The sequence below is a fragment of the Canis aureus genome, chromosome 12 (assembly GCF_053574225.1).
Source record: "Canis aureus isolate CA01 chromosome 12, VMU_Caureus_v.1.0, whole genome shotgun sequence".
Classification (NCBI taxonomy): Eukaryota; Metazoa; Chordata; class Mammalia; order Carnivora; family Canidae; genus Canis; species Canis aureus.
Window position 1 is genome coordinate 11,172,631 of NC_135622.1, and position 116,184 is coordinate 11,288,814.

Consider the following 116,184-nt stretch of genomic DNA (forward strand, 5'->3'; position numbering starts at 1 on the left):
ATAAATAAAAAATCTTAAAAAAAAAAAAAAAAACAGAATATAGGTTATCAGTGTGCCTAGCAAGAATATTGTTTCATTAAAGTTTTATGTATACTTTTCTATAAGTTGTACCAAAACATCTATTTCTTTCATTTGTATCATTCCTTCAAATAAAGTAATTTGGTACCCCCCCCCCAAAAAAAATATATATAAAACTATATACTACATATATGGAACTTCTATGAAACAATATTTATTCTTTTTTTTTAAGTCATCTTTTCCATCCAATGTGGAACTCGAACTTCCAACCCTGAGATCAAGAGTTGTATGCTCTACCGACTAAGCCAGGCATCCCAAAACAACACATATTCTTTTATATATATATTATAAAATATATACATAAAATACATGCAATATAAATAAAATAAAATACATAAAAATATATACATAAACATATACACAGATATATAAAATATTTTAAACATTATATATATAAGGGTGAGAGAAAGAGAATATATATATATATATATATATATATATATATATATATATATATATATATGTAAACATTTCTTATTATGGGTCATGATCAAGAAAGTTTGAAGGCCAAGGTCCTAAGGAAGGTGCAGAGACACTGTGCTAATTCACCACATGGACTACAATATCCCTTATTTTACTAAGGAAGTTTCATCTGCTAATAGCTTTTATTTTGAATAGGTGAATTCTGCCAAATAATATTCACATATATATTGAGGTAATCACAAGTTCATTTTCCTTTAATATACTACGTTGATGAATTTTCTGACAACCCATTATCTTTGCATTTTTCTCCCTCTAAAAATATTTTTATAGTTGCCTATTGTGCCCTACCTGTCATGACTCCCTTACTTTGCTACAGTTCTTGTACCACATACCATCCATAATTTCTAGCAGATTCTATATTTGTCCAGTTTGCCAAAGATGCCACTACACATCCTGACACGTTCTCTAAGAACAAAAAAGGGCTATGATTTGTGATTCTTTCCTAAATTATAGGAAGCCAAAATATCTGCACTTTATTTAGTTAAAAAATCCTTTATAGATATCTTTCAAATTCCAGAACCAATGATTTAATAAGAATTTGTAGTGGAAAATAAGTCCTATTGGAAAACTGTACTTTAATTCTGATTTGCCAGTGACAATTATTTCCATGTTCTTGTTAAGAATATAAATCTACTAACAGTTTCTTCATCAAATTGACCTCCACTACCTACCTACCTACCTAGGTAGGTAAAAATACCTACCTAGATTAAAATCACTTAAGCAATGTCCCTAAAACTTTCATTTCCTTATTTGTTGTATTTTCTTTGCTCATTTAAAAAAAAACTTACTTACTTACTTACTTACTTACTTACTTATTTATTTATTTATTTATTTATTTATTTATTTATTTATGAGAGAGTGAGCCAGTGAGAGAGACAACAGGAGCAGTAGGCAGAGGAAGAGAGAGAAGCAGACATCCCCCTGAGCAGGGAGCCCAATGTAGGGCTTGATGACAGGACTCCAGGATCATGATCTGATGATCCAAAGGCAGATGCTTAACCGACTGAGCAACCCAGGGGCCCCTCTTTGTTCATTTTTAAATACTAAAGAATATCTATATTGCTTGAAAGCAGCCAAATGACAAATACTGCATTTTCAATGGGCAATGGTTTTAACTCACCAAATCAGGAAACTTCAACACTGTTTCTTTTAACATATCAGTGTGGTACCAAGGTTCTGGACAAGCTGTTTTAAGACCTTTGACTCTAGAAACTGGGGGTTTCTTATGTGTCTTACATTTTTCTTGCTGCTTTTGAAGAGAAAAACATTTAATTTTGAATAGAGTAAAAAAGTAAAAAGGATGCTTTTTACAAATCATCTGCACAAATTATGTTACCTATAAATTCAAAGCTTTCTAAGAATTTAATCAGTGCAAATATACACATGTACACACTCTCTACAATCCTATTCTTCAATACTTAATATCAAAAGGAAAACAATCTGTCTTTATAAAAGGCGGTAGGATGAAAAAACAGTAATTATGAAACTTTGCCAAAAGACCATCTAGAAAGAAACAAGTACCTTATTAGTGACACAACAGACACGGGCAGCTGATGGCCTGCCTGGCCTTTGTAAGCAACATGTGTATCCCCCCTTCCTTTTTTCCACCCCATAGCTGGGAAAGCAGGATACCCAGGGAGGGAACTAATGGAATCCTCTTTTATTTAGCCAGAGACAGAGAGAACCCCAGTGACAACAGAGAAATGGATTCCCAACTGGTCTTCAGTTAGAATGAAGCTATCACGCTGGCTGCCTCTGGGTGACAAATTTATTAACTTCTGGTTTCCAAATTTTCTGCAATGGGATGTATTGCTCTTAGAACGCAAAGAGTGCTCTTACTAAAGAGCACATATATGCTAGTTCATTGCTTTATTTTTAACTCCTGATCATTAAGAAGAGCTTCTAAGAGTCCTTGTAAGTTCCTCATCTCTTCCTCCCCTGGTGGTGGGCACGGTCTCTCTAATTGCCAGAGAAAGGCAGGATTCCACAGTTTGGGGGTTTGGGTCAGATTTGCCTGGGATTTATACAAAAGATACTCCAAGGAGTTCCCTAGTTTTCTCCATGTCTAGAAACAGTAATATTTATTAGGTCTTTCCTGTGTCTAGTCCATATTCTTCTGGGCACAGTAGATAGAAACAAACAGCAATAAAGATGGCCCCTATTTATGAAGAGCTCCAAACATAGCCAAGGGCATAAAGGACATAAAAATACTTTAACAGGTACAAAGGTACAGCCTGACAGAGTGCAAACCAAGAGGCTGATGTGGAAGGGGATGGGGTAGGTAGGGTCAGAGTCAACCGGGGGCAAGGCCAACAAGACATCCAGAAGCAGTCCCAATGACGTCTTCCCTTCATCTCCGATGCAACTTCCTTTTCTGCGAGAGTTAGTAGAATGGGAAATCCTGAAGACACAGAAATGTTCCCACTTGGGAAAGTGGCCCAAAGCCATGCTGTGCAAGCTTGCTGACTCCAGGCTAATACTCCAACTTTGAGAGAGTGTTCAAGTTTTGAGGGAAACAGATACTTCCAGCACATGGTTTTGGAAGTTGAAGTGTGGCAGACTTATTTGAAAGTTGGTGGTACTTCATGAAAAACCAATATTTCCTCCAAAATTACTTGCTTTCCACTCGGACTCCAGAGGCAGGGACTGATCTGGGATTGGAAGTGTTTAAGGTCTTAAATGTTGCCCAAGCCCCTCACTGCACAATGCCCAAACAGACCAAACAAAAACTCGTGACAGATGGTTTCCTTTTATTCCTTCTAAAAGCTGTACCTCTTCAAGGGTCTGACGTGTCACTTTGTAACTGCCCTCCACCTTTACAGAACTTCATTCCTTACTGAGCACAGTTCTGAAGCTACTTGCTGGTACTAGAATCTGAGGTGGGACCTCCTGGAGGTGCACCTCAGAACTGAGGACGTGATACAAGTGGAATGTCAAAGGGAGTTAAGAGGGCTCTGCGGCCACACTTCTGGCTCTGAGAAAATCGTATCGGTACAGTTGGTTTTTCCCAGGGGATCGTCTCTGGAGCTAATGGCAGGAGGTGAAGCCAACCCTCAGCCTGCAAACCAAGGGGCAGACCCACCTTTCATCAGTTAGGGGAAAGCCAGAGGCCTTGGGGTACATTTAATCAATCACCTCTCGGTGCTCCTCCTCTGGCACAAAACTGAAAGGTGAACAGCAGTCTGGCTCAGGAGATTCCTGGTGAGGCATCAAATATGGTATTAGGATGAAATCTTAAGGATGGTTTATCTTATCCCACTTCGCAGTGCGAAGAAATTTTACATGTCTGCCTTTAGGTCATGATCAAGGATAAGCAACATGATCAAACTTCCAGAAACAAATTAGCTTTCTTTTTTTCTTTTTTTCAAATTAGCTTTCCACTCCGGCATGTGTTTTTGAGCTCTCTGGCCAGAAGTCATGGTTCAGAAATAAACCAGAATTTTGGACTAAAGAGTGACTGTACCCTCAGAATGGTCATATTCTCTCTCATGAAATCCCTTCCCCAGCTTCCTCTGTGCCTGGAAAAAATGAGCCCATGCTGAGTACCTTCCACGTATGTTCAAGCCTGCACTTCCACCACTCTCTTAGGTTTCCTGGAAAACCCTGCCTTGGCCAGAGACAAGGAGACCATCTGTTTGGGAGGGGGAATCCGAGGCTCTTCACTTAATCATCTGGGTTTCTTCATCAGCATCAAAAAACTCCTCTTCTTCCTCACTCTCACTGCCTAAAGCGTTGTCCTTGTCAACAGACTGAGACAGGAAAGGAGAAAAGGATGGTCACATGATGCCATGACATTTCTAAAATGAAAATTATTATCTGACACTCAACTGACAAGCGCACTTTCATGACATCTACTCTCCAAAGAATTTACCCTGCCATGTTCCAAGAAAGCCAGAGAGCAAATGACTCACTGGCTGTCTTTGTTCCTCTAAACCAACCAGCTGCTATTTATCCCGTATCTTTGTTTTTCAACAGTTTTGCTCAGTTCTGTTAAATCTAACCAGAACATTCTCCCCCACACCCAGAAAACTATCATCATCCAAGTGGTACAACTGAATGATCAAAAGAACTATGCCATACCTGTGGGGGATCCAAGGTCTGTAAAGATAACGCTTCCTCCCCCAGCCTCCGATACGAATACACCTGAAGGTCAGAAAAATTCTCAAGCAATGGGCTGTTAAGGGTTTCTGGCAATAATAAACTTAGGAGGCCCGAAGTCAGGCCAGTGGCTCCAAAGACAACGAAGGGTAGAGACCCCTGCACATACCTCTGTGGGGGCAAGGAACAGAACAGAAACACACAAAAAATTAGTATCCGTTTCCCGCCACATGACAATCAGCAGTCTTATGACCGAGGGATGGCTGTGTTTACTACCCAATTCATGCCTTCCCACCAGAATCCACTACAAGCCACTTCTCTCCCCATGGCAAATTACCCTGGAAAGCCATGGAGTGGCTGCTCAGGCACGCAGAAGTGGGAGTGGGTACACAGAAAGCAGCCAAGGTATGCAGGTCAGAAGCAGTAGGGGAGGGAGGTATTGCTTTCACTGCTAGAGATTCACTTCTAAGACAAGGGATCTCCACATACTCTTGGCTTGGGCAACACCCCAAATACTCACGATAAATGTTAAAGTTCTCAACACTGGAATCAGTGAAAGGATCCCATATACGGTGGCTGACTCACTTAGCACCGAGTAAGGGACAGGTGGGGTGCAGTAGGGAGGGATAGGTAGGGGACTGCGGGATCAGGCTCACAGAAATCTCAAAAATGAGGAAGTATAAGGAAACAAGAGATAAGTTGCCCCAGGTATCTGAGGGGGGGGGGTGCTTTTTTATGACAGCCATCTGTGACCAACAAAGAATAACCAAACCCTAAAAAACTGTAAGGCATTAAAGATGTTATCACTAGTCCTTACACAAAGGTGCTGTCGGTGGAGACACTAAAAAGATTTACGTTCCCTGGTTAGCTTTCAATAAAAGACCAACCCTAAAAGCCCTCAGTGGCAACCTCATGAGGACCCCTCTCATTCCTGAGAGCTTTTTTTTCTGTATCCTTGCTTAATAAAAACTCTTTATCACTTTACTTGCTCTCCTTTGTCCGTGAGATTCATTCTGTGACTCCATGAGACAAAATCTTGGCTCTCCCGCTTCAGCATCATACCTCAAGGGCAGGGGTTAAAGGTAGGACTCTCCACCCCCGAAAAAAAAAAAAAAAAAAAGAAAAGCCTCAAGAGCCCTAGAATATCCATGTGGTCTGGAAACAACCTGAACTGAACATGGTGATACAACATCGTTTCTGAGACCCAGAAGACATTCTCAGGAAAATTTGTTTCTTTAAACACAAACAGGTTCAAAGATAACATAGAAAACTGTTGCTCTAGAGCAACTGGGGTGTTGCTCTAGGGTCTTTCTGAGCTAATATTCTTGAATTTCTATATAGGAGTTGCTTAGCTTTATGATCTTCTTACTTGGGCTTCCACATTGCGTGGATCGGAACCACTACTAGTTAGGATATCCTCTCAGATAATGGGTTGCTGATTTTTCAGAAGTAAAGAGATGATGGAGAAGGTGGGTGGAGGGGGGGGGAGGTGGACAGGGGGAGTCTCACCTCTGGAACCCACATGCACACAGAGGTCCAACACCGTGGGTGTGTCATTGGAGGAAGGGGGACACAGCACTCTCACCGCTTTTCAACTGAGCAGGAAGAGAGACACAGTACTAGGTATTTGAATGTTCTGGGAGAACCATCCAGAGTCACAGATCTTTAGATTTAAACACCTAATGTCTGACACACTTGGCAGAATGGAACTAATTTATATTAGAGAATGGTCTTATAGTGTAAAATTAGGCATGAAACACGGAAAGAGATACTTATATAAAGGAAGTACACTGCAACTCAAAGACAGAAAGAAAGAAAAGGCTACAGCGACATTCCAGAGATATCCTTCTGTACTGGTGAGACAGGAAAACCAAAGGGACACCATGAGAGAAAAAGCTGTTTTTGCCCTTTGCTGTTTTTCTGGCTTCTCTTCTTGCTAGGACCTGCACCCTCACTCCACTTCACACAGGTCTTTATTTATATATATATATATATATATTTTATTGGTGTTCAATTTGCCAACATATAGAATAATACCCAGTGCTCATCCCATCAAGTGCCCCCCTCAGTGCCCATCACCCAGTCACCCCCACCCCCCGCCCACCTCCCCATCCACCACCCCTAGTTCGTTTCCCAGAGTTAGGAGTCTCTCATGTTCTGTCTCCCTTTCTGCTATTTCCCACTCATTTTTTCTCCTTTCCCCTTTATTCCCTTTCACTATTTTTTATATTCCCCAAATGAATGAGACCATATAATGTTTGTCCTTCTCCGATTGACACAGGTCTTATAATGCAAATAGCATAGGTCCTACTTGTAAGGGGCCAACACTTAATGATTTCTCTAGAACAGATAACGTCTAAGGAAGGACCAGGTGAGAATGACCAGTTGAAGCTATCAGATGCGCATTCCAGACTACTGGGAGCTAGACATCTAGACATCTCCACACCAAGACCCCCTGGCTCCAAGGAATAACACTGGGGCCCTTGTCTTCGGTTCTAACCAGTCCCTGGATGCCTCAGAGGACACGTACACCAGACCACCTCCAGCCCCCTGAACAAAGATGAGACTCCCTCCTTTCCTTTCTGAGCCTCCCAGTCACTCCATCTGTATCTGCTCTCTCTAGATCTTCGATAAACTCTGCTTTCACTTCCTGCTGGTTCACATTTGATTTTCATGTTGCAGGAAACCAAGGACCCTCTTGGCTGGTCCTGTGGGAACCTCCCCTCCCCGGGTCCTTGGACCCAACCTGCCAGCATTGCTAGGAAGTGGGGAGAACAGTTGTCTACACAGCAAATCTAGTCACCCTTTGATGAGCTCTGGCTGCAAGGGCCACAGATCAGACCAAGCAGAGACAGGCGCAGGGGCTCCATGGATTCCATCTCTGAATCCGAACCTTTCAAGACTGGAAGGACTTTAAGGGCTGCCATTAAGTCTATCCCCTTTCTTTTGACTATGAAATTTAGAAAATGCTAAAAACTCTTAATAGACACACTGTCAGGCATGTTTCTTTTCCAATTTTCTTTTCTGAGTGGTGTGCCTTTGGGCAAGTTACTTGACCTGTTTCTGAAAGAATTTCTCATGTTTAATAAAGGGTAATACCAATGCCCACCTCACATGGTTATTGTGAAGCTTACACGAGATGATGTGTGCTGAAGAGCTCAACACAGGGCCCAGCACACAGTAGAAGCTTAATAAACATTCACTAATTGATTAACTTATGAATGGTGACTTCCTAGGAGGGGGCAAGCTGGCTGTTGCTAACTCTCCACAATGAATGTAGATAAGCAACCACTCAGAGCCTTCAGGGTAAAAGCATCCTGGGTAACACCTCATCTGCCCTGAGGGATACGTAATCTAAAAGATATAAGGTTTACACTTGGTCAGATTGATCTTAAGTAGCAGCTGTTCATTACTACTTTCTTTCCTTTTTTTTTTTTTTTAAAGAATGTATAATATTTATTTATTTGAAAGAGAGCAGAAGCAGTGGGAGAGGCAGAGGGAGAAGCCAACTCCTCGCTGAGCAGGGAGCCTGATGTGGGGCCCGATCCTAGGACCCTAGGATATGACCTGAGCCAAAGGCAGATGCTTGACCAATTGAGCCACCCAGGTACCCCTATTACCACTTTCTACTCAAAAGCACAAGCATTTCCAAAGCAGAGAATCTAGAAAAACAAAACCAGGAGGTACAAACCAACCAGTGAGGGGATGAAGGGAGCAATAATCCCACCGATTCGGGAGAACATAGAACAAGTTCCAAGTCCAACATTCCTGAAAGGCATAAAAAAGGGGGAAACATTAGTAAAGTTTTAGGAAGGGAATGTAAAGACCCTGTGGGACAAGGGCCTATAGTAATAATAAATCCCAAAGTGGAGGGAACACAGGCTCCTTTAAAGCAGTGCTGCCAACTGGAACATTCTGAAATGCTGGAAATGTTCTGTAACTGCATTATCCAATATGGAAGCCACTAGATGCCTGCACCTATGAACACTTGAAGTGTGGCTAGTGAGAATGAGGAAGTGGATTTTTAATTTACTTCATTTTAATTAATTTAAATTTAAATAGCCACATGAGGTTAATAATACTAGACACTGTAGTTATTACAGAGGACAGTACAGAAATGACCATGTGAGTATTTCTTTGTCAGATGTTCTTGGGGGTTTTGGTGTGTGAGATATCCTATGAACTAATATATTCATGGAGAGCCAGGGGTTTATTATCTGAGATGTCTGCCCATTTATTTAGTTTCAACTAATTGACGATTAAAGGGTCAGGCAAAAATAAAAAATAAAAAAAAAATAAAGGGTCAGGCATATGACTAGGAACTGAGCACATATTCTCAGGAAACCAGGAACATTACCTTCCTGGGGAGTATGGACATGGAAGAGGTGAGAAGAAGTGGGAATGAGAGTGGTTGCAGTTGCGGTGGCCACCCATCACCCTTTCACCCCAGCCCAATTGTTGGTAACACCCCAGTTTGGACAAAATGGTCACCCCCAGTACCACAGCCAGCAGCCAGAGAAAACAGGTCAGAGGAATAATTAGGAAATAACCAGCCAATAACAGACAGCCTAGGAAAAATTGGAGGGAAAGAGATTTTAAATTAATAGGTAGAAAGAATCATTAAGTTTGCATGGATGAGGGAAAACATCTGGAATGATCTTGAAAAAGACAAGGGAGATGTTGAGCTAGGGAATACCTTCTCGGCCAACAGAGCCAGTTCTAAGAAGACTGAACTATATCCCTGCCCTTCACATCTTGTTTTCAGACTTATGAGGGGAAATTCATATGTTCTTTTTGCCACAAGCAGGTCCTACACATTAGAAACCACATTTAACAACTAATAGGTACACCTCATCTTCACTTCTTACTGGGCGGAATTACCTTTTTAAAAATGTGTCTTATTTTGAGCTAAAATGTAGGTTCTGTGAGAACAGGGACTCATCCCCTTGCCTGTCATGTACCTGACACAGGATGAGTGACTGAACAAATCCAGTCCACTGAAAACAAAATGGCATCCGAGCACTCTCTGGGTGATGGATGCATTCAGTGGACAGTACTTCTCTTACGATTTACAGGAGGGAACTCAGGCCAAACTACAGCTATGTTTTCTCTGCCATGTAGCCCGAGTATCATCTACACATTTAGTTTCTGGGCTCACACCTGCTTGTTGAATTGTTGCTGGCGCACGCTAACAATGGGCCCGGTGGAATGAGAACTGGGCCTCTGTTGCTGCAAGCACCCACAGCAAGACATGCAGGATGTGGGAGGCGCACCTGATGACGGTAGGGTACAGCTCGGAGGTGTAGATGTATACCACGTTAAAGGCAGCGCTGATCGTCAGCTTCCCGAGCAGAGACAAGGAATGGCTGTTCACCACCGCAAACACACCTGTGTCTGAGGAGCACAAAGGTGACACCCGTGAGGTCCTTCAGAGAGACAAAAATTTCTTTAAATGGCATAGTTAATTCTGAAGGAGCCAGAGGCATGAATATTGATCTCAAATGGGAGGAGGGGGTATAACGGAATACACATTCAGAAGGCTTGGTAGGCCCTCACAACACACACACGTAAATACTTTCCAAGTGTCCTGGCTGTCCCCATGACATCTTCCAAAGGGTGGTCATTATGGGTGATGAAAATTGCTTACTCCTCAATGACAGGGCTCTTGGAAGACTTCTGCCCTGCAGTAAAGCAAGCTTCATGGGGATCGTTAAGTCGCATCCACCATGGGGCTCCTTGCCTCTCTTTCTCAACCTTGTTCAACAACCAGTGAGGTGAAATGGTGGTTAGCATGACAAGCCTTGGCACGGGTACAGAGTAAGTCTGATGGATACAAGAGGCAGAGGTGAGGTCCAGGAAAACAACTCTCTTCAGTTTGCATTTCTTGGTGTTCCATTGGAAGACATGGAATAACCCTGTTAAATTACTACCAGAGGATATAAATTGTTCATGTTATTTAAAGAACAAGATTCTAAACGTGCAACTACTTTTAATCTTTCTTCCTGCTCAACTTCTTACTTGAATCTATTGATCACTAATGCTATTTGTTTCCTAATGTGACATCTTTCCATAAAATGCAAAAACACATACTAGGGCTGTTCATTTTCCTATCAAAATACTACTGATTATCCTGTGGTTCTTTCCTTTCTTAACGTTATCCTCCCTGGGGTCTTACAGTGTAATTATTCCCTTTCAAACATATTTAACCTCTCCCTTCAATAACACACTAGCCTTTGCTTTCAAAATAACAATTTTTCCTTCTGAGGAAAAAAAAAATCTCATTGACTCTGTTGTACTTTCCCCTTCACCGGCAGACATCATCAATGAGTGACCAATCCTTCATCTCCCCAATTTCTCTGCCCTGTAGCTCACTACAATCTGGCTTCTGAGAGCATGCTCTCCTCAAAGTCCTCCTCCTGAAGGTCAACAGCGAGGTCCTAATCACCAAAGTAATTTCCTCTCATCCTCCTTGACATTTCTGCCAAATAGAATACACTTGTCCCCTTCCTTGGGGCTGCCTGCATGGCTCACAGAAACCACTCTTCCCTTAAATAACTCAAAAGCAATATTCCTTCCTTCCTTTGACCTCCACTATCTCTAGTCCCTGATCTATTCAACTGCCATGCTTCAGAAACACTCCTGTAGCTGCTTCCTCTTCCATCTCATCTGCCCCAAATATATTTCAAGATACTTCAGGGGAAGGCTGGTATCTCGTTTGTATCTGTGCCCCTTGCACCATCTCCCATAGTATAATACTCCGTGGTGCTTGCTATTTGTTGAACAAATACGTAGAAGGACTGCAATAGGGATTAATTTAGTGAAAAAGAATCTGTGTTCATGCTCTCTCAACTTCTAAGGAAGGAGGCATTTAAATACCCCATCCTAAAATATGGTTCACCTTCCCGGCTGGACTATGAAATAAATCTTCATCTACATTAAAGATGGTGTCCTCGACACAGTGGCCCAGGCACTGCCAAACCCGACCATCTGGGGCTTTCTCCTCTTCTGCCAGGCCATTTGGAAGAAGATGCTAGCTTTTTAAAGTACTGAATATATTATTTTAAGCCATAAATGCTTCTGGAAAAAGAACTCTGTCTTCAACGTTTACTCCAAGATATATGTCTGCGCCTGAGATCTAACAATCACTTCCATTATAACAATTGTAAGGGCAATTCATCAATTATTTTCCAGAAAACTTAAGTGTGTCAAGAAAAGGTATTCGGTAGCTTTGAAGCAAACATGAATAAGCTCATTTGCTCTACTGCAAATGATCTCTGGGACTGTTTTCAACCCATACATGATGGCATCTTTCAGAGCTGTATAGCAACACTCTGTAACATCTTTAACAACAGGTTAGGGGATTGCTATCCTGAAAATTGAATTTAAATGGCACACCACAGAAGGGTTTTATCCAAACACCCACAAGATCCAAAGCTGGAAGAAGTCTTTCACGTAAAACTCAGGACGCTTCCAGCTGTAACCCATTTGGGGAGCCAGGGTCCAGCCACGTATGCACAGAGCACTCACGTCAGCCTAACATCTCATCAGATGCCTGAAAAAACTTCTCTCCTGTGGTCCTGACAATGGAGTCTGCAGTCACCACTTGAACCTGGGGGAGATTACCTTATCCCAAGGTAGCCCGTATCAATGTCAGATAGCTCTGTTTATTAGAAAATTATTTTTTATCCTTTCTGGGGCTCCTGCCTGGGGAGCTGTTGGGCTGTTGGTCATCCTGAGTCAATGTTCAGGAGTGCTTTGCAGCCACTGGGCTGGTTCCTTTGATTCCTGACTTTGGTTCTTTATCTGAAAATAAAATCAGATGTTACTGGCTATTACCAGCAAATGTCCAAAGTGACTGTTTGGGTAAAAAAAAAGGTAATTTAAAAAGGAAAACTAAACTCAATTATTGGTGAGGGGAAAAAAGGTAATTCTCAAAACACCCGTATCCTTTATAGCACTGAATGTGAGAGGTTTTAAGTTTATTCCAATGATGCAGCTCTAAGGACATCATTTTTAGAACCAGCTATCTGAAAGTTTTCTCAGAGCCCATCTGAGGTTGCCAGAAAAAAAAGTCTCAGTATGGTATAGTCATATTTCACTGATCTCAAATAGTAAAAATTCAACTTATTTATCTACTTCAGGGGTGCCTGGGTGGCTCTGTTGGTTAAGCACCTGCCTGTGGCTCAGGTCATGATGCCAGGGTCCTGGGAGGGAGCACAATGGCCTCCCTGCTCAGCGGGGGAGCCTGCTTCTCTCTCTCCTTCTGCTTCTCCTTGCCTCTTCCCCTCCCTACTTATGCTCTCTCTTGCAAACAAATTTTTTAAAAAATTATCTGTTTCATTCACTGAGTGATTATGGAAAATTTCTGGTTGCTCATGCATATGTTAAATATCTTTAAGATAGCAGTATGCTCTTTGCTATGATACACAGGTGGGCAAAAAACTCCCCAAAATTATTTGCTTTCCATACACTTTAAAAAAAATTTTTTTTAAATTTTTATTTATTTATGATAGTCACACACAGAGAGAGAGAGAGAGAGGCAGAGACATAGGCAGAGGGAGAAGCAGGCTCCATGCACCGGGAGCCCGATGTGGGATTCGATCCCGGGTCTCCAGGATCGCGCCCTGGGCCAAAGGCAGGTGCTAAACCGCTGCGCCACCCAGGGATCCCCCATACACTTTTTTTTTTTTTAAAGAAAAATAACATATATGCACAAATTTCTGTCACTATAGTGTCACCATTTCTAAAATTTCACATGAATAAAATAATTCAATTTGTAGACTTCTGTGTCTGGCTTCTTTTAGTTAGCATTTAATGTTTTTGATATTTATCCATGTTGTTGTGTGTATCGGTAGGTCAGAGTTCAATTCTTTTGTTGTTGTTCTTAAGCAGTATTTCACTGTATGAATATGCCACAATTAGTTTATCCATTCTTCAGCCAATGGGTATTCGGGTTCCTTCCACTTGGGGGCTATTATTAATAAAGCCACTATGAACATTTGCATCAAAGTCTTTCTGTAAATCTGCGTCCCTGATTCACTAGGTAATGGTGAGTTTATATAACTCGATAATCCTATGAATGGGTTTCTGATTTCTCTCCTTCCGGGGGATAGGTGGAGAATGCTCATTAGGATTTGTAGTTAGAGGTTAACCATGTGAGCCCCTCATAGAGTCCATCCCCTGAGGTGGCACAGGAGGGCTGCACATACCAGTTCCTGTCCTGAATCCGGGTCAGGCCCAGTTTCTCCTGGATCTCATGGGGTTTCGTGGCATCAGGCAGGTCCTGTTTGTTGGCGAAGATGAGGATTATGGCGTCCCTCATCTCCCCCTCGTGGGGCTGTCACAGCTCAGGCCTCCTCTCTCCTCTGCTTTCCAAAGCTGGTTCCTGCTTGCTCCACCACGTCCCCAGCTGCTCCCCTCTGTCCCAGAGTGGCCTTTCCAAAGCACTGCTTTAATCCCATTACCTTTCTGCTAAGAACTCAGTTCCAGAATCCAGAGAGGACTTTTCAAGAGCCTTAGCTGCACCCATGGCCCTTCTGAATCTTCAGCCTCACGAACCCCCTCTGTAGCCTGTGTGCCTGCCTCCTCCTCACTGTAGCAGGTCTTTGCCCCCTTGGTCCCCCCTTCACAAGGCCAAGTTCTACCTGTCAAGGCCCAGCAAGACCCCGCTTCCTTCAGGAAGCCCTCGCTGATGCTTTGGTTGGAGGTCCCTGGGCCCCGCTGCACTGTCTGCCCTTCAGCCCAGGCCCCTCCTAGGGCCCCCTGAAGTAGTGTGCCTTTCTCCCTTCGCACAGCCACACTCAGCACACACGCACCGAGCACCTGCTGTGGGCACACTCCCGTACAGCCCGGAGTCAGAACAAACCCTGGTCCTCGAGCTGCCCAGGCACTCCATGCTGCCACGCTCCCCATCCCCTCGCCCCTCCGTGTGTGCAGGCTAAGCATGTTCCACGCTGGGTCAAGCAGAGCTGGAGATACAGGCATGAGTGTCAAGGTCCTTGTCAGAGGGTGCTGACAAGGGGTCGGGGGTACACCTCTGTTTCAAACAAGTGTGTGCTGAAAGTTACAGATGCTCCAACAGAAAAAAAAAAAAAAAGTGAGTGCAAGTGCAAATGTATATTTCCCTTTTAAATAAGCTACTAATGTTTTTCAAAGTGTCCACTTTACATTTCTTTTTTTTCTTTTTTTTTTTTTATTTATTTATGATAGTCACACAGAGAGAGAGAGAGAGGCAGAGACACAGGCAGAGGGAGAAGCAGGCTCCATGCACTGGGAGCCCGACGTGGGATTCGATCCCGGGTCTCCAGGATTGTGCCCTGGGCCAAAAGCAGGCGCTAAACCGCTGCGCCACCCAGGGATCCCTCCACTTTACATTTCTATCAGCCTGGTTCTTCCTCATCATTGCCAATGACGGTAATTTTAATTTTAGCCATTCTATCAGGTGCATACTAGTATATTAAATATCTCATTGTGGTTTTGATTTCCATTTCCCTAATGTCAAATGATTGGACATCTTCCCATGCTTATTGACCATTTTCTTGTCCCTTTGGAGCAGCGTCCGTTCAAATCTTCTGCCCAATTTTTTTTCTTATTATTAAGCTGCAAGAGTCCAATTCTATATTCTGGGTATAAGTCCTTATCAGGTATATGCTTTGTAATTATTTTTCTCAGTCTGTGCCTTGTTCTTCATTTCTTTATGTCTTTCAAAAAACAAAAGTTTTTCATTTTGAAGTCTAACTAATAAATTTTTTTTTCGTTTTCTGTCTCATTTAAGAAATCTTTGCCTAAATTGCAGTAAGTTTTTTCTTCTACATTCTCTTATAGAGCTTGTATAGTTTTAGCCTTTACGTTTGAGTCTCCCATCCATTTTGAGTTAATTACTGTATATGATGTGACAAGCAAATTGATGTAAAATTGTTTGCACATGGACATCCAATTATCCCAGCACCAATTGGTGAAAAGATTATCGTTTCCTCATTTAACTGACTTGTCATCTTTGCTAAAAATCAATTGACTGTGTGCAATTTTATGTATGTTACAATTGGATAAAACATTTTTAATAAGTGATCAAAATCTCAGGCCAAAAAATAAAATAAACCAAAAAAATAAAAATAAAATAAAAAATACCAAACCAAACCAAACAAACAAACAAAAAAACAAACTGACCGTATGCATGGGTTTATTTCATACTATATTCTATTATCTATACAGCCATTCCTAGCTGCAATATAATATACTGATTAACTTTGTAATAAGTTTTAAAATCAGGTAGGATAAATCCTCCGACTTTCTTTTTCTTGATAAAAGTTATTTTGGTTATTCTAGATCCTTTACATGCCCATAAAAAATTTTGTTATTAACTTGTCAATCTTTTTCTCCACAAAAAGTCTGTTGGAAATTGTATTGAGATTGTGCTGAAGACAGACTGATTCGGGGAGAACTGATGCCTTAAACAAGATCTTCTAACCCTGAGCATGGTAATTTCTCTATGTAATAATAATACTTATTATTAATTAATTATTAATCACCACCAATTCATTTATTTAGTATTTTCTTTGACTTTCTCTCATCAATGTTTTGTATTTCATAGTTCTCTACAGGTCTCAAATATATTTTGTAAAATTTACCCCTAAATATATTTCATTTTTATTTATTATAAATGGTATTTTCTTTCAGTTTTGTTTGTTGCTAATACATAGAAATAAAAGTGTTCACATGTATTAATTTTAGTAGATTTTTTTGTATATTCCCTAGGATTTTCTATGGGGACAACCATGTAGTCTTGTGAAAGAAAGAAAGTAAAAACAGTTTTACTTCTCCATTCCAACCTGGATCCCTTTAATTTCTTTCTATTGCCTTGTCATATTCACTAGTAATTTCAGTACAATGTCCACAGAAGTGGTAAGAATGGACATCCTTGCCTTTGTCCTGATCTTAGGGAGCAAGTATTTACTTTTTCACCATCAAATGTGATGTTAGCTGTAGGCTTTCCCTTGATGCCCTTTATCAATTACTTCAGTTTCTTATGGTTTTTATAATGAATGGATATTGAATTCTGACAAGTGCTTTTTCTACTTGTATTGACAGGATCATATGATTTTTTTTCTTTTGGCTTTTTAAAATGGTGAATAACACCAATTAGCCTTTGAATGTCAAACTAACCCTGCATTGGTAGCATATACCCTGCTTGGTCATGACATACTACCCTTTTTTGTGCACTGTTGAATTCAATTTGTTAATATTTAGTTCAGGATTTTTGCATCTATACTGATCTACAGTTTTCTTGTAAAGTCTTTCTTTGGTTTTAGCATCACGATAATTGCTGACCTCACAAATTAAGTTGGAAGAGTATTCCTTCCTTTTCTATTTTCTGGGAGAATATATAGAATTGGTGTTATTTCTTCCTTTAAGTGTTTCACAGGATTCACTGGTGAAGCCATCTGGGCTTGGAATTCTCTTGTAAGAATGTTTTTACCTACAAATTCAATTTCTTGAATAGATAGAGGGGTATTTAGGTTAATTGTGTTTTTGAGTATACATTGGTAGCTTGTATCTTTCAAGGAAGTGATCCATTTTTGCCCAATTTGAATTACTGGCATAAAAGTGTTCACAATATTCCCTTATAAATGGTGACAGATACTATAGGTTCCCCTCTTTCATTCCCGATATTGGCAATGTGCATCTTCTCTCTTTTTCCTCTATTCATGTGGCTAGAAGTTTACAGATTTTATGGATTTCAACAACCAACTTTTGGTTTCATTGATTTTTTTTCTCCTAGTGTTTTCCAGTTTTTACTTCATTGATTTTTGCTTATTATTTGCTTCCTCGTCCTTGTTTTGTGCTTAATTTGTCATTTTTTTTAAGTTTGTCTTCTATTTTTTTTAAGAAAGAAGCTTACATCATTAATTTGAAGACAACTTTATTCAGACATTTTCAATTAAATTTTTCTCTAAGCACCGCTTTACTGCATCCCACAAACTTCCATATGCTAAACTTTAATTATTGTTCAATTAAAATTTTCTAATTTCTTTTGTGATTTCCTTTCTTCTTTGACTTGTGGGTTTTTAGAAGAGTGGTTTTTAAAATCCAGATATATGAGGATTTCCCTGATACCTTTCAGTTACTGATGGCTAGCTTAATTCCATTCTCATCAAATAACTATTTTTGGAATATTTCAATTCTCTTCAATTTATTGAAACTTATTTTATGGCCCAAACACTTGGTAAATGTTCCATGTGTCCTTCAGATGGAATGCACATTCTGCTGTGTTAGGGTAGAGGGTTTGACAAATGGCAGTTAGGTCAAGTTCAAGTCTTCATATCTGTAGTTTTGCTGTCTGATTTTTCTATCAATAGTTGAAGGGTACTGAAATATTGAACTGTAATTTCGGATTTGTCTATTTTTTCAATTCTATCCAATTTTGCTTCATGTATTTTGTAGACGCCTGCACAGTCAGGACTGTTTACATATCCTTGATGAACAAACTTTCTTGTTATGTGTTTATAGCTTTCATCAAATGTCAAAAATATCTGACCATCTTTTCTACAAGTAATTTTTTCTTGACTATCTCCTTCTTTGACTCCAATTACAAATATGTTAGGCTTGGTATTGTCCTACAACTCATTGATGCTTTTTTTGTTAACTTTTCACCCAATTATATTTTCCTGCTTCATTTTGCATACTTTCTTTTGTTCTGTCTTTTCACTGATCTTTTCTTCTCTAGGTAATCTCATTCACTGCATTTTTTTTTCATATAATGTATGCTTCATCTCTAGATGTCACACGATGTCTTTTTTATATCCTCTACTTCTCCGTTCAGGATGATCATACTTTCTTCTATCTTCTTAAACATGTGGAACATATTGATAATAGCTGTTTTAAAGTTCTTGTCTCCTCATTTGATCTGGGTCATTTCTGGCTTTGTTTCTATTGATATGTCTCCTGGTTGCTGGTGGTATTTTCCTGCCTGGTAATGTTGGTTGGATGCCATACAATGTGGATGTTATATTGTTAGGTGCTGGATTTTGTTGTATTCCTTTAAATACTGTTGCTCTTTGTTCTGGGATGCAGTTAAGTTATTTGGAATCACTTCATCCTTCTCAGACTTTTAAAGTACTTTGAGGGCAAGCATAGAACAGCCTTTAGTGTAGGGCTATGTTGACTCAGGAGGTCTCTACCTAGCACAGCATATCTGGCTGAAAAGAAACTAGGCATGGCCTTGGGTTCCAAGAACTGCTCTGAATGCTGCTTACTGGTGGTCCTCTGTGACCTCAGTAGCTTCCTCAAACTCATACAGAGATCAGTAAGCAGCCAAAGACTCGGAGGCCCCTTCTGCAGATATCTGGAGTTCTTCCTCTGTGTATCTTATTCCTTTTCAGTATTTTTTCCAGCCAATTCTTGAAAACTTGGCCTCCTCAAGTTTTAATACTGTCTTTTCAATATAGTAAAGCACTGAGATTTGCTGGGCTCCCAGTCTTTGTACAGTGGCTCAGAGATGCTAGGCTATGTAACTCTTAGGGAGCACTTTATTTCCTTCCTATTAGGGATCACTGTCTGTCCTGTGTAGCCTCTTGTCCAGTGTCTGACAGTGCTTCTTATAGTTTGTCTGGGTTTACAGTTGTCTAACACAGGAGGAAAGCTGGTCTCCATTAAGATTGTGGTCTGAAGTTAAAGTCCCCATAGCATTTTGTTGTCAATTCTCATATGGTACCTTCTTTTATTGTTGTTGTTGTTGTTCTCTAATCAGTCATTTTCCCTAACAGACTGTAAGCCTCTTGAGTCAAGGGTTTAGGTCTTGTTTATGAATAGCATCCTGTATATGGCAAGCACTAGAGAAGTCAAGTGAATAAAAAATGGACAGAGGTTGATAAAAGAAATGAGATATAAAGGAGCTCAGAGTCGAGTCTGAGGGTACTCTTTCACCTGTGAAACTCGTTTATCTGGTTGTGTGCTATGACTCCCTAGTACTTGGTCTCTGGCAGGACCACAACTGCCAGGACCTTGCCAACAAGAGCTCAGTGTCACTCTGACAATCTGGGTTCTTGAACCCTGGCCCATTCCCATCAGACCTGCCTACTGAAGAGTGAAGAACCAGCTCTAATTAGTTGGTATTAATTCTCTAAGACAAGAGCTTCACCATGTGCAATGAATACTCTAGTTATAAAACTCTAAGTGGGCAAAACAGCATTCCCTCAAACAGCACTGATTTTAGAGTCAGAAAGACCTGAAATCTGAATCCTGGGTGTGCTGCTTATTTGCTATGCAAACTCAGACAAGTTACTTGACCCAACTGAACTTTAGTTGCTGTATGAAATGGGGACATTACATATTATCTTCTATATATGAAGAGAACCCAGTATATAGTTAACCTTTATAAATGACAGTACTGTAGGTTTAATTAGGGTCTTTTGAGCAAGGACAGAAATCAGGTAAAATGAATAATGAGAAATCTGTAGAAAAATATTAGTGGCCACCTGGTAAACTATCCCCAGGGAGAACATTTACTTGGAGGCCAACCAATGTGCAAATATGCACTGGGCAGGCTACTTTGCCTAATAACTATAAACCACAAGTTAAGGAATGCCAAATCATCTGTTTTCTAGCTTACTGGCTGTTTCTTCTAGGGGTGTACCTGTCTATATGTCTGTCTGCGCCTCAGACACAGAGAACCACAATCATACATAGGTACCAAAACAAAAGTCGGCCAGCACTGGGACATCTACATTGTCAGAAAGAAGACAGTGAATGTGTTTAGTGGGAAAAAGTAAGGGAAAATGGACATAAAAAGCAGTGAGAAGATGTGTGGTCTCCAAGCTCACACAAGATGCTAACAGAGGTTTTCAAACTATTAGATCTCTCTCTTAATATATATTTATCAGAACTTTTATAAGAAGTAGCTTAAGGTTCAGAACTTTGAAAAAAAACAGATTTAAAACTGAGCCATTGAAATGCTCTAAGGAGTAAGTGTGAAAGGTTCAAAGAAAGTTTAAAGAACAAATTGTTTCAGCTCAATGAAGAAAAGATTCAGGAATACTTAAGAACACTCCCAGCAAATATAGAAAGGATTATGCAAGAAAAGGGACCGGCCATCTGTTCTCCATCTCTGGTGGTGAATTAAAAGGAAAGGAAATGGGCTCAGTTGTGGTGGAAGAGGCCCGTTCTAATGGCTATTAAAAATAGAATTTTCTAAGGGACACAGTGAGGTTTCTTTTCCTAGAAATCTTCAAAAATAGACCGGATGTCTACTTTTCTAGGTATAACAGAGGTACCAAGTTGCTGAGACATACTCCTGGAGTACGAAAGATATCCTGCTAGCTGTTCCTTATTCCCTGTCCACCCAGGGGCACAGCCAAACAAAGGGCTTGAGCTTCTCTCTCTTAAAACAGACTTGAAGTGAGCAGAGAGTGAGGACGGGTCTGGATGGAGACCACACATCTCACATCTCCTTTCACTTTGGGCTTTTGTAGAAAGGGCCATGTGCACAGTGTTGGGCTGGGGGGTCATTTCCCTGAAGTGCATAGCTATGTGGCAGGAAGAAAGACATTAACTGGGCAGGCTGGCAGAGGTGTGACAGGTTACAGGGGTGCTTATGGCAACAAGGAAAAATGTTTCTTTACAGGCAACAAAGAGAACACAGGACTATTACAGATAGAAAGCAACTGGAGCACCTGGGTGGCTCAGTGGTTGAGTGTCTGCCTTCCGCTCAGGGTGTGATCCCAGAATCCTAGGATCGAGTCCCACATCGGGCTCCCTGCATGGAGCCTGATCATCCCTCTGCCTCTCTTGCTGCCTCTGTGTCTCTCATGGAAAGAAAGAAAAGAAAGAAAAGAACAGAAAAAGAAAAGAAAAGAAAAGAAAAGAAAAGAAAAGAAAAGAAAAGAGAAAAGAAAAGAAAAGAAAAGAAAGAAACTGAGTTTCCAAGTTGCCTAGGAAAAACAGTATCTGAATCTCAACCTATGACTCTAAGCCTGCTACAGCCTCTCTCGCTGCCTCTCTCTGTGTCTCTCATGAATAAATAAATCAGAAAGAAAGAAAGAAAGAGAGAGAGAGAGAGAGAGAGAGAGAGAGAGAAAGAAAGAAAGAAAGAAAGAAAGAAAGAAAGAAAGAAAGAAAGAAACTGAATTTCCAAGTTGCCTAGGAAAAACAAAATCTGAATCTCAACCTATGACTCTAAGCCTGCTACAGCCTATCCCAGACAAACAGAACTGGGTGCTTGGTTCTATAAACCCACAGGAAGGTGAGAGCTGAGGACTCTCCCTTTTCTGGCACTAGCAGAGGTGACGATTTCCTTGGAGAATAAGAACTAGGCAAACTTACTGAATTTTCTAGTTTCTGTGATTCCATGAAAATCACTATAACGTTGATCTAAATATGAGTCACATCCACAGTAGGGAGCAAACTGTCCCCTGGACTCAAGGCATAGAACTTGAGATGGCAACCAGCAGCACAGCAAGTGTTCTGGAGGGTTACAGAACTAGAATATGTGGCCTTGGGGGTCTTCAGTGAGACACTGCTACAACTGAATCTCAAGGAGAAGCAATGATCAAAGGAGTGTTTCATATGTGATATGTTGTGTCAGGAAGTAAATTCTTGTGTTTCTAGCAGCTGTCAAACTTTACATAAACTGCCTCACAATGATTCGCACTGAAGTAAAAGCTCCAAGATGGAGGCCTATTAAGATCCCAAAGCCCCCACAGGAGGGATTTTGTTGTACCATATGCCCCAGCTGCAGTGTGTTATAATCCATTCTTTATTGCCAGAAATCAGTCTTTGACACAATAGCTAGCTTCCTTAGGTGTGCCAGAGCAAAGAAAAAAAAAAAAAAAAAGATTGAGAACCATCACTGTCTATATAATTTCTATAGAGGGGCAGAAATCAAGTTAGATGAGGATGCACAGCAAAGCTACAAATATATAAAAACACCAGATTTCCTAAAGATGTTTTGTTCATACTTTATATAATACTGAGAAAATGTCAGTTGTCACCAACAGTGAATATCACTTTTTTTTTTTTTTTTTAGATTTTATTTATTTATTCATGAGAGACACAGAGAGAGGCAGAGTCACAGGCAGAGAGGCAAGCCCCCCAGGGGAGCCTGATATGGGACTTGATCCTGGAACTCCAGGATCACGCCCTGAGCCGAAGGCAGATGCTCAACCACTGAGCCACCCAGGAGTCCCTATCACTCTTATTATGCTGTTACCATCAGGGTGCCCTGGGAATATGGATGGATATGCCGAGGGTGCCAAGGCTGCCTTTGAGAATCAGCGGCTCTGACCTCTGATCTGTGATTGGCTGGGATGGGGAGTGCAATTTGTAGCCCTGGATGGAGTTTCTCTCTCTGCAGAGCTAAATGGTCCTCCCCATCATCAAATAAACAACTCTAACATCACCGGTACCGCAGCCCAGACACCCCAGATGGTAGCTTAATCGCCTGAAAGAATTAATAGTGCACCTCTAAGCACATTATTCACCCAGAGAATAGTTTAGGCAATGGGAAGAATCTGGCCCATTATACCCCACACAATCACTAAATAATATGCAATCACAGAAATGAAGCATGGCATATGGTAATCTCTCTACTATATTGAGATTCATTGTAATAAAAGTGCTGTTCAAAACCCTTCTGTAGAATTCTGAAAGGCATACCTTTCTTTTCTGGAAGAAACATTACAATAAGACAAGCCAGTCCTCCTAGGCACAGAAATGCTGCTAATGTGCGCTTCCGACCAAACCTAAACAATAGAAAGAAATGACACATTTCTCTCGAGGATCTTATAAGTTCATCTGCTTCATCTCCTGAACCTTCTTTCTGAAATGTCCCCGGTTTCATTATATATGTTCATCGTTGCTTAAGGAATGGGTGGCAAATGTGACTGACCGGGACATAAAATACGTAACCATCACAAAACAAGGGAAAACCAGCTGGATGGCAGAATGGAATGGCGTGTGCAGGAAAAGAACAGAGAATCATTCTATCTCTGTGAGGTTCACTGTGTTTCAGGCAGTGCTGATGCCTTCCACTGAGTATCTTACTTAATCCTCACTATGAACCTGTATGGCATGTGCTCTGCTCTACATCTCCCGGAGGATGCAAATGAACCATGGAGAGCGCAATCTTCCAGCTTACTTCCTCTCCTCATTACATGAATCTTTTAGCAGTTCATTTTTTGAATTTTAGTTAAAAATCAATGAATTAACATACGGTGTATGAATAGTTTCAGAGGCAGAGCTCAGTGTTCATCACTTGTATTCAACACCCAGTGCTCATTACATCAAGTGCCCCCTTAATGCCCATGACGCAGTTACCCCAACCCCCGAACCATCTCCCCTCCAGCAACCCTCAGTTTGTTTCTATAGTTAAAAGCCTCTTATGGTTTGCCTCCCTGTTTCCCTCTTATTTTTTCCTTCCCTTCCCCTGTGTTCCTCTGCTGTGTTTCTTAAACTTCCCATATGAGTGAAATCATAGGGTATTTGTCTTTCTCTGACACTTCATTCAGCACAATACCCTCTAGTTCCATCCACGTCATTGCAAATTTTAAACACTGTAAAACAAAGTTCTCTCTCTTAAAAATACAAACTGAAAGACATTTCTTGCTAGTATGTCAGAATTAAGTGATGTGTGTTGCACACTTTATTAAGGGAAATAATTTTCAAAGAAGAGCTGGAGGCTTGGGGGAAAGGGACTGGCATTAACAAGCCTCCCCTCCCTAAGGGCCTATGACGTGGTAGGTCCCTTGGAGGAACTCTGGTAGTGCTTGTGACCTTTGTAACAACTCTGCCAGGGAATTTTATAAGTCCTAGTTTAAGGATAAGTACATGGAAGCTAACTTGTCAAAGCCATCCCCTGGCACAGCCATAAAACTACAGCTGGGAAACGGGACAGCATGTGAGCCTCCAGTTCGTGGCACCTCATTTAACATCAGTACTGAACGCCTTTCAACGGACAGGCACCATGCTAGGCAGGCAGTAGGGATACAAAGCCATACAGGCTACTCCCTGGGATGGCATCCTTCTAAAACCTTATGTGGTCATCAGAGGCATGCACAGAAGCTGTGACAACACAAATGAGGGATGTCTGGCACCCTAGAGGTGATGCAGACAGATTTCTGAATGTGCAGCCGGACTTGGCTCTTGGACTGCAATGACAGCAAGTTCAGTCACTAATAGAGGGGTCAGCGGAGATGACCGGGACCGCTCCCAGAGAAAAGCCTTCAGCTGAACAGAATCCCAACCTGCCCTTCAAAACGCACTGAGCCCGCTATCCACGACAATAGCACTGTGCATCACGCAAAAGGAACACTGTTTGGGTTAAAATGAGGATTTCTGGAAAATGAGAAATGGCACAATCCAGCTGGTTCACCCTGAGTGGGATGCTCAGTTGCCCTGGTCAGGGGCTCAGTAACAGAAGTGACCTAAGGAAACTGAGAAAGGTGCTCTATAAAAGAGCTTTTAAAAAGCATTGCTAAACTGCCTGCTGACAAGTAGCAAAAGCAGGATGCATTCCTCCCCTCAACAAAGTCGAGTGGGCCTTAAGAGGTTAAGAAAAGTCTTGTCAGGTCCTCCAGTTCTATGCCTTATGTAAGGATTTCTAGATGATAGGGGCTGGGTCCATGGAGTTCTATCTCCAGAGAGTCAATAACCTTATCTGTTGGGGCTCTCAGATTACACACAGACTATGCAAAACCTTCCAGTGGTAGTGTATTTCCATATTGGATTGATATCCTGCAGAAAAACTCATAAACACAAAACCCAAGAAATACCACACTAAAAAATGAATTCCAACTGCATTTGGTCTGAAAAGCATTCTAATCACCATGAAGCACTTAGCAGATACTGCCTATGGACAAAGACAACAGAACTTAAGTACTTACGGATTTAAGGGCATGTATATGTGCGTACCCTACGTGCTGCATTTCATATTCATCTATACTCACCATTTTTGATTAATCAAGTAGATGCAGATAGGGTAAGAGGGAATCTCTATGAGGCCGGACAAGGCCAGGTTGGCATAAATATTTCCGCCTAGATCGCCTGCGCTGAGAGTGAGGCCATAGTACACCAAGCTGCACACAAACCTGCAGTTGGGGATAAGAGACAAGAAAGCCAACAGAAAAAGCATATGAGAATCTGCCAGAGAAGATTCAATCACTAGCTCAGTATAATGTCATCTGTCTAAAGCAATAAGCTTGACGTTCCCAGTGACCTTCCTATCGCAATCTACATTTATACTAGGAAAAAAAATACAAATGAAAGGGGCCGTTGAGCTACAGCTAGATGCTTTTGGCCGGCTCCCAAAAGGGCAAAGACATTGTCTGTCCTTTCATCAGGCATATCTGCATTTAATAGAAGACAATGACTATTCTCGCTTTATTTAATCCGGCAGTTTATGGAACACTTGCCACAGGCGACTGCTGTGATATTGTCAAAATGACTCGAGAAAAGAGCTCCCAAGGGGAAAGCCAACAGAGGATGGTGTTGAGAATGAGTGCTGAGAAGCGACTGGATGGCCAGTGGGTCACCTGCAGGCCAGAAATGACTGGCCCTCCAACCCTTGACCAGGTTCTCAACTCGCCCAGCATTTGCCAGGTGTCTATGCTGCCAACATCCAGATGGGAAAGAGAAGACCAGGAGCCCAGCAGGGGCTGGATCCTCCAGGAGGAGCAGCTGAGGAAGGACCCTTTGAGAAGCCATCAGTCTATTTCTGCATGCTCTTGCTGCAACACTTGGGGAGAGCCTGCTAGGCAGCAGGCACTGTGCCAGGTACTGATCCTACCTCCCATGGGCCAGGAACTGAGGAGCCCGGGAGCTCATAAGCCCAACAAAGAGCCATCCTGAAGCTCCAAGCTGGGGCTTTCTCAGACAAAGAAACAAACAAACGTCTGTGCCTAGGAAATGGAATTATTGAAAATAAAATGAAACAGAACAGAATGAACAAAAGCAAAACCCTAAAACTAGGCTTTACTAGTCTATGAACACATTTTGTAAACCATACATTTCTACCAAATGTACTGCAGGCTTTGAAAATCCGTCAGTTTTTATGTTTTTGCAATTCAGCTTGACAGGTGTTTATTACAGGGAAGTTCCTGTTTGGTTCCCTTAGGTTTCCTTAGAAAACATCCGATGAGCTATGGCTATAAGGAGATCAAACAGAAGACGGAAAGCTTTCTTTTCATATCTGCCAAAACAGCAAAGTGGGTCATGTGTCCAGGGCTATTAAGAAGGGGCTGCAGGGAACAGGAGAGAGACAGGAGGAGGCGAAAGGGCCGGAGATGGACTGCTTAGTGGGTCATCCCTCCCTGGCAAATGAGCCAGTGGCAGCACCTACTTCCTGCTACAGCTCACTGGGTGGAGCTGTCACTCGTGTACTAAGGATGATGAGCAGTGTCGGAGCCAGGCTATCATGTGTGAGGATGCAAGGTGACACTGGGCTGTCTGTGTTCCCTGTCCCTAGCAGCTTGTCTGCAAGCAGTAAGGTAAACAAATTTAAACCCATGCAGCTTTCTAAACTATTTTAAAAATCCTTTCTACCTGCAGTAAACACCCTCTTCTGCCATGTGTTGTGTGTATCAGTGTGTGACTACTCTGCACTGAACACAGAAATCCTGGGGCTCCTAGGTAGCTCAGTTGGTTAAGCATCCAACTCTTGATTTTGGCTCAGGTCACGATCTCAGGGTTGTGAGACCAAGCTCGCATCCTGGGATTCCCCCCTCCCCCTCTTTGCCCCTCTACCCCTCTCTCTGCTTGCTCTCATGCTCCTTCTCTCTCAAAAACAAAATAAAACCCAAATAAATAAATTATATATATATATATATATATATATATATATATATATATATATATATATCCCAGTGAAGTAATTCCAACCATGGAAACACACATACATATTTAAACACAGTTTGAATAGTAGCAAGTCAGACACAAATAAACTAAGCCAGTTCAGGACATGAGAGGCATGCAGAACCTGCCAGTGGTGGGAGAGCATGGGAAAGGAGGGACTATGGTCCCAAGGCAGGGACTCTGCTCACGAGGTTCCTTAATGGCAAGTGGGTCATTGGGATGCATAATTACAGCTATTAAAATCATTTCAATCCTTTTTATGGGCTTCAATAAAAATTTAGAATGCTTGCAAAATATTTAACAGTATATTTAGGGCATCAAAGAACTATTAAAAAAAAAGTACTAGTGTGGGAAATAACCAAAGGAACAGATGTGAAACACAGAGGTATCATTTTACTCCCTGGTAAGGGCCTTCTTCGATGACAGATCTACAGAAAAGACTTGAGAGTTTTATGGCATCTTCAAAAACAACAGCAGTTATGTGCAATGACACTGTCTCTATTATGGCATATTTTAGCATTTGGAGCCCAGGGGGAAGAGGTTTATTTGAGAAGAACTCCTTTGGCTGTGTAAAATATAAAATAAACAGGGACATTCTCCCTGGCTCCCAGTCTACTTTGTTTGTTCGTCTGTTTTTTATCCCCTGAAGGCCAGAATCCAAAACTTAGTATGCCTCAAAAAACCCCAAAAACTTTAAAAACAAGAAGTAAATTATCCTCAAGAAGTAGGCAGAGAGTTTGCCTGTCTATATGACATGCAAATGTGGAATTTTATAGAGCCCAAAGCACCTGAACATATTTCCTAAGTGTCTGCGATAGGCAGATCCTCAAATGATCAGCTCCTGTGCCAGATTGTCAGGTTTGCTTTTAAAAGTTCCCTTAATCTCCATGTCTCCAAGCTTATGTCCTCTGTTCCACATTTATTCTGCATCTGTGATATTCCAGCACTGTTCTGGGTCTGTGGGGAAGGCAGCAGTTGGTGTGGCCCTGGCCCCTAACCATACAGGTGGCAGCCAGTGCTTGGCTGCATAGAAAAAGAGAACCATGATATAGAAAAATATATTCACAGCATCTTCCTCTCAATCTGCTGTTCTTTACAGCTTTCTATCTAAGATCACTTTCATAGATTATGCTCCTTAATTCCCACATGAAAAAGGTTGGTTTCCACGCTGCCTTCATGGCAAATGCATACCAACCAGCACAACAGTCCTTCAAGCCAGTAAGTATGATGTTCACACCCTAACAATGGACCCGAATTATGGCACCCGAGCAGAATGTACTGGCATAACTAGGAGATGCTGTGGGTGAGGTTCTAGACTACCACAATACAGTGAATAGATGTATAAAGCAAGTCAGATGAATTGTGTGGCTTCCCAGTGCATATGAAAGTTATGTTTACACTATATTCTAGTCTATTAAATGTGCAAAAGTATTATTATCTAAAAAAAACAAGGTAGATACCTTAATTTAAAATATCTTATTGCTACAAAATGCTAACCACCATCTGAGCTTCTGAGGCAGTCATAATCTTTTTGCTGGGTGAGGGTCTTGCCTCCATGCTGATGGCTGCTGATTGAGCAGGGGGCTGGTTGCTGAAGGCTGGGGTGGCTGGAGCAATTTCTTCAACTAAGACAACAGTGAAGGTTGTCACATCGATTGATCTTTTCCTTTCATGAATGATTTCTCTGTAGCATGTGATGCTGTTTGATAGCATTCTACCCACAGTAGGACGTCTTTCAGAATTGTAGTCAATCTTCTCAAACCCTGCCGCTGCTGTATCAACAAAGTTTATGTAATATTCTAACTCCTCTGTTGCCATTTCAACAGTCTTCATAGCATCTTCACCAGGAGTACATTCCATCTCAAGAAACCACTTTCTGTGCTCATCTGTAAGAAAGTGACTTCCTCCATTCAAGTTTGATCATGAGATTGCAGCGATTCAGTCCCATCTTCAGGCTCTAATTCTATCTAGTTCACTTGCTGTTTCCACCACACCTACAGTTACTGCCTATACCGAAGTCTCAAACCCCTCAAAGTCATCCATGAAAGTTGGAAATCAACTTCTTCCAAACTCCTGTTAATGTTGATATTATGACCCTTTCCTAGGAATCATGAATATTCTATTTTTTTAAAGATTTTATTCATCCATTCATGAAACACACACACACACACACCACACACACACACACAGAGAGAGAGAGAGAGAGAGAGAGAGAGAGAGAGAGAGGCAGAGACACAGAGGGAGAAGCAGGCTCCATGCAGGGAGCCTGACATGGGACTCGATCCCGGGTCTCCAGGACCATGCCCTGGGCCGAAGGCAAGTGCTAAAGCGCTGAGCCACTCAGGCTGCCTGGAATCATGAATATTCTTAATGTCATCTAGATGTATCCTTTCCGGAAGGTTCCCAATTGACTTCGCCCAGATCCATCACAGGAATCACTATCTATGGCACCAATGTCCTTATGAAATGCAGGTCTTAAATAATAAGGTTTAAAAGTTGAAATCGCTCCTTGATACATGCACTGCAGAACAGATGTTGTGTTGGCAGGCATGAAAACAATATTAATTTCATTGTACATCTCCATCAGAGCTCTTGGGCACCCAGGTGTATTGTCAGTGAGCAGTAATATTTTGAAAGATCTTTTTTTTTTTCTTTTTTCTGAGCAGTAGGTCTCAATAATGGGCTTAAAATATTTAGTAAACCATGTTGTAAACAAATGTGCTGTCATCCAGGCTTTGTTGTTCCCTTTAGAGAGCATGGGAAGAGTAGATTTAGTGTAGTCTTAAGGTAGCTAGGATTTTCCAAATGGTCAATGAGCACTGGTTTCAATTTAAAGTCACCAGCTGCACTGGCCCCTATCAGGTGTCAAACTGTCTGGGCACTGACTTCTCCTCTCCAGCTATAAAAGTCTTACACGGCATCTTCTTCCAAATGAAGGCTGTGTCATCTACATGGAAATTTGTTTTTTAGTGTAGCCTTCTTTGTGAATTATCTTAGCTAGATCTTCTGGATAACTTGCAGCTTCTTTGTTAGCACTTGCTGCTTCACCTTGTGCTTTTATATTATGGAGATGGCTTCTTTCCTTAAACTTCACGAGCTAACCTCTGTTAGCTTCTGACTTTTCTTTTGCAGCTTCCTCACCTCTCTCAGCCTTCAGAGGGTTGAAGAAAATTAGGATCTTGCTCTGGATTAGGCTCTGGCTTAAGGGAATATTGTGCTTGGTTTGATCTTTTATCTGGACCATGAAAACTTTATTCATATCAGCAATAAAGCTGTTTTGCTTTTAATCATCCATATGTTCACTGGAGTAGCACTTTTCAGTTCCTTTAGGAGCTTTTTTTTTTTACTGAAAATTCAGCTAACTGGCACAAGAAGCCTAGTTTGGTCGGTCTTGGATCCTCACTAAACTGATTCATTTCTAGTTTTTGATTTAAAGTAAGAGATGTGCAATTTTTCTTTTCACTTGAACACAAAGAGATCATGGTAGGCCTAATTAACTGGTCTAATTCCAATATTGTTGTGTCTCAAGGAATAGAGAGACAAAAGAGGGAGAGACACAGGGGAATGGCCAATCAGTGGAATGGTCAGAACACACACATTTATTAGATTCACTGTTGTATATAGGTGTGGTTCATGGTGCCCCAAAACAATAATAGTAATACCAAGGTTTACTGATCACAGATCACCATGACAAATATGATAATAGTGGAAAGGTTTTGAAATATTGTGAGCATTAACAAAATGAGTCATGAAGTGAGCAAATACTGTTGGAAAATGGTGCCAGTACACTTGCTTGATGCAGGGTTGCCACAAATCTTCAATTGTAAAAAACACAGTATCTGAGAAGCACAATAAAATGTGGTAGGCCTATAGAGTACTAAAACATACATGCAGTTCATATACTCTCTTCACTGCCCATCCACTTCTCTCCTTTCCACTTCATGCTTTAAGTGGAACCATCTTGAATCATTCAGTGTGATTCGCATGAATGCTAAGAGCATTTTGAGAGGCAGGAAGGAATAAGGTAAACAAGAAAATCAGGTTTAGAGAATGCCAATCTCTTCATTCACTGATTTGTACATGTGACTTTGAGTCCATCGTTTCCCACTCTCAGGATTCCATCTGTGCAAGGAACACCACTGCCTACCCACCCCCAGGAGTGAGTGAGTGAGCTAGCAAGTGGAAATGCCACTCAAAGTACAGCCCAGGGCACTACAACTAGAGCATGGTAACTGACCACTTGCTGCTAAAACCAAAGGGAGGTACTTTAAGCTCCTATTTAGAAACTCTTCTAATATGCTTTCTTTCCTCTTTTTTTTTTTCTTGAGTTTGGTGGGGGGGTACTTAAATATTTACATTGAAGAGCTCAGGAGCAAAGATGTGTTTCTGCTGTCTATTTACTCAAGTTCAGTAAACATTCCATGGGTAAACCATGGGTTTCTCCTTGACCAGAAGAGGATGCTGCAAAAGCAGAGGAGAGAAGATGTGTTCTTATGAAAACAACTTCAAGCTGACAAATCAGGTCAAATTTTCTGTAACCCCGTAGAAGGAACATATTATCAACAGCCCATTTAGCAACCAGAGGTGAGGATCAAGCCCTTAGATATAATTACCAGATGAACATCAGGGTCAGTGTGTGCCCCAAGAGGATCCGGTAACGGAACAGATCCAGGAAACTTCCGGTCTCTCTGTAGCTCCTGCTGCCCGGGTGTGTTAGTGAGAACGTACACTTGAGCTTGCGGTTCCTCTTGGCAATGAGGTACAGAGCGGCTTCAGCCTCACTCAGCCGACCCTGGGAGTATAACCAACGAGGTGATTCAGGAATGAATCTGAAAGAGATGTCATTAAAGGCTGTGTATTCATAGAGGAATATGGGCACGGGGAGGAGAGAATTCACCTTGGAATATGTGGATTCTTTCACCACAACCAGAATCCATGTGAGCTTTCTTTTTCTTTTTTTTAAAGATTTTTATTTATTTGACAGAGAGAGGGAGCACTAGCAGGGGTAGGCACAGGTGTAGGGAGAAGGAGAAGCAAGCTCCCCGCTGAGCTGAGAACCCAATGTGCAGCTGAATCCCATAAGCCTGGGATCATGACCTGAGCCAAAGGCTGCCACTTAACCAACTGAGCCACCCAGGTGACCCCCCATGTGAGATTTCAAACTAACTCTCCCAATAACAGGTGAAAAAGAGAGGGGGGGGCCACTTTCAACAGTGTGCCAGTGTTAAAAAGTAGCCTGCTTTATGAATGGAATGGAAACCAAGAACATACTTCTAAAACAGCAGTGGAAAAAAAAAAAAAAAAGGTAAGCAGTATGCATTTATTTTTTAAACAAATTTTAACAGATGAATGGCAAGTTAAACCTAAAATAATGAATTATACAAGTTTTTCATAAAGCACAGGTCAGAAAGAGGGTTCTAAATCCTAACAAAGTGTGAAAATAATACTACAGAGGGGCAGCCCTGGTGCCTCAGTGGTTTAGCACCTGCCTTTAGCCCAGGGTGTGATCCTGGAGACCCAGGATTGAGTCCCACATCGGGCTCCCTGCATGGAGCCTGCTTCTCCCTCTGCCTGTGTCTCTGCCTCTCTCTGTCACTCATGAATAGATAAATTTTAAAAAATTAAAAAAAAAAGAAAATAATACTACAGAGATAGCAGGTAGTTAAGTTCTTACAAAGCCTCACAATTTTTATTGTCTCATCAGAAAAAATAAATTAAAAAAAATGTTTTTAACATAGTGATGTTTTTAAGAAGGCAGAGATTATTTTAAGACTACATAAAAATTAAACAGGGTTTATCACATCTCAACTACTTTCAAGCATTTACTGCTTCAAAACACTTGAATCAGCTGACACACTCTGTCCTCAGGATATTTCCTGTCCCCCACAACCTTAAAGAATAAAAGTCATTTCCTGGTTAACTTCCAGGTACCAAACAATTGTTTTCTACTCTAACTACAAAGTATTGAACAATTATATCGCCACCGATATTTTCCGATAGTTTTAAGACTTAACTCTCTGATGTGTCTTTTTCCTCTTCACACTTCTGTGTGCAGGTCTAGAGGACTTGCCAAAGACAAACTTGGACAGGAACAGAGATGCCTTATTTACTAAATACAGCATCTAGTATCTTTTGATCTACTGTGACATTATTTGCATAAAATGAGACTTCTATAAGTACCACCAGCTGTGGAAGATGCCTTTTAGAATTCTCCATGCCTTTCCATGAAGGATGGTGAAGTGGCAACAAATGCCACGGAATCTGGAACTTCATTGATGGCCAGTCCATCAATAACCACTTGTTGAGCACTTTCATTTTGTATCGAGCAATGCAGTAGGTGCTCAGAGGAAACAAGAAGGCACGAATCCTCTGAGAGCTTTGCTAGTGGGGAGAGAACATTTGTGCACATTCGTGCATTTGATTGTCAACAAAAGCAGGGACACAGGCCTTCTACAACAGCCTGAAAAATCCCTTGATTTGCAACTTCATTACCACTTGATTGTTATTACTGATACACAAGTAGATAATCAAGTAAAATATTGTTGTGTTGGAAATTAGGTCTGCTGATCATCAAGGGGACCCACTGACCCTCTCCACTGGGCCGCTTATGAGCTACCATGTAAACCACCTGTTTGAGTCTAAATGCAAATACAAAGAACATAAACGAAGCCTACTGTGATGAATAGAGAGAGTATGCCTGGGAAGGAAAAATAAGTGACATACCAGAAGACCATTGCAATAAAAATGAAAACTGAGGGGGGTGGGGAGGTGAGAGAAAAGAGATAGGAAAGAGCAGAAATACTAATAATCACTATCTCTGGGGAACTTAGGTCCCTGTCCTTCTCCAAATTTCCCTGTTTTCAGAATTGTTGATAAGCATTAATCACTGTGAAAATGTTTGTAAATGACTGTTCTATAAATGTTTACATTACTGTTAAATGTTTATAAATCATTTTTATACTTGAGAGATAGTTGTTACTTGAGAGAGATTTTATACTTGAGAGATTTACATTACTGATAAATGTTTATAAATCATTTTTATACTTGAGAGATAGTCAAGCTTTGGAAACTTGAGTTAATACACTGTGTGAGGGAAAGGGTTTGACATGTACACAAACCTGACCCCAAATGTTCCCACATTTGGAGAAGGCAAATTACACAAAGGCTCACTTGCTGCCAATGGGTAGACTTGGGAAGAGAAATTCTAACACATGCAGATTTTGCACAGCAAACAGCAAGATGTGTTTTAATTTTTAATTTTTTTTTTTAAGATTTTATTTATTTTTCTGAGAGAGTGAGTGAGAGAGAGCATGAGCAGAGGGAGGAGCAGAGGGAGAGGGAGAAGCAGATTCCCCGATGAGCAGGGAGCCTGATGCAGGGCTCGATCCCCAGACTCCAGGATCATGACCTGAGCCAAAGGCAGATAGCAGACACTTAATGGAATGAGTCACCGCACGCCCCACAGGATGTGTTTTTAAAAGAAAAAGCAGTCTTGAACATGCTGCCCCCTCCACAGTGCTGGGGCCACCTTTGGAAGCTGTAGTGCTAATTTAACAACGTTGCCTCTGCTCAAAACATGTCCTGTGAATTTCTTAGAAGGCAGGAAATCTTTGTAAATTTGGGGGGCACTGATTTTTAGAGTAAAACTGTTCAAATTCAAGTATTGTGAAAATGAGGAATTTTTAAGCACTGCAATAATATTTCTAATAAGACAAAAAAAAACAAGGTAAGACTCTAAAATAACATGACTTATTCTTATGTCGTTGACAGCTAATCCTGAAGGTTAATTCCAGCTGTTTTTGTGCCAACACCTGTCCCATGGATACGAAAGATCATCTGTGCGGGAGGCCCTGGGCTTTACTGTTGGGGGACATGTAACCGAGCAGAGAGCCTGCAGCCATCGGGAGGGAGCTCCTGGGGCAGAAAGAGACAGACTCCCACGTGAGTGGGAATAAGAGCACTGCTCAAAGGGCATGAGGCACATGGGGTAAGTGCTGTATAATTCAGAAACAAAAGCAAATGATGTGTAGCTGGAGATGTGATGGGGTGAAGTTTGCAGAGGGTGGCAGTTGAACAAACCTGGAAGGCCAGGAGTTAAATAGGAAGAAATGGAGAGCAGGGTATTGGAAGAGCAGGGGCAGCAGCAAGCAGGGGGCCCGGACAGGACAGCACAAGCTGATGCCAAACTACAGGCAGCTTGCCGTGCCTGGAGCACAGGGTCTGGGAAACCAGCTGGGAGACGATCCGAAAAGATACACTGAAGGCTGGCTGTGGGAAGGCCTAATGGAATAAATATGTGTTTCAGTTTTATATGCTCTTTTCTCTCTGCTTCCTATTTTTTCCTGACCTAAATTCATTTCCTAGGGTGTGGACGTCCCCACCTAGCACTAGGCTGTAACAAACTCAGACTACATTCAGGAAAGAAAGGCAGAACAGCTCATGCCATCCATTGAAGTTGCTCTAATAAGAGACTTATTAGCCATTTAAAAGGAAGATTCATTCATCTGCCCACATTTACATGAATGCTTATTAATTCAAAGACAATACTAGGCACCCATTTATCGCAAAAATTTATAATACATGAACTAATAAAAGGTTGTTAGTTTCCCTTTCTGGTAGAATTATGTCATTCCAATTCACATAACTAAATACATTTAATACATTTTGCTCTTTTAAGTATAGGCAAACCATTTCTATTATATTCTCTTTTTTAAAAGATTTTATTTATTTATTCATGAGAGACACACAGAGAGAGGCAGAGACACAGGCAGGGGGAGAAGCAGGCTCCCTGGGGAAGCCCGATGCAGGACTTGATCCTGGGACTCCGGGAACAAGGCAGGCGCTCAACCACTGAACCACCCAGGTGTCCCATATTATATTCATTTTTTAAAGCTTGTTTATTCATTTTTAAATAATCTCCACACCCAATATGGGGCTTGAACTCACAACCTGAGATCAAGAGACCCGTGCTCTTCTGCTGAGCCAGCCAGGAGCCCCACTATTACAATCATTTTTACATTTAATTCTCTTATTTCAAAGAGAATACAAAAACAGACTTTGTTCAATCCTCAATCCACCAAACCTCAATTAGTAGAACTTGAATAAAGAACGACTCTACTAAAGAAGCATCTGAAGGAAAATTCTACTACAGATGTCCCTTACTTTATGGCACAGAAGCTGGTACCATTGGCTGAAAATTTTATTTATTCCAAAGATTTTATTTATTTATTTATTCATGGGAGACAGAGAGAGAGAGAGAGAGAGAGAGAGAGAGAAAGAGGCAGAGACACAGGCAGAGGGAGAAGCAGGCTCCATGCAGAGAGCCTGATGTGGGACTCGATCCCAGGTCTCCAGGATCAGGCCCTGGGCTGAAGGCAGCGCTAAACCTCTGAGCCACCGGGGCTGCCCCTATTCCAAAGATTTTAATGATTAAAATTAGAGGTCTGATACCGCAGGAGAAAGTCTTTCCCCCTAAGCATGTTAAAACTTCTGGTGAAATAAAGCTAAAAACTCAAACTTTTAAGGATTTAAAAGATTATATTTATTTATTCATGAGAGACACAAGGAGAGAGAGAGAGAGGCAGAGACACAGGCAGAGGGAGAAGCAGGCTCCCTGCAGGGAGCCTGACATGGGACTCGATCCCGGGACTCCAGGATCACGCCCTGGGCCAAAGACAAGCGCTAAACCACTGAGCCACCCAGGGATCCCCAAACATTTGTTTTTTTTTAGGATTTTATTTATTTGAAAAAGAGAGGGAGAGAGAGAGCGTATAAGCAGGGGGAGTGGCAGAGGGACAGGGAGAAGCAGACTCCCCACTGAGCAGGAGCCCAACATGGGGCTCGATTCCAGGACCCTGAGATCATGACCTGAGCAGAAGGCAGACGCTTAATTGAGTCACCCAGACACCCCTAAAAAGTCAAACTTCTTAAGCACGTCATTAAAATGATGAAATAAGAAAGGAAATAGCATTATTTCTTTGTGACTAAAGATCAGAATGTAGTACCGTATTTATGAGTGAAACTGCGTGCCAATGAGATGGTCAGTATTGAATGTTAGTTCTATGGAGAACTCTGTAAGTTTGTCTTAAATATGTTCTATTGTTACTGGAGCCTGAGGCTATTTAGGGCTGATGTTAATAAGTAATATTCTTCTATATTGTATAATATATTATTACATAACACTGTTAATAGCATTATTAATAATAATTAATATAATTAATAATTATATAATTAATAAAGTATTTGCTACAGGAAGAAAGAACTGGTAAAACAGCTCTAAGTTGGTAGCTCGCCTTACAGCATTTAGAGCACCACCGTGTGACATTTGAGCAAGTTGTCTGGAGCATACTGCCCTTGACCAGGGAATCACCCTTTTACTGCTTTGAGTCCATCCACCCTAAGGATTTCTCCCACATCTGAGAGTTCCCACATCCACAACCATTTAGAGGCCCTGAGATAAGAGTCACCTATTGGATGGATAGTTGCTGCTACATATTCGATATGAATGGACTGTGATATTTGCAATCTCATACCTGAGTCAGACACCTAGCACCCGACCTGATTCAGCTTGAAGATCTTTAGGCTTGAGGCATTAGGTTACAAAAGAAACTTGTACCCTGTGGCAACAACTAGAATGTTAAAATACAGTCTATGGAGATGTGACTTGAAACAAGGGATACCTGCCTTCTGAATTAATTAAGCATCTCTCTTCCCGGCAGCTGCCAAGCATTGGAGTGCTTGCGGGATTTAGCTCTTCACCAAAGTCAGTTCAGGCAAACTCCTGAAAGGGAATAACGCTGCTCACTGACCCACATCCTCTTAAGATGTTCCTTCTGCTTATTCAATTAAACCTGTATGAGGAAAAACTACTTACAGAGATAGGAGAAAGACCACTGTTCCCTGCAGATTAACCAGAACGGCGAGGGTCCTCCAGGAGCGGATGAAGTATCCCAACAGGGCATACTGAGCGATGCCAACTGCGAAGAAGAGGCCACCAATCGATCCTAATTCAGGGAAAAGACACCTGTTACTAGAGAAATGCACCATCCATGCCATCCCTTCCAACCCAAGCCACAGAGCCAACACCGTCCTCGGGAGGTGTCAGCAGAAAAGACGAGGCCTCCACAAATACTGACCAAAGATGCTAAAACTGGAAGAGAGGCCAGTGAGTGAGTGGAAAAGGAGAAAGGAAAGGTGAAAAATACAAACTACGTGTGGTCAAGATGAATTTTAAGCATTTGCCCAAGTGCTTTCTGCACTGAATGCTCTCCTGCGGTCCACCTGAACATGTGCTGAAGCTTAGAAAGATGTTTTGCTGGGTGATGATAAGGTTTTCAGGTGATGAGATCATCGCAGTACTGGGACTTGATCTTCTCACAAAAGTTGTGCCTCAAATCCTCATCTTAAATCCCAGGCTGCTCTTCAATTCTCCCTCTTGCCTTTCCCTATTTCTTGTATCAGCACCAGATACATGATATTTCACAGCTATCTGTTTCTTGTCTGCCTCCCCGAAACATGGATTTTTGCCAGCATGCTGACAGAAAAAAACAACCATGGGATTGTCAAAAATCCTATGCTTTTCGAAGTGCTGAGATGGTTATTAAGTCCACTCGTTTGCCCAATATACTTGTGAATTTATACCTCTGACATACTTTCTAACACTACCAGTAGTGATACTAGCTATTTTTATTGTGCATTAAGCCTTTTACATGCAATGTCCTATAAAGCAGGTGCCATTATGGGCCATATGCAAAGAGGAAACAGCACAGAGGTTAGGAGCCTCTGTCTAGGACACAGAGCTGCACATAGGATGGTTGGGACCGTACCCTGTGTGCCTGACTACAGAGCCCGTGTGCTGTTCCAGTCTTCTCTCTCTACCCTTCCAGGGAAAGGCAGGCTTCTGCAGGGAACCCATGGCACAGGACCTTGTCGATCTTGTTACAAGAACTTTCTACAACAATTCTGTGAAAGAAATGTGTTCTTGTGTTCTTGCCCATAGATGATCAATTCTCTAGCAATAATGACTTGTACACTCTGTGCCCCAGTGAGGAAAGGGGGGCAGCAGGAGGGGGAGCTGAAGTGGCAGGATGGCCAGCATGTCAGAACACCCAATCAGAACATGTGGTCTGATGAGTAAGGGAGTGGGGACGCTATGATTTCCCTGGGAATTTAAGATAATCAATAGCTATTATAGCTTCATTATGGTGCATCAGACAGCACCTGGCTTCCAAGAATAACACTTTCTGTCATTGCTCAGAACAGCTCCCAGCACTTAGTATCCACTGACAACAATGTAGGCAAAAGGAAAACGGCCCATAGAATGGGACTGTTTCAGAGGGACTGAGTTCAGACCCTAGTTCTGCCACCTGCTGCTGTGTGATCTCATGCAAATCACTAAACTTCTCTGAGACTCAGTTTTCTTGAGGTGGTTGTTAGTTTAGGATGAAATAATGTGGGGCACCTTACTGAGCATCTGCCTTTGGCTCGGGTCATGATCCCAGGGTCCTGGGATCGAGTTCCACATCAGGCTCCTCTCAGGGAGCCTGCTTCTCCCTCTGTCTGTGTCTCTGCCTCTCTGTGTCTCTCATGAATAAATAAATGAAATCTTTTAAAAAAATCATGACCTTTTTCTTAAAAAAATTTTTTTTTTACTTTTTTTAGAGAGAGAGAGACTGCACAAGCAGGAGGGGCAGAGGGAGAGAGAGAATCCCAAGCAGACTCCATGTCAAGTGTGAAGCCTGATGCAGGGCTCGATCCCAGGACCCTGAGATCATGACCTGAGCCAAAGGCAGATATTTCACTGACAGAGCCACCAGGCACCCTAGTTGAATAACCTTAAATTCTGTGATGACATTACTATAGATAGAGGTCCCAGAAGATGAAGATCTTAGGTAAAAGAAAGCAATAATTTTTATTTGAGGGTCCAATTGACCATTCATATCTTACGTTCAGCAAGAAGCTACACATGTATGCCTAGAAATGACAACAGAGGTAAGGTGTGGAGATGGAGATGTGCTAAGGCTGTAGGTTATTTGGTTAAAAAAAATTAATTAAAAAGTGAACATTTCAAATCACTGCTTTTGCATGTTGTAATTCTGGAGGGGTTTTATAACTGCTTATGGGCTGTTACATATTTATCCTATTTTGCAGATTTCCAGTCTGCTTATTTTAAATAATTTTCAAGTCTACTATTTTTGCTCAGTGTGCACTAGTAAAAACTACATTTCAGCAGGTTAGACTTCATTTTTGTCAATGGTACCAGCAATCCACCCAGTTTTCAAGCAAAGCCGTGAGGTTCAATTCCTTTCTTTCCCTGCTCTGATCCTTCAGTAAGTCACTGTCCCACCAAAATCCAGCTCAAGTGGCCGTCTTCCCTGCTCCTCTCCCCCTACCTTGTCTAAGCAAGCCCCCAACATGTTTCATGGGTGAACCACAACTACCTCCCGAATGGCCCCTCGATTTCTCCTTCTACCCTCCAATGGTCCATTCTCCATACCTCTGCGAGGGTCATCTTTCTGCATCCCACCTGATTCTATTGTTCTACTATTTAATTCGTCCACTGGCTTCCCATTGCACTTCAAATAAAAACAAATGTCTCATTTGGCCTAGCACAGGCCCTACATCATCTGGTCCCTCCAACTTGCCGTTCCTCCGCAATGCCCATGAGATAAATATTTAATAAAAAACATGACGGTGCTGGAAAAGAAGTGTCTAGGCTTTCTTATGTCCGCACTATTTTTCAGTTTAAGGTATAAACAGGTAATACCCTTCTGAGGAAAAAGACTCTCGGGATAATCTGGAGGCAATCTGTGAGGACGGGAGGCAAGCTCCAGGGGAGAGAAATACGAATAGAATGACTTGTGCAAGGTCATACAGAACAAACTCTGGAAAGCAAATGTAATGCTTAGATAGAGTGCTTCAAGTCCAAGTGCATTTTTAGACTCTGGGATTAAACTGGTTCCCTGTGAGGTTTTCTGGGGCAGCTCACAGTCTGTTATCTGCATGGAGTGAAGCAGTACCTGCGAGTGCCCAGTAGGCGGTGCCCACACATTCGTTCAGCAGGACAAAGGCCACCAGGGACATTCCTCCATTCATCACGCCCACCAGGAAGCGAGTTATTGCAAAGAACTCATAGGAGGGGGAAAACCCATTTGCAATAGCAAATAAGATGTCAAGAGCAAAACCTAGAATGAGAGGAACAGGAGTCAACAATCTAGATGTAAAACAGCATTTGATCAAAGTAATAAATTATACTCATTTTACATTTGTAAAGATAAACCTTTGTAAACTTAAATTTCCTAAGCTATACTTTTTTCATTAAGAACATTTTCTCTTAGGGCATGTGAGTGGCTCAGTGGCTGAGCATCTACCTCTGGCTCAGGTCGTGATCCCAGGGTCCTGGGATCGAGTCTTGCACTGGGTTCCCCACAGGGAGCCTGCTTCTCCCTCCCCCTGTGTCTCTGCCTCTCTGCATCTCTCATGAATAAATAAATAAAATCTTAAAAAAAAATGTTCTCTTAAAAACTATAAAGAAAACTAAGGTTTCTCTATCTTTGTTACAAGTTGGCATCTACCAGGCATGCACAGTTTTCAATTATTCACAATAATGTTGGAAATAGAAAAATCCCAGCTCATGCTCAGCTTGTCAAGAGAACTATGCTGGGCCTTATAGAGCATGTTTGAAATGAACCAACATATAAGATACACGGAAATGGATTTAGTACACTGGCTCAGTCTCTGTTCTCTTTAGAAACATGGCTTAAGTTAGAATTTGGGAGTTGCAGAAAGCACCATCAGCTCTGAAAGGCTTAGATGCAAATACATGGCCTCCGTCAAGTATGGTGCTGGTCCCTTTAAAACGCTTGGCCAGCATCAACTCTGGCGGCAGTGTAGCCTCTTGCCAGTGTAATAAAAATCAGTTCTGTATCAACATGGCAATTCCCCAAGAACCTTAGGGAAATAAGTCCTCCTATTCATTTCATGAACATGCTTAACTGATTACCTGTGAGATAGACTTTTTTCCTTCCAAAGCGATCTGAAAGCTGACCAAAAGAGATAACTCCCACAAACACACCACTGAAGAAGAACGAGCTTGCTGCACTGACTTTGTAAGATCTGTCAGCAATTAAAAACCACTAAAGGAAGAAAAAACAGAAGAGACATTGAGATCACAGAAAAGGTGGATGGACTGAGTTAGCTATTAAAAAAACAAATGTGCAACCAAAACTTGTACACTGTAAATTCTCAACTGCATTACCCACTACTAACCAAAATGTGGTAGATTACCTATCTTGGATAAACTCCAAAGAAGTTTTGTCTTCAGAAACAAACTACAAATCATTATTTTTCTACTGTGCTCCCATAACACTCTATACATATCTTATTACAGCACTAAATATAGTATATAAAACAAACTACAAATCATTATTTTTCTACTGTGCTCCCATTAACACTCTATACATATCTTATTACAGCACTAAATATAGTATATAAGAGCTACTTTCATTTATGCATCTGGTGATAACGTTCCTTCTCCTAAACTCCTGCATTTCCTGAGAGAAGGAGCTGTGATCCATCCGTTCCCATTTCTCTGATGCCTAACATACTATAGGACATATATGAAGCAATCAATGAACAGTCCTTTTCTCCAGTAAGTTGATGGGTTTTAATAAATCCCTTTAGCATTTTTTCTTAAAAAATTAACCATGGAATTACCATATGATCCAGTTATTCCACTTCTGGGTATAGGCACAAAAGAACTGAAAGCAGAGATTCAAAGAAATATTTGTACCCTTCCATTCATGGTAGCACTACTCACAAAAACCGAATGAAGGATAACCAAAGTATGGTATACACATACAGTAAAATATTACGCAGACTTGAAAAGGATTGAGATTTTCGGCAAGCTAGGACACAGATGAACTTTAACCTTATGGTAGAACTGGCAGGACTTGCTGATGAATGACACAGGGTGAGGGATGGAGAATCTAGGTTTTCACCTAAGGTGTTATAACTTTGGCCACTCAGTGGATTGAAATAGAGAAGGTGGCAAGTGGGGATCTGGTATGTGGTGGGAAAAAAAGAGCTCTGTTTAGACTTGCAGAGGTTGAGATGCCTAGAGAATACCCAAGTGGTGATGCCAAGCAGATATCTGGACATGAGCCTTGAGCTCCAGAAAGAGGTTATGAGGGTTTATGAACCTAGAGAGAGGGAAGAGGTTCAAGACTGAGCCCCATGTTCATGTTGATGAGGGCGAGCTGACAGAGAAGATATCCTTGCAGGAGAAAAATATCTTGGGATAGGGTTGAGGGTACAAAGCAGAGGTCAGCCTTTCAGAGAAGCTGGGAGATGTTACTGTAAGGTGAACAAGAGAGGAAGGCAGGATGTAGGCTCAGAAGTAGGCAGCGGGAAACTCCCACCCGATTGCTTCATTTCTGTTTTATTGGAGTATCAAATGAGCTGAAGGAGAGCAGAGTAGAGGGGTCATTTCAAGTTTCAGGAGGAATAGAACAGACAGACTCCTCTCAGAGTGGAATGTGACCCATTCAAGGGAAATGTCGCGGGATTGCCAGGCCTTGGTGAATACACATTTAAGCTTTGTGGTTAATAATTTTGTGAGGAGGATGGTGGAAGTTAAGCTTACATTGAGTTGGGGACTTCCCAGAAGTACTATAAAGAAAGAGAGGCAGCAGGGGGCATTGTGGGGATTCACAAAGGAGTGATTATGGAATATATGCTATTTAAGGAGAAAAGGCAGACAGAGGGGGATGGTGGGTAGAGAAATAATTTCATCATCAGAAAAATCCCCTACATCATTAACTTTCCTGTACTTCCCATTCTTGCCCTAACTGAAACTTGATGATCCTCTGCATCCCCTGCAGAAATCATCCAGTGAACTGGATCCCTCTCACCTGGAGGCTGCTTTTCCTTTTACACCTATGGACCTGAGAGCCTGGATGGGAGAAGATAACCAAACTCCAAAATCGTCAAATTGCCTGAAGATCATATTACCAGACAGGGTAATCCACGGCCCGCTCCCCTCTTTTTTTTAATCCACAGCCCTTCTAGAGCCGATAGAGATGCTTGCTTGTTTTGAAATAACCATTCTTTCTCTCTTCCATAGTAAGAATATGCTTGCTGGGCATATGGCTACCTAGATTGAAGGCTAATGTCCCAATCTCCCTCACGATTAGGTATGACACATTATCAGGTTCTACACAATGAATGTAAGCAAAAGCACCATGTCCAAAGCTTCCAGGACTTTGTCTTAAGAGACAGGTGATTTACCCTTTGCCTCTTCTTCCTTTCTATCCTACTACTTAGAATGTCCACATGAAAGCTGGAGCTTTATCTGGGACCATGATGAATAAGGGCCACATATTAGATATGGTTAAGTTAAAAGCTGAGAAGCCTGGGTCCCTAAGAACAATGGGGTAGGACTTGGGCATTGTCATATTTTTTAAGTTCTCCAGATGATTCTCATAGGCAATCAGGTTAAGAACCCCTGTCTTAGACCTGATCATCTTCAATAGCTGCTTTATCTCTAAAATCCTACTTGCTATGTCCTCCTATCCCCTACTCTTCCAATTTACTTCTCCCAGTACCCTACTCCAAACATTCTTGAACCTCCTCAAGATCCCTGGTCACGGGATCCCTGGGTGGCGCAGCGGTTTGGCGCCTGCCTTTGGCCCAGGGCGTGATCCTGAAGACCCGGGATCGAATCCCACGTCGGGCTCCCGGTGCATGGAGCCTGCTTCTCCCTCTGCCTGTGTCTCTGCCTCTCTCTCTCTGTGTGACTATCATAAATAAATAAAAATTGAAAAAAAAAAAAAAAAAAAAGATCCCTGGTCACCACATTCTACAGTAAGTATGGCCTGAGTCTGCAAAAAAATAAATAAATCATGGTAAGAAGATTTAAGGATTTGTAAAGAATAGGGTAAAATATGTTGTAAAGTTTCACATAAGAGATTAGAAGGGCTCTGGAATTTGAAGGATAAATTTTATTTTGTGAAAAATTAACTATTTTGGATTATAAATAGTTCTATGGTAGATTTTTAACTTATGAAAAATGTCTATGGTGATACTTTTTGGGTTGAAAAATAAATCAAATCTTAGATATCTGGTTGGCCTACAAAATAGAGGACTGTGTTTCTTACAAGGATATTCCTTCTCCTACAATGGCCAATAAAGAAGGCCTCATTGTACTAATTTTTAATATCTTGAAGTTCAAACAACTTTTTTTTATGGTGTTAGTGTTTGCTTTGGTGTTTTCATATCTCTAAAATATAGACTGCACCTTTAGCTTTGATTATCCTATACCTCAATTTGTGCTAGTCTGTTTATATGGCCAAGATGTTTAAGCTCATACTGATCTGTTTTATGCTTAATTAACAAAAAATGGCTGATGTGTCTTGCCAGTAATCAACTGTTCTGTTGACCACATTTGCAGAACTTCTCAAATCCACCATAAAGGCCATAATAATCATCCTTCCAACAACTGGAAAGCCGCCAACTTGGATGGCAGTTTTAGGAAGTAGTAGCCCACCAGATGTTTGACCGGCAAATTCCAAATTCTTATTCTCAGGCTGCCAGCTTCATGTATATCAAGGAAATTTCTAGTAATTCTTCTTCATGTCAATGCTGACTAGGGTAGTACCCTTCCTTATTTCTCCTAGAATACATTCAGGAATGGGTAGAAAAATCTAAAGGCACTGTCAAGTTTTTTAAAAAGCAAATTAAAGCATGTGAAGCTGGAATGCAGAATTCTCTGACAAATCTAGGTAAACTGGGTATGGTGGACTCAAAAATGTCAACTCAAGGACTTAGGACAATATGTTTACAACCAGCTTTCCATATGCATCATCCCCTAACATGTGAGACTTTGGTTTAAATGTTTTGCTTCCAGGGATCCCTGGGTGGCTCAGCAGTTTAGCACCTGCCTTCAGCCCAGGGTGTGATCCTGGAGTCCCAGGATCAAGTCCCATGTTGGGCTCCCTGCATGGAGCCTGCTTCTGTCTCTGCCTCCCTCTCTCTCCCCCTCTCTTTCTCTCTCTGTCTCTCATTAATAAATAAATAAATAAAATCTTTAAAAAAAATAAATGTTTTGCTTCCAACTTTTAAAACTTTTCAAATATATTTTATATATTTATCACATACCTATTATGTGATCTGAAGAGTTCTATTTTCTCAAAGCTCAGACAAGATACACTATGATAGTGGTCCCAACAGTATTTGAGAAGTGTACTGGTGTAACCTATTTTTTTTTTAAATTTTTATTTATTTATGATAGTCACAGAGAGAGAGAGAGGCAGAGACATAGGCAGAGGGAGAAGCAGGCTCCATGCACCGGGAGCCCGACGTGGGATTCGATCCAGGGTCTCCAGGATCGCGCCCTGGGGGCCAAAGGCCCGCGCCAAACCGCTGCGCCACCCAGGGATCCCCTTTTTTTTTTTTTTTTAATTTTTATGTAACCTATTTTTAAAGTTTTGAAAAGAGGTCTTCCACCAGACTAGACTCAACTGCTAGCACATTTTTCTTGTGTCTTTGTCAACACTTAGTACCAAAGTAAAATCCAAACCAGGATATCACCAGGACATTGGAAACTAAACTATAATAAAATAAATATGATGGCTGTTACATTCTCCAAAAAATGTGTTTTTTATGAAGCTTTAAATGATAAAATTCATAAATATATAAGTCACTCAAACCCTTAATTGGCTAGAGATGATTAAAGGGATGACTCTCCTATTATTTTTTAATGATAAGTCAAATTCTAAAGCTAGCATGTTCTTTTTATACTAATTTGTTTCAAACTGAAAAAATCACTTGCAAATTGAAAAAGCTGGAAATCTTCTATTCCCATACATTAACAGAAGAGGAAGAATATAAAAATACAATATTTTCAGTCTTTCAGGATGACCTAGCTAAGTCTATTTTTGTCTTCTAACCCACATCTTTATTTTTGATCATACGCTTACCACAATCACTGAGTTCATAAGATGGGCATTTATTATACTGTATTTTCAAAAAGGATTTGAGAGGGATAATACTAAAGGCAAAGACACAATCATTCACTCATCGAAAGAAAGTAGACCTGAGAGAAAATCAGACCCTAGAGCAGGTGCCTCAAGAATAAAAGATGAAAGAAACATAAATATGGCGAACACTGGTGTTGAGTACAGCGTTCCAATATGGTACAGCTGGTGCCATGCAGAGCCATCCAGCTCTTAAGGATGAAAAAAGGCATGCTAGCAGAAATGAAGAGGTTGACTACTGACATGGAAGGAGTGAAGCATCCAGGAAGCTTTTTAATATTTGGATTCTTACTGCTCAGAGGCTAAGAATAAGATGGCACGCCCAGAAAGGGATGAAGTATTCCGTATGTCAAGAAAAGGTCCTCTAGCTGCAACACAAGACTGGAATAGACCCATCAAGGTCATTATGGTGATCCAAGCCAGCTTGGACAGGGTTGGGACCTCAGAGAAGAGAAAGGATTCAAGCTGGAAATAGAGACTTGGGTTGAGCCATCCATAAATAGCTATCATTTGACACCAAACAGATCAGTCACAGATTAAAGCTAGAAGATAAGTTTTAAAGGAAGTCACAAAATGTGTTTTTAGCATCTCCCTTGAAATCATCAAACCTTCAGCTTTATGGAAATGTCACAAGTCAAAGCAGTCATTTTTCTGACATGGCAGAAACAGGATAATCTAAAAAAAATAATTATTGCTTTAAAGTGAACTTCATGCTTCTACAATCCTAAAAACAAAATTAACATCTAAGTGATGAAAAACAGGTACCAAAGATGCATCAAATGGGAAGGCTCAGTACTTTACAACCAGATAATTAAAAACCAACCAACTGGGGATCCCTGGGTGGCTCAGCGGTTTGGTGCCTGCCTTTGGCCCAGGGCACGATCCTGGAGTCCTGGGATCGAGTCCCGCATCGGGCTCCTGGCATGGAGCCTGCATCTCTCTCTGCTTGTGTCTCTGCCTCTCTCTCTCTCTCTCTGAATAAATAAATAAAATCTTAAAAAAAAAAAAAACCAACCAACTTTCACATAGTATTCTCCCCTAATGCCAACAACCACCTTTTATAATTGGTATTATCATTATTATTCCCATTTTCTAGATGATGCGGCTATAGATCAGACAGGAACACCCTAGAGTAAACCAGAGAGCCTGTACCTGATGCTGACATCGGTCTCAAAATCGCCTACTTTGAATACTGTATGCTTGAATTAATTAAGCCTGAGAATTCTGGAGCTAACCAGTGATACATAACACTACATTTAAGTGTGTTAAATTCAAAGCACAGCAGTTACCATATACTATTTCTTCACATGTTCCATCCAGGAAGCTATAAAAAAAATCAACAGTATTCGAAGGAACACTAGAAACATGTAGGTCTTTCTGGCTTAGGGTAACAGAATCGGGGGCTCCTGGAAAGGAGAGGGCAAAGAAAGAAAAAGAAAGTCCTATGTCAGATAGGAAGTTAAGGTCATGTGGCCCGTGAGCTTGGGAACGTGAGAAGGCTGAAGGTGCAGAGAACAGTATACTGTACTTAATAATCAACTTCCAAAGTGTTTTATTTGGGGGAAGGAGGGATTTACTGTATACCACAGTATATGTTATAAATACAAGTACCTAAAATTTATATATTTTTAAAGGTTTATTTATTTCAGAGAGAGGGAGAGAGAGTGTGCACACAGACATGTTGGGGGGTGGGGCAGAGAGAGAGAATCTCAAGCATACTCCCCACTGAGCACAGAGCCAGATGCGGGGCTCCATCCCACTGCCCAGGAAATCATGCCCTGAGCCAAAACCAAGAGTCAGATGTTCAACTGACTAAGCCACCAGGAGCCCCTAAACTTTCTATATTTTTTATTGAACTTTGATGCACTATGTGACATCCTAGTATACCCACATGACACAAAAATGCACCCCCAGCTTGTCTGCTTTTTCCCCCTTCTGCTGAACAGTATTCCACTATCCCTTCCCTGTGGCACTAGAACACACATTATAAGATGCTTCTTAAATTGGTCATGAATATCAGGAAAACGAAAAAGCAAAAAGAACCCCTCTTACTAGTGTAACCCCTCTTACTAGTGTACTCTGAGAATTCAGATCCATATCCAGCCTCTGCCCTGAGCAACTTCTCACTGGCTCTGTCAATGTCACAAATTTGTCAGTCTCTGCTCCAGTTTTTTTTGCCTGTGACCTGAACTGTCCATTCTCCCCATCCCCTGCCAATGTATGGGGACATTTCATAGACTAGGAGCTGAAAAAGATGCTGTAGCCACAGACCCCTCTAATGGAAGGGACAGTTAATGGTAAATAAAAACCGTGTACCCTAAGCTTTTCCAAGCAGTGGATCATTTCCCTTCCCTACAGAGGCTGTGGCATGCCAGTCCTTGTTTTGGCCCACAGTAGATGAATGTAAATAAGGCCTCAAACACAAGTGAATAATGTAGGGCCACTGCCATGCAGAGCCCAAGGGAGGGCATGGCTCCCCACAGCAAACAAACATCCATCACTCCACTTCTGCATGAAGCCTGGCACCTCCAGGAACTGGTTCAGGCTGTGCCCCATCCGCCCACACTCGCCCCAGCCCCATCTCATCCCCGGTTGGCTCCTATATATCCTGCAAGGTCCTGCGTGATCCACTGGAGCTGACCACCTTCTTCATCCTATCATCTCTCCCTATTGTTGCCTTCAATACAATGTTCAGTGAATTGCATGTTCACTTGTCTTTCCCATACAATGCAGTGAGCTTCTTTTTTTTTTCTTTAATGTTATGTTTTGACATATTCTTTTTTTTTTAATTTTTATTTATTCATGATAGGCACACAGTCAGAGAGAGAGAGAAGCAGAGACACAGGCAGAGGGAGAAGCAGGCTCCATGCACCGGGAACCCGATGTGGGATTAGATCCCGGGTCTCCAGGATCGCGCCCTGGGCCAAAGGCAGGCGCCAAACCGCTGCGCCACCCAGGGATCCCCTGCAGTGAGCTTCTTAAGGATATATTTGTGTCTAAGTGCTTACCTGATGGGGCCAGCATTAATGAGGTATTTGCTGAGTTATTTCTGTAACAAGAGTGAGCGCTATGGTTTATAGGCATCTTCACCTGCAACATCTCAATGTCATGGCCTCACGAATCGAGTTGCGAGTTTATGGACAGGCAGGGCAGGAGCTGCCATACTAGTCACCCAGGAGTGGTGTTCTCAGGACAGGAAGAATGAGGGAGTTCTGGAATCAGAGGGGTTCCCTTCTCCTATCTGACATATAGAATACTTTGGCTTTATCTTCAGCCTCTATGTTAAGCTAGAAAGGGAGAATCTGTGTCACTGAAACATACTTCCCAAAGCCGGTGAAACAGAAGTGTGGCCCCTGAAAGCACTTCCACTGGACCACAGATACCCCCACGGAGAGAAGCATGGAGGAGTAAGAACACTGCTATGGACAACCCACAGACCGTAGGCCAGGGAGGGGCCATGGCAGGGGCCATGGCAGGTCTCTGAGTGGCACCCAAGCCCCATGCATGGCTGCTGTGTCTCTTCTAAGGGTGAACTGGTTCACGAGCCTGGTGTCTACCACTAGACCCAACAGACTTCCCTACAGGGGGTGCAGACCCCAGGGCACAGCCTACTCGATCATAAAGATAAAGGAAGACCAAGGGAGCTTCTTCCCCCAGCAGTCCAGACGGGCAGATGAAACTGTGCAGGTGCTTCCTGACAGAGTTCTCTGTCACCCCCAGTCCGGCTTTGGTGAAAACCAAGTCCTATTACAAGGGCCAGAGCCCACCCCAGACCCTCAGCTGGTCAGTACCTCGAGGCTCCAGGGCTGGAATAAGCAATGGTCCTGCCTGCCCCACACTGGGCACCTGCAGGACATCCCTGAGGAATCTGCACAGTGCCACCAGCAAGCCAGTTTCTGCTCTCTGGCAGATTCTGATTGCTCTGATAACAAGCTCCAACCAAACTGCAGCCCCCACTGTCCTGAATTCCCATAAAAATATTTACAGCTTCGTACAGGAAAAATCTCACTTCAGTAGAAAATCAGGTAATCAGAGGCCTCCAGTGACTTGGGAGTAGTTGGACAGGGTATTTCAGGGATGGTTTCATGGTGATTAACTAACTTGCTTCATTTCAATGTAGTTGTCACTCTGAATTACCACTTAATGGGTGAAATGTGCAGACTATAACAATCAGTAGTACAGGCATAAGGAAGCAAGACATTAAAAAAAATTAGCCCCTAAAGCAATTATTGCAGTGAATTTTTCAAATAGTTTTAATACTCGGTCTTTTGACCCCAGGGTATGGCTTGGGGAAAATATATTAATCTCAAGATAATAGTCAATTTCAGTTCTTCAATATCAACGATGGTATTAAAGATTCCAACCTTACTCTTTTTGGTTGCAAACATTAATTAAGCATGATAATTGTGTGCCTCCGTGATATTTGGTACTTTCTGAATGAGTCAGAGCTCGGGGAATAATTTGAATACAGCAGATAGCAATTTGCTACATAAATTCACCCCAATGGCTATTAGCTCATTTTAAAATAGTCAAGACTTCTAGATTAGAAGGGTTCTTTTCTGCATTAATACCAAGTTAATCACATCTACATAACCTTTTATTCACCCTTCTCCAAACCCTCCATGAATAACTTCTGCAAGGCCTGACCTGAATGTAATAAGGTGTGTGTGCGAGTGGGAGGGGGGGAGTTTAAAAGGGGGGGGTAGGAGTTTTAAAATATGCATTTTTAACCCAATCCCCTTAAACCATATGGTTCTACAGGTCCTATCCTGATATTTATTTCAGGGATTTTATATGAGTGTGTGAGTGGTCAATGGGCTTTACACTTGGTTGTTTTTTTTTTTTTTAACTCTTACTTTATACCAAACATTCTCAATAAAAACCACAGAGTATCAATATATTATAAATCTGAATATTAAGAGTATTTACCAACTAATGGGTAAGTTACCTGACAAGTTCAGGTACCAGTTTCGATACTACCACTTTGGAGATTTGGAGGAGCAACTAAAAAATTACACAGGTAATTAAAACTGAATTAATGCTGAGAAATTAATGAGGGGTTTGGTTGGGAACCACATCCACCGAAACAAAGATGAGCTCGACTGGGGGGCACAGAGGCAAGCAGCCCCTAAAAACGCACTGGCTAAAGTGTGGCTGCAGTTGCCAGCCTATCCAGCACTGGGGCCCTGGGGTGCTCCTTGATCCCCACTCTCTTTAGTCTTCCCTCTGCTACCTCTTGTCATTTTGGTAGTGGCAGCGGGAAACTTGGAAGCCACCCATACCACCTGCTTCGAACCACTCCAGGACTTGGAACACCACCCACACAGAGCCCCGATGCTGGAGGAGGAAGGAGAGTGTGGGAATTCACATGGGACTCACGATGCCTGAGTGGTGAGCACGAGGGTACACAAGTTGGATATTTTATTTGTACCCTGAAATAAAATGAAATGACTTCGGGGAAAACATGAGATCTGCTCTAAAAATGTAAAGCAGACGAGTGTCCTCTTGGCTCTGCCAGGATATATTCGGAGGAGAGACACGAGTGGCACCATCAGTGTGAGGGCAGCTGGCTGCTGGGCCTGATGCAGGCGAACCTCTGTGGAGCACGGGGGCTGCTGCTCATCCGACCTAAGTCTCCTTGTCTAATTTTGGCTAAATCAGTAAACCGCTAAGTTTCTTTGGGCTTGACAATTACTCAAGCTTAATGGGATCATTACTATTTTGGTAGTACTTGTGTGGTTTGGGGTTTTGTTTTTTTGGAGGGCTGGGGGGACCGCCAGCCAGGATCCTCATGAGATGGATATCAATATCCTGAGAGTTGCAGGATCACCTTGGGGAAGACAACCTCATGACAGATTCACAGGTAGGCTGATTCCCTCTTTTCTTTGGTCACATGCCACAGTGGGAAGGCCAGGGAATCTGTGACCAGGCTCCTCCATCTACTGTGTGACACTAAGTTGCCAGCTACTCTGAGCCCACACATTCTGATATTTTTCATTTGCAAGCCACAATACAAATATTATGACTGTTTGCCCTTCTTCCTTAGAATTCACTCTGTCAGAGGCAGATCCAAGCAGGGCATGGACAGCCCGGGGTAAGTGAGTATTTATTTTGCTTGGCTTTCCACTCAGTGTGTATGTATCATGTGCCACTGTGCTAAGGTCACTTGGCCAACTTTCATTCCCATCGATCCACTGACCCATACTTGCTTCCATTCTTCCCAGGTGGAGCCAGCTCCTCCCCTGTTTCTGCGTGTAAGTGCTTCTAAGCTGCAGAGGATGGCTGGCAGTGGCTGGAGAGGTACTGGAGCCCTGGACCCCGCTCCTCTTCACTGACAGCAGCAAAGTACCTTGTTCTTTTAAATACTGAAATGCCACTGAGATACCATTAAACCTAAAGGCTTCTGATTGTTAAGAAAGATAAATTTTGAAAATTACTGGGATAGTGTAAAGAATATAATCTCATTGAACCCAGACCAGTGACTTATTAAATACATGATTTAGGGCAAATTCTTTAAATTGTCTACATGCCAGTCATTCATCTACAGTATAGGGTTATGGGCTAGACTAACTAAGCAGCACATGAGGAAGGGTATCTGGGAGACAGCCTCTCACACAGGAGCAAAGTAAAAGGTAGTCACAGTTACCTACCTCTTCACTGTCCTCTACCTACCGAGCCTCATAAAACTCATCTGCACCCACAAACTCTTGGTCTGGAATGGTCTCACTGCAGCTGAGGATCCAGTGAGGACTTTGGGCTTCTGTATCACTGTGCAGCCAGTAGTGCCACCTGTACTCCTCCATCCATAGAGCGGCCACCTTGGCAAAGCATCATGAGCCCACTCAGGCTGAAAGCAGCCCATTTAGCATCCGGACGCTCCAAAGATAATTCATCCCAAATCATGATGCTGGCATCCCCATGGAGCATGCCCTGGAGATCCTGTAGAGCAGTGGTGCCTTGATACCCTCAAGTGTGCAGCTGGATGACCCCACCCCGACCCGCTGTTCTGGACACATCTTGGAGTACCTGCTGGAGACTGAAGATCATTCTTTGCACAGAGAATACTTGTGCCTTGATAACCACCCCTGAGGTAGATAACGGTCTGATCTCTTCATGGGATGGGAACCTGATGTGCGCCTCTCTTGTGGGGGAGAAAGTAGCAGGATCTATAAATCTATAATAATTGGGGCACCTGGCTCAGTCAGTTAAGCATCTACCTTTGGCTCAGGTCATGATCCTGGAGTCCTGGGATTGAGCCCAACAGCAGACTCCCTGCTTCTCCCTCTCCTCTGCTCCTCCCCCCATTCATGCTCTCTCTCTCAATAAATAAAATCTTAAAAAAACAAACAAACCTGTAATGATAGACATCTAATCCAGATGCATAGCAGCGTATATATCCAAGTACATGTGCAACTCGGGAATGAGAAAGGACAAATGAGTAACAGGAAGAGGGAGAGGGGGTGAGGAAGAAAGGGTGAGAGACAAAGAGAAAACCAGGGAGACATATGCAGAGAGAATGAGGCAGAAACGTGGGAGAAAGAGACAGAGAAAAGGGCAAGACAGAGATAGCTGGTGAGACAGAGACATAGAGAAAAGAGAAAGAAATGAGAGGCAGATGAGAAAGGCAGGGACTCAGATAGGAGAGCAGTGCACAGAGAAACACAGGTACCAACAGACAAATGACAGGGACCAGGAGAAAGAAGGAGAGAAGAGACGATGTGACAATGAAGCCAGATGGCAACAGGGACACTGACTCACAGATGCACCCCAGCGGTGTCCAGGGGGACATGACAGGTGGATAAGGTGAGGCTGTCTTGGCCCATCATCCTTTTTTTTCTCAGAGCTTCTTTAAACATCGTCAACACTTGCTGGGGAAGCTATTCCAGCCCATTTCTCCTGCATCTACCAACTCTTTATATCTGGGGAGCAGTAGCTCTCTGGGCCCCCTTGTCTCCATATTCCACCCCCAGGGAGCCCTATGAGGAGTGAGCCCCTGGGTGCCAGCACAGGAGGTGTGCTGTCCTGGAGTATAGGTCCAATGGCGCTCTCCCTCTGTGGCTTGTATGAAGGCTTTCTCTGGCATCAGGCAAGTAGTAGCTGCTCAAGGAATATTTGCTAATAATGGTGTCCCTCTGGTGATATGTAAAAGGGCTCCCAATGATAGATTTCATTAGCATTAATTTAATTCAATTCCACTGAACTATGTTGAGGTTTGCTGCACTGAAGCACAGTGTTGCTATGGCATCTGATTTACTTCACAGTATGAAGCACATACTGTGGGATATTCTAGATAAATGTTACTTAGCTTCCACCCTGGTATATGAGCATTCTAGTCGAGGCTGCACTGTCTTTCTCTTTAGAAAGCCCATTCTCCAAAGGAAGCTCCTACAAGGATTTGAGTCATCACGGTCTCTTTCAACAATGCTTGCTATGCTTCTATCTGATTAAAATAGTGGCCTGCTGACTAGCAGTGATGACTATGAAAAAATGGGCTTTCTCTGACAAAATTAAAGATACTCAAGATACATGAATTAGCTCAATATACTTTAGAGACATTCACTTCCCATCTGTGAATCTCTGAGATAATCAGTGTGCTCTTTATTCTTTATATGGGGGTGATGCCCTAGGGCTGAAATCCCTCCTTGTTCCTGAGACAATATGAATTCTGGAAGAGTCTGCCTGCTAGATGCTGATGAGGAGGGGAGGTAGCAGTACCATCCCTGTGGAAAATTGGCATTTTTCTGTAGTGACCTGTTGTGCAAAAGTATTCAGAACCACAGAGCTAGGACTTCTCAAGCCTGCAAGATATTTTATTTTGTGCTTCTCTGATAATAAGAAATGTGTTAATAAATGTTTCTACACGTGGCAGAGTTTGCCCTTAGATCCACTTTCATTGTATTGTGGTAATGGACCTGTTGGAGGGCAGACCTAAGGCTCGCACCCACTGCAAAATCTTATGGGTGTAATAAACAGAACCAGAGCCTTTCAGAGAAATGGCTGATTCCACAGCTGGGATGGGAGGGGGTGTGAAAGATCAATCTGGAATATCTTGTTATGCCAAAATGTTTTAAGTGCTCAAAGAAACCCCAAAGTGATAGACACATCAAAAGGGTTTCTCTTTGCCTCACATACCAGAGACTGGGTGCTGGAGAAGACAGCAACTCAGAAATGCTAAAAGGAATGACAAAAGAAACCCCAACAAAGCTTGCTCTCTCCAGCCAGAGGCCCAGGAAAGGGGCAGCCCAGCAAGACAGAACACTTTTAGACAAGAACTGCTTTATTCCAGCCAATGACCACCACAAAACAAAAACAAACAAATAAAACTATGGCTACACCCCAACCACAGGGACAAAGACTAAGTGGGAAACTTAAATATCCTCCCCAGCTGGGCAGTAACAAGTCACTGCACTTCACTCCATTTGGATGTGTCAGAAAAAGACAAGCAGGGAGCCAGCACTTTCATTCGTGCCACCTGCGGTGAAGAGCCCTCCATACCATCACCATCACCATCACCACCACAACCACTACCACCACCACCACCCCTGGTGTCAGTGCAATCACATGGGGAGACTGGATTTCCACCACCATGAGATAGTAATGAGTCACCCCTCTCCTCTCCCTCTGCCAGAGCTATGTCCGAGAAAGTCAGCTAAAACAGGAAGATTTAACTAAGACCCAGAACCACTTAACATAATCCCCTTGACTTCACGTTAATACCTGAATAATTTGTGATACCAACAACCATGAAATAAAATCTCAAAGTAGAACGAAAAAAGATGCTGAGATGATGGAGACGTCAGAACTATTTGAGAAGGAAGTTAAAGCTGCTATCCTAACGGTGCTTCAATGAGCACCTACAAACATGCTCGAAACTGATGTCAAGAGACTCAGTGAAAACACAGAAAGTCTCACCAAATACAGAGAATATATCTTAAAAAGAACAAAATGGAAATTTAGAACTAAAAAAATATATATATAAATAATGTGTGGGTTCAACAGCAAAATGAAAGGGACAGATGAAAGAATCAATAAACTTGGAAATAAAACAATAGAAAATATCCAATATGAAAGCAAAGATAAAACCAGACAGAAGAAAATGAACAAAGCTTCAGAAATCTATGGAGCTATAACAAAAGAACTAATATTTTTGTCATTGGAGTTCTGGAAGAGAAGGAGAAGGGATAGGCTAAAAAAAAGAGTACTTGAATAAATAATAGCTGCAAATTTCTCAATTTGTCAAGAACCATAAACCTACAGATCCAAGAAGCTCAGTAATCCCAAAGAGGATAAACTTGAAGAAATCCACACCAAGAAACATCATAGTCTAACTTCTAAACACCAGTGACTAAAACACTACAAAATCTTGAAAGTCGCAAGAGGGAAATGTCACCTTCCCTATAGGAAAAAGACAAATCCAAAAAAAACAAAAAACAAAAAACAAAAAACAAAAAAAAAAGGAAAAAGACAAATCCAATAACAGCATATTTCTCATCAGAAGCCATGGAGGCCACAAGAAAGTGGCACTGGAGTTTTTAAATGCTGAAGGAAATGAACTGTCAACCAAGACTTTTATTGCCAGTGAAAACAAGAGATGAAGAAGAAACCAAGATATTCTCAGATGAAGGAAAACTAAGAGATTCTGTTGCCATCACAACTACCCTAAAACAATGGCCATTGGAAGTTATCTTAAAAAGAAAGAAAACATAAAAAAGAGATCTTGGAATATCAGGAAGGAAAACGGAACTCTGCAAGAAAAAGTTGTCATAAATACAACAGACTTTCCTTCTCTTGAGTTTTCTTTTTTTTTTTTTTCCATATTCAGATTTTTTTAATTGTCTCAAAAATGTCTTTTTACAGTCACTGTGCTCAAACCCAGCCCACAAATAGCATTTGGTTGATATGTTCTCTTGAGTTTTCTAAATGATGTTTGATGGTTGAAGCAAACATAATGCTCTGTAATGTGATTCTAAGAATATGTGGAAAATATTTAGGACAATTGTATTATAAACAGAAGGCGGCAAAGGAATGTAAACTGAGGTAGAATTTCTGTATGTCACTCAAACTGGAGATCTGACAACATCAGTAGACTGTGGTAAATTATGTATATATAATGCAATGCCAAAGGCAATCATTGAAAAAGTGATACAAAGAGATACACTTAAAAACACTATAAGTCAAAATAAAATACTAAAAAATGTTCAGGTAACCTACAGAAAAATAGGAAAAATTAAAGAAAAAACCAGAGAATAGAAAACAACAAAAAATAATAAACTAGAAGAGGTAATTTCTAGCATATAAAAAATTATATTAAGTGTAAATTATCTAAAAACACAAATAAAGACTGACACTGACGGGGTGGATTTAAAAGTTTGACCCAATTCTATGCTGTCTATAGGAAACGAACTTCACACATAACAGTACAAAAGGTGAGAGTAAAAGAGGCAAAAATACATATCATGCTAACAACACTAACTGAAGAAAGCAGAAATGGCTAGATTAGTATCAAACCACATTTCAGAACATAGAAAATTAGCAGGGACATAGAGGTACATTATAAAATGATTTTTTTAAAAAAAGTAAATCCACCAAGAAGACATAGCAATCACCAGTATATGTAGACTAAACAATAGAGCTATAAAATATATGAAGAAAAAACTGTGAACAGTGAAAGGAGAATTCAGCAAATCTACAATAATAATTGAAGACATAAATACTGCTTTCTCAACAATCTCTAGAACAACTAGGCAGGAAATCAGTAAGGATACAGAAGAAATCAACAATACGATCAACCAATAGGATCTAAACAATATTTATAAAACACTCCACCCAACAGCAGAAGTTGGTTGCAGTGTCAATGGAACATATACCAAGAGGACCACAGCCTGAGTCATAAGAGAAATCTCAACAAATTTAAAAGAATGGAAATCATACAGTGTCCTCTGACCATAATGGAATCAAACTAGAAAGCAGAAACAGAAAATTAATAGGAAAATCTCTAAACACAGGTAATTAAATAAAAGGCTTCTAAATAATTGCTGGATCATAGAGGAAGTCTTTAGGAGAAAAAAAATAAATTGAGCTAAATGAAAATAAAAATACAACATATCAAAATTTGTGGGACACAGCTAAAGCAGTCCTGAGAGGAACATTTATAGCAGTAAATACTTACATTTGCAAAGAAGACAACTCATTAAAAATCTAGGCTACCAAGTCTATAGCCTAAAAAAGAAAAAAGAAAAAGAAAAGAAAGAAACCCAAGCAAGCAGAAGAAAGGAAATAATAAAGGTAAGAGCAAAAATCAATACAGTTAAAAATAGAAAAATAATAGGGAAAAAAACCAATGAATCCTGGTTCTTTAAAAAGATCAGTAAAGTTGACAAATCTGTATGACAGACAAATAATTAAATCAGAGAGAAGACGCAAATTACCAATATCAGGTCATAAAAGGGGAGATTTCGTTTCAGACTCTGCAGACATCAAAAGGATAATAAAGTGATACACTGAAGGACTCTATACATAAATCTGACCACTTAGAAGAAATGGACTAATTCCTTGAGAAGCACAAACTGTCACCACTCACAATTCAAAACAAATCACTCCAATATCCCTATAACCTTTAAGAAAATTGCATTCATAATTTTAAAACTCCCAAAAAAGAAATCTTTAAAAAAAAAAAAAAAGCCCAGATGACTTTACTGGAGATTTCCACCAAATATTTGAAGAACTAACACCAGTTCTACCCAATCACTTCCAGAAAACAGAAAAGGATGGAATACTTTTCAATTCATTTTATGACGCTAGTATCCGATACCAAAACCACACAAATGTTCAAAAAAATAAAGAAAATAAGAGATCAATATCCTGCGTGTATACAGAAGCAAAAATTCTTAACAAAATTCTTAACAGAAAACAGAATTCAGCCATATATAAAGAGGTTATACCATCCAGAGAGGCAAAGCTGGTTCAATATTCAAAGTCAATCCAGACAATCCACCGTAGCAGAAAGGAAAAAAAAAAAAAAATCACATGATCATTGCAATTGATGTAGAAAATTGCAAGTTGATTTATTTGACAAAATTCAGTTCCTATTTAAAATTAAAAAAATTTGGAATTGAGGATTTTCTCAACTGAATAAAGAACTTTTACAAAACCTACAGGCAACACTGTACTTAACAGTGAAAGACTGAATGAAGCTTCCCTCTGGCTGGAAACACACATGGAATGTCAGTTCTCACATTCAACACAGTGTTGGAGGTTCTAGCTGGAGCAATATGGCAAATAACGAAATTAAAGGCATACAGATTGGAAAGGGAGATTTTTGACGTGATTATCTAGAAAATCTAGTGAGTTCAGCTATAAGATTGACATGTAAAAATCAATATGTCTATATATTAGCAATGAACATGTGCACATCAAAATTTAAAACACAATACCATTTACCAAGACTCCAAAAAAGAAAATGTTTAGGTGTAAATCTAACAAAACATGTATGTACAGGACTTAGATGCTAAAGACTAAAAACACTGAAATCAAAGAATCTCTAATCATTATTATCATTAACACATACAGTGCTCACAGCATAGCAAAGATGCCAGTTCTCCTCTAATTGATGTATAGTTTTAATGCAACTCATATCAAAATCCCAAAAAGATTTTTTTGAAGATATAGAAAAAATTATTCTAAAATTCATATGGAATGCCCAAAGAACTATAATTGCTAAAACAATTTTGAAAGAATAAAAGGGAATAAATCTACTCGATTCCAGAACTTACTATGTAAGTAAAGTAATACAATTAAACTGAGATGAATCTGTAGAGAATCATGCTGAATAAGAAAATCCAATCCCCAAAGACTACACACAACATGATTCCATTATTATAACATTCTGAAATGACACAGTTAAAGTACAGGAGAACAGGTTAGTGGTTACCAGGGATGTGGAATGAGTAGGGAAGGGAAGTGGTTGTGGCTAAACGCATGCAAACACTCACACATACCCCCATGAGGGACCCTTGTGGTGATGGAAATGTTCTGCGTCTTAGCCATATCAATGTCATTATTCTAGCTGTGATATTATCCTATGATTTTGCAAGATACCATTGAGAGAAACTGCATAGAGGTTCACAAAATTTTTCTGTATTATTTCCTGCAACTGCATGTAAATCTACAATCATCTCAAAAACTTTTGTTTTGAAAAAAGGACACAAAAGTCAGCTTGAAGAAGTTCCTAATGATAACCTGGGGTAATTTGGGCACCAAAATAATAAATGTAAGAAATTATAAGTAATTGAAAAGACCAGAAATCTCTAAGTACATACTAGTGATAGATATATAGGTAGGTAAGTAGGTAGGTAGGTAGGTAGATAGATATAGATAGGCAGGTATACAAACAGATGAGGGAGAAAAATGGGCTTTTGCTTACAGCTGAAAGCAGAATGCCATGGAAATCTTAAAAACAAAACAGAACAAAACAACCAAGCTTATAGATACAGAGAACAGACTGGTGGTGGCTGAGGCAGGGGCTGGGAGCCAGTAAAATGGGTAAGGGAGTTCAAAGGACACAAATTTCCAGTTATAAAAAAATAAATCCTGGGAATGTAATGTGCAGCATAGTGAGTATAGTTAATAATATTGTAATTGCATATTCAAAATATGCTAAAATGCTAAGAGAGTACATCTTAAAAGCTCTCATCACAAGAAAAAAAAATGTAACTATATATGGTGGTGAATGTTAACTAGACCTACAGTGATCATTTCCTGCAGTGCATTCAAACATGAAACATATTGTATACCTGAAAGTGATACAATGTTATAGGTCAATTACACCTCAAAAAAAAAAAAAAAAAAAAAAAAAGGCAGAATGCCAATTGGTAAATACGGAGAAGTGCTAGAGTAAAGAAATCATTTTGCAACCATCATAATCTAGTTTGGCTTACAAAAGAATCATCCAAAGATGCTAAATTTGGAGCAGGGAGATTCTGATAAGGAATAAAAACTTTGCATAATCTTAAAGTGATTCTCCGTAGATTACTTATTCCTTAAATGAAAAGGATATTAACTGTACAAGAGAGAAATCAAGCAATTCCTGGAGTGGATGATCAAAATTATCACCGAAAAGGGGCAGATGGGATAGTGTATGCCCAGATGTGATCCAGAAGGACACAACGTTACTTATTACTATTCTGACTTCAGATACACAACCTTAATGAGAAATTATCAGACCCAAAATGAAGAACATTCTTGTTTTTAAAAAGAGAGGGGTTATGTACTCTTCAAAGGTATTAGTGTCATAAAAGGGAAAAAGCTGAAGGTAAGAAGACCCAAGGAGTCATGACAATTAAAAGTAACATGTGACCCTAAAATGGAATTGAGTACAGGATGGGGAATCAATGCTATTGAAGATTGTATTGGGTCAAGTGACAAAACTGGGTACAGGTGGTCTATACCTGTTGAGAGAGCCTGGCGTGTGACTCAATCCTGGGTCTCCAGGATCACACACCCTGGGCTGAAGGCAGCGCTAAACCACCGAGTCACTCGGGTTGCCCCTATTTAACTATAGAATCAATGCTAAATATCTTCAAGTTGATTACTATGGTTATATAAGAAAATGCCCTTATTTTCAGGAAATACATGCTGAAGTATTTGGGCATAAAAGAACAACAGTACTGTATATGGAACTTTCAAAAGGCTTTAAAAAATTGAGATGGTGGGGCACCTGGGTGGCTCAGTGGTTGAGCATCTGCCTTTGGCTCAGGCCGTGATCCCAGGATTCTGGGATCGAGTTCCGCATCCCGGGATCGAATCCTGCATAGGGCTCCCCGCAGGGAGCCTGCTTCTCCTCTCCCTGTGTCTCTGCCTCTCTCTGTGCATCTCTCAGGAATAAATAAAAAAAATCTTTTTTAAAAATTGAGATGGTAATGATAAATGAAATTATAGGATATAAGGGTATTCTCTGTATGAGTCTTAAAAATTCCATTACTTTGAAATTACTTCAAATTAAAAAAAAATTAAGTTCTTTGGCTACTATTACCTATCAAAAGGAACTAGGAAATGTGCATACCAACTTGGATTGGATAGGTTCCCAAAACGTACAATAATTAAGAGCACAGGCCCCTGAGTTAAGACATATCTGGGTTCAAATCTAACTTTGCCCCTATAAGCTGACCTGACCTCAAGAAGTCTCCATTTCTTCAGCTGTAAAATGGGGAAAATAATGTTATCTCATAAAATCATTTTGAAAGTTAACTAGGTACTATGCTATATGTTGGCAAACTGAGCTCCAATAAAAAGATATACAAAAAAAAATGAATAAAAAATAAATAAAATAAATAAATAATACAAAACAAATGAGTTCAGTACTATAAACTATCACAATGCCTGGCATGGAGTCACCATTCCACAATGTCACTTGCTATTTCAATAGATTATCGGTGGTGGTACTTGGTTAGTACTTGTGATGTTGGTAGTTGTTCCAATAGGCCCAGAGATAAAAAGATAACCAAATCACGGTTTCTGACCTCAAAGGACTTAAAAAATAGAGTTGAACCACAAACTAAAGTATGTAACATGAGTGCAAATAAGACATTAGTGGGGTGGAAACAAGCATATTTACTTCTTCAGGGGAGTAGGTTGGGAAGGACTTTCCAGGGAAGAAGACAGTCAAGGTGAGCCATAGAAGGTAGGTTAGTGTTTCACCAGGTGGACACAAGGGTGAGGTGAGGGCATGCCAAGGTTAGTCACCTACCAAGATGACCGGTGGGCCAAGTGCTCAGGGCCTGTGTGGGACAGAGGTAGCAGAGGGAAGTACAGATAGGGCTGGACCAAGCTGTGGAGGGTAAAGGGTCTTGAATGCGCCACCTGGTACGGAATGGGTTTCACAGCTTCCTGTGTCCAGTGGGAGAATCACTGGAGGTCTTGAGTGTGGGGCGACATGACTGGACTGTTGTCAAATAGAAATATACCACCTGGGCAGTCGCTCGAAAAATCAATCCAGTAATTATTCCTTCGAATGGAAACTCTTAAGAAAGCCAGGCAAAAACTGCCTTCATGTCTCTTGTTTGCAGCACGTCCCACTCAAACGGTGATAATGAAAATAATCAACAATAGGTAAGACAGCTGATGCCATGGTGCAGGCACACACACACAAGACGCACATGCACACAGAGAAGAGGGTGGACATCTGGCAAGCCCTCTGGTAGCCCTCAGGGGAGCAGCCAAATGGATATGGGGGGAGCTAACTAGCATGGCAGTCCACACTAACTGCTGGAGAGGGTTGTGGAGGCCCCCTGCACACCAGGCATCAATCTCATAGTTACTGGCTCCCTGATTCCAAGGCCTGGGCCCTGGTGGCAGCAGGCAAACGGGCAGCTTGTTGGAAGCATGCAAAGAACTGGGTATTTCCAACTTTTTAACAACCAATACACATGCTTGCCACCTGAGCAAGAGCCCTGACCCTCTTAGCCCAAGGTTTTTCTTTACCAGATGATCTATCTTCAGCTTGTTTTACCTCAGGCTGCCTCAGCATGCACCGTCCTTACCTTTTACCTCAGGCTGCCTCAGCAGGCACTTCCTCAGCAGAACCATCTCGACCACAAAGCCTCCCCTGAACATAAAGCCTCCTGCCCCCACGAGGCCATGCCATGTGCATCCTGTGCTGTACCATCCCCGGGCCCCACGTGGCCTCCACACGGGACTGGCCCAACACACGGGGCTGCAAGTGTTGTACATGGCCATAGCATCTCCCTCTTGTTAACTTGGGGGTAGGTAAGGGAAAAAAATATGCAAGTTTGCATTCACTTTTTCAAGGGAACTATAAGGGGCATGCGGCTCGGCTGGAGTTGGCGTCTTCATCTCACCAGTTTGGTAAGGCCCGAAGGAAAGAGGATGTGTTCTCACAGGACATCCTCCTTGAACTCTCAAAGTCACTAGACAGCATCTGAAGATGTGGCTGACATCTGAAGCACCAGCACAGGGGATCCCTGGGTGGCGCAGTGGTTTGGCGCCTGCCTTTGGCCCAGGGCGCGATCCTGGAGACCAGGGATCGAATCCCGCGTCGGGCTCCCAGTGCATGGAGCCTGCTTCTCCCTCTGCCTATGTCTCTGCCTCTCTCTCTCTCTGTAACTATCATAAATAATAAATAAAAAATTTAAAAAAAAAATGAAGCACCAGCACAGGAAACAGTTCCGTGTGGACGGGGAGAAGCACTCCTCTGGCCGTCAGAAGGGCCTGCCTTTGTTTTGCCCTCCCCCCCAAGGACCCCCTCTGCTGTTACCTCGGAGGCAATGGACGTGAAGCTGCTGCTGAAGTGCACGTGCTTGCGGACCTCGCTGCCGTTGGCCGTCAGCAGCCAGTGCCCCAGGGCGCGGTCGTCACCTGCCGACAGGTTGCTGTGGCTCTGGTTGGGCAGGAGCTCGGCCAGGTCCCAGCGGTACGACGGCGTGGCCCCCACCAGCGCGATCAGGATGGCCTCCGTGGCCACATAGAGCTGAAGGAGCAAACACACAGAGCCATCGCCACTGGAATCACAATCAGCAGGCTTGCGGGCCTCACGAGGCCAGCCTCCCGCCTTTTGTGTTTCTAGGAGCTACAGAAATGAGACGGGTCAGAAGCGAAGGAGAGAAACATGAAAAGGAAGCTTCCCAATCTACCACCGACAGAGTCATCAGTGATCTTACTTGTAAAGCACCCTAGGCTTTTTCGGGGCGGCGGGGGGAATTTTCTTCTACATTCGAGATACCTCTGATGCTCAGGAAACAGCACACAGCTGGTTCAACCCTGGAGAAGGTGTGTGTGGGGGGATACTACTGGCTCTGGTTTGCAAGACTGACATTCCAGCTATTTCCCCTCAACGCTATACCCTCCTTTCAGGTAAGCAGGCACAAGAGCCCAAGAGTATCTTGGCTTTGACTTCACAATCTAAACAAAACCAACTGTGACATAAATGTCTTAGAAAACAGCATATACGTAGAGAAAAAAAATATATATATATACATACACACATATATATACACACACATATATATACATAGCAAAGGAATATATAGAGTATATGCATATAGGGAAGAGAGTATATACAATGTATATATAGAGAACATAAGAGTATACAGAGTATAAATAGAAAAAAAACACATAGAGACAGCATATACACAGATAGATTATATATATAAGGAGAGTGAGCACCAACGAAAATACTTTATTAAAGCAGATAATCATAATATGTACTTGAGTAGGTACTATTTTATTTTATTTTTAAAGATTTTATTTATTTATAAGAGACACACAGAAAGAGGCAGAGACACAGGCCGGGGGAGAAGCAGGCTCCATGCAGGGAGCCCGATGTGGGACTCGATCCTAGACCCTAGGATCCCTCCCTGCGACAAAGGCAGACGCTCAACCACTGAGCCATCCAGGCGTCCTGATTAGGTACTATTTTAAAAACAGTATACAACTTACAAAATGTAAAGAAATTCAAAATCCCAGTAATGGATACTCACTTTATAACCCTTAGCTCTACTTAATCATTGTTCAATCTAAACATTGTTGCACTCCCACAGCAAAAAAAAAAAAAAAAAAATCATTCACAAAATTTTATTAAGCACATATGCCACTTGCTTCTGATTGTTCTGGGCCTGATAGTGATTCACAATTGGGTTTATAAGCTGTTGAGCCCTCTGCAGCCTTTTTATGCCAGGAATTTCCATTTATATTAGCTCTCATTGTTGGATGATGATTTCAAGCTGCAGATGAATTAGGATAACACAGAATTTGTCTGTTCCAGTGCAAATTATTTCACTAAATGATATAATCTTATTTTTAGAAATTATCCCTATTAACCACAAACCTGGTATCTTAAAATACCTTTAAGCAGATAAGTGTTTCCAAAATACAAAGCTGTGATTTCTCCACAGCATACAGTAACAGCCCCACTGGATGGATGCACTGACTGAGGAACAAAGAGTTGGCGACTTGCCAACAGCTTCAACAGTCCCCCCCACCCCCCACTATCAGTGAACCTAGAGCCTCTTCCACCACACTCCATAGGGGCATACTCAGTTGTTGGGTGGATAAGCTAAAACACCAAAGGCAAAATGATTTATCACAGGCAGATGACAGAATTACTGTCAAAGAAAGAGAAAAGAAGTCGTGACATTGTATGTGTCAGAGCAGAAAGCTAATGTAAAACCCAAGGTGTGTGATTCTTGCATTCAGGGAAAGGCTGCGAGGATGTAAGGCAGCCCCCTGTCTATTTTGAGGAGAATGATGGTGGGCCTCTCGAGGGTCAGTCTGCGTGGGTGATTTATTGTAGAATACAAAGGAAATCGCGTTTCTGGATTTATATTGCTTCCTGGCCTCCATTTGCATACTATCAAGGAAGTTTTAGAACAGGAGGCAGTTTATAAAAATAAAAACCTTAATAATTACAAGCACAGATAGCACACTTAGCAGCCACTAGAATTGCAAAGCCGTTTGCATGGTTTTAGTAACTTCCCCTCCTTCTTACAATCTGCTGAACTTAACTGATGGGTAAAGAAGTGAAAAATTATGGGGCAAGGGAATGCTGGAGATGAGGCAAAACACATGCTCAAAACACAGCCTTCAATCAGGCAAAACAAACTAGCTCTATTTTCTCTCTAAATATGCTGTTTTCTGCTTTTGTTCCTACCATTCACTTCACCTGGAAAGTACTTTGCAGGGTCCAGCAGAGTCTCTGAACCTTTCCCTTCCTCCCAGATGCGACTCAGCAGCACTTCCTCTCACCCACCCTTCTCTCCGACCCTCCAGAAGCCCTCTCCTGCTTCTGCTCACCCCTCAAAAGCACCATCCTAGACCTTTCTTAGAGACATATCCTTTCCTTTACTCCATTATATTTATGTGTTTGCTCATCTTATTTTTTCCTACTGGAACATTCTGTCCCTGAGGACAGGATCTTTGTATGATCCAGCCCTGGGCTTCCAAAGCAAACACTTCACCTTCTAGATACATGATAGCACACACTAAACAAGTGAATGAATGAATAAATGACCAGGATGTAATGCTAATAACAAAAGCAAACATTTCTTTAATGCTAGTTATGTGCTAGGCATTGTTCAAAGTACTTGCTGGAAATATGTTAACACATCATATTTTTATCTGGATTGTTCTAAGATAAGCAATAGTCTAGGGAAGAGAAGAAATGCTCAAAGGGTCCTCTAATCTGAGGTGTGTTTCTTCATGGAAAATACCATTCTCAACAATAGCTACAATGTGTAGAAAGTAGGTCTGAGGGACATCTGGGTGGTTCAGTGGTTGGGCGTCTGCCTTTGGCTCATGGCATGATCCCAGGGTCCTGGGATCAAGTTCCACATCAGCCTCCCCGCGTGGAACCTGCTTCTCCCTCTGCCTGTGTCTCTGCCTTTCTCTTGTGTCTCCCATGAATAAATAAATAAAATCTTAAAAAAAAAAAAAAAAAGAAAGAAAGAAAGAAAGAAAGTAGGTCTGAAAATACATGCATCCCAATGTTTATAGCAGCACTATCTACATTAGCCAAACTATGGAAGCAGGCAGGTATCCACTGACTGACGAATGGATAAAGATGTGAGATACATACACACACAGGCACACAATGGAGTATTACTTAGCCATAAAATAGGATGGACATGGACAGAGCCAGAAAGCACATGCTAAGCAAAATAAGTCAGAGAAAGAAAGAGAAATACCATACGACGTTATTTCCTATGTGGAATTTTTGTTTTGTTTTGTTTTAATGATAGGCACACAGTGAGAGAGAGCGAGAGGCAGAGACATAGGCAGAGGGAGAAGCAGGCTCCATGCACCGGGAGCCCGACGTGGGATTCGATCCCGGGTCTCCAGGATCACGCCCTGGGCCAAAGGCAGGTGTTAAACCGCTGTGCCACCCAGGGATCCCCTCCTATGTGGAATTTAAGAAAGAAAACAAATGAGCAAAGAAAAAAAAAGAGGGAGACAAACAAGAAACAGACTCAACTGCAGAGAACACAAGGACAGTCAACAGAGGGGGGGATCCCTGGGTGGCGCAGCGGTTTGGCGCCTGCCTTTGGCCCGGGGCACGATCCTGGAGACCCAGGATCGAATCCCACGTCGGGCTCCCTGCATGGAGCCTGCTTCTCCCTCTACCTGTGTCTCTGCCTCTCTGTCTCTCTCTGTGTAACTATCATGAATAAATAAATAAAATCTTAAAAAAAAAATATTAACAGAGGGAAGGGCGGGGTGAAACAGATGATGGGGATTTCCAAGGGAACCTGCTGTGACGAGCACTGGGAGATGTAAAAAAAAAAAGTGTTGAATCGCTGTATTGTACACCTGAAACTGATATAACACTGTATGTTAACTCTGGTGGAATTACAATTTTAAATTTAAAAATTAAAAAAAAGAAAGCAGTTCAGAAACAAAGAGGTGGTGCTGATCCATACTCGAATTCACAGAAGGGAGCAATGAAACCTAATCAGTATTATTCATAGCAACCTGTAGCCTCAGTGAGCACTTCGACCTTCTCATCTTCTCTGCCCTCCTTCCACCCCTCACAATGTTCCCAGGGCCCACCCCACCCTCATGCACACCCCCACACACACCCACACCCCCACCCACACACACACACCCACACACACACACACACACACACACACTTTTCTCCCCAGAGTCCAAATACTCTCTCCATCATGTCTCTGCTATTACCAGTTACCACGCACACCCTCACCCACATATTCTTGTCTAATGACCACATCCATCAGCAGATAGGCCTTAAAGCCACAATCAGAAACCACCACCCGCGCTCCTTCGGAGTGAGGCCAACAACATCGCAAAGAGACCATTATCTTCTTCAACACTACCTCCAGGAAAGAACAAGTGCCACAGATGGCTACATTTTTCCCCCCTCTCAATATCATTATAATAAGAAAAGTGACAAAAATGCACTAGGGAACTGAAATTTTTGAAGTTGCAGAAAGTGAAGGTTTCAAAAATGATTTTATGTCAATGGCATTATAATGTAATGCTCCGGAAACCAAAAATGCCCCCCATAAATTATCTCATCACAATACCTTGTGCTGTGAAGTCATGGTAAGTATGACGCTGATGTTTTCAGTAGGAAAAATGGGCAACAGAACAATTAGGTGAATCATCCAAGGTCATGTAGAATAATAGCAAAACCAGGATGAGAATGGGAGTCACCAGACTTCAAGGCCAGAGATTCCCTCAGAGAAAGGGAAAAAAAAAAAAAAACGGGAAAAAACAAAGATGACTTTATTGTCATTACTGTTGGGTCTTTTCTGCACCACTTCCGACTCAGTTATGTAATTGACTCAACCAGTAGCATTACATGAGCACAACAGGAACTACAGGACCAAGCGCCCAGGGCCCAGCACAAATTGGGTATTCAATAAATATTTGTTGGGTGACTTACCAATACCACTGTTTTTTAAATTTAAAATATTTAATTATTGGGGCACCTGAGTGGCTCAGTGGGCTAAGAGTCTGCCTTTGGCTCAGGCCATGATCCTGGGGTCCTGGGATCAAGCCCTGAGTTGGGCTCCCTGCTCATGGGAGAGCCTGCTGCTCCCCCAGCTAGCGCTCACATACACATGTGCTCTGTCAAATAAATAAAATCTTTAAAAAATATATTCAGTTATTGCCTCTGAATTAGTGATGTCTCAAGTCCTGCTTCTTCCTGACTCTAATTCATCCACGTAATGCCATCAGATTGGTCTCCCTGAGATGCTCCTCATGAAGCTCTTCTGGCCAAAACCTATTAATGGGTAAGTGACAAATGCCCTAACATTCCGGATCTCCACTGTATGATCCAACTGCCACCCAATCTGCATTCAAGCTTTCTGTCCTAGCCTACTTAAATCCCCAAATGTGACTTTTCATCACGTGGTATAAAAAGCACGTGGAATCTCTATTCCTCAGAACCTCAGCTCTAGTAAACTTACACCAAATCAAAACCTCTCCAAACTTCATGTTTTCTTTCAGTGAGATTGAATGCTAGTAGTCCACCTCTTGATCTAATTCATTGGGATCTAATTAACCTATTCAGAGTGTCAAATGGGATGTTTCTTCACCCAACCATAAACTGTACAGCCCCTTACAAGTGGTATCTATCAGCACTTCCCAAACTTTTCTGATCCCACAGCCTGGGGGAGACCCAGTGCCACATCTCTAGCAAGTTCTCATGAGTGCAAGGCTGCTGGTCTGGACCACACTTTGTGTGGGCAAGGGTACAGGCCACTCTCTCTTCTCCATGTTTTTTTCCAATTTTATGGTTTTCCATCTGAAATGACCTTCCCATTTCTCTTTAAACCCAAGCTCCAAAGTTCAGCTTAAGCTCAGTCCCTCTGAAGTCTTCAACAAGCCACTCCTGACGACACCAATGGCTCCCTTCTTAATTTCCAAAGCATCCATTGGGTGGCTGCACTATTTACGGGGGGAAATATTATTCTGCACATTGTAGATATAGTGAAATTCTAATTTGTTAATGATTTCTCATATCTTAAAGGAAAGAAACCCTAACTTACATTTCTCTATCCTTCCAAGTTAACCCACTGTATACATAAGAGCCTAGGATACATTTTGTTAACTACTTCCTTACAGAATGGTGTAGGGGGAAAAATAGATGATGATGGATGACAATCTAGTAATTCCAGGACCTAATCCTGGTTCCAACCACTAATTAAGACTTTGGACAAATTAAGCATTTGGGTAAACAGTGATTTAATCTGCATCTGTTTTTCCCTCCCTCTCAATCTTTTCTCTCAAATAAAATGGGAATACCATCACCTGACCATCTTCCTTCTGTTACTTCTGCTTCATTTTTTTTTTTTTTTAAATTTTTTATTTATGATAGTCACACAGAGAGAGAGAGAGAGAGAGAGAGAGGCAGAGACACAGGCAGAGGGAGAAGCAGGCTCCATGCACCAGGAGCCCGACGTGGGACTCGACCCCGGGTCTCCAGGATCGCGCCCTGGGCCAAAGGCAGGCGCCAAACCGCTGCGCCACCCAGGGATCCCTGCTTCATTCTTAAAAAATTGTAGTGAGTACCAACACTTTACAACACATTATATTATGAGCCTCAGGTGATAACAAGGATGGCTAGGAAACAATTACTTCCTTCTAGGCAAATACATTCAACTGAGGACAACAAATATGCACAAAGCCGCAAACACAAGGCCGATTTTGACAAACGCGGTATTAGCCATGGTAGAAATGAGGTTAATGAGAACACAAAGAAAGTGAAAGGGAATTCCAACTGGGAGAATAAAGAAAAGCTTGCTTGACACCCGAGCTAGGAAGTAAAAGACTTGTAAGGGGTTATTAGGCCAAAAAACCCCCAAAAAACAAAAAAGACAATCGGAGTCAGGAAAGCAAAGAATGTATTTTTAGTGTTCTCTGAAGTATTACAGGGTTCACTCAGTTTTTCCCAAATTTCAGTCATCTGGTTATCTGGTTATCTGGTTTTATGTACCCATTTTCTCTTTTCTATTATTTACTTAACAGTCTTTTAATTTTATTTAAATTCCAGTTAGTTGGGGCACCTGGGTAGCTCAGTTGGTAGCTGTCTTTGGCTCAGGGCATGATCCCAGGGTCCTGGGATAGAGTCCCACATTGGGCTCCCTGCTCAGCGGGAAATCTGCTTTTCCCTCTCCCCCATTTGTGTTCTTCTCTCTCAAATAAATAAATAAAATCTTAAAAAAAATAAATTCCAGTCAGTTAACATACAGTGTAATATTAGTTTCAGGTGTATAATATAGGGATTCTACATTTCCATACATTACTCAGTACTTACCCTGACAAGTGCACTCCTTAATCCCCATCACCTATTTCACCCACCCCCCATCCTCTCCCCTCTGGTAACCATCAATGTGTTCTTTAGAGTTTAGTGTCTCTTTCTTGGTTTGCCTCTCTTTTTTTCCCTTTGCTCATTTGTTTTGTTTCTTAAATTTCACGAGTGAAATTATATGGTATTTGTCTTTCTCTTACTGATTTATTTTGCTTAACATAATACTCTCCAGCTCCATTCATGTCATTGCAAATTATTAGATTTCATTTTTATGGGTAATATTCCATTGTGTGTATACACACACACACACACACACACCACATCTTCTTTATACAGTCATCAATTGATGGACACCTGGTTGTTTCTATGATTTGGCTAATGTAGATAATGCTGCTATAAACATTGGGGGGCTGTGTCCTTTTGAATTAGCATGTTTGTATCCTTCAGGAAAATACCTGGTAGTGCGATTGCTGGATTGTAGGGTAGTTCCAATTTCAAATTTTTGAGGAAACTCCATACTGTTCTCCAGAATGGCTACACCAGTAGCGTTCCCACCAACAGTGCAAGAGGGTTCCCCTTTCTCCATATCCCTGCCAACACCTGTTATTACTTGTGTTGTTGATTTTAGCTATTCTGACAGTTGTGAGGTACTATCTCATTGTGGTTTTGATTTGCATTTCCCTGATGAGCAGTGATATTGAACATCTTTTCATGTGTCTGTTGGCCATCTGTAAGTTTTCTTTGGAAAAATGTCTATTCATGTCTTCTGCCCATTTTTTAAAAATGATTTTATTTATTTATTCATGAGAGATACACAGAGAGAAAGAGGCAAAGACACAGGCAGAGGGAGAAGCCAGCCCCATGCAGGGAGCCCGACGTGGGACTCGATCCTGGGTCTCCAGGATCACGCCTGGGCCAAAGGTAGGCGCTAAACTGCTGAGCCACACAGGCTGCAATTTTGCCCATTTTTAAATTGGATTATTCATTTTCGGGGTGTTGAGTTTTAGAAGTTTTTAATATATTTTGGATACTAAGCCTTTAGCAGATATGTCATTTATAAATTCAATTAAAATTTTTTAACTTAAGCAAATTTGCAGAGAAATACAATTTTATACCAATAGAGATATGACCAGTCAAATAGAACTACAAAAATAAACACCATGTCATAATCCCAAGTGTTGCCTAGTATGTTTTTATGTAAGGTAGGACACAAGAGGGTCACCTGGGTGGCTCAGTCAGTTAAGTATCTGCCTTTGGCTCGGGTCATTTCAGGGTCCTGGGATTGAGCCCCCCATGGGCCTCCCTGCTCAGCAGGGAGCCTGTTTCTCCTTCTCCCTCTGCCATTCCCCCCAACTTGTGTTCTCTGGCTCTCTTGCTCTCTCTCTCGCTTGCTCTCTCTCTCACACACAAATAAATAATCTTTAAAAAAAAAAGGTGAGCCACAAGAGATATTTTCAAGCAAGATCTGGGGAGAGGAGTGAAAGCAAAGGAGCAGCCATTCTTGCTTTTTATGCTCAGAAGGTTGGGGCACGTGTTTCTGTGCCTCCCATACATTGCCAGTTCTTTGTTGGTTCACTTTGTTGGTGGAACAGGGCAGCTGAGCCTGCAGTTGAGCCACAATCCCCTGGACCCTCCCTCAGCATCTCTGACTCCTGGGCTAGGTGTGCATTGAGTTCCACAATGAAAGGCAGGTGCTTCATCAAGGCTGAAGGCAGTGAGAATGACACAGTTTCCAGTCAATTCTGATGGCTTCCAGGTCAGTTTCCCTTCCAGACTGCCTTCCCTGCAGACTCAAGCTCTAACATCAGACACAAAGACAGCAACTTCACAGGGACTGTTTAGCCAGCTCCCCCAATTGCATATGGTCAAATTTCTGTAATAATTCATTGACTACATGCATAATAATATATACAAATATATATGATAAACACACACATTTATATATACCCACATGTGTCCCCATCCCAGGAGTTCTGCTTCCTGCCTCTCTGGCTGAACTGTGACTGACACCACCTTGAACAAACATGATACATTAGCACTTAACAAATCTGGAAGTAGATATACGTATGTTTATGACATTATTTCCTGTATTTTGTTTGAAATGTTTCAGAACTTAAAAAAGAAGTTTTAAATGAAAAGGTATAGTAAATAAATTAAAACCAGAATAAAGTTATTAAATTCCAACAGGGTAATGTTTTCTGCTCAGAAAGGTCTGAGCTTTCTTTAAGCCTTACTTCTAATCCATTCCCTTTGCTCAGACAGAAATATTTGCAAATGTATTGAGAAGTGCTAGCACCAAAGGAGACTTTCCTCTTAGATAAAAGACAGATTAAGGAAGAACTAAAGAGGGAATCACCCTGTCACTTTATTAGCTGATGCAATTTAATACTATTTCCATATACCCCTAAACCTACCACGCAAGCCATTCTTTGGGACATCATGTCATGTAGAAAGATAAAAGATTAGAAATGAGGAGAGGCACTTGTGATGAGCACCGGGTGTTGTGTGTAAGTGATGAATCCCAGAATCCTACTCCAGAAACCAATGCTGCCCTGTAGGTTAACTAACAAAATTAAAAAAAAAAACAAAAAACAAACCGGGATCCCTGGGTGGCTCAGCAGTTTAACGCCTGCCTTTGGCCCAGAGCATGATCCTGGAGTCCTGGGATTGAGTCCCACATCGGGCTCCCTGCATGGAGCCTGCTTCTCCCTCTGCCTGAGTCTCTGCCTCACTCTGTGTGTGTCTCTCATGAATAAATAAATAAAATCTTTAAAACAAAAAGATTAGATTAGAAATGACTAATGAAATGGAGTAATACAGAATCAAGAACAAAGGTCAGAGGATATCCCTGGAAGGAGGGTAGAGATGTCTTCTTCTTGGACGTTTGGAAAACTATAATGCTAGGTGAGCATTCAGAACAAAAATTTCAGAATAAAAATTCTGAAGTAAAAGGAAGGGGTATTTAGGAAGTTGACATTTCTATACCACCCATAAAGTTGAAAGAAAGAACATCTGGGGTGAAAGGGAGCAATGGAGTCAAGAGAAATCTGAGCTTAGGAAGTGTAGTCAACACCCAAGTAGGAGAAGACTACCGCCCAAGTGCATGGGTTTCAGAGCTGTGAAAAAGAGGAACCAACAAGCCTACATTTGCAACAAGAGAGAACGGAATAAGCAAATTATAGTACAGCCATACGTTGGAACACCACACTACAGCCATTAGAAAATATGTGGTTGTTCATTTATGAGCACAGTAAGGCATTCACAATACCACTGAGAGACAAAAATCAGATTAGGATACAAATTTACACACACAAAACGACAAATGTACACATTCGTATAATAAAAAGTCTGGAAGGCAAGCCACTGAAATGGGAGCATGTTTCATGTCTGGGTGGTCGAAGTTCTGGTGGTTTTTTTTTTTTCCTTTTTTTCTATATTTTCCCTTTTCTGTACAATCACTGTATATGACTTGATGAGCATCACATGATTCCCATAAGTGCAGACGACTGTTTCTGCCTGAATATTTGGTTAAGGAAACCAGAGACGAGATTCCTGTGTGTGTCTTGGGATTTGCTGGCTCTCCCTCCTAAGGCAGCCTCTGACTGTGTGGATGAATCAAGCTCATATTCTGCAGACCTCAAGGTGACACTGACACAATGCCAACCAACTGCCGGGCATTGGGCAACTTTAAGAAATTCTGAACTTGCAAAACAAATTAATTAGACATTCATGGTCCAGCCATTTCCCAGAGCACAGTAATGACTGAGACCTACCTACAGAGACGCCCTCAGCCATCTCACAGCAGAGGGTCACAGCATTCCAGTCTGGTGGTCTTACTGTCTTCACAATTTTAATGACGTGTGTGTGTGTGTGTGTGTGTGTGTGTGTGTGTGTACTGTCTTATTAAGGTAATACCTTCTGTGTCAGGGCACATGTTAAGCAGCTGTGCTGTGGGTGGCCTTGGCAGGCATGCTGCTGGGATGTGGGCGCTGCAGAGGTGTTGAGCTTTGCTTTCCAAGGCATATTCCAATTCTTGAGATGCCGGAGGCTCGAGGCTCAGAGGAGCTTCCTTAAAGCTCCTGGAGGCTCCATTTATCTCCATAACCGCCCTAGATGGAAATCTGGTCTGCAACTTCATCTGCTTTACACCAGGGGGCAGTGTCTGTCTATAGACAACAGCTTTCCTGAGGACAGACTGGGGCCAAGTGTAGCTCTGGTCTCTCTGAACTATGGTGCCCCATTCACCTAAAGTGATGGAAGAACACGAGAAAAGGGTCCCCGGTTTATCACCCCAACTCACGGCCACAGTCTGAGGGCAGAGAGTACTACATCTGAGGGTAGGGCAGCATAAAACTTGCTCAAACTAGCTGCAAACCATGGTGGATGCTCGATGTTCTTGGAGTCAGGATAGAGCAGCTCTAACTGATGCCACAAGTTCTCATCCCGGCTGAACGCCTGGTGGTGCTGAGAGAGAATCCCTTGAGGCACAAGGACTGGTCCTAATGACTAACACGGAGAGGTCTTCACTGATGTTTCCTGTAGGAACTTGCTTAGGGTGGAGGGGTTGGGACCACCTTAGAGCTATCTCACCAAAGGAAGTCTTTCCATGCATCTCCTGGGGAGATTAAGACACGGAGGCAGATGCAAGCCGGCAGGAGACATTCGTTGTGACAGTGCTCTATACAGAGTTTAGTAAAGCTCCCTGAACAAAACTCCCTCGACCCCAAGCTCCTAACTGTGAAATTCACTGACCGCAATTTCCAAGGCTAACTGGTTAAAGGAACAGCAATGGGAGAGTGGACGGGTATTCCCATATGGTGAATTTTCTTCTAAGTATGGACATCTTTTCTTTTTTTTTTTTTTAATTTTTATTTATTTATGATAGTCACAGAGAGAGAGAGAGAATGAGGCAGAGACACAGGCAGAGGGAGAAGCAGGCTCCATGCACCGGGAGCCCGACGTGGGATTCGATCCCGGGTCTCCAGGATCGCGCCCTGGGCCAAAGGCAGGCTCCAAACCCCTGCGCCACCCAGGGATCCCTGGACATCTTTTCTAAACATTTTTGTTTTTCAAAACTTAACAGAGAAGCAAAACAAAATAAAATTCATCAACCCACCCATACAATTAACTGGTTTCTTTTATTATATTTGCTTCCGATTTTTAAAATACAGTATTACGAATACAGAGCAAATCTCGTTGATAGCCTTTCTAGTCCCAACCTGTCCCTTCATCCCCTGGAGGTAACCAACCTTTGAATTGAGCGTGGAGCCTTCCACTCCATGTGTTTATACTTCTACATTGTCCATTTACATTCATAAACCAAATGTGGGATTGTTTCCTATGTTTGTACAAATTTTTATGAAGAGCTAAGTATCACATTGTACACATCACGCTGGCTGTTTTTTTTTTTTTTCTTCATTTAACATCGTGTTTTAAAAATTCATTCCTGTGGCTATTTATAGATCTGCTTCATTTACTTCAACTGTTATATTCTATCAAATTTCTACCACATTTTAATTATCTGGTCCCTTTTTGAGAGTCATTCAGGTGGCCACTAACTTTTGTTATTACAAATGGTGCTGCAATAAACATCCTGGATATGCATGACATCCTTATGCACATGTTCAAGAGACAGCGGGATGATGTACACTAGGAGTCCAATGCTGGGTTTTAATTGTGTTAGTGCCAAATTGTTCTCTAAACTGCTAGTCCCCGCTTCTCCTCATCTTCATCACACCTGTACTGTTAGACTATTTAATGTTTGCTAATCTAATAAGTGTGAAATGATATTTCATAGTCCTTTAATACATCTGTCCCAGATGACTACCGAAGGTAAACATCTTTTCACATGTTGACTAATGCACTCTTCTCTTCTGCACACTACCTGGTCAATCATTCGACCTCCTAAAGAAGGTATTTATTGCGTAAATGACTCGAATGTACTGGATCTGATAAATAAGGTTGGGGCTATTAAGAGTTTCTATTAAAATAATGCACATCATTGAGGACCATACATACCTCAAGCTCTGGTTCACAGTGACATCACGATTTTGCTGGTGAAACTAATGCTTGTTACGGGTTACAGGTTCTTGCTTGCTAATGGATGTTTTAGGCCCTGTGCAAATTATACTACAATCTGTGATTCGTGATCCCTAGGAAAATGAAGGAGCTGGAGTCTATAGCTTAGAACAAAGAAGTAGGATCCATTTTCACTCTGTGTCTAAAGGGATCCAAAAACAAAGAATTGTATTCCAACACTCCTCCTCCAGACAGCCTGGCAAATAAACACACACATACACAAACACCAAATAATGATGATGGTGTCAACCCTGAATCACTGTCAGGAAATAGAAACAAAGTACACAGAATAATTCATATTTAAATACCACAAATAGCTCTTACCCAAGGGAAGGCACACATTTCTGGAGAGTGAGAATTTCACTAACTGCAAAACTGTAAACACTACCGCTTGTTCATAAGACTATTTTTACATAAGGCACTTATTTTTTCCTTTGGATTTTTGCTTATGTACTTTCAAACCACATTATCACTATTATCAGGGGCATCTGCATCATATAAAGAGAACTCTACAAAATCTATATCTGTTCCTCATGTATCTGAAAGCTGACCACTATAGAGATTTCAAAGATTGTGTTTACAAAGAGTGTGAATGTTAAGTCTCCTAGCTGAAGGAAACTGGATATTGAGGTAACTTTTGATGAGCTCCAAGATGGTATCAATAATCCGTGAAAACAGTTAACCTAAAGACCCTGAGAATTGGCTTTGTAATGTGGCTTTGTGCTTTTGATTTTTGATTTTTTGAAGATTTTATTTGTTCATGAGAGACACAGAGAAAGGCAGAGACACAGGCAGAGGGAGAAGCAGGCTCCTCAAGGGGATAGCAATGCGGGACTCGATCCTAGACCCTGAGATCACGCCCTGAGCCCAAGGCAAGTACACAACCACTGAGCCACTCAGGTGTCCTCAGGTTTTGTTCTTTTAGTTTGAACTTGGGATATGTCTGAAGTAAAGGCAGTTAAAAACCTTTAATTAAAAATAATAATAATGGCCCCAGAAGGAAATAAAGGAAAGGATATAAAACCTGCTATCTCTGTCTCTCTAGTTTTGTGTTTCTCAGCTGGGGATGGTCATTACCAAACCACAGATGCAGAAAAGGCTCCTGCTGTAGCAGAGGCTCCCTGTCTGGCTGACCCTCTCTCTGGCAATCCCATCTACAACGTGCAGGGCTCCCTGGCAGGGCTCCCTCTCCCTGGCACTGCTGCTGCGCAGGTGGTCTGTTCGTTCCTTGGGCAACGGTACACCAGGGCTTTGGGTTTTATCTCGAATTTTTTTAAGTCACCTCTATACCCAATATGGGGCTCAAACTCACAACACCAAGATCAAGGTTCCACCAACTGAGCCAGCAGGCACTCCGGGGCTTTGGGTTTTAAAGCAAACATCAACTTCCCACCTGAGCCTACCCTGAATAGGACTTCTTACTTTTTCCTCTGTTGGAAGAAGCAACCTCCACAAGATAATGAAAGCATCATTTTACAACTGTGTAATAAGGCTCCCAGGACTCCCACTCACAGGCCGAGCCTAGCTGAAACCATCTCCAACAACAGACTTGGTAGAGAGATCTTTGGTGATGTCACTGTCATATCCAGGATAGCTATGGGTGACCTCAGGACCACCTGAATCATGTATCTCAATGGGGTGGTTAAGTCCTCATAAACAGGTACCACTATGAAGGATTCACTTCTGTCTGGATGGACCCATCTACCCTGTTGGGATAGATACAGCTACAGGGTGCCTCCCAGCCCACACCTACAAAATAAACATCACTTATTCCCAATGTTTTTTTTTTTTTTTTAAGATTTTATCCATTTATTCATGAGAGACACAGAGAGAGAGACAGGCAGAGACACTGGCAGAGGGAGAAGCAGGCTTCCTGCGGGGAGCCCGATGCAAGACTCGATTCCAGGACCCCGGGATCATGCCCTGAGCCAAAGGCAGAAGCTCAACCACTGAGCCACCCAGGTGCCCCCCAACACTCTTAAGATCTGATTCTTTGACTCCTAACTCTGGGAAACAAACAGGGGTAGTGGAAGGGGAGGTGGGCGGGGGGCTGGGGTGACTGGGTGATGGGCACTGAGGGGGGCACTTGATGGGATGAGCACTGGGTGATGTGCTATATGTTGGCAAATTGAACTCCAATAAAAAAAATAATTTAAAATTTAAAAAAAGATCTAGTTCTTTGATGGCAAACACTGACCACATGTCAGGCAGGCATCAGTGGACAGTCAGTCACAGGCTTAGAGCTCTTTGCTACTAAACACTAACCAGGGCAGCCGGGGTGGCTCAGCGGTTTAGCACCTGCCATTAGCCGAGGGTGTGATCCTGGAGGACGGGGGTCAAGTCCCGCGTTGGGCTCCCAGCATGGAGCCTGCTTCTCCCTCTGCCTGTGTCTCTGCCTCTCTCTCTCTCTGTCTCTCATGAATAGATAAATAAAAATCTTAAAAAAAAAAGATTAAAAAATTAATAAAATAAACACTAACCAACTGGGTCAATCATAAAGAAGAGTAAGCAACGGAAACAACAGGTCCTGAACTCAGATCAGTGGCTATTCCAAGGCGGCACTCCCTCAAGATAAACTTCTTCTCTGTGCGTGGATACCTGTCTAGGCCTGTAAGAAGATAATGACAGCAGGTGGAGTACAGGGATGGGAGGTGGCACTGTTCAGAAAAGGAGTCATATTTCTGGGATGCTTGGTTAGAAGAGGAAAGAAAAAGAATTTTCCCAAAGAAAACGTATCATAAATGAACATCAGGCATCACGGATACAATTCTGTTCACTCTTTTGTGGTTTAGGAAATACTTTTTCCCCACATGAAAATTACATTTAAAGCTGAAACAACGAACATAAAGGAACTTCAGAATACTGCAGATTTGTGAACTAACAACTGGCTTTGCTAGAAAAAGGACTGACAACCTCTATCAGTCCATCATTCGAATAGGTTTTCTGGCTGGTGATAAAATCGGCTGAACTTGCAAATATTTTAGTGGAAAAAGTAATCAGTAAGACAGCCTGTACCCTTCCCCACCCCCATCTTCCTGTTGAGCAGTTGCCTTATGTGGGATTTAAGCAACTGGTTGGAGTGGCGGTTAGACTCATGACTTCCCTATACTTTCCCCAGGATAATTATCATTGCAGGTTCATTGTACTCGTTTAACTGTCTGCCTGCCTCTCCCCCCAACCCCCCAGAAGATAAGCTTCAAGGGAAAGGGGCTTTGCTTTGTCCACCACTGTGGCCCCTGCTAAGCACATAGTAGGCACTCACTAAACAGGTGTTGAATGAAGGGGTGGTACAAGGACTCACTCACAGTAGATACCAGTAAAGAATGTGTGAATGAAGCGCCTTTAGAATATCGGGAGAAGTAACTGATGCTCAGTGGCCCAGTCAGGCTGGCAAAGGAGGAGTAACTCCTGCCTGGCAGAGTCTATCTATAGTGACCTTGAGCATTCCAAAACCTACATTTCTAAGCTGGGGTGGGCAAGCAGTCTGAGAGTTCTGTGCAACCAAGAAACGATTCTATTTTATAAGCACACGTCGTAGACGGCCTTATTCAGCTTGTAAAAGTCTCAGCCCGAGGCTGGCCTCTGGGCAGAATGACCCAGCAGAACTTGCACCCGAGTGAAATAAAGCCTCTTCACGGAAAGCATCTGGCACAGGAGGCCCCCTGGAACCCAGGGAAAGACGGTGAGCGGAGACCCAGACGTGAGGGAGGCCGCTCGGGATGGGGCCGGGCTCTCCCAGGGCCCCGGATTCCAAGGTGACCGGAGCCACAGGTGAGGACAATCCCCTCCATCCCCTGGCGCATTCCCCGCGTCTCGCAGGTAACCGGGGAAATGGGCACCGTTTATCCTCCGGCTCAAAGGCTGAAGCACAGCTCCCGCGCTCCTTCCCCCACGCGGGGTGGCGGGGTGGCGGGGGGGCACCGCCCTAGGGGGAGGCTCGCAGGCCAGGCCCGGCGGCGACCTCGGCGACCTCGGCGACCTCGGCGACCTCGGCTCGCGCGGGGGGCGGGGGGCGGGGGGCGGGGGGCTGGGGCCCCCGGGGTTGGCGCGCCTGCGGCGGGGGCGGGGGTCGGCGGGGGCGGGGCACTCACCTGCAGCAGCACCGCCAGCAGGAAGCACAAGTACATCTGGTAGATGCCCATCTCCCCCACCGCCTGGAACGCCTCCTCCACCTCCATGGCTGGCCCGGCCCGGCGGCCCCGGCTCGGCCCCGGCTCGGCCCCGGCTCGGCCCCGGCGGCGCGGAGCGGGCGCGGGCGCGGGCGCGGGCGCGGCGGCGGGGGCGGGGGCGGGGGCCGGGGCGGGGAGGGGCGGGGAGGGGCGAGCGCGGGAAGCGGCGGGGGCGGGGCGGGGCGGGGGCGGGGGCGGGGCGCTGCTCTGCGGCCGCCGCCCGGACCGCGGGGCTTCCCGGCGGGGCGGTGGGTGCGGGCGAGGCCGGGGTGCGCGGCCTCGCGGGGCGAGGGAAGCGGGCGTGCGCTCGGGCTGCGGCATCCCCGCGGATGGAGACCCGGGCCCTGCCTGGGCGGGCGCGCGGAGGCGGGGCGGCCTGGCGGCGGCTGGCGCGGGTGCCCGTTCGTACTAGTCGGGGGCCGTGCGGGAGCCTCGGGAGGAGAGCGCGCCCTCACGGTGCTAGCTCGGTGGGGATCGCGGGGCCGCAAATCCTCGCAAAGCCGCGAGATTCATTTGCGAGCCGCAATCTGCCCGGGGGCCAAGGGCCTGCGGAGAGCGCGGGGGGCGGAGGGCGGGAGGGGAGGGCGCCCCGCGGTGGGAAGGGCCGGCGGCATCCGCGGGGCGGGCCGGGTGGAGGAAGGGGGGCCGGGCCCGGGAGCCGGTCCCCTCGTTCCCGCACCGCCTGAGCTGCCGGCCTTCCCTGGGCCAGGCCCTGACGCCGGGACCCCGCATGTTTTACTGAGGCTGCACATCTAGGACAGTGAGACAGGCCTACGGTTTCTTCTCTTCCTCCCTTCCTGCCCCCGTCTGCGTTTGGCCGTGAGCTCACGGCGGCTTCGTAGCGGGGTTGGAAGTGTCTGGTAAAACCCTCCTTGAAACCATCTGGACTGGCTTGCTGTGCAGGGTGGTCCCCTTCCTTACGGAGATAGATTGCGCACATGGTTATGACTTTCCGTTCTTAAATTACTTTTTTTGGTTTGTAATAAACTTGTTCATCTTGTTCTCTTAGGGTTTATAAAATCATGCTCTCTCTCTCTGTCTATGCCATATTTTTCATTGTTAATATTGTTTATTCTTCACTCGTACCAGTCGTGCTAGAGGTTTCTCTCTTTTTTTTTTAAAGACCCATTTTTATTTTGTGGTTTTTCTCCTGTGTTCCTTTGCTTTCTATTTTATGGATTATGTGGATTCCTCCTTACTTTTATTCCTGTGTGATTGTTTTATTAGGTACATGACTTGAAAGTTTAGCTTAATTGCTTTTCATTTTACTTTTTAAAGAATAATTACATTTCAGGCTATGCATTTCTCCTTGCTCTGTCCTACAACTTTTGTCATGTGGCTTTTGTTGCCTTTAGTTTGAAATATTCCATGACATAATGTCCTCTTTAAACCAATGAACTGTTTGTTAAGGCTTGCTTGCTTGCTTGCTTTCCTTCTCTCTTTTCCTTCTTTCTCTTTCTTTCTTTCTTTCTTTCTTTCTTTTCTTTCTTTCTTTCTTTCTTTCTTTCTTTCTTTCTTTCTTTCTTTTTTTTTCTTTCTTTCTTTTTCCAAGTTAAATGTTATTGCTGTTTTTAACCATCCTTTTATTGTTGAATGGTACTTTAAATATTTAAATGCTTTGCGAACAGAGATGATATTAAATCTTGGATATTGTTTGAGGTTTCTTGGGACCAAGTATGCGGTCATTTTAGAAAAATGGACTGAATGTATAGCAAATATTCTCCATTTGTTTGGGTGTAAGGTTCTCTATATATTAGATCAAGCTTGTTAATTGTACTCAAGTAATGTTTCCACTGGATATATCAGTTTTTAATAACTGTCAGAATCTTCCAAAATGTTTATCATTATGCAGTTTTTATCACGTTCTTTTTATTTTTGTAGGTTTGTAAAATTACCAATTGAATCATTTCTTTTATCATGATAAAATACTTCTTTTCCCTTTTAATGCTTTTTGTCTTGATTTTTATTTTGTCTAATGTTAATATTGCTGCATCAGAGATTCTTTTGGTATTATTTTCCTTGTAATCTTTATTTTCATACTTTTGTGTTCATTACGTTCTAGGCATATTTATGGAAGGAGGATCTTTTTGTCCATCCAATTTGATAGTCTTTATCTTTTAACATGTGAATTAAATCCACTTATATTTATTGTGAGTGATATATTTAGAATTATTTCTACCATTTCATTTTGTTTTCTGTTTGCCATCTTTTTCCTTCTTTTCCTTTTTGGCCATCTGTTGGGCTCCAAAAGCCATTTTTATCCTGCCCATCTCTTTTTTGCTCTTTTGGGGACCTACAGATTACATTATTATTATTATTTATTATTATTATTATTATTTTGGTAGTTACTCCTATATTATTAGCATCTACATAACTACACACTCTTCTCTAATGTTCATAGGTACTTAATACACCTATTCTCTTTTCAAACTTATAGGAACCTACCTACACAAGATTCTGAAGGTATACAGAACAAGTCTCCCCGAAATGTGTCACTTCAGCATGTTGACTATTTTTAGCAGAAGGCAATAGAGGTACAGCGGACTCAAGAAACATTTTTTTCTCCTTAAATTGCCTAAAAGAATTTAGATGGGAGGCCTAACCCAGAAAAAGAATGATTACTAAGAGATAACTTTTTTTATCTGAAAGACTTATCTGAATGGCAAGACAAACGTAATTACCAACCATCTGCTCTTCTTACTGTCCAATGAATCACCCTTTACCTTTTACTCCAAGCCCCTTTTCCATTCCTTATTTCAGGGTAGCATATAGGTCTCAAGTGCCCCACTTGTCCTTGGATATCATATTCCCTGTATGCATTAAATTAAATGTTTTTCTCCTGTTAATCTAGCTTTGTTATTATTAAATGAGCCAAAGAACCTCGAATGGTAAGAGGAAAATGTTTTCTCCCCAACAATTCTAAGAATGCTTTATCTGAGAAAACACAGGAGGACATAAAGATGTTATATTCCAGAATATTTCATAAGGTGACTCCAGAAATTACTGATGTGGTGCTAAAACATTGGTGGAGGGCAGCCCGGGTGGCTCAGCGGTTTGGCGCCACCTTTGGTCCAGGGCGGGATTCTGGAGACCCAGGATCGAGTTCCACGTCGGGCTCCCTGCATGGAGCCTGCTTCTCCCTCTACCTGTGTCTCTGCCTCTCTCTCTCTCTCTCTGTATCTCTAATAAATAAATAAAATTAAAAAAAATTTTTTAATAAAAAAATAAAACATTGGTGGAGAAAATTCATGTGAAATGTTTTATTTAAAAAACTTAACTATTGGGATGCCTGGGTGGCTCAGTTGTTGAGCATCTGCCTTTGGCTCAGGGCATGATCCCAATTCAGGGATCAAGTCCCACATCGGGCTCCCTGCATGGAGCCTGCTTCTCCCTCTGCCTGGGTCTCTGCCTCTCTCTGTGTCTCTCATGAATAAATAAATAAAATCTTAAAAAAAAAAAAAAAAAAAAAGCTTAACTGTTGTTAAGGAAAATTAACCTGCACTTGGAAATAATAAGAAAGCAAGAGGAAGACTATGTATCCTTTCAATGTAGTAATGAAGCATTGTTTAACAGGCCCACCCTAGGATTATTTGATTTTTTTTAAAGATTTTATTTATTCATGAAAGACACAAAGAGGCAGAGACACAGAGGGAGAAGCAGACTCCCTGCGGGGAGCCCAATGCTGGACTGGATCCGGTACCCCAGGATCAGGCCCTGAGCAGAAGGTAGACACAGAAGGCAGATACTCAATTCCTGAGCGACCCAGGTATCCCAGGATTATTTAATTCTGTAAGAGAATTTATCTCCATTTAACTTTGTATTTACTACAAGTTGGATTCTAGATACTGTGCAGCTCCATATAAATTTGTAGATTTCTGTTCAGTGGAGATGTAAATGATTATGTTCGATAAAAAAGATAATCTATTATTTCATTACCCTATAAAACATTCATTTGTTTTGTACAAATCTAGAAATCCTATTTTAACATGCCTTTTTTTCCCCTAGAAATTACCAGTTTCTCAACTGCTCTTGGCACCAGCTTTACCATAATACTGGTTCTTTCATCAATTAAAATCTTTGACATGGGTTCATTCTCTATTGGTAAGGGAGTCCTATTTTTAACTCTTGAAAATTTTCTTTGACATCATGATGTATGGGGAATGAAAACATTATTCGTATGATATATGGCTAAATTAATAAATTGTTGAGTAGAAATTTGGTTATTTCATCTTACTTCCTAAAAATTTATATATTAATTCATCTTACATCAGACATATATGCTAAAAGCAGTTGGCTAGTGTGAGAGCAGAAAATGCAACCTGTGGATTGTCAGAAATGAGGCCTGACGGGTTGATAGAGGCCAGGTATGCATGCAGTGCTAAGGAGCTTAAACTTTCTCCCACAAGGAATGGGGAACCACTCAAGTGTTTTAAGCTGGAGTGGTATGATTTTTAAAAGACGGTTTGACAGCAGTGTTAAGAGCATGTAACACCAGTTGAAACACTGCTGTAATGATCCAGGCAAAAACCAATGAGGACCTGAGGGCTCAAGCCAGAACAGTAATAATAGAAATGGGGAAGTGAAGTCAGATTTAAAGTAAAATTTCAAAAATTGATAGTGACTGCATTTTGCACAGGCAAAAGAGAGGGAAATCAGGAATGACGCCTGTATTTCTGACCTTGATGACTGAGAAAATGGAGGTACTATTAACAGAGGTAGGGAACGCGGAGGGTGGGGTGGGTTGGTAGAGGTGGGCTGCAGGGCCTCCCACCGGAATGGTCCTGTTGAGAGGCATTGCTCTTTTAAATGGCCGTTGCCCCTTTAAGATCCTGCCCTCCCCCCGTAACCCACCCAGGCCCCTGCTGGATTTCCTTGCCCTAATTTACAGTCCTCGCCGAGCTTCTGAGCATGCGCGGAAGAAAGAGCAGGACTAATTAAAGCTCTCCTGAGGCTCCAGGTATTGCATCTGTGGCTCTCAGCAAAGAGTTCCTTTTTGAGAGCCTGTTTTCCCCATCTGACTGGTTTTGTTTTTTTTTTTTCTCATTTTTCTTTTTCTTAAGCCCTTTCCTACCGTACTTTTATAGTACCTGAATCTGAATCTATCCTTTATCACTCAGGAGTAATGAGCATCGCGAGGTTCTTTTTTTATTTTTTTATTTTTTTTAGATAATAAAAATTAAAATAATGTTTAGAATAGGTTATCAAATACATACTTTTTGGGATCTGAGAAGAAAAAACGGTAAACTTGATTTGGTAAATTATATAAAGCTCTGAGGCGAATAGAATCAATCATTATAATCTTTTTAAAGTTATTATTCTAAAAGCTGCGCACCTAACCACTGTATCCTGTCTTCTGCCCTGTTGGTAATTTGGTGTCCCAAAAGGCCACTGAAATTTGCAAGGTAACAGGCGTCATGCATGTCCAGTGTTGTTTAAGTCCTCGGGAATCAGTGTCTAGACCCACCTAAATGTACTGAGAATTACTATCTTCTCTAAAAATCTGAAGAACATTTTTCCTTCTGCATAAACCTTCATGCTGTGATAACCCTTCATTGTTAGTACTTCACAGCAACGTACCTTCATAAAGATAACCAAAGGACAAATACCTCTGTCAACATTAAGATGATATAAACACAGCAAATATTATGGGAATAAACGGATCACAAGGAAGCCTCCCTCCTGGGTGGAAGGAGCAAGAGGACTGAGGGAGGAGAAGCAAAAAGCAGATGGAATTGGCAGGGGGATGAACATGTCTCGGTCAACTAGCCTCCCAAACCAACAACTGTCATTTAAAACCATCTTTGAGTGGATGACAAACGTATACTAAAATAAACCTAAATGAATGGGGAGAAATTGGCCATTCCCATGTATTAAATCTTCGCAATTAAAAAAAAAGAGAGAGAGGATGGGCATTAAAGAGGGCACATAATGTGATGAGTACTGAGTGTTATATGCAACTGATGAATTATTGAACTCTACAACTGAAACTAATGATGTACTATATGTTGGCTAATTGAATTTAAATTAAAAATAAAACAAGAGGGCAGCCCGGGTGGCTCAGCGGTTTAGCGCACGCCTTCAGCGTGATCCTGGAGACCCCAGATCGAGTCCCGCATGGGGCTCCCTGCATGGAGCCTGCTTCTCCCTCTGTCTGTGTCTCCGCCTCTCTCTTTCTGTCTCTCATGAATAAATAAATTTTTTAAAATCTTAAAAAAAAAATAAATAAAACAAGAAAAGAGGATGAATAGAGTTAAGTCTAAAATTCAGGAGGTTATGGTAGAATATGAAATATGAGGGAAATTTGCCATTAATTGTCTTTGAATTTAGATAGTAGAGTGTTTTGCTTGCTGAGAGTCCAATTTTACATGCTGTCTGTCCCAAGAGGCACTGAGCTTAGATAATAGGACATTCATTTAATTCAACAAATTCATTCCTAAGTGCTCAACTTTAATGTAAATGTCCATGTTGCTGTTTCTGGGGTTGCTGCTACTATTTCTTACATGGAAGTTAGCCAACAAGGGAGTACAGCCCGAAATGATGAATTTGCTTTACCCATGGGGTTGATAAACTGGGACAACAGTGCAGTAGGATGGATGAACATTTATCCCATGCAAGGACAAGGGCTTCCAAGGTGCCCAGGATTAAAATCTGGCTGCTGTTGAAACTGCCTACACACTTTAGCTGGTGAGTATTGCCCAAAGTTGAAGATAACCTCCATATCGAGAGTTAATCACAACTGGATCTTCCAGTTAAAACCAACAATTGACACTGCTTGCAGAAAATAGGAAGCCAAAGTAGACTTCAGAGAATCAAGGGTGAGACCCTTGATCTACTCAATCTCAGAAAAGAGAGGTCGCCAATTCTAAACTCTGAAAATGCAAGCATTAGATTCATTCGACAAACGCTTGCTGAGCAACTCCTCTGTACTGGGTGGTGTTCTGGGTGTGAGGAATATGGCATTAAACCAGGAGAGCCTCTCCCTCTCCCTCTGCCTGGGCACTTGCATTCCAGGGAAGACTTCCTTCTTAGCTGCAATTCTGGATGGCCTGGGTGGAGAGGGAGGAGGAGTTGGAAACTATGGAAATTGGACACTTGCTCTATATATCTGATCATGAAATCAACCCCAAATCCAAACTAACAATGTGGACTAAGTAAATCATAAAGGGGGCTTTGCAATCCAGTCAATCTTCAGTCTAAGAGCTCTTGTCCCTGTGTTTATCTCCTTTAAGAAGGTAGCCAAATGTCTTTTATCTCCCGGTAGTGAAAGTCATTTAGTAGAAAGTTACAGTAATACACAAATTCACAAAAAGAATCTCCATGATCATCAGAACCAAACGAATCCCTCGTTTACTGGCATACAGCTATTTGAGCCAAAAGATCATAATGTATTTTAATATAAACTCCTCTTCATCAGCCTTCATTTGCATGAGGAGAATGTCCTATTCACAGCCAAACACAGCGAATCAGATCTTCCTGTCAATCATCTATTCTAGCACCAGATTTTGAATATTCTCAGTTTCATTTTCCACTCCTACCAGGACTGAGATGCTTCCATCACCCTTTTTGTAGTCATGTGACCTTTTGCAAATCTAATGCAAGTGAATGGTTTTTCTCAGGAAAATGAGGGTACAGGACAGGGTGTACTCACACACACATTTGGAATACTATTTTTTCAAAATCACCAAGTCCAGCCCCGACATGATAGAAATGATGAATGTAAGGCTATCAGAGATTAGGCCATATATTTTTTTTAAGATTTTATTTATTTATTCAAGAGAGACACAGGCAGAGGGAGAAGCAGGCTTCTTGTGGGGAGCCCAATGCAGGACTTGATTCCAGGACCCTGGGATCACGCTCTGAGTCAAAGACAGATGCTCAACCACTGAGCCATCCGGGCGCCCCCTAGATCATATGTTTAAGATGATAAAGGAACATCACAAAAGTCACAGGGTTGGTAGAGAAGTACATGAAAACCCAGTTCTCAAAAATTTGTGCCTTTTTGGTTTTTAAAACTACCAGAGACCACTCTCAGATGGTAGGTCCCATCTCTGAGCATTTTTTTCTCACATGGAAATATTAATACAGAACAATATTATCTTTGTAACACATCTGTGCTCTGATTCCTCTGTAAACAGAGTAAACATGTCCCCAAATCCACAATGATGTTAAGATTAGGGCATTAGTTCAGTAGACCTTCCCTGCCTGTCTCCCAAGCCAGGGGCTCTAGTTGGGTCTATGTAATAACTCAGCAACGTGGCTGCAATCACAAGCACACGCAGAACAAGCTCCCATTTGTTGTGTTTGAAGCTGAAGAATGGAATAGTGTTGTCACTTTCCTTTGTGGATGATTCCTCACCCAACAGCCATTCTGCTTTTGACCTGATAAAACTGGGCCACAGAGATCCCGCACCATCAGGCATATTTCGTGTTGGGCTGTGAACGTCTAGCATATGGCTAATTACAATTCACACCTCCTTAAGTCCTCTACCAACCCACTGAAGGCTGTTTTGTCTCTGGTTTACTGTTCAGAGCACCTTTTGCAGACAAAGCAGCAAACAGTTTTTTAGGAGGTACTTTTAAATTTCAGATGATAATGGGAGATGACAATCTTCTGTCTAGGTCATCAGTGATGTATTCTCAGCCTGGTCTGTCAAATGGCTGTGTTCCTAATGAAGTGTCATCATCATGACAGTGTCCGGGGGACCAGCTTTCCTCTCCTTTCCATCTTCCTCCCTCGCCTGTCTGTGGAGGGTCAAAGGGAGAACTAAGGTAGGTGAAAGAAGGCAGGATGTTAGGAGTGCAATGGCTGAGGCATAAAAATAAACCCATAGAAATGATAATGGAGATATTTGAATAAAGATCCCCATCATTTGGAGTTTGTGTCTTCACTCTTATCCTGGCTTTTCCCAGCTGTATGTCTGTGAGATAAAAACATGCTCTGTTGCAAGGAGATGGGTGTCTCTTTGAACAACATATAATGAGAAGATATTGCCTTAAAGTTCATTTAAGTTTTTAATTTGTTGTTTATTAAAATACAAGCTGATAACTAGACATCACTTAAGCAGAGAGGTTTCCTCTTCAGTGGAGTGGCTTGCAGGGGGAGTGGGCATTCTGATGGAGATGTTCTATTGGAAGCTGGATGTAGAAGGCAAGGATGGATTTCGTCCTGGGGCTCTTCTCTGGCCCTGCCAACAGGTGACCAGCTGGCACCAAATATAAGCATGACAGCTTGGTGCACTCAACTGAGACCCACGTTTCTATTTTCCTTCATCCAGGGAATAGCTAAAAACGGGATCTCTAATTCCCTTACTGGCACGGAGCAGTGCAGAAATAAATGAGCTTTCAGTTGAAGATTCTAAATAAAAATATGTCCAAGCAGTTACAGTTGTAAAGCTGACACTTGGTAGTCGTGTTTTAGGAACAGAGTGATCTCTGAACCAATGCAATGTAAACCCCATGCGTTTTCCATCATAGGAACAAACTTGAAAAGACTGATGATGTGAGAGATTTCACATCTGAAAAATTCAGCTTTGAGGGCAGTGTTTATGGGATGAATATCTTTCTAGTTGACCTACACCTCCTCGAAGGGGATGCAGAGCTAGGTGAGAAGGTTCAGCCCTCTGCTTTTACCCCTAAAATGCTCCATTTGACCTCTAATCAGCATAGCCGTGCTAAAGACTCACAAATATCTCAAATGAGCTCTTGAATGTTAATGCTTTCCCTTTCATTAATGTTTCTCTTTTAATTTTAAGGGTACCTTAAAAAATGCCCTTAAAGCTCTCAAAGGATGGTTAAAAGGAGGGAAAAAAAGATAAAATGGCCAGCAGTTAAAGAGCTCTGGGGGTACTGGGTGGCTCAGTGGGTTAAGAGACTGACACTTGATTTTGGCTCAGGTCATGATCTCAGGACCCTGAGATCTGGCTTACGTCTGGCTCCGTGATCCGCAGAGGCAGCTCTTCCACTTTCTCTTTCTCTGCTCCTCCCCTTGAGCTCCCCAACCCCCTCAAATAAATAAATAAATAAATCTTTACAAAAAAGATAGAGCCTGTCTGTAACAGGCTCGGAACTGTTAGATCTCAGGTTCAGATGGACCACGATGCAGGTGCACAGAGACAGACCCCCAGGTCCTGTATTTGCTACAATGTCAGTTCTGGGCAGGAGTGCGCTGGAACTCTCTGGCAGTCCTACCCATCTCTCTGATACCCCAGCTCCTGCAAGGTCACTTTATTCCTTCAGGATATAGATGATATCCCCAAGATCATTTAAAAATTCTTCCATATGGGGAAACCAAAGGAGAAACTTACCTGAAATAATATCTTTCATAGAAAGAAGCTGCAGGGCTTACTTAGTTATAGGTTTTGGGGAGTGTGGGAGGGGGAGGTTTACTGAAAAAGAAATCTTCATATGATTGATTAGATTTTCATTTTTTACAGCTTCTGCTTCTCATTATATTTATGTTTTCCCTCAAATACATGGACATTTTTATGATAACGTTTGAAGTCCTTGTCTGCTAATCTAATTCCGTTATCTCTTCCTTTTGTGGATTTTTTGTATTGATTGATTTTTCTCCTGATTTAGGTCCCAATTTCTTGTTTTCTCTTATATACATTTTTTTTTTTAGAATGCTGGAAATTGTGAAGTTTGGTTATTGAGCACTGGAGTTTGTCTTAGCTAAAGCATATTAGATTTTATTCTAGCAGGCAGATAATCTGTTTGTGCATCAGCTTGACCTTTTGAAGCTTTTCCTTAGGCTTTGCTGGAGTGGGTTTGGAGTAGCCTTACCACAGGGCTAATTTAGTCCTCCAACAAAAGCATGATTCCTCTGCTGTGTCTAGTGGCAACCCCAGGTGTTCATGGTAGTCGCTTCGCACCAGTTTGTCTTTTGCCTTTTCTATACCAAATGGCTCTTTATGGGAACACCAATAACTTTGACATCCAAAGGAAACTTTCCAGTTTTCATCTTACTTGACCTCTTGGTGGTAGCACTTAACGCTGTTAACCACTCCCACCTACTTGAAACAGTCTCTTCTTGAGACTTTGGTTTCATGCCATTCTCCCTGTTTTGCTCTCACCTCCATGGCAATTTTGCTGGTTCTCCTTCTATCTAATTTTTCAATATTCCTCACTGTTTTCCTGAAGCCCTCTTTCCATTTCACTCTACACTCTCTCTCGTTCTCCAGGGGAGCTCATGCTGCGCTGTGGCTTCCATGCCCATCTATCTTACAATGAAAAAAAAAAGTTTTTTTTTTTTTTTCATTGTAAGAGAGGTGTGTGTTCTCAATGTGTGTGTAGGTGTGTGTTCTCAATCCTGGGCTTTTTCCACACTTTGGACTTCCCATTACCAACCCCATCCTCAATATCTCTTCTTGAGTATGTCCAACACATCATGCACTAAAGTGACTTCATGAATCCAGCCCACTGCCCTACACCTGCTTCTCTTCCCATATTCTGTCTCATGAAAAGGCATTATCCAGTTTCTCATACAAAAAAATCTGAGTCATCCTTGTAGCCTCACCCTTGATGTATATGAATAGCAAATACAATCATTTTTTCCTTTTAGGTAGATATCTGTTGACTCTGTCTCGGAGATCCAACAAGAATCTGTTGGTCCTATACACCACGTGTGGTTCTAGAGCAGAAGAGAGACGTGTGGAATGTTAATATGGATGGCAAGATTGAAACATCTTTAGAGTGTTGTCCACAGCCAGATTGTTTTGGAAGACGCAGAACATTTTCTGTTGGAGAACAGATCAGACATGGTGTAGGAAAGAGGGGACACAAGTAGGTTTCAAGATGGGACAAAAAGGGTACAGCAGAAGCCCGGGTGAACCTCTGACCATAGGTCAGATGGGACCAAGGACTCTGCTGTGAAAAGTGATCAAGGAGACCAGATTGTTCACCCTACACCCGCCTTGTACAGGATCTCGGCATACCTTGACCCCTAAATTCAGGTCAACACCAAGGAGGTGGAACCCTCCCCCCCAACTGACTAAAATTAGATTGCCAACTTCCAGACGAATGAGAGCTTGAAACTGAAATTAATTTCACATATATACAAAATAATATGCTCCTCCTTTGCAAAAGAATAAAAATCATACCCAGCATGTGAACAATGTCACTGATAAGACTTGATGTTTAAGCTAAATTGTAAGTGTAAATGCAAAGATGAAGGGGCTCTGCAGTCAGGCAGTCCTCATTGCCACCATCCTCACCCGTGCCACTTGTCATCTCTTGCCCTAATGCCAATAATCACCTCCTTGATATTCTCTCACCTAAAATCTTGTTTCCCTCTGATCTCATTCTCTGTACCAAAATAGGAGTGCTCTTTTTGGTATGCAAACCTAAGGCCATGCCCCTCTGCTTATAACCTTAACAGCTTCTCTTTGTTCTTAGAGTGAGGTCCCTACTCGGCTTACCCATCCGGGCCTCCCTCTCTCTCTCTCTCTCTCTTTTTTTTTTTTTGTATGTCTTTTTATTGGAGTTCGATTTGGCAACATATAGCATAACACCCAGTGCTCATCCTGTCAAGTGCCCCCCTCAGTGCCCATCACCCAGTCACCCCATCTCCCCGCCCACCTCCCTTTCCAACAACACTTGTTCATGTCCCAGAGTTAGGAGTCTCTCAGGTTCTGTCACCCTCTCTTATATCCTTCATTCTTAAGCACTGGGCTTCCCCTGCTCCCCGGGGTGCTAATTCCACAGGCCTCCCTCTGCCTGGAATGTGGCTCCTGGGTCCCCTCCACAGGTACCCCAACCTGGCCAACTCCCATACATCCTTCAGTTCCTGGCTCAAGGGCCACCCCTCTTAGGAACCTTCTTCCTTCGCCCAGATCTGTCTGGGGGCTCCTTGAGCCACTTGCCTCTGCTCCCTGCTGTTTTGCCCTCACAGTGTGCTACCTCCACCGTGCTCCACAAGGGCAGGGCCAGGGCCTACTAGCCCTGGTACCCAGGGCACACACTGCACCCCAAATGGGGCCATCTGACACAAGAGGGATTGCAAAATGTGCTGGATGAAGGAAAGGAGTCCAGAAAGCGAATTTGCACTGAAGCGTTAACTGATAATGTGTTCAAGTGCTTGTCTAGAGGATGTTCTGATAAATTTAAAGGAGCGCATCTCTCTTGGTAAAGCCTCAACTATTGGCATATTGCTGAGGTAGACACTTTTCAGCTCCTGACATTTCCAGGCTGTTTGCTAGGAGAAAAGGCATCAGGCACTCTGCCATTACCCCCAACCCCCAGATCATCGAGGGTGAGGGGGCTGCCTGCCTCTCCAACCGACCTCCCCTCCCACCCTGCTCTGCCCAGAGGGGTTTTGTTTCTGTCCCTGAAACAGACAAAGCTCTCCCCCAACCCGGGTCCTTGAATGCTGTCTGCGGGATGCTCCCTTCACCCCCACTTGGTTTTTTAAGAGGTGAGCTCATTTTACAACCCCAATGCCACTTCCAAAGAGAGGCAGGCTCCCCTATTCCCTGTCTCTGCCACAGCATTTGACCGAAGGCAGTACTTCTATGCGTTTGTGGTTTCCTTGCTTCAACCCAGGTTCTTTACTAATCTGTGAGAAGACGGGGTGTGTGTGTGAGCACATGTACCTCATTCATCGTGTGCCAGGATCTAGCACAGTGCCTCGGGCAGAGTAGGCACTCAGTCGGTATTTGTTGAATAAAAGAACGGATGTGTATAAAAGTCTATGAGCTGACAGTTATATAGTTATTAACGATCAGACCATATGTAGCTTGACAAGGACCATCGGGATGTTTTTGTTAAACTATGGAGGTTTGGCGAGTCAGACACGTAGAAGTCACCTGGAGGGTGCATCTGGATGATTCCCTGAACTCAGGATGGAGAGTGTTGGGAGGGGGAGGGCTGGAGAATGGGATGATAGAAAAGCTGAGGGAGCAAATGCCATTTGGAACATTTACCCTTTGATTTGTGTTCTTCCAAGACCTTTCCCTTAGATATTTCTACGTTCCATGGTTTAAGCTTGCAAAAACTAATGTGATTGAAGAGGAAAAATATTCAGCCTCTAGGTTAATTTTGTGAAGTCACTGGAGTCCTATTTTAGTTTCCTATTGCTGCTGCTACAAATTGCCACCAACGTAGTGGCTGAAAACAACAGCAATTTACTCTCTTACAGTCCTAGAGGCCAGAAGTCTGAAAGAGTCTTATGGGGCTAAACTCAAGCTGTCAGCAGCCTCCTTCTTGGGGGCTCCAGGGGAGAATCTGTTCCCAGCTGCTTCCAGGTCCCAGTGGCTGCCACAAAATGTGGCTTGTGATACATCACTCCTATCTCGGCTTCCTGTTCACCTTGCCTTCTCTTCTGTGGTAAAGTATCCCTCTACCTTCCTCTTGCAAGGACACATGTGGTTATATTTAGGGCCTACCTGGATAACCCGGGATCCTCTTCCTATACTACAGATAATCTTTCTCTAGAAGGATCCTTAATTTAATCACATCTGCAAAAGTCCCCTTTTTGATATAAAGTAGCAGTCACAGCTTCCAGGGATTAAGGGTGTGGATATGGATCTTTGAGGGCCCATCACTCAGCCTACCTCGGGCCCATCTGAAATTTGAATTTCTCTTGGACTGCTTCTTTTAAAAAGCAGATGCTCTATTTGCTTGGTTTGGGGTTTGAGAGCTCAGCAGTTTCTTTATTCTTCAGAACTCCAGCAATTGTCAATGTTTATCAAACTTTGGTTCACTTTTTAAAAAGACTTTATTTATTTATTCATGAGAGACACAGAGAGAGGCAGAGACCCAGGCAGAGGGAGAAGCAGGCTTCATGCAGGGAGCCCAATGAGGGTCGATCCCAGGACTGCGGGATCATGCCCTGAGCCGAAGGCAGATGCTCAACCGCTGAGCCATCCAGCCGTCCCCATACTTTGGCTCTAAGTGGCAGTTGCCTCTCATTTCTCATTGACCAAAACTTTATTTTTATAAGGAGGAGCAAATGTATTATGATACCAACAACATAACAGCAGTTTTGTTTTATATCAGGTGTCTCTTTTGAAAGCTACCTCTAGTGAGACAAAACTTAAATAAATATTTATTTGATTAAAGGTTTGTTTTAGAGGTGTAGAAAATAAAACACCCAGAGGTTTCTGGTCGGCAAAGTGCTGATGGACACATTTTCATGTTTCTGATCCTAGCAGACCCAGTCCCCTCCTACCTAGGGGAGGGAGGAATTCACTGCTTAGGGTCTTGTGCTTTAGCTTCCGGCTGTTGACTTGGCTCAACTGATGCTTGAAAATCAAGGAAATGAGTTGGCCCTTGAGGCCATTATCTGCAGCCCCTGAAAACCTGCTCAGCTACATATCCTCAGGTGAAAGTCAAATTATCCTTAACTTTAATGGTCACTCCCTGGAGGCACATCATTTGAGAGTGCCTGAATCCGGAAGCTTGGAGCTGCTCTTCGAAGGAGACCCTAGTCTCATGCCCTCAGAGAGGAAGCTGCTTCTAGAAAGAACTCCAGCCTTCTCGGCTCAGTTGCAATGGGCAGGCGTTCAGGATTGGAAGGGTGATAGAACCACCTCATGAGGACTCCAGTGAAAAACCACATGTTCCCCAAAGGCAGCAGTCACACCCTCTCAGAATAGGTCAGATTCTGGAAAAAACTTGCTCTGCCCTAAAGTAAAAGTCCTGAACTGGGAGTCAGAAAACCTGGCTTACATAGCTGGTTGGGAGGTCTTGGGTAACTTATTGAAATTGTGTGAACCTCAGAGCACTCATCAGTAAAATGATGAAGTCAGATAGGCCAGTGGTTTTTTTCATGCTCAGCAGTGAACTCTCTTTCCAGAAGTCTATTTTTTTTTTAAGTAGGCTCCACATCCCAGGTGGGGCTCAACATGGGGCTTGAGCTCACAACCCTGAGATCAAGACCTGAGCTGAAATCAACAGTCAGACACTTAACCAACTGAGCCACTCGGGTGCCCCTGAACTCTTGTTTCCAAACAAAACTTTATGGAGAATCTCAATACATTAAATATATCCAAGAGAGGCAGCCCGGTGGCTCAGCAGTTTGGCGCCGCCTTCAGCCCAGGGTGTGATCCTGGAGACCCAAGATTGAATCCCACATCAGGCTCCCTGCGTGGGGCCTGCTTCTCCCTCTGCCTGTGTCTTTGCCTCTCTCTCTCTCTCTCTCTCTGTCTCTCTCATGAATAAATAAATAAAATATTAAAAAAAATATATCCAAGAGTAGCTACTCTGATGGCAGGAAGAACAGAGAGTGAAAGGAGATGAGGGGTATATATGGGAGCAGGATGGACCAGAGCCCCGTGCCTCAACCATCCTTTGCGTCTTAGGCACAGTTTGAAACTCTGACTAGATGGTCTCCACCATAGCTTCCAGAATTAAACATTAGCATTCTCTGTTTTTCTCCATTGTACTCTATCAACCAATGCTCTCAATTAACAAGAAAAAGAACACAGTAGATAAACAACAAAGTGGGTGGTAGATCATGACTATGAATGTTCAAGGCTGCCTTAGGATTTGCAAAGCCTAAGCACTTTTCCTTTGGAGTCCCATTACCCCATCCTAGTGTATCAAACATACAAGTTTCTTTTGGTATTAGAGAGAGGAATTTTTTCTGAGACATTTCTGAAAGTCTTTAAAAACTGAGAGGCTGATGGCACCATGCCTTCAGTATGTGATGGAAAAATAGCCTGCAGGAAGGTGTCTCAGTGTCCTGTCTCCAACGGTCCAACTTTCTTGATTTCCAGTGATGAAACAAGATGGAGTAGAACTAAGGTGCCCAACCCTCCATTTCTTCTGGCAATCATTCTTTAGCCTAATCTAGGATATATCAAAACCATTAACAAATGAATGGAGGGAAATATAAGCTATGTAAAAGTTGCAGTAGAACCAAAGCTTGGTAAATGTTAAAATATCTGATCCAAATCTGAGTATTTCAGGGTACATGGCTATGGACATAACACATAGTGTCTTATATTACTGAGAGAAAAAAATGGACTTAATTATAGGCCAAGTAATTATTGGCTGATGAACTGCTTTTATTTTGTTTTGTTTTTCCAATCTGACTGCCTGTTAGTAATATTATTCTAAATGTAACCAGTACGCCATTTTGTGGCCCTTTGAGAGAATGAGATATTCTACTTGAATAAAAAACAAATTAACCCTTTTCAAAAAATCATATAGGTCCTCCATTTAAGCTCTGGGGCAATTTCTTGATATTTTCACTGAAACCACCTTTCTCAGAGTTTGAATATCACAGCTGAGGCATGGGAGGAGGTTTCTGATTCCTGACAAGAGGGTAAACTTTGTTTCATCTCTTAATCTCAGCCCTAGGGATGCCAAAAAAGTGAGAGAGAGGTTGACAAACCGACCACACTATCAAACCAAATCAAGAGAGAAACAAAACAAAAATATTGAGAGAGGAGAAAAAAAAATAAACATAAGAAAAAGTCTTAGTAATTTAAGAAAATAGAAGAGTAAAGATAGAATGTGTGTGACTTTGGACTATTATGATTTCTATCTCTGCTGAAATTCCTTCCTACTTCTTGTCCTCCTTTCCCACTAGATCCTTAAGCACATTAATTATAGTTCTTTAGGATCCTTGCCTGATAGTTGGACCATCTAGGTCATCTCTGAGTCAAGATCTTTGATTGCTTTGTCTTAGTAATATTGTTACCCTTTGATATTTGTATGTCTTCTAATTTTTTATGTATGTAAAAACACAGTCATGACTGAGATAAATAGCATTTATGTCCAAAAATAGGTATGCTGCTTTTTTCTGACTGGCCATAGAGACGGAGGGTTAAGTCAACATAGCCAGGAGTTGAATTGAGTTTGGTACCTTCAGTACACCACAGGATTTCTGTTCAATAAGGAAAATCTAAACAAAAGTAATTCAAAGATGATAAATTGGAAGAAGATATTTCCAATGTCTACCATATCTAAAATAGACCAGAAACAACTCCAAAGCAACAACAAAAACAGGAAACCCAACAGGAAAATGAGCAAAACATATGTCTAGACAATTCTCAGAATAGGACATTAGAATAGCTAACAAGTATACAAAGACATGCTCAATCTCAGTTTATGCAGAAACGAAAATTAAGATGTGGCTTTTCACCTATCAGCCTGGCAAAAATTAAAAGTCTGCTGACACTGAGCATTGACAAAAGTATGAGGAAACCAAAGGACTCACATGCTGCCAGCACACAGACAAATATGTGCACAGGGGGGTCGACATTCAAGGAAGAGGCATGTACCTATTCCTGATGAGTACATGCCTCTTGGAAACTCATACCCATGACCAAGATGAAATATTGCTCAGTAAAAAAAAAAAAAAAAAAAAAAGCATTTTGAGTGAAAGTTTGAAGGGGTTTAAACCCAAACACCACAGGGGGCACCTGAGTGGCTCAGTGGTTGAGTGTCTGCCTTGGGCTCAGGTTGTGATCCTAGGGTCCTGGAATCGAGTCCCACATTGGGCTCCCTGCATGGAGTCTGCTTCTCCCTCTGTCTGTGTCTCTGACTCTCTGTGTGTGCCTCTTATGAATAAATAAATAAAATGTTAAAAAAAAAAATCCCCCAAACGGCTGAGTCAGTAAGCGCCATACTCTGTGGCCTGCACTATGCTACATCCTCAGGGCCACCCTGTAAGTTGGGTACTAGTGTCCCCATTTTGCAGATGCTGAAGCTTGGGGAAGGACAAGGCCTTGCCAAAGGTCCCCTGAAAGGTTGCCGAGCTGAGATTCAGCCCAGGTCTTTTGGCACAAACTCCCGCAAGTCCTCCATTCTGCATTGTCACTGATTTCTATGCTCTCAATTGCCAATTAATTAACCTTGACCTAAATGGTGCATTTCTGTATTTAATTTCCTTTTTTTCTAAAAACAAGTTACCAATAATTTGAAACACTCTCTTACTTTAGAATAGTCACTGGCCTAGTGAAGATTAATTAGCAAATGGAAATTTCCTGCAAGGAAAAAAAATCACTTGATAATAAGAAACACAATTCAGGTCTTTTGAAGCCAAGCTCTGTTTCTGCCAGCCTGGCTATTCTGTTGGGGAGGCGTCTCCTTTCGGTGGAGCAGGTTTGTTTACTGATTTAGCAAATGCTTCTAGGGTGTCTTATATACTGGGAACTTTCCAAGACCCTTTACAAATATGAACTCTCTAGTATCCACATCTCCCAGGTGAAGAGACTGAGGTTGAGAGAGATCTATTCGTAAGTGGCACAGGCAAGATCTGAGCACAAGAAGTCTGTGTCCAGGGTCTGGGGCCTTACCCACTGCCCCAATTTCCTTCTTTGCAACTCACATTCTGTGTTATGGAGGCAAAGTAAGACAGTAGCAGATAAGAGGGGAAAGAAACAAGGAAGAGGCGGGAGACCTGGCTCTGTGGACTGGTTGAAGAAGCTTTGAAAGCCACACAGCCCAAGATGGAACTACCTACCCTCTGTGTCTCCATCAGCTTCTGAGCTGTTCCAGGTCAGTATGGTGGGCTCAGAAATCAAGAGAGCCCCTCAGCTTTGTTAGCTGACGCCTGGGGTCTGCAGCAACATCATGTGAAGGAGGAACATGTTAGTCTTCCAGGTAGCCCATAGCAAAAGGACAGCCTGCTGCATCTTTTCTCACCCACCACCTGCCTGGCATGGCAGACGAATGATCCAGATGTGTGTGTCTGGACCACCTTAGCCTAAGTACAGCAGGTTATTGAATCAGAAAACGATACCTTTTCTAAGGAAATGGACCTACACGTTGAGTTCATAGTCCTGAAATGGAAAGAGAAAGAAAGAATTCCATTTTGCTTCTGCTTTTAGACTATAAAGAACATGAAACGCTCTCAGTTCTGCCTTTAATCCCCAGAGAGGAGCAGAGGGGTTATCGGAGGCCCCGTGTCAGCACCACGTAATCAGGTTCTATCCCTCAGAGTCTGCTTCTGAGGTCTGTGGAGGATCCCAGGGGCTTGCTTCCATTTCATCTCATTCGGGGTTCCGGCCTTTGGAACCATTCATCAGGTCACAGGAGGAAGAATGGAGTAAAACCAAAATGATGAAAGACAAATTAGTTTGCAAGCTTCCTTTTTCAATAGTAGGCAGAGTTTCCAACAGGATCATGTGATTGTAAACAACAGATCTCCCCCAAAACTTCTTGGGAAATGCAGAAAGTCCCAGAAGCCTGAGGCCAGGTCTCTCTTGGCATCTCTGCTTTCTCCCACTTCTCTCCCCTTCCTTGTCCTCCCTCAGAGCTTCTGAGTGTCTCTCTGCCCATCTGCTTGGTAATCTTCTCTCCACCAGCCAGCCTCCCGACCCTCGGTTTTCCAGAGCATAGATTCTATCTATCTAGTCTATCTGTAACATCAGCTTCTGTGTGAGTTTTCTCATCCTTTTGGCATCAGGCGCCCTTCATCCTCAGCTCCGCTTCTAGCTCATTCCTTGTTCCCGTTTCCCAATTCCTGATTCCTAGGACAGCTCTCTGAGAGGCCCATCTTTTTAACACAGGCCACACGAGCCACAGGCTGGTCTGCCTCAAAATTGGTGGCCTTGGGCAGCCTGGTGACTCAGCGGTTTAGCGCCGCCTTCAGCCCAGGGCATGATCCTGGGGTCCCCGCATCAAGTCCCGCATCAGGCTCTCTGCCTGGAGCCTGCTTCTCCCCCTGCCTGTGTGTCTGCCTCTCTCTGTCTCTCATGAATTAAAAAAAAAAAAAAAATCGGGCCTTTGGGCAAGCTGTCCATCGCCCATCGGTGGTAGCGGTTAGTAGTAAGCGCGTCTGCTTCGGCTGCAGGGACGATGGGGGTGGGAAGGTTCTCTTCCAGGGCACGTGGGTGGACATGCTCCATGAAGGAGTGGAGACACGGCAGGTGAAGTGAGTTAAAATGAGCACATGGCCTGCAGCCACACTTTCCAGGTAAACCTCAGTGTCTGGGCCAAGGACCATGTTCTACATTAAACAGTGACCAACGCCTTTATGGTCCTTCCAGAGCAAAACCCTTTGGATGGACTCCAAAATAGCTGCTTTTGGCATTAACTTCAATTATGGCTGAGCAGTCCTCTGCGGATTGGGAGGGTAAAAGTTCTGGTCTTGCCCTCTGATCACATAAAGAAATGAAAATCATGGTCTGGTACACGGCAGAGAGTCTGGGGCCTTTGGGGTTAGACAGACCTGGGTCACTTGCCGGGTGTACCAAGTGTGACCAGTCTCCAAACCAGCTTGCCTAACTGCAGACATAGGCAGCACAGGAATATCTTCTTCATAGGGCTGATAGGAATCCTTTTCTTTAAAAGTACTTTTTTTATAAGTAAAGTACTTTTATATACTTAAGTACTTTTCATAGTACCTGGCTCATAGTAAGTACTCATATGAAGTACATGTGGTATTTATCAGCAGCTGTACCCCTTTCCCGAGGACATGGTTTTGGCCTGAATTCTGAAACTGAATTCTCCTGAAACTGAAACTGAACCTCTGACTGCAGAGGGCCCATTTACTGTAGAGACTTGGTAAAGTCTACAACTTTCAGTAAAGTATATTTATTCTCTAGCCATCTTTTAAAAACTCTGGGGAATGCCAAAAAGAACCGCAACAAAAATAGAAAACCCCTCTTCGTTTTCAACGAACTGATTAGCTGTGTGATCAGTCAGACTTCTTAGCTACACACCACAGAAATTGGTTCTTGCGGATAGAAGCAGGAAAAAGGTATGCTGCAGAGGTGTTGGTAGCTGACTGACTCACTGGGACAGCTGGAGAATCAGGGCCAGAAAAGGATCTGGAATGAATGGAGGCGGGAAGGGACAGCCACAGCCTGCGGGGCTGCCTGCACAGCTGAGGGGGTGCCTGGGCCAGCACCCCGCCAGCACTGGACCTTGATGCTGCCACAAAGCACTGCTGGCCTGGAAACCGCTGGGGCCAGCTGCAGAATACATTTTCTGCTATCCCTTGGCTTTTTTTTTTTTTAAGACTTTATTATTATCATTATTATTAGGGCAGTTTTAGGTTTATAGGAAAATTGAGAAGAAGGTACAAAGATTCCCCATCTGCCCGGTACCTGCACAGCCTCCCCTGTTACCACCGCCCCACCAGAGTGGGGCACTGGTTGCGTGTGGTGACCTCCACTGACACACCATTATCACCCAGAGTCCCCGCTTTACCCTAGGGCTCACTCTTGGGGATTCACCTTCTACGGGTTTGGACAAATGTATAATGATGTGCATCCACCATTAGAGAATCCCATGGTGTTTTCACTGTCCTAAAAGCCCCCTGTATTTTGTCCACTCGTGTCTGGCTCTGCTTCCCCCGCTTCCTCCCTCCAGGCTGGGCCTCAGCTATCTTGGCGCCACAGAGAGATGTGGCCAAGCGTTGAGGATGGAGGAGTGGCCGCCTGGAGAGAGCCTGCTTCTCGCATGACATTGCTGAGCCACTGATCCACCCTTGGATGCCTCCTACCAGCCTTCCCGCGATTTAGGTGGTTACGATTTAGATCACTTTTAATGTATTGCTGTCGTTGCTACTTAAGGCCAAATGAACCCTGATATATTCCCCTTAAACAGTGGGGCTCAAGCACCCTGACCTACAGCAGAGCTCCCTTTTTTGACTGTTCACCATCATCATGAGGAGCTTACAATGGCCTGGAGACAGTCTCAGCTTCTGATTCAGTGGGACTATTGCTTGCTCCCCCAGGACTGTTCCTTCTTTGGATTCTAAGTTCTCTACATCAGTGAGGCACTGAGTTATGGGGAGCATAAGTGGAATTTTACAAGTAGTAGTGAGGCATAACTCTTGCTTCTACCCTCCTGATTCCCAGGTAGGGTCATCTCCTCCAGGGCTGAAATGGCACCATATATCGGCTGCTGGTTCAGAAAATAAACTTTGTCTCCCAAGGCCACACTGCAACCTCACCTGCTGCAGTTTCTACTGAGGTTCCATAACTGGGCCTTTGATGTACCCTTCCACTCCTCTGTTGTAGGCTGTATATAGTAGTGTTTATGAGCACAGGCTCTGTAGCTGCACTGTCTGGATTCAAATCTCAGTCTCCCCTTACTAACTGGGTGACCAGAAGCAATTTATTGACCATTCTGAGAAATTGGTATAATGATGTAATTGCTACACAGGGCTGTTATAAGGGTTAGATGACTTGGCACATGTGAGGTTCTTAGAACATTCCCTGGAATATACCGATGGTCTCTGATTTATGATGCTTCTACTGAACAATTTTTAGACTTTATAATGGTGCAAAAGCTATATGCGTTTGGTAGAGACCATACTCTGAAATTTGAGTTTTGATCTTTTTCTGGGCTAAGGACATGCAGTATGGTCCCCTCTCGTGATGCTGGGCAACAGCAGCTCCCAGTCATCCTCGTGATCATGAAGGTGAACAACTGGTACACTGACAACCATTCTGTCCCACGCGGCGCTTCTGTTTCTCACTTTCAGTAGTCAATAAATTACATGAGATAGACAACACTTAACTATGAAATAGGCTGTGTGTTAGCTGCTTTTGCTCAGGGGTACACTAATATAAGTGTTCTGAGCATGCCTCGGGTAGGCGAGGCTAAGCTATGGTGTTTGAAAGGGTAGGTGTATTGAATGCATTTTTGACTTACGATATTTTCGACTTACGATACATTTATTGGGACATAACCCCACTCTATGTCAAGGAAGATCTGTAAATGTTAGCTGTCATTACTATTCTATAAGGCCAGCTGCTTCTTGGTAATGGGAAATAAATCCTGCGAGTCTCATTGCTTTATTTCTTTCAGAGAATAGCAAATTCCTTGCTCAGAACCAATGCTCTGTGGGATGCCATGGCGATACATCAGGCATCTTTCTGTCTAACAAAGGGGGCAGAATCATGGTGGACAGGGAAAATAATTCTGAATTCAGAGCATAGATCTACTCCGGAGAGGACAGATTTCTGACTCCCTACTTGAAGGCTGGAGTTCAATGTTACCAGTGGGGAACAGGGATATATCAGATGGGCTTCTAAGGAATATGGCACCACATCATATTCCCATGTTGGCAGACCTGAGAGCAAGTTTGGCACTCAGAAGTGGCAAGAGCCAATGGCAGGAGGGAAGGACAGTTCATGATGTTATCCCTAGGAATATTTCTGATTCTACCATCATAGCCAGTGATGGTGGTTCAGAATCCTGCCCTAGCGTACCTGGGGGAGGAGGGTGACTAACTTGCAGAGCAAATAAATAATTTCAGCCACCTGATTAGAATCTTCCACTTTGGAAGGGACTTTTGGGTAAACATTTACATGGAACACTGATAGTCTCACATTTCTGGACCATTCTCAGGGATCTACCATCCACTCCTCCAAACTTTCTTGCAATCAGTCCTCCAATCTTGTACTTTCTTAGTCCCAGACCATCCAACCATAGCATCACTGGCTACTGTTTATGAAACAGAATAGATCCTGACCTCAGGCCACGTCTCCTTCTGAGAAAAATGCACTGGTGTCCCTCTTGAAATTCTGCCTTCTGGAGTGATTTTCTTTCCTGATTATCTTCAGGACCACCCTGAGTAGGGCTATGATGCTGTGCCATCCATTTTCACTGATGTCATTGTATCATGCAGAGCCATCTCTCAACATCTTCTTCCCCCCATCATCCAAGACCACAGTTATGGATTGATAAAGACCTGCCATGGAGAAGGTTCTGCTCCTGTGACTATGGTATCTTTAGGGTCTTTCAGCCTGCCCTGTACACCACTTCTCCTGATGGTGCCCTACTGCACCACTTCTCCTGATGTTATGAAACTGCTGGGCATGCCCAACTTTATGGCTAGAGAAGGGTCAGCGCTCACCTTTCAATGATGGGCAGGCCAGGTTGTTTGGGAAAACCTTGTAAATAAAAGTGTACCCATTTCATAAAAGGAGAATAATCCCTTGAATTGTATACAGCAGGGGCTGGCAAAGGTTTCCTGTCAAGGGCCAGAGAATCAATATTTTGGATTTGTGGGTCATACTCCACTTTGACATGATAGTGTTAAAGTAGCCACAGATAATATGCATTTACACTCATTTGTATGGACACTGAAATTTGAATTATATATAATTTTCATGTCATAAAATGTTATTCTCTTTCTCAGCCATTTAAAAATGTAAAGACCACTCTTAGTTTGCAGGTCATACAAAAACATACAGTGGGATGGATTTGGCTTGTGGGCCAGTGGTTGCCTCCCCCAGTGTAGGATGTTATATTTTCACAAAAGGATTTCATATACCCAAACATACTTCACTTGTTTCTCAGGTCAACTCACTGAAGTAGGTAGAGAAGAAATGATTTGCCCCATTTTACAGAGAAGAATGTCTCAGAAGGATCAAGAAATGTACTCAGGATCACAGGTGATAATTACAGATGAGAACGGACCCTAGTCTCCAGAATCTGCTAATCTTTTTTCCATTTTCCATGCTCCCAGGTACTCATTTGTACAACAAATTTTAGAAAAATCTCTCAACTCTTGGCTATGTATACCCAAGGAACGGGCTGCTTCTGCAGGTGAAGGGAGAGCTCTCCTACCTGGGGGTTTGTTGGTACTCTATGTGACATTCAGAAGTGGTTTGTATTCATTGTGAGGAACACTGACACTGAGAGAGAGAATTACATCTTCTGATGCTCTCTAGTCTCAGAAACTTAACCTCGGGAAGCAGGCTCAAGGGCTTTGAGCCTCCTCTGCAAGCTCTTGCTATGGCGGCCCCATAGTGCATTCAGCACATCCCATCTTGGGACCACCTGGTCTGTGGGTTTTGTTTTTTCTATCTATTATATATCCCAAAGGCCCAATACAAAGATAAAAGAAAAAGTGAGAGAAAAAAAAGAGAGAAAACAAGAAAAAAGTGAGCTGTAATGTGTGGATTTGTGCCTCACCCGTATTATAGAAATTTGAATTTCTTACTTGATATGCTGCTTACATGTTGGGTATTGTACAACCACATTGACTGTAGGGCCTGGTTATGGCCCTGTGACTTAAATGCCAACTTCTCCTCAGACGTGGACCCCAAGTCAGAAAATAGTGTGATTTTCATTCAATTAGGAAGTTATTTTACATTGAAAGTTAACTACTTATTAAAAAATAAAACATTAAAATGACCAATATTTATATATAAATGTATATATAATATAAATACACTCTATATTATGTGTATACACAGTTTACAATATATAGTGTATATATGTGTGTATATATATATAAATATATCTATATAGACATACATAGGTATGTCTATACATTGATAGATGAATAGATCTACGTGTTTATATACACACTATGGTTTAATTATATGTGTTCCCAAGTAGAGCAAGACTTAAAGATATCTAAGGACTTGGGTGTTAAGTGCTGAGTTCCCATAACAAAATATCACAGACTAAGTGTTTAAACAACATTTTCTAACAATTCAGAGGCTAAGTCCAAAATCAAGGTGATAACCTTTCTGGCTCCTGATGAGAGCACTTGTCCTGGCTTGTGGATGACCCACTTCTGGCTATGTCCTCACCTGACTTCTTATTTGTGCAGCCAGCAAGAGAGCCCAAGCTCTCTGGTGTCTCTTCTTACAAGAGCACTAATCCCATCAGACCAGGGCCCCATGCTCATGACCTCTTTTAACCCCGATGACCTCCTGAAGGTCACATCTTCAAATACCATGACTTTGGGGGTTAGGGCCTCAACATGTGATTCTGGGGGCAGGAGACATAAACATAACAGGCACAATTGTCAATAATGTTTAAGAATATAAACATTATTTCTCTTTTCTCAAACTTGGGGGGAAAAGTCATCCATCCATCATTGATTAGCTGGTTATTTCATTTTATTTTTTTTATTTTTTAAAAAGATTTTGTTTATGTATTCATGAGACACACACACACACACAGAGAGAGAGAGAGAGAGAGAGAGAGAGAGGCAGAGACACTGGCAGAGGGAGAAGTAGGCTCTATGCAGGGAGCCCGATGTGGGACTCGATCCGGTAACTCCAGCATCACTCTCTGGGCCAAAGGCAGACGCTAAACTGCTAAGCCACCCAAGGATCCTCTAGCTGGTTATTTTAATTTTATTTTTGAGGATGTACTAAGTGCCAGACCTCTGATCTTTCAGGGATTGAAAACTTCACGACTCACAGAGCTCCCTGCAACCCAGAATAGACATCCTCTTACTGCTTTTCTCATTGGCTCTCATTATCACCTATTCTTTTTCATGTGTAGTTATTGAATAAATTCGCCAAGGGGTTTTAAATATTTTTTCTTAGATCTCCACCTTTCTTTTAATGTGGCTCAACACACAAAAAGCGACAACTGCTATGTGCACCCCATGCTTCCCAGTGTGACTTCTCAGCAACTCTGTTTTTGCAATTAGTTTTTACCTCCTCAAAGGAGAGGACCTCTCTGCCCACAGGTACTATATTTGTCTGTTAGGTGTTTAATAATTAATTACCTGGATTTACAGTTTTTCTCCTTATTAAATCTAGTAGGCACTTGAAAGATTGATTCGAATTTTAAAATGACCATGCCTTCCCTCCTGCCCTAAAAGAGTTTTAAACACACAATCTATATAACATTAGAAATTATGTTTAAAACAGAATATAGGGGCACCTGGGTGGCTCAGTCAGTTAAACGTTTACCTTCGGCTCAGGTCATGATCCTCGGGGTCTGGAATTAAGCCCTATATCAGGCTCCCTGCTTGGTGGGGAGCTTGCTTCTCCCTCTCCCTCTGCCCCCACTCATGCTCTCCTTCTCTCTTACTCTCTAGCTCTCTATCTCAAGTAAATAAATAAAATCTTTTAAAAAAATCAAACAGAAATATAATCACCACCACCCTGATAGAAACTCCAGCTCTGGGAGGATAATGAAGAGGGTTGTTATAGTTCTTCATACCAATGTGAGAAAAAGGAGAATGTATCCAGACTACAGCTCTTTTCACATATATAGATCACTGATTCATTCCCTCCATCTGTGCTGTTCATTCCCTCCAACAAGTCTCACTATTTGTGTTTCCCAGCTATGGCATCATGGTGTCTATGCATGCTTTTGGGCAGAGTCAGTTATGGGGAGCATCACATTTACTTGATGCCTATAAATACAAGTATGTACTTATAAGGCTTTTAAATATGTAGACAATTTACGTTTTCCCTAAATTAAGGTAGAGTCAAGGTTTTTTTCCTGAATACCATCACAAGAGGAAACAGGAGGCAATAAGGCATGACACATAAAAACACTCTGGTTCCATACTCCCTAAGCTCTCAGCTAAGCTACACCAAGGACAAGTTGAAAAACTTTAGTCAAGACAATTGAAATTAATAAGCCTCCTTTCTTCATTTATAAAATGAGGGTTATGATAGGATTGTAAATTATTTAGGTTATAAAAAATTTTGGTTGCAAATTACGAGAATTCAGAATATGAATAAAAGAGTAGAGTACTTGGCATATAATAATTATTCAAAAAAGTTGAGCAAAAATAACACTATTTTCAAAACCACTACTACTCCTATTGTGATTACTACTACTACTATTATTATTATTACTGAAAGGCCATCTAATGCAGTGGTTAAGAAAGAATGTTTCAGTTCAAATAAACCTGGTCAAGTCTAAATCTGCCACTTACTAGTTCCGTGATTCCAGGCAACTTGTTTAAATACTGTTAGCCTCAGTTTCATGATATCAAAAAAATACCTAAAGCACAGTGGATGTTACATGGTCAATAAATCATGTGTATAAGAAAATATAAAGTGCCTGATGAATAGTAATTGTTGAACAAATGTTATCAATGATGATAATGATAGTAGTGCTTTCTTAAAAGCGGAAGACAGGGAGGAATTGTGTTTAGAAAGGTCAGATTCATGATCCATTTGGTCAAGAAAACGTATTATTATTGATAAGGGAGCAGTCCTAGTTGATCTGAGACATAACGTGTAGATAAAAACATATCAATTCTTCTCACCCAATCTCAAATCTCCATAGAAGGCTTTTGTCCTGACACAAACTGGAGCTGCATGTGTATAGCTCAGAATTGGGAGTTGATTGTTTACTAATATAAAGAATATATGATTTTAAAGCAAGGAAGGAAGAAACATTAGAAATTATACATTCTAAATCTTTCATTTTTTTAAGTGAGGAAACTGAGGCCTAGGAAGATAAAATGATTTGCTCAAGGTTAAGATCAGGTACTTAATTTTAATACATAGTCCATTAGACTTGGTTAGAAGAATGAATAAAAGAATGATATAGTTTGCATTTCTATTTTTATGTTTGTGTATTGGTGTGACTCTAGGTTTTTTTTTTTTTTTAAGATTTTATTTATTTATTTGAGAGAGAGGCTGGGGGGATTGGGGGGAGGGGCAGAGAGAGAGAGAATCTCAAACAGACTCCATACTGAGGGCAGAGCCAGATGCATGGGGCTTAATCCTATGACCCTGAGATCATGACCCAAGCTCAAATCAAAAGTCAGACGCCCCCCAGGTGCTCCGACACTAGGTTTTGGTTAAAGATTGTGTTTCATGTCATCTAAAAAGCTAAGAGAAAGAGAGAGTGATCAGAATCTTTCAAACATCTGGATGATTCATCTGTGCTTTTTTGTATACAAATTATAAGAGAAGCAAAATTAGTATTTACTAAGTACACACTAAGTGCCATCCACTTTCATATAAAATATCTTGCATAAACTCCATAATAATCCTGGAAGGAGATACATCCATCAGGGTTCAGTGAAGAAAACAAAAACTACTTGGGCTATTTTAAACAGAAAGGGAATCTGGTACCTACAAAAGTACTGAAAGGCTTCAGTGAGCAAGCTTCAGACAAGACCTCAAGAATAATGGCGCCCCAAACACCACCATGGAACCAAGCTGCCATGGGAACTGCACCCTCGACTGTACTAGGATTCTGGACATTGCCCCCACCCCACCCCGCTGTAGACTTTGAGAGCCTTCCATCAAAGCCGTGCAGCCAGGACATGACTCCAATGAGGACTGTTGGCCCCACAGCTATGCTGGAGCTGCTAGATCATGGCAGTCAACAGTGGATGCCCTTCAACCCTATTTTCCCACAATTCCCAACATGGGCTTGCATGGTGTGAATCTGATTGGTTGCAGCCAAGTCACATAAAGATCTTCAGCTGCAAGGAGTCTAATGAATATAGTTTTGTGCTTTTTAAGATTTTGCAGATGAGGAGGCCATATTGTAAGGTGGTTGCAACAAATGTCAAGAAGGCCAATAACCATTTTTATAAAACCGATCTTTTAGGAGGTAAATAGCTTACCTAAGGGAGGTTGTGTACCAGTTCATAAAAGGGAAAAGATTCAAATTAAGATCTTCTGTCCCTAATGCTGTCCGTACTTATGTCCTTAACAGTATGTTGATATCTCTGGTACATCATTTACCACATTGGGTAAGTTACATACTCAATCATTTACCTTGATTAGGAGCTCCCTTAAGGTAGAGACATGTCGTGGTTGATCATTACATTCAGGGCCTCCCAAGTACTCATGCCCTTGTGCAATCCCCTCCCACACCGGACTCTAGCCTTGGCCACATGATTTTCTTTGGCCAATGAGATGTCTGCACACTTGATGCAAGCTCAGCAATGATTTGTTAATGGGAACACTGCTACCACCATATTAGAAAGTCCAAGGAGCCAAAATTTGAGAGTGAGAGAAAATTCTAGACTCTCTGCTATCCCCGCCAAGCCCAGCCCTTAGGGACCCCCAACTCATGATTGGGCCCATGTAAAAGAGCAGAAGAACTTTCCAGTCAACTCACAGAGTCATAAGAAATAATAAATTATTGTTTTTAGTCTCTAAGTCCTGAGGCTGTTTGTTATGTAATAATAGATACTGAAGCATAACTTATTTATTATTGTAGCTATGTATTACTTGTTTATTCATTTATTCAGCAATGATTTAATTACCACATGCTATAGCATAGACTCTGTGATAAGCACAGGGAGATATAATAATGAACAAGACAAAGGCCTTGCTGTAGAGTAGAGAAACATCCAGTAAGGAATTTGAAAACATAAAGATCTGATTATAGTACTGCCAGATATGGGCTATCCAAAAGATAAAGTCTGGGTGCTATGGAAGAACCTAGGAGTGACACATAACTCAATTTGGGGACAGAATGTCACAGGACAATGCCTGATGTAGACATTCGATGAGTATTTAGTTTTTGGTTGTTGTAGATGAGAGAGAAGTTCAGCTATTTGACCAATGTCTCTTGATTATTGGGACTAATATAATTTCTCCTGACTCTCATTTGAGGGCATTCTACTCAAAGGTTGTTTACTTACATAGGTATTTTGTTTGTATAGTTGGTTTTGTTTTGCCTACAATGGAAATACATTCTTTCCAATAAGAACAAGGGTCTTGTGTTTCCAATAACTGAGCTTTCTACAGGCATAATTTTCTAAAACAGATTAGCCTATTTACCCATCCAATAATTCTTTTTTTTTATGACTATTTCTTTTTACTTATTTGAGAGAGAGAGAGAGGGAGGGAGAGAGAGAGAGCATGAGTTGAGAGAGGGGCAGAAGGAGAGGAACAAGCAAACTCCCCTCTGAACTCTGAACGGGGATCCCAACCAATGCGGGACTTCATCCCGAGACCTTGAGATCACGACCTGAGCCAGTGTCAGACCCTTAATCAACTGAGGCACCCAGGTGACCCCCCCACCCAATAATTCTTTATTAAAAATTAAAAAGTAGAATAAATTATTAGGGTAGCTAAGATTAAATATAAAAAAAAAGACTGGACAGCTACCTTTACAGAGCAGGATTTAAGAAAACAAATATTGAGACACAATTTAGTGCCTTTCTTACTTATCTTCAATTATTACCATTCATGGATAATCCAACTGTTTTCTTCCCATCAAAACCTAAAGAAATACACACATTCTAGGACATAAGTCATTGTTGGGCCAATGAAATGGCTGATTCAGAAGGTTCTATGACCTCCCAAGGAGTCCTAAGTGCCACAGAGGGTAAATGAGTACATTAGGAAAGGACAGACATAATTAGTACCTTTATTTAAAAGACAAGCTTGTACATAGAAACAAGACCACCAGTCTAGAGAAAAGTCCTCCAACAGGCAGTGCAGTTTTAATTAGTTGAGTATGGAGACTAATTAATATGCAAATGAAGAGCTTACCAGTATTAATCATCTGTTTTACTAGGCAGCTTTTACTAAAGAGTTTCTAACGAGTTTGCAAATTAAGTTTCTTTGACATTAAAAATCAGCTAAACGCCTGTCTGAGAATAATCTCTTCTAACTCAAAAGCAAGAAGGGGGGATTTTTTTTTGGATGAAAAACAGCAATGTTTAAAACCAATTCCCATGTTGGCAAGCACCATGCAAGAGTTCGATATCAAGCCTTTCCAGGCTCTAATTGAAACCATTTCGGCAAGAGAGACACCAGGAAACAGTTGGAACAAGAGACAAATAGGAGTCGCAGTGATTTAAAGATGCATGACCTAAAAAGCTACATCACAAAATTTGTTAGCAACCGGCATTGTTAGAACCCGAAAGAGGTTTTAACGTACATCTTTTAAAACCCCCCTTGATAGCCTTGCACATACTACTCAGATTCTCTTTTCCTGGAAATGTTGAAGATTGAGTTGGACCTGGATTTTCAGGGATGATTTGAAATACGGAGGTGGATTACAAGATTTTCCTGTG

The 116,184-nt window shown here is 42.1% G+C and overlaps 1 protein-coding gene and 1 long non-coding RNA gene across 7 annotated transcripts; one reads left to right on the forward strand and one right to left on the reverse strand.

The window, feature by feature from the left end:
• Positions 1-1,904: 1,904 nt before the first annotated feature.
• On the reverse strand, positions 1,905-83,635 carry SLC22A15 (solute carrier family 22 member 15). 6 transcript variants are annotated; one of them, XM_077842725.1, is made up of 12 exons: positions 83,490-83,635; positions 65,803-66,015; positions 42,500-42,632; positions 41,517-41,681; positions 38,372-38,501; positions 32,112-32,327; positions 25,596-25,736; positions 23,308-23,393; positions 9,933-10,053; positions 8,355-8,427; positions 4,642-4,704; positions 1,905-4,310 (listed from the first exon to the last, which is right to left on the reverse strand). In XM_077842725.1, the coding sequence occupies exons 1-12, from the start codon at positions 83,574-83,576 to the stop codon at positions 4,221-4,223; spliced, it is 1,518 nt and encodes a 505-aa protein (XP_077698851.1). In that variant the 5' UTR covers positions 83,577-83,635; the 3' UTR covers positions 1,905-4,220. The 6 variants fall into 6 exon arrangements, 5 of the variants coding, with proteins under 5 accessions (XP_077698851.1, XP_077698850.1, XP_077698852.1 ...); XM_077842724.1 differs by having other exon boundaries at positions 4,642-4,830; XM_077842726.1 differs by having other exon boundaries at positions 8,351-8,427.
• Positions 82,560-86,413, forward strand: LOC144280564 (uncharacterized). The gene is made up of 2 exons (XR_013348985.1): positions 82,560-83,169; positions 86,005-86,413. It is a non-coding gene; the product is annotated as an uncharacterized LOC144280564 (long non-coding RNA).
• Positions 86,414-116,184: the final 29,771 nt, after the last annotated feature.

What these genes read in the sequence shown, in the direction of transcription:
- SLC22A15 (XM_077842724.1), bottom strand. Translation starts at nt 83,576, where the DNA reads ATGGAGGTGGAGGAGGCGTTCCAGGCGGTGGGGGAGATGGGCATCTAC. An exon ending in CGCCTACTGGGCACTCGCAG is followed by an intron (nt 38,502 to 41,516) that starts GTACTGCTTCAC and finishes TCCCTGAATTAG; the next exon opens with GATCGATTGGTGGCCTCTTC. An exon ending in AGACCTTGGATCCCCCACAG is followed by an intron (nt 4,311 to 4,641) that starts GTATGGCATAGT and finishes TTCCTGTCTCAG; the next exon opens with TCTGTTGACAAGGACAACGC.